Here is a 144,179-nt window from a genome sequence, read left to right on the forward strand (position 1 = left end):
TTTACTCTTTTTTTAGCCTTTCTTCTTAATAAAATGAACCCAATAGGTGATATTGCCTGATGATACTTAAATTTTTATTACTTTTTCTTTGTTTCTAATCAATAAAGACTGGGAAAGTGAAGAGTTCTGTATTCATATTGTACTGATTATGTGAATATCTCCCTTTCAAAAAATGTGAAATTATATTTTTCCTTGATAAAAGGAAAACAGCACTTCCTTTTAAAATTATCATGTACTCATTGAGTTCAGATTTTAGCACATATTTTTTATGCTAACTACACTATTTCCTAATATGATCAAATATATGTTGTCTGGCCCCAGTCTGGTATTATTTTTAAATGTGAAGGGAATGTTTGGGTGTTAACCAAATTTGAAAAAGCCCAGGCATTATCCTCTGCTGTTCTCTAAATCATTTTAGTGCTAATTTTGACTTCAAGCAGACTTATGATAAAAGTAACTATATAAGTTTTAAGTATCAAAGAATATTCTAGACTTATTCTGTTTGAATTATACCCCATGTCTTGAAGAAAGTTTTGAAGGGCTTATCTCATTGGAAGTCATTATGCTTTTCATGGGAAGTCAGAACAAATGTTATTAAAATGAATATCTCAGTAAGATTCAATTATTTATCACAGGTTTTGCTTATAATGATACCACTTTCCTTTTTTTTAACATCCTGACAAAAAAATTGTATGAAATAATAGTTTTTCAGAAGCTAGTATTATTCAGCCTCAGCAAAGAAAAAATCTTTGCCTCACAGATTTTTTTCTGAGAGGGACACAGCGCCCTTTCACAGAGGAGTGGAGGGGCAGTGGAGATGTTGCAAGCCACCAGTAGGATTGTGGAATGTCCTGGGACAAACTTAGGGTGATAAAAACAAAATAATATTAGGAATTCTGTACACCCTGCTGTAAAGCAGAAACTGGATTAAAAAGTAAACCTTAAGGAAAGAATCTACCCTGCAAGGAGGGTCAGGAAGGAGATTTTTTTGCAATTTATATTTTAATTTCTCATTTTTAACAGATCTGACTTTTGCTATTAGCTGCCTCATACCTGTCTGTGTCATAATAAAACCTAGCTTTACAAAATAAAGGTATAGTAGTTGCATGAATGTTGCAGGAGTAGGGATGAGGCCATGGTATGTCTGAGCTTCAGACAGCTTAAGTTCCTTATACCAGCCACAATGTCACCTGTCCTCTGTTATGCATATCTCCAGGTTATAAATATTCTTCCATAATTTTTTCCATAATCTTCCCACGTACGTCTTCGTCTCAGCAAACTGACCAGTGGAGGGCACCCTAGAAACTTGGCAGGCCACGTGTACCCTAAATATCATATTATTAAATAGTAATTGTAAAGGACAAACAAATACACAGAGAGGAGACTGACAGCCATGTAGGGTGGATGCTTCTACACACTAACAGAGTTACTCCTAATAGCATAGTTTTAATATATTCACATCGTGTCCCAGAGCTAAATTTAATTCCCTGGCAACCATGTATTTAGCAATGTAGAAATAATTATTAAATCTTAGAGATCCATCAGAGGTCTTTTGAAGAATTGGACAACTACAGCTAACCGGCATAAGCTTTTTTCTTATTAAAAGCCAAATGTGATTAGCTTGGTTTCCAGAGAGACTTCTGTTGCAAAATTTTTGGAAATCTGTTTTCAACATTTCATTCACAAAAATTGATAAAATATTTGGCATTTCTTATTAAATGATATAAATTAAGTTATATATGAATTTTGAACCTTTCATGTAGGGAAAAAAAATGTATTTTACTTCCTTTATTTTCTGTTCACTTACTTTTCATCTGAACATTATTCTGTTATAGGTCAAGAGGGGCAATGCAGTAACGTCCATTACAGCATATTATTTCTTTAGTATTCTGTTTTTCAGTTTTAAAATATTAGGACAATTTTTTTTCCTAGAAAAAATCAAAACATCCCAATTTCTAGATGAATGGTCTCTTTCCATGACAAGAAATAGATGTATCCAAAGTCCACAGAAATGGGCAGAAGTCTTGCAGTTCCTATTGGGATGACCTGAACCAATCATAGGAGAGCAGTGCTTCAAAAAATGAACTTTAGCACAGGAGAATTAATCTCCCAAGTCTATTTCTACAGCTAGTGGAGAGACAGAAGAATCTCTACAGGCAATTCAGAAGAGGATTCAATAATCCTCAGAAGAGGAATAATACTGAATCTAATTTTAGATTTTTCCTTGCCCTTCAGGGGAACCTATCTCTCCCTATTGAACACCTTGAACTTGGGAACATTAGCAACCCAGGACATACATAGTCTTCACATTTACACCCCTAAGGCTGGACTGTTTCATCATAACACGGACACAAGCTGATCTAAAGCATATGCTCAAATAATGGTGTCTGTAGCAGTTGTGTTGACTTATTTCTACATATAAATTTTTATCATTTGAAGCATCAAGTATTTCTATTTGTTTTGACCCCAGTCATCAGTAAAAAACAATTAATAAAGTAGCATTAATATATCAAGATGCAGTTTTATAGTACAGTTCTATATCTACACATATGCAAACTTTGATTTTTGGGAGGAAGAAAACCTTTTTAAATGTTTTGTAAGCTTATCACTTAAAAGTAACTTATACTTTTCCCTAATCAAAGAGATTTAAAGAGAAATTTTGGCTTCCCCAAGGCAGGATTTGGTGAGTAGGTTCAATAAAAGAAAAAAATCCAAGTAATTGTGCTTTTACATGATTTCTCCTTTTGATTGTTTCATGCTCTACATGAGACTATGGCAATTAATGAATATTGACAGCACTGTAACAGTAACAACCTCGCCTCGCAATCTCCATAAAGAGACCTTAGTGTTGGAGATACATTTCTTACAAGGTGAAAACTCCGTTTTCTTTCCACTCCAGCAGATAAAAACTGAGTGTTTGATTTAGGCTGTGTGTAGCACATAGTACCATGAACATTGTGTCCCAATTGCATTCCTACTGCTCTCTGCCAATGATGAAGCAAAAGGCAGCCAACACAAACCGTTCTTATGAAACATCCTAGTTAGATGTGAAAAAAATCAAGAAATACTCCAACCACTATTTGTGTAAGTTGATCCAGCCTTGTTCCACAGCGTGCATTTTTGAGACTCCAGCCCTTTGGCTGGAGAGTCAGCCATGCCCTGTGGTGGGTCAGCTGGGGAGGTCTGGAACTGGCTGTGTCCAACACAGGGCAGCCCCAGACAGTACCCACAAAGGCCACCCTGCAGCCCCCACTTCCCCTGCCTGGGCACCTGCTCTGCATGCAACCACATGCCTTACAAAACTATAAAAAACAATTTCCTCTCCTCGGCATCATATCTTAATCCCACTAACACCCATGACAAAACATCAGTACTATTTTTATCCATTGCATATGTTTTTTCTTAGTCAAAACAATCTTGTTTAGTGATTTTGAAGTTCCCAAGTTCCCATACAAAGGGGGAGACTTAGAAACTTCCTTTCTTAGAAACTTCCTTTCTGTTTTACCAAAGCCCTCATTGTTTCTGCACTTATAACTGCGACTGAAAGAATGGAAATCCTTGAACTGTTCATCCTTACTATCTCTTGTTTATAATTCCTTTTTCCTCAGCTTATAAAAACTCATTTTTATCAATCTAAGCTTGTTAAGTAAGCTTCAATGAAATTTAATTTGGATGCTTTGTTAAAATCCAATTTTACCACAGCTAAACTGTGCATCTTTTGAGCAATTCTATGCAAAATATTTTTTTTCTAGCTAAGTAAATCCTTTCTATTTCAAGGATGCCCATTGCGCTAGAATTTGGTTGGCTTTTTTGATTTTGACTTTTCACAGTTTTAGCAGAAGTTCAAACTAAGAAACAACGATTCCAGAGCAAGGGTGTCGTTTCATGGCACTAGTACTGGATGCCTTGGAGACAAAACCAGCAACCCCTGAGGAAATGGCTGATGAGGACAAACAAGTGCAAAAGCATAGATGATAGAAATCATCAAGATCAAAAGAAAGAAGAAAAACATTATGAGCACTTCCTTGACCAAGTTAAATAGGCTATCAATGACTTCAGTCAACGGATGAAGGTGAAATTCATTTGGAAAAGACAAAGAAAAAAGTTGAAGGAGAAGGCTAGATTATTCATGTTCTGCACACAACTAATTTCCCATGGTAATGCATTTCCATCTGTAGGCAGATAGACCAATAAAATAGGAAATAAAATAAAGAATATTCCTTTACATTATGAATATACCTAAGGCCTGTTAAAGCAAAGATGATGGCAGAAATCTGTGAGTCTGTATTGGATAATGTTTAATTACTTGTATCAGGACTGGTTGTTCTACTGTCTTTTGCTTGAATAACTCTACAATGAATAATTTTATGTGACTTAAAATAAATGAACAATGGTTACCATTGATAGAAAAATTGATTGAGAACAGAAAAACTTCTAGTCATTCTTTGGACTTACCAGGGGACCTAATCTGGTAAAATGTATGATGGGTTCTCAAGTAGGGATTTCAGAGACAGATTTGAGGACTATAACACACAGGAGGCACTTTACCTTTAATGAACACACACGGCATTAACAACCTGTCATGTAACAGATGTAGAGCACCCAACAAATACTTAGAGGCACTATGCCAAGGAGAACGAGTCACCATATTTTCTTGGCCTTTTGATATACAGCTGTGATTAGAAAGGCTACATTCATTTTATGTCACAAAGGCTGCATTATGTTTGTATTTGTTCTGGAGCAGTGTTCAAACTTTTGTTGGTATCACTCTGTGCCTTATAGTGCTTTGAATGTAAAAAGCAATTTATATTTTTACAAATGAAACAAAGATGTGAGTTAAAGGTAACATGCCGTTTATTTTAAGTAACTAAAATGCTTTTTATGCGCTGAATTTCCCAAACAATAAGGGTAACGGGAACAATCCTCACTTAAATGATTTAATTACCTTTGTGTCTGTGCAGCACAGGTCACTTGGAAACCAGAATAATGTACTCATTTTGTGATGCACCAGCTTTCCTGTAATCTGTAGTCTGACATCACACCCAAGAAGGAGCCCCAATTAGACACAATTTAAAAATTTGGGTAAATAAAGGAATTCTATACTGTCAAATTTGAGAGTCACATGAATGAATACTTGAGGATATAGAAGGCATGTTTTATTAAAAAGACTGTATGATTGAGATTTTATATATCTGTGCTAAATATAAAAATAATTTAGAATTAAACTTTGTTAGGTTTAAAAGGTTTTCTGCCTCCCACATATATTTAGGTACTGAGTCACATTTCTTTGTGTCTACAACTAGGTTATCAGATCAATCAGACAGAACCTTCATGCCTAGTTGCTAATTATTCTTTATTACATTTCATATTCTTTCTAATGTATATGAGCAGTTCTCAGGAGTTATAATCCCTTTTACTACACTACCATTATAATTTTATATACCCAGTAGCCTTTTATAATCACAGGAGAAGAAAAAAAATTTAAATAATGAGAAATATCTCAAGAGTTTTCTTTTTAAAGAAAGACTGCAGAATTTTTTTCCCAACCATAATATAACTTAAAAGAAATTTTTTTTTGTGTTAATAGATGTACATCCCAGATGTGCTTACCTACCCTGAATTGAAGCTCTGGTGTTTAAATACTACAGCTTAAGGACACAATTTGTTTAAATTCATGAAAATATTTGAGCAGTAATAGTTTACAGGCTCTTTACACAAGGTGCAGCAATTTGATTTTCAAACAGCTTGGCACTTTGTCTCATTACCCTTCTGTCACTCTAAAATTTACAGCAGGTGACAAAAAAATTGCCTCATATACAGAAAGTATGAATTCAGTATAACATATATAATGCTGATTAATAGAAATTGTAGCAAATTCAAGCAGTTGGATGAGGACTTTACTATCTTCCTTATCAAACTACATTCCACTCATTGCTTTCTACCCTAGTTAAAATTATCCAGAGATTATATTCATTATACAGCTAATACTCAATAGCATTTGGTGGGATTTGTTTTTCTAAGAGAAGCACTTCTGACAAAGACAGAAAAAATTTACAAATCAAAGAGAGCAATGGCCAGTGTTGTCATGGCACCGTGACAAAGTGCATGAAATGTAACACAGTAGCTTCCCAGCTGCTTTTCTTCTGGGGTCACTGTCTTCCTTCCATTGACAAAAATCTAGATTCACAACTACGTAGCTGGTATAAGAGGGATCTGTGCTATGATCTTCCAGGAACTACTTACACACAGTGTAGATAAAACATATTTCACCCAAAACAAGCATTGAACACTGGAACATTAACTCTCCTTATGTGTTGATAAACTATCTTTTAATGTCTTATTTTAAATTTTTTTAATAAACCATTATACGGTCATTCTTAATCTTTGATTTGGTAAGATAAATAACCTTAATATCAGCGGGTTTTCACTTTGCAGTGGCCTTTAGCTGTGTTTACTCAGTCCAGTGACTTCCTTGACTTTCCACTTGTTTATTGTAGAGACTTTTTTGAGAGGACATTTGAGAATTGACTTACATAATAACAAGAAATTGCAGAAGTATTTTAGCAATGGTAGTCCTGGTTTCTACTTTGTGCCATGAAGTATGAACTACCCTTGACTACAGAGAATCATTTCAGATTTTTAATTTTTCCTGAATTTTAGAAGTAGTTAAGGAACCAGCTATCCATTTTACAGTGTGATTTGACAATCTGGAGTTTGTAAATTTGTTCTCTCTGCATAGCTGCCGAGGAGTGTGGATTTGTAGATGCTACTCTTTCCCAAGTTTATTAATATAAACACTGATTGCTATACTTCCCTTTTTTTTCCCCTCTCAAAGTTATTTCTAACTCAAGAAAAGATAGAACTGTCTTTTGGGGTTTTATAAGAAAAAGTGCTCCTCCCCTTACTATTTTGCCTAAATGATATTTCCTAAAAGATGCATAAATGGTGATTTTAAAATTCCAGTCATGTGAACCATCCCCTCAGGTTTCTGTCATACCAACGAGGTTGTGTTTATGCTCATAAATAAGCAATTCCAATTATGCTTGTTTATTACCCAAGCTCCTATCATTGGTGTATAGGCAATTAAAGATTAAAGAATTTCTTCGCTCATCGTCCTTTGGTGTCTTGATTAATTTTGTTCTCAGCATCACAATTCTGTACTGAAAGTTCATGTGTTTTCTCTTTTCACCCTTCTCTTTTATTTGATGCCATCCTAACCACTGCAGTATACTTCTTTGGTAGTTGCCTCAGTGATGTTTTCTAAGGAACTTTAAAAGGTTTTTAGGACTTCCTAATGCCTATGTTGAAATTAATTCTCAGAACTGATTGCCATTTTATTAGCAGAGTAATTCCTTAAAAGAAATCCACAGTTGATCGGCAGCCAGCAGTGTGACACCTCTTTGACTTTACCTTTTAGGGAAGCAAACAGTCTATTTCAGCATTGTTCATATTGTGCCACATTTGCCAGCTATTCCATCAGGATAAGTCCTAGTACTACAAAATACTTACTAGTATCAAGCAATCCACTTGAAATTGTCATATATATTAACTTTTAACTAGAGTGCTGCTGGACCATGCCAGGATAGACTGAATCAAATGTCACTTCATATAAGGAAAATCATGCTCAAACTCCTATCACATCAAAGCAAAATAAATTGTGGTGTGATACTATGAATTCCTTTTGCCAAGCTGTCATGCAAAAGAAATGGAACAATTCACAAAAACAATTATGTTCATAGGCACTCATTCTTAAGTGTGCCATTTCTTAAGAAAGTTTTATGAATAATTCAAGTAGTGACTTTAAATAGTGTTTAAATGATCAAAAAAGATAATTCTGCTTAAATAATGATGTGATTTTACTAGCAATTGTTTTACCACCATGAAAATTATTGAAATAGAAAACTTCCTAAGACAACTAATCAAACTTGAACAAATACAGATGCCACTGTGTTTTTCTGCAGGTAAACTTGATTGCTTTTGTCATGCTAGCAGAGTTTACAGCACATCTTTTGTAAGTACGCAAGGTTCTTAATAAATCTCACTTATGTCTTTCACAGGTTACAGATATTCTTAAGGCTTACATCTATGTCCTTCTTCAACTTCCTTAAAAGTCAGCAAAATATCTTGTGTTGCTAATTTTGGTGGAGGAAAAGTTCCATACCAATGACATTCATCGAGACCTCTGACAAGAGGTTGTGATTAATATTTTGCAGCTATCATAACCATGGGGTTATGATAAAAAAATCCTGTCTCATGGAAATCAGTGAAAGTTTTTCTCTTGACTTCACACATTATCTCCATCCTAAAAAGGTGTGATTTAGTTGCCTAACTGGAGTTAAACAATATCACTTTTGGCATGCTTTCATAATGCACCAGGTCATCTGTCACTCCAGAAGAAAGGCACTGAACCCCACTGTGTCAGATCTGTCAGCCCCACATGAATGTATGAGATACAGAAAACTGAAACAGCACCACATGCATGTGTTAAGGCCACTGAGTTGTACCCAAAGCAATTCTTTTATTTGGAGTTACATATAAGCGATGGAAAAGATGAAAATCAATACAATTTTTATATACTTTTTTTAACATGACTTAAGCATTCTAAGATTCTGTGAACTTGTCATTCAACCAGGCTTTCTTTTAAGTAGCAATGCCTCAGCTAAAGAAAACAGGAAATTGAAGATCTGAAGGAAGAGATACTAGCAGGTCACAATTTTAATTTTCATGGGATTTAATTTATAATATTTTTTCTAACTTTGTTACTAAAAAAAAATTAATTTGTTTCTACCTGCTTCTAAATCATCTTTCTCTATTTTCATGCTTTCTCAGACTTTACATGGTGAGTGGAATTGTAGGTGACGACTTTAGCATGAGATTATTTTTTTTCCCACTGACTGTACTGAACAATTTCCATAATGGGAGGTGAACACCAAGCTACTAGGCAGACTGAGCAGTCTTAGACACAGCCTGGAACAGAATCCTTCTTTCGGCTGCTGACACACAGGTGTTTGGTTCCACTGGAACAACCAGAATATCTGAGAGCTCATACAAAGGCAGAAAACACAATGCTCAAAGCCTGTGCCTGCTGGAGGGCAGGCAAGGCGCCATCAGGTGTCTCAGCTGGCCCTAGAGGCATTTGTTTAGGCAACTTGGGCCCATAGCACCTTTCCAAGAAGCTGGGAGTAAGAATGTTTCCAGGTCTTTCTAGGCAGACCAAAAAAAAAGCTGATCTAGATTTTTGTCCCATGATTATTATGGTTAATTCTAAAGAAAACTGTCTACCTTCGTCAGTCCAGTTAGCTCTCAACATATTATAAAAGTATGCAGCTGACAAACAAGATGCACAGGTATTTACACTGAAATTTTTATAACAGTGAAATTCTGAAAGCAGTGAAATGTTTTCTAATAGACTTACTCATATTTATATTTACAGGGAAGCAGGTTTCCAAAACACAGTAAAGCTTTTCATTTCAGTAAAAATATATTCTTGTGAAATGTAAAGATTCCTGCAAAGATTAATTTGGAGCAAGAAGTGATTATCAATAAGAGGATGGTAATCTCACTAAATGAGTGAACTCACAGGCATCTCAGAATTATATTATTCTCATGATGTACAAATGTTCAAAGCAAGAGCAGTTAGAAGGAAGCAGAGTTAGGAATTAAATAAGGGCCAAATAAGCAACTGCTTATATTTCAGATACATCCAACTTTTTCATCACCATGTCTTCTAATATTGCAACAATGGGGGTGAGCTGAACATATGTACAGTACAGGGTTTTGAGGGACTAGTCTTGTTAGTCCAACCCATGCTGTCGGAAAACAGTCTTCTATATTACATCGAGAAGTAAGATTAATTCTTCACAGGGACCTTAAGCTTTTAGGAAAAAAACTAATATTTTTCAAGGTTCTTTTAAAGGACAAAGGAAGAGATGTACATAAAATTTTTGAGTTACCAGTTCTTTGTCTCACATTGTTGTTTCATGAGAAAGTCTTACAGAGAAAGAAGAAAGTCACTTTGCAGTCCTCCTGGGATATAGAAATCATGTATGAATCCATAATGGCTTCTCATCCATGCATCACTGGGGAAGGAAAAACCAAAAGTTTCTCTTCCACCCCTACAGTGTGCTTACTTTCTCTTTTTGCTGATTGCATGCTCTCTTTACTGTTGAAATAGTATTAAAAACACTTAATAAAAACTGTAACTATTTGTTTTAAACTGAGTTGTTTGCTTTAAATGACATATACAGAAATGGTCATCTACCTCCCAAAAAAAACTGGCAAACAAACAAAAAATCAGCAACAGCTAGCATGAATTATAAGAGGGTTTTATATTTCCTTCAGCATAAAACAGGGAAAAATAAATCCCATCAGTAAGTAAATGAAGTGGATCTCAGCATAACCAATCTATGAGCTGAAAATTAGTTTAATTCCCATGCTAGGAAGTTTAAGAGATTCATAGATTAGAAGGCCAGAAGGGACTGTTGTGATCAAATTTATAAACTTATGCAGAGATTTTCAAAGGCACAGAAGACATTTGGGTATGTAATTCCCACTGACTTACAAAAGAAGTTGTATTTTAATTGTGACTTCATTACAGAGCTCCCCTTTCAAAGAATCATAATTTGACCAATAACCTGAATCCTAATTCAGGATGTACAATAGTCAATGTCACCTATGATTCAATTACAAGTGTCTCAACATAGACAAAATGCAAACAAGTTATAGCACCCTCAGTGCCCAGTATTTTTCTTCTGACATTGCCTGCAGAGAAGCTAAAAGAAATTTGATTACTAGGCCTGTCCAAAACCTGTGCAGCCATGGTGGTGGTAAAAGTACCTTTAGACTGAAATAGAAAACACAGACTATCTGAAGCAAGCAGAAGTATAGGTATAAGCCTACATCTTGAGGGAAAACACATTTCTCATTTAATTTATTTGACAAAATTATTCCTTCTCTATGGAAAATATCCTGATGACATCAACAAATTATAATAAATACCAGTTTTTAAAGTTCACTAGAGCAGAGTCAAAATTCAGCTTGGAAGGGATTAAATGCATTCTGGTCACCAAAAGGACTATCTTGAACAGGAAAAGACATATTCATCAAAAAAAAAAAAGAAATTTGTTAATCTCTTATAACAGACTGTTTCTCCATGGTCTACTTCCTGTATTTAAATACAGTTTATCTTAGTTTTAAAAATAGCATTTAAAAAAGGAACAGAGGAAGTGTTACACTGGATGAGACAGTGATCCATCTATTCCTAGCATCCGGTCTCCAGGAGAGATTGTTAACACAAGTTGGTATTTTTTCAGATATATCTGGTGTCTTCTAATGACAGTTTTAATGCTCTGTTTATATTTCTCTTCTATTGAGGGCTTTTTTATTTTAATGTTTATTTACTCATTTATTTATTTCACTATTACTGGCTATGATATCTCAAGTGCTGCCACAAATACAACTGCAAACCTTTTTTATTCCAATTGTGCTGGCTCTGAAGTGCCAGCAGTTTATATGTTTCTCCAGCAGTCACATTTTGAAGATTGCTGTTGGTCTTGAGCATTCTCTCTAGTTTTAGAGACAGAAAGAAAATTTATGCCAGGGAATAGTAGTAGAACTAAAGTTTTCTTACCAGAAAAGAAGGGTCTTTTCAGTGTATCTGCTGCTGCTGCTTCCTTCCCAAGGTGGCTGACACGGAAGCTCTGACTGACAATATGCTGACCTAGGAAGAGCAAAAAAAAAGAAATCTCAGCAATGTGTTTGCCATCAAAACACCTGTGAATCAGTACAATCTCAAAGCTGAAGAGATCATGGGAAGTTTTTTATACATCAGTCAGTTCCATCTACAGTCTGGTTTCTTTACTTCTACATATGTTAATGGACTTATGCTCCAAAATTTTACTTTTGACTAATTTTGGCCAACAACTGCATTATGTACTAGATGGAAATAAAGAGAAATTGATCTGATTGATGGGGGTTTTTGTAGGGGAAAAAGTAGAGTCATCTTTTCAGTCAAGGTAAATCAATGGGAAAAAGTAGAATCATCGTTTCCAGTCAAGTAACCTATTGAGAAAAGTGCACATCACTGGTTTCAACAGATCATATTTATGCTTATTTTGGAAGTTCAGGCATATGCAAAATAACAGCTTTGAAATGGTAATTAAATTATTGGAAAGACATAGTGCACTTTTTTCTTTATCTGCTCCAAAACCCAGCACCAGCTTATTTTTCTCTACTACTTCTTTCTGCAACGAAGATTAACTAAGCATACTGAAAAGCTGAAAGAACCTCTTTTCACAGACTTAGTTCTATATTCTCTGTAAAATATAGAATCAATTCTGCCTAAAAGATAGATCAGTTTGCACTTTAGCTAGTATATGGAAGACAGAAGTCTAAAGAAAATTAAAAAACCTCTCCCTGATTCCATTTACTTATTGCTCTTCGTCCTTCAATGGTCCTGTTACTCAAAGTCCTCCAATTTACCTCTGTTGAATCAAATTCAGCTCTGTTCTCTCTCTCAGCTTCAAAATGTTTGCAAACACCATGGCTTTTCCAAGGAAGCTACAATATCAGCAAGTTTAGATTGAACATAGAAAGATTCAACCCTAAGAAGCCACTCATTTTACAGCAACAATAACATTTGCAGGTTTAAAGCAGCATGAAGCATCACACATCACATGGATGATCTGGAAGAAGTCAGTAACCTGCTAACAGCAGGGATCTCTCTCTCTTCCTCTGTCTCTTCTTTCCTCCCCCCTCTTTCTCTGCTAATCAACTTTTTCTCTTCTATGAATCTGAAAACCTTGATGGCTGTTGTTGGGCTGAAATACCTGCCTCCATGCCACCTTGATTAAAACACTACTGTGCTACCAGAATGTTGGTTTCATTACTTTATAGTGATGCTGAAACTTGACTTGTTAGGCTTTGTTTAAGCTCACCATGTAAGTAGTTTTCTTTTGATCGTCTCACTGGTTTTTTTGAGAATCTTATCTTTTCTTGTTTGCTTCCTGTGGTTGTAGAAGCTAATTTACCTCAAGGGTGACTGCTGTGCTTACTCAGCAAGATAGTATTGCCTTTGGAATTAATTTCTAGAAAAGCCAAGAAAAATCACAGAACCTACACATGTAAGATTCAGAGGCAAACAGCACTTTTTTTTTTGCTTGGGTTTTTTTGGGTTTTTTTTTAACTTTGGTTTTAAGAACATAAATTTAGCATTTGTGGAAAACAGACACATAATAACTAGTATATAGCATATTCTTTCCTGGTAAACTGGGAGAAGAATCTATACTGATAGTAAATGCTGTAGTAGATTTTTTTTTTTAAATCTTAAGTGCTAAAACACCACAGTAACAGCAATGAGCTAGAAAAATCTCTATAAAAGAAGAACAATGAGAGACATATGCATTAAAATACATTATGTTTCTCTTATTTTCATTTTACAGGAGTACAGAATACACAAGGTACAGTAGGAAAGCAGCTGCAGCTCATTACAAACATAAAACATCAGGAATACTATTCTTAACCTACATTCTTAAATACATTCTTAACTACATATTCTTAACCTTTTAGCAAGAACTTCATACATAATTAGTGTATCTGAAAAAAAATTCTTGAGATTAGTTCACCACAATGAAATGTTCTTCCATATACTTCCACTTTTCTTTTATCCACCCATAATCCTCCCTCTTGGTTTCAAAACAAGAAGAAGAGGAGCACCAAACCACAAATTAGACAGGTTTTGGGCTCTTCAGAAATATACTTCTTTTATAATGTAATTATATTATGATAAAAATTTGTCATTTGTAAAGTTTTAATTGTTTAAGAAAGAAAAGGGGATTTTAGTTATTCAAGTTGAAATGATCTTGAAAAATATAATTTAGGAAAATATTAAGTTAATTTCTAAGATGTCTTTTGTATCTGTATGTTCCTTTATAAATAAATTTTTAAAAAATAACCTAAATTTTTAATTTTATATCTTCTTATCAGAGAATAGAAAGAAAAAATATCAATTTCACATATCAATGAATGATATTTTTGTGTTTTGTATGCTTCAGCAAACTAGGAGTTTATCTGTTACCAGTCAGAAATTATGAAATCAGTAGCCTCAGTCTCCAGTTTCACATATTTCTTTTATTACACAACAGGTCCCTTGAGAACTGAAATTCTGACCATTTTTTAATGCATTATCACATTGGTCACATCGCAGCTACTGTTTATTAGAGAACTGCATCCAGCAGGCAAAACCTGTAGAAAAGCCTTTTAACTTTCTAACAACATTAATGAAGCAGATTTTACATAGCAGGATTAGAGTTGTGATAAGGAGAATTAGCCTGTGATTTGAATTAGAGTCTCTGTTATTGTTTATTTACATGTAAGTAATGTTTATGGCCATTTTCAAATTCTATTATATAGTGTGTTCGTACAATACTTGCTGGTGGTATAAGGGAGAAAGATTAAAAAAGAAAATTCCTAAAAAGATAAAATCAGGGAAAGGAATATTATGCCTGATTGTGGAGATGCAGCAAAAAGCTGTAGTTTTCCCAATTAAGATGAAGTGGTTTGAATGATCTTTTTAACTTTGAGACATAGCAGTCTCAGTTTTATTTAGGATCTCCTAGGTAAGAAGACTGAGAACCGCCTCTCCCTTTTATGAAAGTATAAAGATCTTTTTTTCTTTCACACAGAAAGAGTTCTTTTTCCCTCCCAGATGATTTATTAGGAGTACAAAAATTTCAGTCTCCTGTGAAGTCTCCTAAATTGTTCATCTTTAAGCATACACAAGGATGTGATAACCTAATATTTTTAATGCAAAAATATGCAGAAAACGCACTTTAAAATACCACAGGGACTCTTAATACAGCAAAAAGAAATTGGAAAGGCACATCTGCATTTTGTTTTTCTCTTACTTAAGCCCTCCTTGGAAATGACGGGTTGGATATTACTCACATGATATTCTGAATGTTTCATACCTTGTTAGTGAAACTTGCTCACACATTTTACTCTGCATCCAGCCTGACAGTACACAAGCCATCTTGAAAGAATCCCTTAAATAAATTTTTTTCCCTACAGTGCTCTATTTTTTCTATTATTAATGGCTTTCAGAGCATGGGTTGTGAACACAACTCTCACTACTTTTCTTGGACAGAACTACTACTCCTGGAGTTGTCAGCTCCAGCTGTGCCATGGAAGTCTAAAAATAAATGGATCTGCTGCAGCCTGGTGAGACTGTTAAACTCCTGTGGTGCTCATTCTTGCTCCTCAGTGAGCTGCACTAGTTCATCGGGTCTAGACCAAAGAAGATCCGCCCTGCTCCCATGTAGTTGCAGAGAAAGGTTTTGAAGTAGTAGCCTATTTCTTGGGAATGGGGAGGAAACTTGTCTGTTCTTGTTAACCACGCAATAAAAAGCACTGAAGGTCCTTTCAAGTCTGCAGCAGTTCTGTCATCGCATGGTGCCAGCACAGGATATTCCTGCAAAGACCTAGCTTGTGAAGGAATATGTAAACAATTCATCCCTACAAATCAGTGGAACAAAAATCATTCAGTGAAAAATACTGGTTTTCCCCCAAAGCATACCTCCTTTTTCCCCTTTGCGCCCGTTGGTGTGCACCTTGTATGCATGAGGCATAGCCAGTCTCTGAGTACAGCTGCTGATGTGTCATTGACGTAGCTCTCCTTCTTCTGAGCATCCTTCTGTAGGCATTTTCGCCGTTTTCTCCAAACAATGTGGCATCAGTTTGGGTTTTCCCTATCAGAGGAAAGCAGCAACACCTTGAAATAAAATCAAAGCCACAGCCTTAGATATAAATATTTTCAGAAACGTAGAGAGACTATATTAGATGTGTTATCCCAGTAGTTTCAAAAATTAAACAGGGGAGAGAGTCTTAAATAATTTCAGCAAAAGCCAACACAGTTAAAAGTAAGCACTAACTCAAGTCTCTGGAAGAGAGAGACAGAGAAAGCAGATAGTACCAGTTGCCTTTATAAAAATAAATGTGTTAAGTCACTTGAAATAACCATCAGTAGCTACAGTTAAGAAAAAAAAACTTACGACAAAAACTAACACCAGTGCTAAAATTCAAAAAGTAGCTTCAGGCTTTTAAAATTTGGTAATAGAAGGTAATACATTTTATAAACTGTCAGCTCAGTGACTTGACTTCAGCTTTATCTACTGCAAAGCAAGAGGTCAGGGTTAAAGAACAGCCAGAAGCCTCCTGCCTTTGGGACCAGCAGAGATGAGAAGGATCTGTCCTTCTGCACTCAGGGGAGGGAGGAGGTGCAGCTCACTTCTCTCTGGAGCACTCCCCAAGTAGATGTCTAGCTCCAGCAATGACAATAGTAATTATAATCTCGAAGATGGCAGAAAAGCTGAAACAGCATGGGGCAGCATTAAAAAAATGGAAGAATCCTCAGGAGCTATTGAATTCCCTTTGGAAGGCTAAGTGTGCTTGCTTTAGAAGTTTTCCTGAACAGTGAATAGAGGGATTTAAGACAGCAGGTATAAAAACACGCATTGTTGGAATTGAAGACAGTGGAAAGCAAAAACCATGAATCATCATTAGACATTATAAGGAAATAAAGCTATATGTTCTGAATTCAGATGAAGCCCTTGACAGAGGCAGTGACAGCTACTGAAAAGACAGCAGAGCTCTCAAGTCTTCCTTATAATGATGGCACTACAATTGGATTTTACATGAAGCATAGTCTGCTTGCTCCTTAGTTGTCATTTCTGAATCAGCTAGGGGCTGACACATTGCTGCTCCAACAAATAACTTATCATTGAGCTTACAAAAGGTTAAAGTTCTTTTTATTTACAGATCACAAACCAGAGAAGCAGTGAGAGGCAGTATTCACATTCATTTCTTGAAATTGTGCCCCTAAAAATTGAACTGTGAAACAGGCATTTAGCCAAGGATGTTGTTAGTATGCACCCATTGTGGCAACTCTGCAAAGGTGTGCTGAACCTGTTCTCAGATGCTCTGCTCCATGCAGAGCAGAGAGAGTACCATTCCCTCCAGCCCAGGAGCAATCCTGTATATCTACAAAAGCAGAAACAGACTTGCCTACAGGAGGCAGAAATGAAACAAAAAAAAAACACCACCAACAGAATAAAAACCAAACAAATAAAATGACAGCAAAGCAGTACACATAGACAAAACATCAAAAAAGAAACCAAAAACCAAAAAGCCAAAAAGCCAAAAAAACCAACCGAACAAAAAAAAAAAAAAAAAGAAGAAAACCAACCCAGAAAACAAAAAAAAACCTCTTCAATACAAAAAAGATAACTATATAACAAATTTATTCTGAAGGTGCTCTTTATAGAGATCCGGTCCAGGTCATCAGAAAACATTTTTATATTGTTCCTTGCTAGACTAGGCACTGACCCTTACCTCAGATTTCTGCATGTAAATGAGGCTGAAGGAAATCAGCTCCAAAATTTCATCTCTTGCCTAGTGTAGCGATCACAAATCTTTTCAGGTTGGTATCACTGATTCCCACCCCCTTCCCATCTGTCATCTTTTCCCCTCACTAATTTCTTCTCTTCCCCAACTTCTGTCTTCATAGAGGAAAGAACGAAGACTTCCTATCTTCCTTTGGAACCCAGCTAAGCTTCTGACCCTCTCAAGTCTCTCCAGGATTCGCAGCATCTTCTGTCTTTTTCCACAGGAAAATAAAAAAAGAACAAACATAATGAAGTTTTTAACTCTTGCAAGACAGTGACAGGAGCTGACACCTCTTCTTAAGAGACTTCAATGTGGAGGATGAAAATTGTGTGGGTAATAATCACAGCATAAGACCAGAAGGAATTGTATTTTGTCTGACATCTCAAGTGCCATAAAACATTATAACTTAGACCACTACACCTTGTCCTGTTTATGCCTTTACAAAAGCCTGTAACTGGCATTTGATTAGAACAAATATTCTCAAAAAGTATCTGGAAAAAATATAGAAATGCAGAATTTCTCATTTCTTTTGGTAGTTTGTTCCACCAGTTAATCAGCCATTAAAATCACTACCAAACCCAAATGCTTATTTCTAGGGTTGTTTATTTTTTTTTTCTGTCCTTAGCTTCTTGCTATTGGTTCTTGTTAAAACTACAAGGAGTTTTTGGGGTTTTTTGGGGGTTTTTTTGGGGTTTTTTAGAATGAAATTTAAAAGCCCTTAAGTATACAGGGTATTCTTACAAAACAATATTTAAACACTGTAATCAAGCTGCACGTAGATCTACCTTTTGACAGATAAAACTGTGAGAATATCCTAATGAAGCACACTTCTCTACACTCCTTAAATTTTTCCTATGGCTTCTTTTTGCTCCACTCTAATTTTTTAACATCTTCTTCAAAATACAATAAACTGAATCCTTCTGCAGTATCAGATGCCCTACTACAATATTGAGCATGAGTATAAAGCCTATAGGACATTGAGAAATCATAAATAATGACTTCAATAGTGTAAGAAAAGAGTCAATGTTATTTGGCTGTTAAAGTGCAATATATTAATTCAAATGTCTGGGGTTAGTTTTCATCATATTGAAGACTGCTATGTAAATAACTATTTTCCAGATTTTCCAGATTTTGTTAGACCAGATGTAATAACTGCAAGTAGAACCTTCTGTCAGTTGTTGAAATATTTAGTTCTTTATTGGTTCTATGTTCTTTGGGATCCTCATCTGGAAATCATCATTACAAATAACTTTCACATACCTCACCACATAAATACAGATATTCTAGAAACAACTGCTAAAATCTCTATAAAATCCTATACTTCTTAGAGGCATGAAAAAATAATCAGTAAAGTTGAAGAGAGATAACAGTGGTTCTCTAATTGCATGCCTGAAAACTAAAGGTTTGAAAGTTACAAAATACTCTTAATAGGAGACTCCATCTTCCACTTTAAAAACAAAGTCCAATTTATTTATGCATCTCCACTCATTCAGTATAATTCTTCTAGGTACACAAACAGAAATACATATTTATGTGCAAATTTTAATTCCAAGGTTGGGAGGCATAATGGAGCCTAATTTTATTATACGAGATAATTTTCCTAGAGGTGCATATTGATTTCATACTGTCAAACAAACTGCAAAGTACATTATAACAAAACAATTAAAACTGCTGATAATTATTACAATTAACTCGCTGCTTCATACTAATGGAATGTTCAAGCATCCGAGAATTCCTGATTATCAGAAACTAATGGATGTTCAGAAAAGGATGTCATTTTCTGTAGCAATTTGTTCTTGGCCAATTTAATGTTCCCTCAAAACAGTTTTCTGCTCCCAAATGTCTCATTTGTAGCTTTACAGAGGAAAGAATCATGACAGTATTGTTTCAGTGCTTATTTTGTCTTCAGAAGTCAGGTCTGTTCACTTTGCTGTTATGCCAGGAGCATATAATCCAAAATAAAAGAATCATAGAATCATTTTATACATTCATTTGTCAAACAGAGCTGGAGGATTCTAATTTGAAGCAGCGTTAAATGTGAACTAATTCTACTGAAGTGTGAGAGTTTTGGCTGAAAGAAGAAAACTGATCCACTTTATCTAGCTGTATTTCTCTGTCGTGTGTGCTACTTTGGCTGTGTGAAACCTCCTTATTATACAGCTCTTGATCCCCATTGTGCTGCTGTTACACTTGTGATGCTGTTCCAGTGCCTGAACATGATGCTTTTCTATCAAGCACCCAAGTGGAGTTTTGCTATTCAAATCTGACCAGTTCCTGCAGTAGTCCTTTGATAGAAAGAGCAAGCTGGGAACAGCAAAAGGACAATCCCTTAAAGCTTACTTCTGTCCACATGCATTTTTTGCATTTTGGCACTTACAGTGCCAGATGCACATCAATTGAATGTTGCCCTGAAGTGGAATATTTTCTGCAGGGACTCACACAGCTGGTTTGGCAACCACTTTTTGTGCCAATGTTAAAACTCACGATACAATAACTTGCTTTATGAAATACTTTTATGTGCTTTTCAATAGGGAGCACTGTGATCAAGGGTGGCATCAATTCTATAGGACACCTCTTTTACAGAACAGAACTTTTCCAATTACGAATATTTTGGGAAAATACATATCTCAAAAGCTACAGTTTCTGACAAACCACGAGACCATCAGATTCTTTTCTGAGATTTGTATTTCCAGTATCTTCATTTTTTTATTCAGAGAAATTAAGTAATTAACAGAGATAAGCAAGTATTATTAATCATTTCTTCAACATCATCCACATAGTTTTGTGTATTGAACTTACTGGAAAACATCTTGTGATGTAAAGGTCTTACTGTCTGATAGAAATAAGCAATACCATTAAAACAAATTAGCCATCACAGCCTTATGCCTTATGAACTTTCCCACAGAAAACAAAAAATGAGTGAGAAATGTTTTATATTCCTCCATCAGAAGTGTTTAAGATATGATACATTCTGAAGAATTACAGTCTCTCTTTGAATTTTTAAATAAAATTTCCAATAAACTGGGGCAGAATTTCCAAGGATTAGTTTAAGACCTTTAATCTTTTTTTTTAAAGTAGGAAATATATTAGTGTTTTGCTGATTTTTAAAGCAGGAAATACCCTAGTGCTTTGCTGAATCAGGGCCTAAAAGAGCAATCCAGTCACACTTGGGGACAAAAATATCACAGTGTGTAAAATATCCATAATGTGATTAAGAAGAAAAAGGTCATTTTGAAGCTTAAAAATATTTAAGCATTGAAACTTTAAAATGTTTTCACAGCCAGGGTAAGAAATATATACCTTCACTAATACAGTCACCTAGTAACACAGCTTAGCTAATTGCACAGCCTGAACAAACCCCTTTGTTTCACTGGGGAAAGAAGCAAGGAGCACCTAAGTTCATTCTGATTTTAATGGCTGAGTTACATTTCTTACAAAACACCACAGCTAACAGAGACTAAAGGTAGAGGTCCTCATTATGCCAAATTTCTTTTACACATAGCTGGTGAAGGAACCAAGTATCTCAGCAGTGGAGAGCATTGTTTGGTGAGACAGCACAGAGTAGGGAAAGATTTGCCAGGAACTGAGCAAAGAAACTGCCTGTTGTTGTACCTCATCAAAAAACAAACGATTTTGTGAATAATAAGGGTGGCAAAAAATAAATACCAGTCTGTCAGGAACTTCTCCTCCTAATGGGAAGACCATATTACCCTGAATATGGAAGTTTTTTAATATGTTGGAATCACATATTTGTGCCAAAAGGCATAAACTCCTAATTGTTGCCCCTACCTCTGCTATATTAGAGTTCAATGTGTCAAATGAAATTGCCACCTTGTTGCATATTTCCACTGAATTACCTAATAGAGATACAATTTTGATGACAGAGTTTAGGTGCTGTCACAGTAAAAAAAAAAAAAAATAAAAAATTTGTCCTCTTTCATCTTAATTTTAAAATGGAGAATTAAAAATCCAGTGAAAAATTAGAAAAGGCCATAACACTTTTTAAGGAGTACTCTGGGCTAGGATACCAAAACCCTATTAGCTTCTTTGTCTCAGAACAAATGTGGGCTCACATCTTTAGCAAACATCTGAGAACAGCTGAATTGTACTACAATTTCTAGCAGTGTTCTTTTATGTTTTTTTTTACTATGGTGTCTTCCCACTCCACAGCCAGGGTGTCATAAAGAGTTCCTTAGAAGGATTCACATTTTAACAGTACCATGGATACGTAAAACATGAAGTAGAGTTACTAAAAGAAATAGAATCAGAATGTAAAGCAGAGAAAATACTTTTTTAAGGAGCTATGAGGTTAACTGTCACCTCTGAACACAATTCAGCCCGTGGCTCACTACTTCACCGAAATTGCACAAGGCACCAGACAGGGCAAATAGATGTCACACTATGATCTTTGTCTGCTGCATTCAATTAAACATACCCTAGGTTCACAAGTTTGACTTGCTCAGACAACTTATTTGTGTTTGCAAAACATTAATTTTTTAATTTCTACTTTTCCCTAAGAGATTTTCCCATATATTCCCATGAATCAGATGGCAGATTTAAGGCATCACATCTTGGTTCTGACATTTCAGTACTCTTTTTAAACCTGAAGGCCCTTATCACATTCAAGGACCTGAAATGCACATAACATACATTTTAATTCTGGCTATATGACAGACCAAACTAGGAATGAAAAGATGAAGACATGTCATCACAGATCTCTGGAAGAACAGCAGGAGGCATTGAAGGTAAACACAGTAGCAACATGTCCCAGCCCAAGATTTCAGCTGGAAAATGAAAAAGTAGCACAAAGCTCAATTTAAGTCCCAGCTGAGCCATATGACACTATTAAGCACAGAGAAAACCTTGATTTCCTAATATCAAGACAGTCAAAATCAGCTTCAATAGATGAGTTTTTAATTTTCCATTGTTCACATAAGAATGTCCCTCCCTAAAAAAAACAATAAAAGCAAAATCAAATCAAAAATTCCTGAGACAGTTGGCAGGCTAAGCTAAAAAGATTGCTAACTGTTGGTAATTGGAAAAAAACTCTTTTAATTTCGACATTTTATGAAGAACTCTTTTATTGGACCTTTTATGAATTAAGTGAAGTATGATAGCTGAATGACTTTTTACCTCCTGTGGCGAATTTTAAACATCCAGAAAAATAAAACTCTTGTCATCACCTCAAGCAGTTTGTGGTCAGCCTTGTAGATGGGCTGAAGCATGTGCCCTGAAAGTGTGGGAAAAAGACAAAGAGACTCAATTTTTTGGTTTTCCCATTGAACAGAGGCTCAGATAGGTCATGGAGGGAAATCAGACAGAGCTTTTGATAGAATATTTGAAGCAGAAGGGCATTTTCCATTGTTCATATCACTTCTGGAGGCACACAAAAAGATTATTTGTGTCTCCAGCAGGAAAAGACTTGCCTTGTACCACAGGAGTGTTCATCTGCCACTTTTTTTCATGGCCAAAATATTGATGACTCACTTCAGAAGGAATGTGATGGATACAAGAGTAATCAAACAGTGAGGGAACCTCATGAGTGCATTTTACATCTGAGGCTTGTTTCCCTTTCCCTGTCCCAGGCTGGAGGAACTGTGAATTATTTTAATTAATCTGCCATAGAATGCCATAGCCTAAATGAGTTCAAAAGATTTCAATACAATCCATAGCACATCACAAATACTATCTTCTTCAACAGTCATTTCTGTAGTCTTAAATCTGAGACACATATAGAAAAGATGACAGGTGTAGCATAAAAGAATAAAATATAGTAGAAATCAATTACAGTCAAGTAATTTTTCTTCCTTAAGCCAGATTTTTATAAAAGAGAAATTACTACAACAAAAGTGACTGTAATTTCCTTAATGACTGAAAGATCTACATATTTTCCCTAAAAACTAAATTTCATTCTTTCAGTGCAAATTAGAAATAAATTATCTAGCTTTCCATGATTGCTATAGTTCATCACATTGAAAACTGTGCCACCTGCACTGAGAGAGATGCATTCAGTAACTCATGTCCTAAACAATCTGATGTAATTAATATGATAGTCACAATTAATATGATGTTTTCATATCTAAGATGAAACAGGCAGATGGGGACAAGAGTCTCATATGCATCTGGTATAACATAATAGGAGCCTTGCAAAGATTGTTTTTCTAGATTTCCTATTTACATATTTGATTAAGTAAAATCATAGAATCATAGACTTGTTTAGGTTGAAAAAGAATAGTAAGATCATCAAGTTGAACCATAAACCTAACACTGCCCAGTTCACCACTAAGCCATGTCCCTAAGTGTCACATCTAAACATCTTTTAAATATCTCCAAGGGTAATTACTCCATCTCTTCCCTGGGCAGCCTTCTCCACTGCTTAACCACCCTTTCACCCTTTTTCTATGTATCCAACCTAAACACCTCCTGGAGCAACTTGATGTCATTTCCTCTTGCCCTTGCTTGTTTTCTGAGAGGAGACTGACCCCCACTTTGCTACAACCTGCTTTCAGGTAGTTAGAGAGAGCAATGAAGTCTCCCCAGAGCCTGGTTTTCTCCAAGATAAACAACCCCAGCTCCCTCAGTCCTCATCAGACTTGTGATCCAGACCCTTCACTAGTTTTGCTATCCTTCTCTGAATGTGCTCCAGCACCTCAATGTCTTTCTTGCAGTGAGGGGCCCAAAACTGCATACAGGACTTGAGGTGTGGCCTCACCCGTGTTGAGTACAGAGGGACAATCACTGCCTTGGTCCTGCTGGCCGCCCTATTGGTGATGGAGGCCAGGATTCCATTGGCCTTTTTGACCACCTGTGCACATTGTTTTGGGTTCAGCCAACTGCTGACCAGCACCCCCAGGTCCTTTTCTGCTGGGCAGCTTTCCAGACACTCTTCCCCCAGCCTGTAATATTGCAGGGGATTGTTGCGACCCAAGTGCAACTTGGCCTTGTTGAACTTCATATTTCATGGCCTTGGTCCATTAATTTAGCCTGTCCAGATCCCTTTGCAGAGCCTTGCCACCCTCCAGCAGATCAGCAGTCCCACCCAACCTGGTGTTTTCTGCACACTGATTGAGGGTGCACTTGATCACCTTGTCCAGATCATTGATAAAGATATTAAACAGGACTGGCCCCAGCGCTGAGTCCTGGGGAGCCCCACTGTGACTGGCCATTACTAGATATAACTCCATTCACCACTACTCTCTGGGACTGGCCATCCTGCCAGCTGCCAGCAGAATGCTGTGGGAAACAATGCTGAAGGCTTTACTACAGTCCAGATAGAAAACCACAGCCTTTCCCTCATTCACTAGGCAGATGACTCTGCCATCAGAGGACTTGGGGTTGCTCAAGCAGGATGTGCTTCTCATAAACCCACGCTGGCTGGGCAAAAATGCTCCAGTTGTCCTCTACATTGCATAATGACACTCGAGATGATCTGCTCCTTGACCCTTCCCAGCACCAAGGTCTGTCTGACAGCGCTGTAGTTCCCTGGATTGTCCTTCTGATCCTTCTTGTAGATTTTCTAGCTTCCAGTCAACTGGGACCACTAGAATATCAGTTCCCCCAGAAAAACTCTGTGGGACTTATATTTTCAAATTGAGAAACACCGCAAGAAATACATTAATTGCCTGTGTATCATTTATTAATTGAACTTCTACGTCTATGAGGGATTCTTATTGATAATGATGTAGTTTATTGTATTGCTGAGAATAGTATTTTTACATGACTTGAAAAGGCTGATTGCCTTTTTAAGATGGAAAGATGGTGTGCTATATGATTTCTATTTTTTTTATATTTGAAACAAGAAGGTTACCTCTAGACTATTCCTCTCACTTCTATCTAAGGGAAGCATTCATAAACTCCTTCAGTAAAAATTGTACATCTAAATAAGGTATTCAGCAGCATGACTGTATCCTGCTGTTACATTTCCAAGTCCTTCTTACCTTGGAAAATTCAGCCAGTGGAGAAGGAAATATCTCTACACTTTTAATAACAGGTCAATTTTTTGAGCTTTCATTATGCATGAAAGTTACATCCTGTAAATCCATCTCCTGCATATATTTCATGTCTCTCTTTCATGTTGAAATTGTTCCACTTTTTTATGGAATAATTATCACTCACTGGGTTATAGCAGCACCCAGAATGACCCTTCACTTCTGTCAATTTTGAAACAGAGGATTCAAGATAAGATCTGATCCTAGACACTAAGTAATTCAGTCTCTTCTTTCATGTACATTTTCTTTGTTTTTATAATTAGGTTATTTTCTTCTAAATATTAAATTGGACCATAATAAAATACATGCTATTTTTTTGTGCCAATCTGCCTGGACAATTGAGGTAATGTAGAAGTAGTAATCCATTCTCTTCACTACTACATGTCTGTTTTCCTTCAGTTACTGTATTCTCCCAAACTTATTTCCGATGGGGGTTCATTTGGGCTACATTTGGGGTTTTCTTGGTCTTTTCCTTGGTTGCTATTTGGTTTTTTTCCACGGTAATTTCTACAAACAGGAAATAGATCAGTTTTGCATTAAGGGTAGAAATGCATCTTAGTCAAAGTTATTGCTATATATAAAAGTACTGACTGACTATTTCAGATAAATTCACGTGGATGTGTAAGAATTTTATTTCCTAATAGGAGTTCTATGAGACTAGAGCCTCATATGAGGCACTAAAATTAAAAACTCTTTATCAAGTTGTTTTCAGTGGTGTTACTCTGGATCAAGTGGTTGTGAGTGACTCAGCTGAAATGAAGGGGAACCAAATAAAAGCAATTCCATAATGAAGGTTTTAAATTCAGAAGAGAAAACTTGTGGGAGTTGAATTGAATGTACCACAGATTTAGAATCTCCCTAAGCCATAAGCATTCCCATAAGCATGGGAATTGTCTTCTATTTTCAATACAAAGTAGAGGAAACTTGGAGAAAAGTCCCTCAAATCAAAATGGATGAAAATAGTGTCTTCAAAAGTGAGAAAAACAGAAGACCTGCAAGAAAGGAATAAAGGATTTAATCAGTAGTGAAAGTTATGTGTTACGGGTCAGTATGTTTAGAGAAGAAGTGAGAACTGCAAAAGTCAAGATAAATTAGATCTTGCAAAAGATATTAAACAAATAGCAAAAAGTTTCTTATCCACATAATTAAAAATAGATCAAGGAAAAAGATTAAATATAATCTAGATATGGCCCCAAAACTTGAATTAATATTTTGCATCAGTTTTAAGTAAAGTTGATGGCATTAAGCATATTAGAAGAGGCAAGCTGCCTTACAGAAATCAAGGTCTACAAATGTAAATTACTGTAAGTAGGGCACAAAAAAATCTCGGTAGACATTCAATGTACTCAGGTCTGAAGACATTATAATCCTTATCAGAAAGATTATATTATCTCTTGGGCAATTCTTTCAGATGATCCTGGGTTTAGTCCATATAGTACCGCTGCAGTTTTGAAAATAGAAGTATTGTTTGGGCAACTGTTGTTACCTAATGACTTAAAAGTAATTTGAAGGAAAGAATGATTTAAGACTTAAAAGTAAACAGAAAATAAGATTAAAAACCCTACAAGGCCATAAAAATTGTATTGGCCAGGATAATTGACTGCATAGATGTTCTTCACATAGGATTTTAAATTAATCACAGGTCAATTAAATGAGAGTGAAGTGACCAATGCAGACCTCAATGAAGAATTTGTTACCATAAATCATACAAAAAAAAATTAAAATTATATAGCAGAAGGTCCTGCAATTTGAGAATAAAAATACTTTTAGTTATGAACTAGGATTCTATCATTTTGAAAGAACAAAATGGAAAGAACTTAATTGATTTGACAGCAGGATAACTATGGGCCATGGAATTTAAATGTTTGCAAGATGGGGATAAGGCAGTAAGGGGAGTAAGGGGAGGACACCTTTTTTAACAGATTAATATGTGAAGTCTTTCACTGGGACAAAGCTGTCTCTGTCATTTGAAAGGTTTACCTTTGGATTTTTAGGGCACATACTCCTAACATATACTAATTTAAAGTGACATTTAATAAAACGATGTATTTTTTATCAAATGAAAAGTAGAATATTAAGTATACTTTTTTAAAAAGAAGAATAACAATACAGATTTTTCAAGTACATATTTACTGTTCCACAATTGTACTACAGATACCATAATAGTGACACACAAAAAGATAATATAATGACATAAATATATACACAGAAATCAAAATAATATTTTGGCAATGTTTGAATGTATATGTGTCTGGGATTGATGTCAGTTTTTCTTCTGAGAAGACTTGATTCACTATTTGCTACAAATTATTATTTCTATAGAATATGAAACATAGCAACACACTATGAATAATAATTTGACTACCCTCATCACTTCAGATTGGATTTCTGGGAAAAAAAAACAGCCATGAAGACACAACCTCTGCAACAAAGTTTTCAAGTCAAAATTCAATTTAAAATTTGCAGAAGTGTGTTGTACAGAGAGATGGTGTCAAGATTGAACAGATAAAGAAAACACGTTGACTACTGTCACATCCGTTTGCCTTTTGTTTCTTTCCCAAGACAAAACATGCCATACATATTTTATGTACTTCTACTTTCACATTCCATGTCTGATTCCATATTTCAAAAAAATTAGGGAAGAAATTAATTTTTAGAGCTTACAGAATTCTAAACAGGGTTTAACAGCATTTGACTGACCAAAAGGGAGACACAGTCTACCAAAATCCAAATGAAATCATTTATCCAGGGGGAGTTCTAGTGTAACTATCTGCTGAGAAATAATTCACAAGTTAACATTCTTCACTGACTATTCCTCTCAGGTGCAACTCAATAAGGAGCATTCTGTTAAAACTTATACCCCAAAGCCTTTTCAATTTCTGAATACAAAGCTGAAAAAAAAATGCTAAAGCTTCCAAATTTTTTCATCTCTTAGGCTGTTGCCTGTAGTTTCTTGATGCCAGTGGCACACTTGAATATATCATTTTACTGGCTAGAAATAACTTACTTTGGTAAAACTTTTAAAAGGAAAGATTACTTGGTATTCTGAACAGATTATTACAAAACTTTAGATGAACCAATTGAAAAAACACAAAAATATTGCATGAAGTTTCCTTTCAGGAAAATCAGGGCTACTTCCTGGAGTTTCACCACCATACCTTCCAATTCTTCCCTAAACACAACCTAGGATAGCTGCTTTGTCAGATGAACAGTTGTTTTCCAGCAACCAAGGCACACCTCCATATTCACAACAATCTAATTCAAAACCTTTACGGCCCCAAATATTTTAAGAACAGACATGAATCTGATATGATAAATATCAGTCTTGCATAGAATTCTATAGTATTTCAATGAAAAATTAATGGTATGTTTTCTGCTGTTCTTCATGTTCCTTTATTCAAAATTATTTTTTTATGTATTTGAATTAAAGAAGTAATTTATACCTCTCAAAAAGAGTTCCTACAACTTTTATAGGCTTCCATGGATTAATCACATGGTAGCTCTTTTTTGTAGCAAGGTTTACTGAAAATTAAACTGATCTACAGAATCTCTCACAGCAGTAATCTGACAAACAAGGATATCAGCAGTACCTATATAAATGAATATAAGCATAATATCAGCATTGTTTAGAGACAACATGCTATTTCTAACCCAAAATTGAACAATGATATTATATGCCCCAACGACATGATAAATGAAGTTCTTATACTAAAAATTATCTGAGTAAATTACATAATTCTCTTGTGTTATCTTCCCCTATGTCTTTTTTATGAACTTTGCTGTTAAATAGTTATTTTGGTGATTCAAATGAAATAAATTCCTGGAATAAAGCACTTTTCTGGCATGATTAACTATTCATAGTACCTTCATGCCTCCTTTTGCAAGCTCTAAAGCTGGTACTTTAAGAATGGTACAGATTTTTTCTTGTTTTATTTGGCAGAAGTGAACTCCTTAAGAATAGTAATTTTTCTGAGGGTATTTTCTCTGCAAGTTCTCTGAGATTATTGACAGGACGCTCTAAAGTGAAGATCAATGTGAGTTGCAACAGTTTTGAAAGAAAGGCCAAAAATATCCTAAAAATTGCAAACCATGTTGCTTCTTTCTTACCAAAACATTGTAACTGGTTATCTCTGTTTTTCCTGAACCTAAGACTGGGTGTGAGTCACTAAAACAACAGTTAATGCAAAAATAAGTGATGGACTGGGTCAGAAAGCACCCAGGCAGTCTTGACATCTCAAGTCCATGGGCCTTGATGGGATGCATCCATGAGTGCTGAGAGAGCTAGCACACACCATAGCCAGGCCACTCAGCACCATCTCTGAAAGGTCATGGTGATCAGTTCAGGGGCTTGAGGACTGGAAGAAGGCAAATATCATCCCAGTCTTTCTAAAAGGGCAAGAAGGAGGACCCAGGGAACTGCTAGCCAGTCAGCCTCACCTTGATCCCCAGAAAAGTGATGGTGCACCACATTCTGGAGGTTATCTCTATTCGCATGGATGACAAGAAGGTGATCAGGAGCAGTCAGCATGAATTGACTAAAGGCAAATCATGCTTGAATAACCAAATAACTTTGTATGATGAAACTATCTGGATGGACAAGGGGAGAGAGCAGTGGATATTGTCTACCTCAACTTCAGCAGAGCTTATAACCCTGTCTCTCACAACACCCTTGTAGGCAAACTCAGGAAAGACAGTGAGTAGATTGAGAACTGGCTGAACAGCAGATCCCAGAGGGTTGTAATCAGTGGCACAGGGATGGATGTTGGATGACTGTCTCCAGTGGTATCCACAAAGGTCAATACTGGGCCCAGAATTGTTCAACTTATCCATCAATAACTTGGACGAAGAGGCAGATGCCTCCTCAGCAATTTTGCTGATGACACGAAGTTGGGAAGAGCAGCCAATATCCCAAGGGGCTGTACAGCCCTTCAGAATGATCTCAACAGGCTGGAGAGATGGGCAGAGAAGAACCATCCAAAATTCAACAGAGGCAAGTGGAGAGACCTCCCCCTTGGTAAGAATAACCCACCAGCACAGGATGACCTGCTGGAAAGCAGCTCTGTGGAGAAGGACCTGGGGGTCCTGGTGGACAACAAGCTGTCCATGAGCCAGCAGTGCCCCCTGGCCAAGAAGGCAAATGGCAGCCTGGGCTGCATTAGGAAGAGCATTGCCAGCAGGACGAGTGAGGTCATCCTGCCCCTCTACTCATCCCAATCTGAAAAGAGTCACATCAACTACTGCAAAACAAAAATTTTCTTTATAAAGTAACCTCCTCTAATCATGGTCCCAAGAGACTCACTGGGAATTTTATCTTTTTTTCAATAGTGTCAGGATCTCACACATAATAAATAGTGCTGGTAGGGGAGGTATAAGAAATTCTGCCAGGTGACTTAGTAGCACTTTGCTGCCTACCTGCTGTAAAGTATCCTCCTCCAGGCAAGAAAACTCTTATTTTATGAATGAACACAGATTATAGACATTATGCATGGGCGTTTTTTTCACATATATAATACTTCTCACTTTTCCTTTACTGGAGTAAGGGTGTGATTATCCCCAGAGAAATCCCAATGCATTTCTTTAGACAAGACTTTAATCCCTCTGCTGATCCATCACTTCTTCAGTTGACAAGGCCTTGACCAAAGCCACACTCCAAAATTCTCTAATCAGGAGCTTGTAATTTATTGCTCACAAACAACTCTGAGACCTGTGCTCCCATCTATGAACCATAGGTCATGAATCTTGGCATCATATTAGAGCTTGATTGCAGCCAAAAATTCTCAGATTACTTTTCAGATCAACACATAAGCAGACACACTACTTATACTGCATACACTTAGTTCATCTGTTAAATAAAATCCATCTGACCTTGATTGTGTGCTAGCTGAAGTATGAACATAGCAAAAACATGGAAACAATAAGCATAAACTCATTTATTGCCTTCAGGATAATAGATTTATTTCAATACTCTGGGTAGAATGTGTTAATCCAGAAAAGCAAAGGAGAAATCCCAAAAGGCAGCCTTTTCCCTACTCTGCAGATCTGCATTCCAGGTCCTCTCCCACAGAGCACTTCTGGTGCTTGTTTGGTCAAGAATGTTATGAAATGCAGGAATAAATCTAAGAGCATAAGAATAAATTTTTAAAACAAGTGTAACCTTTAAGATCACATTCTGGCTCCATGCCAAAAATCTTCATTGTGGAGTTTAATTTTCATTTTTCACTTCCAGTTTTTCCCACTGTTCTATGGATCTTGCCAAACTTCCTCTTTTAAAGTCATCCATACCTACTGCAAAGTGGGTTTGAAAGACTCGATAGCAGGAAGAAGAAAAATTATTTAAATATAAATTTATCTGGTTTTGAGATGCATATTGTATTTGAGGCTTTTTTTTAACTAGTAGTTGGTATGATATTACAAAAGTGTATGCTATTTATTTACATATGGTCATACAAAAATATATATTTTCAAATGTGGAACTGAGCATTCACTGCATCATTAAGTATTTTCCTGTAGTAGCTACACTTTAACTTTCTTTCATCTTAATTTTTTTCCTTGGTAATATCTTTGTAAAATGACATGCTTGTCATTTAGTATGTAGTGCACCTTCAACATGCATTGCTTGATAAATACAGAATTAACTTATTTAAAAAACACACACAATGCATAACTCATTACTGGAAATCCAAACTGTGTTTATATTGCTTTTTGTCTTCTGATGGCTAATAGTCCCTGCAACCACAGTGCACACAATTTAGAGCTGGAGTTAATTTTTATATTTAGGGTTTACTTTTCATTAAGTACTCCTTTAACAAGGTAAAACATTTACTTCAAGAATGCAAGATTTCTTTGTTCTACAGTTCTGTCACAATTCATTTCCCTGATATCAAGAATAAAAGAAGGTCACTTGAAAACAAAACTAACTAACTAAGCAAACAAAACAAAAAAAAGAGACAACCAATGAAAAAAAGCAGGTTAAATGAAATAATCTGATGGCATTTTAACTGATTTTACATTTCTGCATGAATTAAGCTGCTTCGATTTTCTCTCTTCCTGTATCACAGTTGCCTTCCCTGTTTTAATCAGGGAAGGCAACTGTGATACAGGAAGAGAGAAATCACTGTATCACTGCTTATTTTTACATCCCCCTTCATTGTTTTCACTTGCTAATGTCAACTTCCTTCTTTTGTCAGGTTCTGAGGAAGACGCCAAATGGCAGCATCATTAGCACATACATAAGTCTTCAATGACTGAGTTCCCATCACTGGGAAAATCAAGGCACTGATATTTTAAATACAAAATCCTTCATTTGACAAAGCCAATCTGGCAGTTCTTTACCTTCCAGGAAAACTGAACTCTCAGTCTAACACAAAAATGAGCCTTTTGGATTGCTGGGGGTTAAACCAAGCTGCTAGGAAAGCCAGAGAGAGGATCTGACTCCCAGTTGCCTCCGCTAGAGAAATTAATCCTGGAATTTAGCATCTGGATCCTTCAACTGCCAAGCTTGCCCCAGTTGTGTGTTTCATCACTGGGCTAGATTAAAAAAGAATGATGAGCAGGAGCAGGTTCTGCTCTATCGGTGACAAAATAAAAGGAGAAAAAATATCACAAAAACAAAACCCAAAAATCTAGGAACAAAAAATACTTAAATCAAGTGTGTCTTGCCATTGCATGTGTATGCTAATCCACACTGAAACAATGCCCTGCTTTAAAGCTATGTCAAGAAAAGTCAGCCGCGTCTGTCAGTTTGTTTTTGCAAACAATGTGAAAGTTAGAGGTGGAAAATTTGTGCAGGTTCAAACTCCTATTAGGGTGCCACCTGCCAAGTCTTTCTTTGAGCACACAGGTTTATAAAATGTATTTTGTTTCAGGGTGAGGACAACCCTCATCAAGCATTCTGCTCTCACACACACCCTGTACACTCATGGTAATATGATTTCAAAATGCAGATGTGCTCCACCTGCTAAACTAAAACCCAGATATGGGTGTAGTTCCCCTTGCAAAGTTCACACAAGATATTCTGGGGATTTGAGCTAGTCCCATCCTAGTTTGGAGTCCATCTGCAAAGCTGGAAGTGTATTCAGATTCAAAAATACCTACTTCTGAATTCATGTCAAGAGCCTCATATTTTTATTTGCATAAATGTAGGATGCTTAGAAGCACATTTTGACATCTTGCCTATCCATATGTTTTAACTGCAACATTTTGGATTCTAGCCTTATCCAAAACTCCATAAAATTGTCCTTTGCTTTTCCCTTCCTCAAAACAAACTTTGAGAGCCTCAATCATACCATTAGAAGTCAAAAAATCTAGACAAAACATCACTGATCCCCCATATTTATGGCAGACATGGAGTGAATCAGCAAGGTGAGGTAATAAAACTTGCTTTTAGAGAAGTCTCTCAAAGATAATAACCTCCCTGGTGTGGTCTCTCTGATTTAGAGGTAGGAAAAATTAATCCAAGTGCTTAGTTTCTGTAAAGAGTTTCCAGCTGTAGTTTTATGCTGCGAGATTACTGTGTGTTTCTTTCATCTAAGGGAGATGCTGTCTTGATGGCAGAAAATGTATCTCCTTGAACAGCTACAATCTGCCATAGGTAATGATAATTTATTTATCTGCATTATAGAGAGGCTAGGACACATAGGAACTGGAGATAAGACATGAACACTGGGAGAAGTAACAGGATGAGAAGTCTATAAACGCTATTCAGCTCTTCTTGTTGATGCTGAAAGAGTCTGTAAATATATATAGATCAGAAACCGTGCTGCAATGCTCATATTAGCAGATACCCTGGTTTCCCTAGACAGATCACAGAGCAGAACACACTACTCAGTCATTTTCACTACAAATCCATAACGCAGCCATTTTTCTTCAATATAAGGTGATAATGCCTACTGGCTTAATATCAACATTGTGTCATGGTTGGGTGGCTAGACTATATCCAGAACATTCTCTTAGTGTTACGCTCGGGATGGTATATTTGCAAATATAAGCACAGAGGGAAAAAGGCAGAAAATTGCTTCTGCAACTAGTACAGACAAAAAAACTTGATTTTTAAATTTGTCACTTACTCCATGGTTTGGTCACCGTGGCTAAGACTTTCAAAAGTTTTGATTTCTTCTAAGTGACATTGTCCCTTTAGATTATGCATTTTAAAGAAATACCATTTCTGAGAAGATTGGGGTGAAGCTGTTTTAAACATTCAGTTTTCATTTTTCTAAGTAGGAAAGAAGAAGATATCCAAATAGCTACTCATTTTGAAAATTCAAGTACCTGGAGACTAGGGGAGGAAGTTTTCCTTCATGCCTTGTAGTGCTGTAAATGAATCTCTGCTGTCCCATTGACCTCCATGAGCTCCAGGGGCACAACCTGACTAACCATGGTCTTCACCATGGCCTGCAGGTGAATCTCAGCTCCAACACATGGAGCACCTCCTCTACCTCCTCCTCCACTGACCTTGGTGTCTTCAGAGTTGTTCCTCTCACACGTTCTCATGCCACTCTTCTCTGGCCCAATTACAACTGCGCAATAACTTTGTTTCACTTCCTAAATATGTTTTCACAGAGACATTACCATCACTCCTAATTGGTTTGAGTTTGATAGGTCCATCATAGACACGGTTGTCATTGGCTCTGCTGGACGTGGGAGAAGCTTCTGGTAGCTTCTCACAGAGTTCACACCCCTAGCTCCCTCCACAATCAAAACCTGGTCATGCAAGTCCAATACAACAGTGAAATAGACAGAGAAAAACAGAAAATTGGTGATTTTAAATATAAATAGATCCAAGAGACTTACAAGAAAAACAAGGAACAAACTTACAGAGACGGTAAATGAGTAGTATCCAGACTGTACGGAAACTGCTCAATTTAAATTTTGCTGTCTGAAAAGCAAGACCCTTTTATCTAGTGTGATTTCTTTTTGACGGTTTTAGTTTGTTCTGTTTCTGACAAAACACAGCTTTTAAAAATGAAGGATATAAGGGTTAATTATGCTATGCTTTGGTATTCTCTAAAGAAAGAATGGACCAGTTGCACTCCATGGCCTTGGCTGCCTGGGGTAGCACTATCATTTTTGTAAGCTCTTTGTCCAGATACTTAAAGCAAGTACAAAAGAAACTTTGATATAATCTAGGCAATTTTATTGTAGTCTAAAAAAGAATAATAAAAAGTACAGAAATTATCCACCAAAGAAAGAAAATTTGTACTTTCTCACAAGGATGTAAAGAGTAAGTCAACAATATGGGACAACTCAAAGATACAAAGTAAATGGAACAAACTATAGCTGGTACTAATTCTAGAAATTTGATGGAGAGATCATAAATATGTATATGTCTTCTTGAATCATGCAATTTAATCAAGAAATGAAATTTATTAGCTGATGAGAAATGTTGAAGAGGTGGCAGAATATCTCTCAGAATAGAACCTGTGTCCTAATTAGATCAGAAACACATATTCCATCAAGGAGATGAGTCAAACTGCAGTTCAATAACTTCAAAAACACAAGCTAGATATTATGAATTGCCCTTGCAAAGCAGGAGGGCATTGTCCACCTCCACAAAACCTTGTGAGGACAATCTTTTCTTTACAGCTTCTTTGGTGTCATAAGCCATGTCATTGAGGACCAGATGCAATAATAGTGCCTAACTAACCTAGATACACTATAAAGGTAAATTTAGGCCTGGTTCCCAGAATGAAATTTTAATCTTAGAACTAGGTAAACACATATAACCTATATAGGAGGAATGAAGATCATCTCAGAAGGATAATGAAAATAAACTCATATGATGAATAAGAAGCCAAAAATAAGACCCAAGGAAGTGCTGATCACTAAACTTGCCTGGAGTTAAATGATGTGTCCAGACTTGAGACTCAAAAACCTAGGCACCCTTCTTCATTTTGGATTCACATCTGAATTCATTCCTGGATCCAGACTGCAATTATTGCTTTTTTTCAAATAATGATATATCTTGGATAGGGTTTAAGATATATTTACATTTTCAAAGAAGGAACAGTGCTTGTTGTGAAAAAAAACCAAAGAGTTAAACCCTTCTACCCTAAGAAATTATCTTCATTCATAATTTTTTGTATGCTTTCCCAATGACTATTCCAGTGTGCAGCTTTTGACCAGGATAGAGTCGCTGAGCAGGGCTTACACAGAGCCAAGGCCTTTTCTACCACACTGGTGAGGAAGCTGGGGGTGCAAGGGAGGTTGGGAAGTAACAGCTGACCCCAGATGACCAGAGAGATATTCCAGACCATATGACATCATGCTCAGTAGATAAAGCTGAGGGGTTTAAAAGGAGGAAATAGAGGACATTTGGAATGACGGGTTTTGTCTTCTCCAGTCACAGTTATGTGTGCTGGGTCTCTGCGCTCCTGGAGATAGCTGAACACCTGCCTGCCCATGGGAAGAGGTGACTGATTTCCTTGTCTTTTTTGCTTGTGTGTGCTGCTCTTGCTTTCCCTATTAAACTGTCTTTATCTCAACCCACAAGTTTTCTACCTTTTATTCTTCCAATTCCCTCCCCCAACGCATTGGTGGGGCAGTGAACAAGGGCTGCGTGAGGCTTGGCTGCTGGCTGGGGTTATACCACCTCCACACATAAACAAAAACAGTCAGAAAAAATATTATGATCCCTGGAAGGGAAGACTTCAATAACTGTAGTATGGAGCTACTCTTCCTTGGAATGCTCTTCCTGATCCCGCCCATCACCTGCAGTACTGCAGTGCTACAGTGGTACAGTATCAACAGGAGCATGGATCTATGTCTGCATACAATTTCACCTGACTCACCCTTTGTTGCACACTCTATAAATTGAGGTTTTAAGTGGCCCTCCTGGCAAATGACAATACTAGGATTCATACCTTTTGGACTAAAAAAATCAGAAGGACTAAGATCTTCTGTTTCTGCAAGTGATTGCCCTTCCTACCGCAGGAGAGAAAAGTGAAGAGGGAAGGAAAAAAATATTCCAGTCAGATTTTTAAAATAAAGAAGATTCAGCAGCATTTTATTACATGCTTAATTCAACTTTGTTCAGTGCCTGTGTCATAGATCCCAAGAAGGTGTAGGTGGGTGATCTTAGCCTGAGCAGTTCTGAGTATGCACAAAAAGAAGAAACAATAACAATAAGGACTTTGAAGGCTGGACTTGAAGATTGAATTTTCAACATTTTTACCTATAGTGAACACTAAGCAACAATTTATTTACATAATAATACTGGCTGTAGTGTACATTTGCAGTGTTCAGCAGAGAGAGGGTTCCCAGGAAGGAGAATGGAGGTTCCTTGGCAAGCACTCCATAGATTTTAAATCCATTACACTCTATATGACTTAAAATGAGTCCTAAAATACCTATTGATCAGTTCTGTATGTATCAGAGCCACATTCAGCATCTGCTATCCAGCTCTACAAAATAGCCCAAATTATCTACTTCATACTCCATATGGCATCACCCCAAGGACCTTTTGGAATATATATATATATAAGACAGACTTGAAACTGACAAATTCAGGACCATGACATCACCTTCTAGTGCATTTCAAAATCACTCAAAAATGACCCCATGCCATTTGGAAAAGTGCCTGGACATAGGCTTAAATGATATACATTTTTTTTTTTGTTTTTACACTTCCTGAGTCTTTTTTCTGGTGACTAGTACCCCTTGAAACTAAATTTTGAGGACTAATTTTGAAAGGTTCTCACATGTAAAAAAATTCTGTAGCTAAACAACCATTTAGAATCTCCAACTACATATAAGTCATAATGGATTCTTAAGTTCATACACAAATGGCTTTGAAATGTTGCTTGAAAAAGCCAAATAAAATTATATTATTTTTCTTATATTTAGGTGAAATCAGCATAATTGATTTATTTGTAACTGGATAAGAAAGGCTAAATTATGAAAATATATACTCTTCAACATTTAGCGAATTTACACAGAGCAACAGAAAGGACTAAAAAGATTTAAATTAAACAAATGCAGCATAAGCAGGTCCACTTTCTGAATGGTAAGATGTATGTATCATTCAGAAAAATAAACATTATTGACCTTACTAAAACAGGCTAAAATAAATTATCCTGAAAAAGTAAAGGAGATATGGAGGCTGCTAAGTTACATTCTGGAATTCCTATTAGAAATAAAATGTATTTTAAAATACCATTACAAAATAATCAGAAACATAGTGAAAGTGCATTTAATGAAACATTGTTAATAGTCATCTAGAATCTGCCTGTGGACATGAAATCTATTAATACAGGGGACCTGTGTCTGCTGAATCTCATCCTTGGTGGTCAATTGTACTCCTCAGAAATAATCTGTCCTGATAGTAGTTTATCCCTTTTCTCTATGATTTTTATTTGACTGTCTTTTCCGTCAAACATAAGGAATTGGGTCTTGTACCCTCAGCTCCTGGTAAAAATCCTTTTTCATTCAAATTCACTCTATTAGTTAGATTCAGGAACTGAATAATATAAAAATAAATCTTTTGACTACATCAGTACAATAACAAGATTTCGATGACAACTAAAGCCCTCTTTTGCATAAAAAGAAAATAATAGTTTTATAAGTTATAATGAGAAGCAAGAGGGATGATTCATTCTGGCATCCTTAGAAAGAAATGAAAAAAATTATATCTCACCAGACAAGGGAATTGCCCACCTCCATGTAGTTACTAGATAAAAAAAGAGAAGAGTAGGAAAAAGTATTTTGGACAGAAAAATACCCATGCAAAGAAAAATGATAGACTGCTGAGTCTTATGGAACACTTCTGAAGAACCTGCCAAAGTATTATTTACAAAATAGAATCATAAATGGCATCATTGATAGAAATTAGGAAATAAACTTTAATTACATATATGTATTTCTTTATAAAGTCAAGATACATCAAAAAACATAGTTCTGACTAGCTTATCCCTTAGTCAATTGAAAAAAAATCAAAATAGGTGAGTAAGTCCAACTATGTTACATAAGCTATATCTATCTCATTTGTCAGGAGTTAAACAGAAATGGTCTTCTACAGCAGTAGCAGCAAGCCAGACTGTGTGTTTAATGTTGAAGCAATCAGATGAGCAACCCACTGAATGAGCCCTGGGAGTCTCAAAACTCACAAGCAATGTTCCAGTAGGATTCACGCAGTACTGCTTTATAAAACAAAAGAGGTAAATATGGAATAAAAGGGACTATTCCTACATGTATAGGGATCAACAATCATTTTAGAAACCATTTTGAACTGCACTGTTTAGTCTTGTCTGTCCTTTAAACTGGGTAGATTTGTTAATTCAATTCACTTATTTCATCTGCATAATGCAGGCATCAAAATGAAGAAAACTAGCAATGAGGCAGGCAACTATTTCTAAAACTCTTCAGGGATGTCACATATCTATTTACTCCTCTTCCTGTTCCCTCTATTAAACTCATGGAATGGTTTGATTTGGAGGGGACCTTAAAGACCGTCTTATTTCAAGTCCCCATTATGGACAGGCACACCTTACTCTAGAGCAGGTTGTTCAGATGCTCATCCAGCCTGGCCTTGAAAAATTCCAGGGATGTGACTTCTACAAGAGTACCAGTGCCTCACCACCCTCACAGCAAAGATTTTTTTCCCAACACCTCATGTAAGCCTACCATCTGTAAGTTTAAAGCCATTACATGTCATCCTTTTTGCTACATACATTTGTAGAAAGTCCCTATTTAGATTTCTTGCAGGATCCCTCTAGTTACCTGGGAGGCTGCTATAAGGTGTCCCTGAACCCCAACTCTTTGAACCTATCTACGCAGGAGAGGTGCTCCAGCTCTGTGATCAACTTAGTGGCTCTCCTCTGGACCTGCTCTAACAGGTTCATGTTCACTCATGCTGGCCTCCTGTTAGTTTTGCCCAACTTCCTTATTGTTGGGATGCATCTCTCATGAGCTTGGAGGAGGTGACCTGTCAACATTAACCAGCTTTCTTGGACTTCTCTTTTTTCTAGGGCTTTATCCCATGGTAGATCGAGCAGACCACTGAAGAGGCCAAAGCCTGCTCTGCTGAAGTCCAGGGAAGTGAGCTTGCTGCACAGCCTTTTCACTGCCCAAAGGATCTTAAACTCCACTATTTCGTGATCATTGCAGCCCGGGCTGCCATCGAGATTCATATTCCCCACCAGTCCCTACTTTTTGGAAAGAACAAGGTCCAGCATAACACCTCTCCTCACTGGATTTTCTATCACTTGGAGAAGAAAGTTATCATCAATGCATTCCATTAACCCCATGGGTTTCTTACACCTGGCTGTGTTATTCTTCAACAGATATCAAGGTGGCTGAAGCCCCCCATGAGGACCAGGAATTGTGAACGTGAGGCTGGTCCTATTTGTCCATTAAGAGTCTCATCTACTCAGTTTTCCCTATAGGCCAGCCTGTAGCAGATCCCCCCCATAATGTCACCCATCCCTGCCTTCCCTTTACTCCTGATCTCTCAGTCAGCTCCTCATCCATCTCCAGGTGGAGCTCCATCCACTCCAGCTGGTCACTGACACAGCTGACAACACCCACTCCTTGTGCTCCTGCCTTCCTTTCTAAAGAGACTGTATCCTTACACTCCAGTCATAGGAGCCATGCCACTGTGCCCTGCAGGTGTGTGCATATTCTTCACTCCTTTTGCTTATTCCCCATGATCCATGCACATTTTTAGAGACTTTTAAATTGGATTCTGATGAAGATGATTCACTGGCTGGAGTGGCTGGAACTACTATTTGCTACTTTTCACGTGCTCTCCTGCTGACCTGTGATCCCTCTCCAGGATCTGGGCATCTTTTGCTGGCCCTGGCATCAAACTGATATGAGTGAGATAGATTGACATTCCCATCCCAGAGCAATTGTAGTTTGAAGCTGTCTTCACCAGCTTGACAAATTTATGACCAAAGATGCTGTTTGCTGACAAATGGAAACCATCTGTCCCCCATACACCAGATTGCTGAAACTGAATCTCATGGTCATGTTTGTCTGAATTCTTCTCTTTTTCTAATTTTTTTTCTTTTTTGCAATAGCTTCTTTTTTTCTATTTTTTTTTTTTTTTTACCTTTTGCAATAGCTTATAATTATGTTCTCTGCCTCCATTAGAAAATCTCTCTATTGCTGCTGCATTTCACTTACACTCCATAACATTTATATTATTTAATTATGTGAAGAGTTCTGGGAAATAGTATAATGAAAGGCATTATACAAAGCAAACGTACATTGTATTGTAATTTGGTTTGGTTACTTTAGTGTGTTTATATGCTTCAAGACTTTCTTCCCTAATAGTTAAATTCATTTATGTCACAGATGTTTGGTTATTGGTCTCCTGCCTCTTCTTAGAGGTACTGTAATTGAGCACCTGCGTGTGGGGACAGAGGGAATTGGGGGTTCTTGATTAATTTTCTCCAGCTATAAATTATTTATTGTCTTGTACCAATCTCTTGTCATCCTCTTTGGGACTCCTTTAAACTGTCAGAGATACCTATTTACTTTTAATTGATTACTACTGTGCTCATTGAGCTTTCCTAGATGACAAACACAGAAGAAATATTAAAACTACCCATATCTAACTACAATAGGAAGAAGTGGCACAGTACAAATTATTGCTAACAGTGGAGTCTAATCTTTTGAAGTACTGAATTGCAGATAGGAAGATCTAGTAGCCTCAAAGAGTAGCTAGTGAGTTTAAACTTCTTGGTCCAACTGCTGCAGCTGACCTATGACCAGTTCAGATGGTCCATGGGGATGGACCATCTGAACTCCAGAGTTCCCTTCCCACCTCAGAAATTCTATGACTGTATGACAGAGCTAGTTAAGCATCACGCCATCTTTTTCATGGGAAATTAGGAAAGTGAATTGGGCTCCTTAAAATATCATGCAAAATAATTGGGCAGTTCCACTACTTACCCAATCTGTTTCTCTGCACTGATTCTCTGAGCCTAACAGTACTTGCCTTTTTCAGTATAGCATTAGCATATATGTTTAAAAAAATTAAATTCTTACTACATTTTATATTATTCTCATATTATAACTGTCTCTGTTTTAACACATTCTGTCTTTGGAATCTGCCAAGCATTTATCCCACAAGATTAATGAGACATTGAAAAAAAGACCAGCCCTTCAAATGTTAATTTTGTCATTCTGGCTCAAAAAAAGCCCTTGAATAAGAGGAGAAAAAAATTATTTCACCACAGGAAAATACTGTTCACACAGTCATGTGGAAAAGCACTCTACCTGAAAATATCCAGAGAATAGCAGTAACTGTTGCCTCACAAGAGTAGAATCATTATAATTCACCAAATCAATAGGAGGTCAAAGGTGTGGCACCAGAAAGGTCAGGAAAATGATAACAGCATTTGAAGGAGCCAGTGGAACTGTTAGCAACATAACATCTGGCTGAAGGCTCGATGGACTTATAAATGGATTGCTGTGAGCCATCATTTGTGGAAAATATCAGGATACAGGCAGCTCATATTGTAACTGGCTACTTAAGTGACTAAAAAATATTGTAGGGATGCATGGCAGAATTTATAACAACCTACAGTAATATATCAGATGTATCAAGAGTGGAATTTTTTTAAACAATCACATATAGCTAAAATTTACTATATTGAAATAGCAGAGGTAAGGAAAACATTCCAATTCAACATATAATCTCTATCAGAAACCCTGGACCTTACTGCTTGAAAAAATGTTCTGGTTGAAAAAAAGGAAACTTTTGAAATGAGGGCACTCATATCTGCCTTCAAAATATTTATTTATATAGACCAGAAGGACAACACACTCAATACACATTGTCATACAGGATGCGTACAAGGCCTTATCAGCAGAGATCACAAGCTATACCATCCCATTAGGTTTTAGTGGGGAAAAAAATGATGATACATAGCATATTGCTATATCTAAAGCTCTTGTCACGGTGCTGCTGGCATGTTGTTGCTCAGCTTTGATCAAATTACTTTACACCCATATTTTACACATGTGATGAGAGAGATCCACAAAAAGATAATTGAACTCCTCTGCCCTGGACAGTCAAATAAATCCTTGCACTCCCTTTTCAGTTACTACCTGAATACATTTCAAATGGTTTACTGCAGCCAAAAGCAGCCACTGGAAAGTAAACTGTGTAGTCCCTTCTTTATATTAGTGCCACATGCCATTAACACCCTTTTCTGAAACCGATGGCAAAGAACATGCAATGGAACGCAAAATCTGCAACAAAAATCTTAGATTACTTATCCTGATTTTTTTTTTAAATAATCTATTCATCTCTGGGCATTATTAGCTCCCTTTAAAAATTATTAATATACTTATTAGAACATGCATTTACACATTCTGTATCATGGGCATTTGTATTCACACTTAAATTTTCAAAAGATATCTGCAGTGGTATTTGTTCACCTCAAAGTATATTCACCCTCCTCTCATAAAAAACTCTTTCAGAGAGGGATGGCATTTAATCCATGCCATATTTCTATATACAAACAGTTACACCAAAAAAAACACCCCATCATAACAGAGTTCCCATGTATACATTGCAATCCTTTAAAGGAAGAAGTTTCACTCATTTAAATACAATGCATGAAGAACTGGGGTTTTCGCTTCCTAACCAAGTGTATTGATAGTATTTTAAATAAGCCATTATCTTTATTGCACCTCTACAAAGACCCTATCATAAACCTTAAGGCATACTAAAATGCTTAAGGCATACTAAAAATAAGGATTTTCTTTCTCAAAGAATTAGCACAATGTCCCTCTGGCACTGTTTAGAAATTCTTCATTTGCTCCACAAACATTAAAAAACTGGAAGAGCATATGTGTAAGGAAGGAATACCAAATAAGCATTATTTGACTGCATTCAAGATCAGCCTAATTTTTTTAAATGATTTCTTGAAGATTATTGTCATGTAAGAAAACTAATAATACAAAGGACAGGAAGTTTTCAAAATTCAAACCTAAGTGGCAAAATTTGTAAACATTAGTGCTTCTGCACCATGGGATTACATTTCATCAGCAATTAAATCAGCCTTTTAAAGCAATTACATTTTCTGTGGATCAGCCCTTTTTTCTCTCTTTCATTTCTCTATTAGTCTGTTGTAGGTAGACAACAAGCGGTCTAATGCCAAGATAAAGTGTTGGAGCCAATGATAAAATATGTCACTTCTTATTCAAGACAGTTTTAGTAACTTCACACCCCTCCTTAGAAAGCAGATTTCAGCTTCTTCAGAAACTTGATCAAAGGGTGTTGAGCTCTCGCTCCAGCTGACTCCTGACGGGCAAAGGTCACACAACATTTCAACAGGGAGATGGAGATCCCAGTGTAAGTACTGGATCTAGAGTAGATCCCAAAGGGGCAGCAGTTTGTATAGATGGGAACAAGAAAAATCCAGAAAATCTGGATCAGCTATTCCAGCTCAAAGGAGACCTCAACCTAGTTGGAAGTCCTTAAGATGGATGTCACTCTGCAGAACTGGGCCCATGCTTCTCATAAAAAAAATTCTCCCTTGTGTCCAATCTAAATCTAACCCTCTTCCCTCTGGACCCACTCTAAGAGATCCATGTCTTTCATCTTGTTAGGACTCCAGAGCTGAATGCAGCTCTCCAAGTGGAGTTTCACAAGAGCAGGAACAGTGGGGCAGAATCCCCTTCCTTGCCCTGACAGCCACACCACTTTTGATGCAGTCCAGGATAGGGCTGTTTCTCTGGGCTGGAAGTGCAGATTGCCAACTCATAACCAATTTCTCATCCACCAGTCCTCCTCAGGACTGCTCTCAATCCATTCATCCCCAGTTCATGCTGTAATGGGGATTACCCTGACCCAGATACAGGACCTTTCACTTAGCCTTGTTGAGCTCATCACCTGGGCACAGTCCTCAGTATTGTCAAGGTTCCTCTGGATGGTATTCCTCATGAATCAACTGTACTTCTCACTGTCATCTGTAAACTTGCTGAGGTTGCACTTGACTCCACTATATATGTCGTTGATGGGGATATTAAATGGCTTTTGTCCCAGTACAGAACTCTTGAGGGAGACCACTCATTTCTGGTTTTCATTTGGATTTTGAACCTGTGACTGCAACTCTGCATTGGACCATCCAGGCCAATTCCTTCTGCATATGACAGTTCATCTATCAAACCTTTATCTTCAATTTAGTGGCAAGATTATTGTGGGAGACCATATCAAAGATCTTACAAATGTCCAGCTAGATAACATCAGGCACAATTTGCCCTTGATGAAGCCATACTGACTGTTTCTAATCACTTCTTCGTCTTCCATACGTTTTGACATAACTTCCAGGAAGTTCTGTTCCATTATCCTGCTACATACTGAGATGACACTGACAGGTCAGTAATTCCCAGCATCCTGCTTTTTAATCCTTTTTAAAAATGGGTGTGATATTTCCTTTTTTCCAGTCACTGAGGCTTTGCTTTTGTAGGTTGCACCTACAAATTCTGAGGAAACTGATGTCATTCTGATGCCAATCTCAATTAAGGGTCATGATGATCAGTGGAGATTCCTTAGGGGATGGAAGAAAGCAAAGGTCACCCCTGCGTTCAAGAAAGGTAAGTAGGGTTCAGAGAACTACAATTCAGCCAGCTGCACCTAAGTCTTGGAGAATGCAATGGAGAAAATAGCCCTGGAAACCATTTTTAAATGTGTTAAAGAAAAGTGATAGGATTGGTCAGCATGGATTTACAACAGGGAAGTCATGCCTGATCAAACTTGTAGCCTTCACAACAAAAGGACTAGTTCAACTCAGGGAGGCAAAGGGGGAGCAGGGGGCAGTGAGAGAAGTGGCTGTTTATTCCAACTTCCGTAAGGTTTTCAAGACTGTCTGCCATATCACCTTCATAGACAAAATGAGGAAGTATGGAAAAGATAAGTGGAAAGTAGTGTGCACTGAAAACTGGTGGAACCACTAGTCTCTGAGGGCTGTGGTCAGTGCCATGAAGCCCAGCTGTAAATCATTCTGCAGTGTGTCCCTAGCTCAAGGAAATTTGTATGCATGAGAGTGGCACATTTATGATAAAATAATTTCTAATCATAAGTGTTTTAAACACAAGTGTCTCCAAGATTCCTTCAGAAAGAAAAGTACTAGTGTCAAGTAAACATTAATTCAAAACAATGTAGATCTTTATCTATAGTCTTTCTCAGACATTCCTTCCAGCCTTTTTTTTCCAGTTAGAAATATCTTTCTAATAGTATGTGAAAATGAAACTTATCCAGAGAGACAGACATCAGGTTCAGGCTCTAGATTTTCTGTAATTCAGTTTGAAAATAAATGTCATTAGAGAGTACGTGTACTTATCAGTGAGCTTTAATGTTATCTTTTTTTGGTTTATCTCAAATTGCAGAATCCCAAAAGAAGTTTTATGAACATTATGTTACCCCCAACAGTGTAAATACATGGTTAGTTACACCTACACATGGCTTTCATACATCCTTAAGACCTTCAAAGTAAATAAGGTTTAATTTTGAAATATGGATGGTCAAAGATAGAGCTCTGAGTAACTTTGGTCAGTTGAAAAATTGCCCTGTCCACAGCAGGGAGGTGGGAACTAGATGATCTTTAGGTGCCTTCCAATCCAGGCTATTCTATGAATATGATTCTATGAAATAAAACAAAAGCAACTATCTGGGCAACATACAAGAAAAACAAAGAGTTCATGCTGATGCAAAGCAACTGTAAAACATAGTTCATTTAAGCATTTTCTTTTTTAAGATACAAAGAGTCCAAAAAAATACCCAAACAGAAGGGTAAGGAAATGCAATGCAATGAACAAGAAGGGTAATACAGCTGAGAGGCTAAGTGGATCAAATCATAAAGACTAGTGGAAAGGAGGAAGAAAGACAGAAAAAGAAAAGGGAAGATGATCTGCATAGGGATTCCATGAACCAATTGTGTAGAACAGCAAATCTAGCAGCTCTGGGCCACCATCTCTGGGCTCAGCTCTGTCATTCTTCATTAATGGATTCTGAGATCCAAGTTTCTGCTGTAAGTAATTGCTATGTATTTCCAAAATTATAACAGCCAGTGCTAATTCTCTCTGTGTAAGGTAACTATTGCCCTTGAGTATAGAATGATCTAGGAAATGAGTTATCATTCAAATGCTCAGAAGAGGGGATATGATGCTAGTAGAGAAACAGACACTAGCACGTGCAGCAGTCATGGGTAATGCTTCATTTACTTCAATAGCTCTCTTTTTCCCTTCCTCTCCTTCCAAACTCCTTCCCAGTTACTGATTATTGCTGCACTGAGGTGAATTAGTGGTGCTTTAAAAAGAAGGGGAAAACAGCATAGTAAACCATCTAGAATGCAAAATATGAGAGAAATATACAGCATTGAAAAATAAAATTGCTAAATTAATAAATTAAAAGCATGAACCTATAATATTAACACTTACTCTTCTGCTACATATGTGACTTAACAGTACTAGCAGTATATAGTACAGTCTTTCTTTCAAATGAAAAATTTAATTAATTACTGATTTTAAAAAGTGTGTGAAAACACTGTATGCATACATACAAAGAGATGAAGAGAGGAAAATTTTAAAAAAAATTGTTTAACATAACCCCAGTTAAAATTTACATTTATAAAATGCTTCTGTATCAGGGTGGCATCTCTGCCCTCAGCAGGGGATGGAAAATAAAAAAATTTAAGGTCCCTTCCAGCCCATCATCCTATAAGTCTATGAATGTTTGCATCTATGTAATACCTATTACATACTTAATATTTTATTTGGGGTAGAATAGACACATGGGGAAAAATCAAATATTGAACATAAATTCATTGAAGTTGGAGTTATAACTAGGTATACCTTGTGGTATATGAACAACAGATATATTTTTATTAATTTATTAAGCAATTATTCTATTGTCATTTGTTCTAGAGCAAAACATGCAATTTAGCTCAGAGTAGCTTCAGTCACTGCAAAGCTGATTTCTTTAACAGGAATCTAAATTAAAATGGTTGCCTGATGTATGGATCAAATGTACCCTCATGTCACAACCAACAAAAGGATGTGACACAGTGATTGGTCCTTTTGACTGCTTTGAGCCATACACAGAGCTGATTTGTTCAGTCAAGGAAATCATGTTAAATCCAGTGTAGAGCTAAAACTCCAGATTTCATGTATGGCAGACATAAATGCCAACACGTCCTGCTTTGATGTGCTGATCCTTCCCTACTGGATTGAATTATTTACTAATGTAAATTTAGTCCATAATTCTGGTACTTTGCATTCAAATTCCTGTCATTGATGGATTTTTTGTAACAAGGACTGTTCCAACTAAAATTCTTACTATGCACAAATTACCCTTTTTTTTTTGCCCCCAAATCAACTGTTTAACATCTCAGATCCACTCTAGAATTTATCTCTGAAGAAACAGACCTCTCGATCTTTTTGTGTCAGCAGGAGCTGAACTCCTTGTGATCCTTTGAATCCTCCAATGTTCAACTCAATGTATCTTCATTGGTCCAAACTGGTTTTGACCAGTCTCATCTCTTAGTATATTCTAGAAGAAATATCCAATTTTCATACTAAATGAAAGTGAATTCATTCATTATTTTTGACACAACATCCTTGACAGCAGGCCCCCTCAGTGTGGGATGGAATCAGAGAACCTGTGCAGTAGGAGCCAGAACACAGCAGAGGAATACTGTCCCCAGTTTAGACAGCTTTGTAAGACAAAACTTTGATTTCCTTGCTCTATTAAATCTCCTAGAACTATCAAGCTGGATTTGTTGTGTCTGTATACTTCTCCCTAATCTTCTTTGACACAATTCTCTTTCTCTTCATATCTATTCACTGTTATTCCCCATCCTCACTCATATTGTCACCAACAGGTGGACAAATCAAGTAAACCTCGGAAACATGTTCACTGTAGCAGAAAACAAAAGCATCCACATCAAAAAAATAAAAGCAGAAAAGAAAAAAAATGTACATTGAATTGCAGTTTCATTAATGCACTCAGCCTTTAGCTGAGATTTCGTGAGGTAAATGGTCCAAATCAGGCTACAAAGTCATTTGAAAATGCATATATATCTTAAGGCTGTGTATGGTATTTGGCTTTAGAACAATTATTGGAGAATTCAATTAATTTTGCAGAGTACTTTATGCTGATCTGTACATGTCATAAAAGAGAACTTCAGGCAAAAATAATGCTGTCTTTTGGCATGAACATTGCAAAGCAAAGCAAAGTCTCCTGGGACAATCTCTACTGCTAGCATTTCCTGTAGCACCTTGGGGGATTGGAGGGGAGGCAAAGGTGGGAGGGATTGTGTTGTTAGCATGGAATACCTTTCAACTCTACAATTACATTTGAGTAATGGCTCTTGAGTGGCCGTTTTGGGGTAGGATATTTTAGCATAAGGGCAGCTGGTATATGGTCAATTGAAAAAACAAAGAACTGTGTGGGTGCATTGACAAGTTAAAACCAATTATGTTGTCATCAAAACTTTGTAATTCAATATTGTAATGTTCTGAATTAGACAAAGTAAAATACCTTTATATAAAATTCCTTTTTGCAGGATCTTAGGGAAAGTTCTGAATACAGTTCAATTCAAATAATCTGAAGAGCAAGATAACCTAAATGAACAATACTGGTATTCCTAAATTACTAGTTTTGTCTAGTGAATGTAGTGAAGGGGCAAGAGATCTGAGATCTTAGAACAGAGATATTCTTAAACCTCACTTGTACCCACTGAGTAAAATACAGAGAAGTCCAAGTGCATCAGTAAATCTCTCTTAACAAATCCATTCTGCAGCTGGATGAAGCCATGACATGGCAAACAACCAGAACCCAATAATGACTCTCTCTAAATTAAATTAAGAACTCATTTTTCATTAAAAAAAACAAACCTACAAGGCACTAATGAGCGGAAAGAAGCTAAGGGCTCAATGTTTTGTCTCCTTCTATAAACCTTCTTCATTTCAGTGTGAGGACAAAGGAACATTTTGCTGCACAGTTATCAGCATCTCTAATATATGCCTTCATCCACTCAAAGAATCCATTTCGGATTTTGGGAAGGATTTAGTTGCCTGAACATTAGTGTCTAATGACTTTTGAGGCACTCCAAGGAAGTAAAGACGTATCCATAAGGACAACAGATCCCACACTGGACTTAAGAGGGAATTGTGTCTTTCAGTAACAACAGCTGGGAGCCAGGCAGGACAGCCTACTGCTTCTCATGAGCAAAAGCTTACATACAGAACTCAAGTGCATAAAGCTATCAAGGTATTTATATCTAGCCTGACTCTGTCAGACACACAGAGCTTAATGACAGGTCTGATGAGGAGGTCTGAAGGACAGTAAGCATGAAATCATCTCAAAGAAGGAATTTCCTTCCCATCCTCCTTTCTCCTTCAGCAAAGGGCTGTTGGCACTGTTAAATTCTGTTGATATTTAATAAAAGCTAACATCTGTGCCTTGCTTGCCTGCAATTACAGAGCTTCATCCTAAGGCCACTTTGGAGCTTCTTACAAGCACTGATGCTTGAAGCACAGCTATAACAAAAGAATGGACTGACAGTGTTTTTCTGCCTCTAGCTACCTTCATTTGTTCTTTTTTATTTTTATCTGCCTCATATTTGCCTTATATTTTGGTTGGCCACCCTAAATGACCAGCCTGAAGCAATGGCACCCCTGCAGGAGACGATTTGATCGATCCTCTTTTTATGCAAGGCCTCCCAGGAGCAAAAAATATCAGTGAAGGATGCTTCCATGCCCCAATTACATGCAAAAACACATCACCACAGCTATAACACTGTCAAATCTGCTGAATTGGCTGGAGAGAATTATAGGGATGCTTTGTCTATAAGCCATGATAGATAATGTGAAAGTACAGCTTAGAATTGTTAACAATGAACTCATTATGAGAAGGTTATCTCACAATTTCTCTATAAAACTTCTTTAGGGTTAAAATTCACTTCAGATCATGTTCAACATCTGTCAGCAAGAGGCAGAAGCTGGAGAAAAAAACATCCAATTTTAGCCATTCTTACCTCTCTACAAGTATTGTGGAACTGCTAGATGACTAAGAATAACTGATTTAGAACCTCACATTTAGAAAGAAGACAATATGCAATAAGATAATAGAGAGAGGAAGAAAAAGTGCAAAAGGAAAATAAAACAGCTCAACTGACATCTGAGTTTTATTGAATGAGGCATGCTTTCACCATCTAGCAAGCATTTCCTACTCACTTAAATTCAAATGTTTCTTGATTTTCCAGCTCTAAATATTCCAGTTTATCTGCAGCTCAAATGTCGGCCTTTCCTGAATCATCATGGTTAGTGATGATTCTTTTTATAGATCTTTATTAAATTAGACTTCATGTAAACAAAATATTGAAGCCTATTTTGCTACATAATCAACTATAGATATAACATAGATTTTCTTAAAACTGCTGTACATTAAAGCAGTTGATATACATCCCTTGTTCTATACCTTTTATGTGCAATTTTTTAACATGCCTATATATTCACATATACTATGCTTTTTTTTGCAGACTTTATTTAGGAAATAGTGAAGTTGGGTTAAATTTAAATGAACTTTGGTAGATAAGTTTCTGAAGTTATGTTGGACTCTGTTAATATAAAGTACTTGGTTTTCTCCATTTTGTCCGAGAGTCATCCATGACATGATGGTCATAATGCTGTGAAAATTAATATTTTCAAAACAAGGCCTTTCCAATGTATTCAGGCAGAAAAATGGTAGTACATTTGACAACTATGAAATTTTTGGTTTTGAATTCTATTCTATAAACTGGCCTGTACAATATCAAGAAACATTATTGATCCAGCTAAGAAATGTATATATAATTTTCTCTGCAAACATACAGATAACTGCTTTTTTTTCTGCTTTACTGCAAGATGTTACTCTGGGGAGATGTCTGATATTCCCATCACACTAGTTAAAGCCAGGCTTAATGCTAGTTATTGCAAGCAAGAGAAATAGGCTACTTGCATGCCAAGAATATAAGTTAGATCCAACACTCTCTGAAACACAGCAGATTTTTCCCCTTTTCCCCTAAGGACCTCCAGGTTATTCAGCAAATGGAGCTGAACCACTCTACCATTTTTCAGTCAGTGTGAAATAGGCCCTAAATGGAAAAGCAGTCAGGCTGTGACACACAACTTCAGACACTGATTTGTCATCCAGCCCAATGAAATGCTTTACTGAAGAGCACTGAGAAAGTAAATTTCTTTTTATATTCATATCTGTAATTAATTACAAATTCAGTCTCACCACCAAAAAAACCCCAGAACAGACAATCACTACTGATGAGCACTGGGTCAAAGAAAAACTGAGCACATAATACATCTGAATTATTCTCTTTAATTGAACTTACTTCTTAACAGCAACAAATAAAATCTCCTTTCTCTGCTCATAAAAAGCATTTATGTCTGCATCTTCAAGCCCTAGTTTCACTCAGGACTACATAAGTAGGTCCATTTTTTGTAAATTTGAATTTGATTATAATGTAATTTATATATTTTTTGAGTAACTATTATCATTTTTATGACCTAGACACCCTCTTATAAAAGTCAGAACTATAGAATACCTGTAAAGAACCAGTAGGGACTTTTCTTCTTATTATTTTTAATTAAATACAACACCAAGTCACTCATTCTAACCCTTTTGAAATCAGTAATTCTTCCTCAGAAAATATGGCTTCCTAATATACAGGATGAGCTGAACTCACAAAAACTTTTTTATATCTAAAATGTCAGAAGGTAGGTCCATTTCTTTGAATAGTAAGGCTGGAAACTAGAGCTCTATGCCACTGGAAAGGATCAGTTTCCCAGTTTCTAACTTTGGAGCATCCCAAGATACTGGATGTTAATGTCATGACATTTTAGATATAGAGAAACTTTTAAGCTATATTTAGAGATTTCAAAGGCTCTCTCTGTAACCTTCACACAAGTGGACCCCAGTAAACAGGGAATCTAACTTTACCTGAACAGTATGAGATAATCCATAAACATACTTTAATGCTTTGATATGTGCTTACAATAGTTCATTTCTAACATATGTGTCATGTACAGAAAATATGATTATATGATTATACATGAAAGGTTTTACCACCATAAATGTAGGTCATCCAGAACAAATCAAACCGATAGCAAAAATTTTCAGAAAAGGTAGCCTAAAGTGAAAATTTTCAGTCCGGGCTTTGAGTACTCAAGAACAAGTCAGCTTTTTTTACTTGTTTGGTTTTTGTTTACCACAGAGCTAATATTTCTCTTTACAGTTGCAAATTTTTCATTGCAGAGAAACTGTAGAGACTATAAAATGGCATTTGTCCCCACCCTCCATGAAACTTTTAAGATCCTTACTTCAGAACAAGTGGTTCTACACAAAAAAAAAAAAAAACCACCAACCAAACAAAAACTATTGATGAAGAAATAAAGAAATATAGGAGTTTGTATAACATTTGGTATTGTCTTCTGCTGTACAGCTGTGTATTTTTTCAATAGTATATCTTAAACTGAATTTAGAAATACATATGATTTTAGAAGGTGGAGAGACAGGACTCTTGGGCCATTTTGTTTACAATTTTATTTTAAAATAAATTTGTGGGCTTTTTAAAGCCCACCAGTGCTGGATTTTATTTGATAGATATTCTTCATAATCTTCACAGAACTTATATAGTACTTCTTACCTAATTATAAAATAGGTTCCATCCACAAAGAATGAAATTTTGCAAAATAAGAATAGCCTAATAGTCGTTTTGGTTACCAATATTTGTAAGGGGGTTACATTTAGGACAGATTCTCCTGTATTATTTTCCTTGTTCCTGGGAACAATCATTTATTAGTTTTTCAGGCTAGAAAGAAAGAAATACTATGTTACATATTTCCCTTAGATTAATGTTATTTCTATGTGACAAATTCCCACCACAAATCCCTTAAGATTTGGTTCTTTATGAATTAAAGAATAAACCATGGTCAAATACCCTGCTACCTGATGAAATCATATGCAAAGCAGCAACGAATTTTCATTAGTTTGAAAGAACAAATCAAGCATGCTTTATTTCTTCCTTTTCCTCTACAAATATTATACAGTCATCAATATGCAGGCCTATCATAAGATACATGTTACATTATAAATGCTATTACTCAGCAGAATGCTTAAAATTTAGGAAGCAGACCTCCCAGAAATTCAGCAGTTTAGAGATTGTCTTGAAAAGCACTGCAAAAGTAGATGTTCACGCACAACCAGTTTTCCCATAAATGAGGTTAATTTGTGTTAGCAAACTGTCAAAGAACCTGTCATATTCCATTGTCTTTCCAAGTATAAAAAAGTTAAAAATATTACAAGACTGAAATAATACCCCACAGGAATCCTGGGCAGCAAAGAAAATCAACTGGTTTTTAGCTTCATAATTTTAAGTTACATTTACATCTGATTTTCAGGAGTAACTTTTTTCTTGATTATACATTTTGAAGAATCATGTTCTCTATTTTTATTTCCATAGCATTCTCTTTAAAATTGCTTTAATAATAACAATAGTTCGGTAGAACTATTTGACCCTGTACAAATGTAAGGTCAATTGTTTCACTCCAGTAAAAACTTCAACTAGTAATTTGATGCTTTTTGTTCTGTACATTTTTAATGGGAAGAAAAAAAAAACAGATAGAATTTCACACATTTGTGAAAATAAATACATCATGCAACCAGTAATAAGTGTTAGTTAAACTCAAATCTTTAGAAAACCAATATGTACTGGAGGTGTTCAGGAAAGAACGTGTATGTGTTGTAGGTACCACAGGGCTAATACAATTATTGATACTAGTTTTTTGATTTTAGAAGTTTAAAGTATAGACTTTATTTCTAAGAAATTTTAGGAGAAGATGGTAATTGAAAGACATTCTAGAGAAATAAGAATTAAAAGTAATCTGACATATTAACACAGGAGAGCAGTTAAAAAAGAGCTTAAAGCCCACACTCACAATTTACTAGGAAATGCCATAGTTGGTGTGATAACATGGAATTCAATGTATCTTAATATGAGATAAATTGTGGCTTGACACTGCTTTCAACCTGGTTTTCAGAATAATTGCTTTGATTTCCTAGAACTTGAGTGAGCAGAGAGACAGACAGCAAATATGAAATGTGTACCTGTTCTCTCAGTTTAACAAAAATATTCAGCAAACAGGTTAAATTTTATAACCATGGTGCTTTATGGCAGATGTATTTACTATCCCAAGTATAAGAAATAGACAGTTTAGCCTATTTTTTCCTCCCTTTCTCACAAAAAAAAAGTGTTTAATTAAGTGCTTGATGTTATTATAACATGCTGTGTAGATATTTGCACACTTTTCCACTTAAACACTTCACAATTGCTTCTTTGTAAGTAAGCCCTGAACACAGCACACACATGATAAAATCATTTGTATTTGTTTTTGTATCACTGAAAGCAAAAAGATATCTTTACTGTGCAAAATTATTGAATCCAAGTAATGAGTCTCTAGTACATGGGAGGAGATATAGGGGAAAATAACATTGAATTCAGATATTACCACAGGGAATAAATTGTCTTATCATGCCTTTGGACTGCATTTTTCTCTGACAGGTACATTAACCAATAGTTTAGTTTAGTTCCAGTTTTCCAAAGAGGCATTTGAAAAGCTTAATAAGTACAGTGTCCTTTCAAGACTGAGTCCTCTCATGCATCAAGCACCAGGAAAGTCTTCAAAAATCACTGTCTACTGGTTAGCATTCATTAGTGACATTTACAATTTCACATGCCCAGACCTAATTCTTATAATTTCCTACAAAGTTCAAATAACTTGAACTCTTATTGATTACAGACCATTCAGCATTTTTCAAGTCAGACAGGGACACGAACATGCAACCACATGAACCATTTATCTAGACAAAGAAATTGAACGAGTGCAAACTGTGAATTTAAAATATGGTAGCTGTGTCTGCATAACTCTTATATGTAGAACTGTTTTTCTGAATAAAATGTGTTTATACATGTGCATACGCACACACACAAAAAACAGCAATGTCTAGATAGTTTGGAATGGGATTAGGATCTGGAATAGGAGACTTCACACAAGTCTTTATATTGACCTGCTTCAGCTTACTCTGCCACCATTATTAGAGCAATATATCTAGAAATCCTTCAATGAAAACAGATCTTTATGATGAAGCAATATTTCTGGAAGATTTCTAAATGGGGGAGATGCCACTCACATGAAAAAAAAATGCAGTATATTAATTCTTTGGTGTAGTTTCTATTGAAAAATACAGCCTCTGAAATAAATTTTTAAGACTCTGATTTAGAGATAAAAATTAGTGGATGAACAAATTCAAATGTATCTTTTATTGAGCTTATATTGGGACATATCCTTTCCTTTTTCCAAAGTAATTTCATCTATTTACAAACAAAAAACTGAAACAAGAGCATCCCTTTTTGTGTACATGAATGCACACTGTCCATAAACAATGCAGACTTATCCTCTAGAAAATATTTTCTCTATAGTATATTTGTTTCCATTTATTGCATTAAGAGTAAAAGCAAAAGTATTTAAATATCCATTTTTTGTTTTCCTTCATTAATGTTTCGCAAACTGCTAATTAGAAAAGATACTTCATACAAATTATTAGCTTTTATATCTGCTTTAACACTTGAAAGGTTACAGCAATAGGAAAAGGAAGAGCTTTAATTAAAGAATGAATTATTGAATACTCCATTTTAATTGATGTAGCCTTCTGCTATTATTTTGTGTGTTTATAGATATTTTATGTGATTCTGTAATCAAGATCACACACACAAAGAAGTCTTTAACTACTAAGGCTAAAGAATGAAGGGTGCTGATCACATTCAGCCATTTAAGTTCAAAAATCATGTGAAGTATGGTTTCCATGGCAACAACTCACTAATTGCTAGCAGAAAATAAAAATCAACCTTGACAGAATTTAGACGTGACATGGCAGGTGAAAAACCTTCCAAATAATTATATGACAATTTTCATGTATGATAAAGAAATACAAGCAACCCCACCTTCTGAGACATGGTGAAAACACTGAGTTCCAGGGTTATTTTGGATTTGGCAGAGCTGGCTGCACACAGTAGTCATTGTGCATTACACTTGGTAGTCAACACCTATCTTCAGTAACAGATAAGAAGAGATGTTTGTCATGAGGTGATGAAGGATTTTTGCATCCTTGGGCTACATATCAACACAGGAAAATGCTGTGGAAAATGTATCAAATAAAGAAATGACACAAACAACAAAATTTTAGCATAAATTCACAGGGTAAGAAGAAAAACATTAAAGGAGAGCAGAGGGGGAAGAAAGGAGCTATAGTCATACATACCACCCATGCTAACTTATTAGTAAGTGTTTCAGACACCTCCAGCTTGCAGACAGAAAGAGTCTTTTGAGACTAGGGAAAACTACTTGGGAAGTACAATGATGCCATTCAAAATTTACTGACTTATGAACTGCTGCATATCATTTGTAAAAATTGCTTCAGCCTGAGCTACCTTTCACCAGCTCTGTAAGTCGACTCACTGGGTCACTAGGAGTGAACAAGAACATTTTGATAAATTCAGTTTCCATGACAATGAATTAGCCATGGAAAGGGGGAGGTGCTGAAAGATCTGTGTTCTGTAGAATACTCTTCAAATGTTTGCCTGTTTTCATTTTTAGCCATTTAGTTCTCATGGCTCTGTTCCAGGACTCTAATTCACCAGGAGCTGCTTTCCCTCCACAGATTAGAGGAGTAATTCATCAGTGAATGTTTCACTCAGTGGCCCCATCTAATGTAAGAGAATATATAAATGAATTTTTCCAATTATGTTTTTTGTTTGTTTTGAAAGAATGCAGCAGTCTCCTGCTGTTGTTCCACTCTAACCCAGCTACAGAATACTTAATCTTTTCTATTTATTGCCCACTACTGTACTCGGGACTGCAGCTGTAACTTGCAAGATGTTGCAAGTTTGTTCTAAACAGCCATGAGCTCCCAAAACAAAACAGTGTTTTGGAGTTTGCTTTAAAAGAAACAAGCCTATAAAAATATGTCATATTCCACAGCCTGCTATAGCCTACATCAATGGGAACCTCTGAGAATCAGACCTCCAAAAACAAATGGTATTTATTTTTGATAGAAGTGCTTAAAGTTATTTTTCATTTGTCTGCCTTTTGAAAGGCTAAACCAGTGGGACATTTGTTAGTGCCAGAACTAAAATCTACTCAAATTCGGGAATGCCATTCAGCTGTTTTCAGTGGGTGCTGCGTGAGAGCCTTACACTAATGAGATTAAGAATGAGGTTGTTTAACCATTCATGAAAGAGAGGAATATTTCAGAACACAAAGTAGCAGGGGATCAGAAGAGCTGTTTCCATGGCTATTGGGATAGATGGGTTTCCATCCAGAGACAATTGAGACAAATTTGACTCTTTCAGAAAGTAAATCTCTTCTTAGTACCTCCAGCAATACGCTCCCCATTGCCATAAATAAAAACTGAAAGGACTACACACCTTGTTTCCACTGTCTCTGCTGAACAGCATCGTTTCATGTGCTCCACAAGAAATGGAAGGGTTTTTCAACAAGCTGTTAGAGTCTGTGACAGCCCAGCATGGGCTAAAATGTCTGAATGATTTTCAAAAGAAAGAAAATGTTACTAGAAGAAAAAAAAGTAAAGAAAAAACAGCAACCAAAAAAACCCAAACCAAACAAACAAAGAAAAAAAGAAGGCAAAATAAAAACAGAGCAAAGGAAGCCACTACACTGAAAATATTAAAATAAGGGAAGAAGAAGGGGGAAAAAGAGAAGAAGAGAATGGGAGCAGACAGGTTCACGGAAAGGGAGAGGAGTTTTGAGTGGCATGTCTGCCTATGGCAGCAGATTTGGGACTAGATCTTTAAGGTTCCTTTCAACAAAAAATCTGATTCTGTGATTTAAAACTGCTTTACAGAAGAGTCATCTATTCCATCCTAAAAAACTTCTAATTGAAATGGTATGACCATTTTCCAAAATGCAAATGCCATTAATACTAGAGTATAATGAATATCTTGCAGCCTGGAAATCAAAATAAATTATTTACTCAATGAGACCTAGTTGTTCTGAAGCAGAAAAATAAGAGCAAGAGAAGATTATTCCATGTTGATTGATACTCAGGAGCCTTGAGTCTCAGTCTTGATTTAAAACGGTGAGGGGCAGTAGCCATCAGGCACTAGAGTGCATGTGGACAAGAGTAAGCCTAATGACTTCTTTGGTTTATCTGTCATGTGGAACTGTTTCAACATTCTTAATTCAGATGTGAATGAGGTGTGTTAATAGCTGCACACTTCCACTCCTGGAGCTGAGGAGCGCGTGCCGATAGCAGGCATTCAGGACCCATTGATATTAATGGTGAGAAATGGCTCAGCCTGCTGTTCTCAGTGAAGCACAGTGCAAAGCCCACTGCGAGAGACAGATGTCAGGGGCTTCTTCACTCCATCCATGACCTTCAGCTGGCACCAGACACTGTGGCACGTCTCTTCTTGTTAACATTTTAACAGGTGAGAGATGGATAAACAACAGTTCTCTCAGACCTGTAGATTGCTAATAAGTGTCACAAAATACACACTAGAGCTCAGGTGCAGATCATTAAAAAGGAAGCAAGAATGTGAGGAATAATGACACGTCAATCTACCTCAAATCAAGTTTGACACCCCCGTGATACTAGTTAGCACCATGCTCAGGGAGTTTTGCCTTCTGTTCTTTCAAACTTGAACCAGGAGCACAGCACTGGAACTTATTTCCAGATGCTTTTGGTTAAACTTTGAGCCCCTGCTCAAATTAAGGAAGAAAAGAGGAACATTCAAAATTTCATTTTTTTTCCTAATAAAGGTTTAAGTGATCTAGTCAAGCACTGTGAACTTTAACTCATAGTTTCATGCTACAGTAATGGCACCTATTATTTGAATTCATTTCCCATACTGACAGCACAACTCAGGCATACTCCAGACTATGACATTTTAAGTGACTGGTGATTTTCAGCTGTGCTTTTTACAGTACACTTGTATGAACTGCAGACTGGAACACATACACATCTCTGTGTAGAATGCAGTTCATGCTACTTTTTCTTTTGCTGCTATATAGAAAAATACCTATTTTTAAAAGTGAAGTATGCTCAGGATATGTGTGTTTTCCCATGCTAAATTGAATCAAAAGGAGAAAATACTTGAGATAGAAGACAAACCTTTAAAAGTTTTTATTTCCTCAATCAAGCCCACGGTGTTCTAGTTTTTATCAGTATCACTGAATTTTCTACTCTAACAATATAAAACACAGAAAATAGGAAAAGTAAACCCAGTACAGAGCAGAAAATTAGTCAAACATATGTTTTTCAAGGATCATCCATGTCTCATAGCTAACGCATGCTTAGTCACTCAATTTGTATGTTTATATTTTACACATAAAAAACATGTCACCAACATTCCCCTCCAAAGCACTACAAGGAGACATATAACCACAATTTGGAAAGCTGTACCTATGAATGCAAAGAGATTTATTCTTTGTCACTACTTATTCAGTGCAACTTGGGGTGCATAAAATCACAAGCTGATCATAGACAAGAAACAGAAAAATGTGGCAGGAAATAATGCATGCCTCTTCACTTGTTTCAACTCACAAATCCTTAGTTGGAAACTTCATTTCAAACTAGGTTAGGAAAAGAAGTCCAAAATTTTTTTGGGCTCCCCCCATGGCTTAAGAATCCAGTACTGCAGAAGGCAAAACTTGGCTCCAGTATGTGTTATTCTGATGCTTCATTATGCCTTGGCAAGACCATTTCACCATGATGCATTCACTTTTAGTTAATTTCACTTAAGAGATGAAACCAGCAAATGAAAAGTTGACAGCTTGTTTCTCCTGAAGCTAAGATACGGAATCATGTTAATACTCAAGTGTTACCACTGACTTGAATCTGACCTAGAAACCAAACCATAGACATAATTTATCATCACAGAACAGAGACCAAAGTAGCTCTTTGAAATGACCAATCTATGTATTCCGCAATCTGTCTCTTTTCTTTTTAATGAGTTTTGGGAAAAATAAAATCCATACATTTTTAAAGCAGAATGCTTTCTTTCAAAATCCACATTTGCAGACAGTAAAATATTAGTAACATCTCCTTGTATCAGACAGTGAATTACTATTATTCATCTGTGCTATTTCCAGTCATGTTATGGAAATAAATTAGAAAATGGGAATAAATTTTCCCCTTTTCAGTCATATTTATTACAAACTCCTCGTCAACATTTGTGGGTGAGATTTTTATATACTCGTCAACATTTGTAGGTGAGATTTTTATTTTAATTTCTGTGGTAAATTGGTGTGTTGATTGGTGTTCTTGTTTTGAAAACTAGAGGAATTTCCTGAGAAATACAAATGACACCTTTACTAGATCTATCTTTACAGAAATCTTGTCAGTGTTCAAAATCAGTAAAAGATAAATCCAATCAATGGTATTAGGTTCACAATAGTGCTAAGGTCAATTGCTGCTCTTGTGCTATAGTTTAAGCACTGCTGCAGGCTTATACTAGTCTTGAACATGGGATCAAAGGGATAAAAGTGGAGTGACAGCATCTCTTTCACTTTATATTTCACCACTCTAAGGATCTTTACACGAGTTCGATTCTCAGTGACATTTTGTCATTGATTTTTTAACATATCTTTTGCATCAATGTTTTTCCAGGAACCTCCTCCAAAGAAGATGACATCAGAACGAGTTAAGAGCATGTATGCCTACTGCATGAAAGACTGTGGGGCATTTACCCACCAGCTCTACTAAAGATTTCTAATTGGTGTGCTGGAAGGAAAATCTCAATATCCCACTGACTGAATATTTCCTCATCATCAATTATTAAACAAGAATTTTTTTTTAATTCAAATATAGTAAAACAGTACAGATCAAGGTACAATCCTCAACCAGGTGAATTCAGTGGCAAAACTAATACATTTCAACAGACTTTGATTTAACCAAACTGATTAAATGTCTACCACAACATATTACAAGCCACATTTTGAAGTGTGTGGGTGACTCTCATCATAACTTTTTGTCCAGACCTGCAAGATGTACTTTTTTTTTCCCCAAAGCTCAGCATATTCACTGCTGAACTCTTCAGAAATCTGGCTATTTTTTTGGTGAGATAAATAAAAGATGAGTTCGCTTTAAAAAGCACTTCTTACATACCATAATAAAAAAAAGTATCAGAACGTGTGCTTTTCGTTGCTTCCAATCTTATGTAGAAGGCTAGGAAACTAAATAACAGAACAGAACTCAATATAAACTGTTGACAAGCCTAAAAATAAGTTTTTAAGAAAAATGCTGATGTTCAACTACTTACTTCTTGCTGTACTTTAGAGAGGAACTGGAACTTAAAAAAACCAAAAAACAAAGTCACAAAATATACAGAAAAGTGGCTGGAATGCTGCCCAGCAGAAAAGGACCTGGGGGTGCTGCCTAACACTCAGTTGGACACGAGCCAGCAGTGTGCCCAGGTGGCCAAGAAGGCCAATGGCATACTGGCTTGTGTCAGCAATAGTGTGGCCAGCAGGGACAGAGCAGTGATTGTCCCCCTGTTCTCAACACTGATGATGCCACCACTCAAGTCCTGTGCTCAGTTCCAGACCCTCAGTTCAGGAATTGGGATGCTGGAGCAAGTCCAGAGAAGGGACATGAAGCTGGTAAAGGGTCTAGAGAGGGAGTCCTGTGAGGAGCAGCTGAGGGAGCTGGAGTTGTTTAGCCTAGAGAAAATGAGGCTCAGGGGAGACCTCATCACGCTCTCTGGGACTGCCTGAAAGGAGATTGTGGCCACATAGGGGTCAGTGTCTTCTCACAGGCAAGTAGTGACAGGCAGAGAGGACATAGCCTCAAGCTACACCAGGGTGGTCTAGGCTGGGCACTAGGAAGAATTTCTTCACAGAAAGAGTGATTAGAAATTAGAAAGGGCTGCCCTCAGAGATGGTAGAGTCACAGTCTCTGGAGGTGTTTAAGGAAAGACTGCATGTGGCACTTAGCGCCATGGTCTAGTTGACAAGTTGCTATTAGGTCATAGGTTGGGTTTGATGACCTCAAAGTTCTTTCCAACCTGATTCATTCTGTGATTCTGCACTATGAAATTTTCTGCTGCCAGGTTGTACATTCCTAAATACATTCAGCTTATTTTTATGTAAGCACAAATCCATCCTACCTATCTAGCTATTCAATAATGAGCAGATGATTTCCAGAAAGAAATTTGAACTTTTAGAGAACTCAACATTCTGTAGTGGATATTTACATCAAAATAAAAAAATTATGAAAATAAAGGACCACTAAATAACCACTAAATAAGAAATTGGTGGTGTAGACATTTTAGTCAAGCACCTAAAATCAAGAACAAATGAAATCTGGAGCAGACTGGTTCCCTGAACACTTCCTTATTCACACAAACAATATTTGCAGGAGAAGCCAAGTCTGGCAACAGACTTAGTCTGCAGCTGACTCTTCCATAGTTCAAGTGAAATTCACAGGCACTGAACTGCAGATGATTCAGGAAGTTCTCTCCCATGACATAAATTTCCCCCCAGTCCTCTAAATTTTAAAAGTAAAATAATTTAAAACTACGTACTTTCACACAAGCTTTTATTTACAGCTAAATGAGATTCTGAAATCACTTCAGATTGAAGACTTGTTGTTAAAAAAATCCTGACACTTCTTCATTAGATATACAGCAAATCTAGATTATCAGACCTTGCTATAAAGCTGTAGCCAGCAGCCCTATGACTGAAAAAAGGGGATAAAGCTGACACTCTCTAGAAGGAGTAAAGTCAGTTAAATGTCAGAACTGGGTCCCTAAATTGCTGTGCATACTGTGTTTTTCTATTGCAAGTTGGTCTGCACACAGTTCTCATTCAGCTCTGAAAATGTAGTTTTCTCATCACTTCTTTTTACTATAGAATAAATGTATTTGTTGTAATCAATTCCAGGAAAGTCCTATTTCTTATGGAGAGAATATACCAACATGTCTCTACAGAAAAATACAAAACTTCTTTACCTCACATGCCCTTTTTTATTTATTAATTTGAGTTTGCCCTGTACTACTATTTGTATGGCAGTGATATCTCACAATTTTCTGCATCAGTAGAAGGTTCCTTTGGCACTACAATCCACCATTTTCTTTCAGAAGACAAGCAGAAATATGAAGCAATATAATCATATAATTTTTTTCAATAAACAAAACATTGGCAATATAACCACACTGCTCCATATGCAAGCTGCTGCATAAGCGGACAGCAGAAGTGGCTTCTGTAGATCCCACAAAATCTTTTTATATGCCTTATTTGCAATAAAATTATAAGCAACAGTATTTCAGCTGTGATGGTTTCAGCACGTAAGAGACATGAGAGTTGGGATTCATGCATTTTAACATACAGAATGTAAACATTTAAGTCTTCAGCCAGGTTTCTTCCCAGTTAAAGGTAAAAAAGGCCTCCAGAAGTAACGCCTCTGACCTACCCTAAAAGTCTCCAAATTCCCCTCTGCAGCTGTTTACTTTTTAAGCGCAATTAAAGAGGCTTATGCAGATATGGTAATCTAACCATAAAATCCTTATCAGAAAAGAAAGAACTCTTTAAAAACGCTAATTGGAAGAAGCCATATATCTCATATCTTCCAATGAGGCTGGAAATGCATATCTTACCCAGTAAGTGGACTTTGTGCCCTGAAGTCTATCTATGCTGTCTTTCACCTCCAGACTAAGAAGAGGTCTCCCTTTTTGTATGTTGTGCCTTTACAGACCTTGATGCTATCTGACAGGATTTCAGTTTCAGAATGCTTTCAGTTCACCAGCTTCCTGGGCTCTTCATTGTGTTGGCCAGGTGACAGGGTTATGGATTTGCAGATATGCAGATTATGGTTAGTGTCAGAGTTTTCCTATTAAGCTTAAAGCCTACTTTCTTTGCAGAAATTTGCTTCCCTTCAGATATATTGTTTTGCAATGAATAGAATTTTACAATTTTATTTCTTATATTCGCATGTCTTTCCTACCCAAGGAGATAATTGCAGCACAGTTTAGGCATATTTTACTGAAGGATCCAAGACCATTTATATGGAATCAGTTCAGATTTAATATTCAATAATTTTTCTTTTTCTGACTCAACAGAACCAACAGCTTCATTGTATGTTCATGCTAAATGCAAAGGGGGGGATGGGAGGAGGGAACTGAAAATCATTTTCTAGTCCCTTGGATATGTGCGGTTATTACTGCCCTGTGGCAGCTCCTGACAGAAAAGGACACGTGTCAAACCACACTCTGCCTGCCAAACCTAATGCCTCCTCTCTATCTTGTTGTGTTCCAGCACAGCCATCAATGACATCCAGGTACACAAAAACCTGGAACCAGTTTTCTTGCCATCTGCAGAGTGGCAACTGCTCACTCTTATCACAATGAGCTCTGTATGCCAGAAGAATAAATAACATTTATGATCCTTTTGTGACATATTTGTAGCCCCAAACAACATGGAAAACAAAAAATATTAGCGCAAGAGGAGCAAAGCCATACAAGATAAAGCACTCGGAAAAAGTTTTACTTAAAGTATGTGTCCTAACATAGTGTCCAAGGAACATTTTTCACCAAGCGAAAGCACGCTAAATTATGCTAGTACTGTCTTCTCTTCCTTGTGGTTGCTGACAGATGTTTGGAAAAGAAAATCTTCCTTTCTGCTTGACCTTAAAAGCTGTTTATGGTATATTTATAATGTGAAACAGTAAAACGGTACAACAAAAAACAGAGTTCTTCAGTGATAGAAACAAGACACTTTTGCTTTGTTACTTAAATTACACAGAAAAATATTAAAACTGTTTTTCCTAATATTATTAATATCAATAACAGCAACAAAAATAATAATACCTATCACTTGCAATTAATAACTAGACTGAAAAAAATCCAGTGATCGCAATGTGGTTTGCCATACATCTGCAATAGAAAGTGAATTCTGCAGGCAGGTTGTGGTAAAAACATGTCTATTTTCTTCTATTTATTACTTTCTTCCCAAATAGCTCTGTAAAATGCATACATTTCTAATAGGTGTAATATTCTCTCAGGGTTAGGCTGAGTGACAAACAGCAGTGATAATTTACATGGAAGTGATTCATGTAATGGGGAAAGCTGGAGGAGGTGGGGGGGAAGAGAAGGCATGGAACCATGAAACAAACTGCTTTTTTAAAGACTTGGAATGACTGTTTATTTTTGCACTAGGGTAACTGTCTTAAAAAGGAAGAGTGATTAAGTTTTAAACAGTGACTGACAAAAAAAATACAAGCAGTCTCAACAGGAAGAAGAGAACCCTGCAATGAAAGACAAGTTCCTCTGGGTTAAGGCCATGGAGCGTTTCATGTCTTGGAGTTGCTGGAGAAGCAAATAGTATTTTTCTGTAGTTTGTCAAATTCAAGTGGAAAACTGGACTTTTCTACATTTTTGGAGAAAATCAGAGATTTGAAATTTTTTCACATTTCTCTAATACATGTTACACAGGCAACACAAGCTTGGATGACAACTACACTGAGTAAGACAAAAAACCAGTACTGAGCCCTGGAAAAGTAGGACTACAGGGTCTCTGGAGTTCTTCAAAACACAAATAATTTCCCCTGAAAAATATTTTATTTTTATTTTTTAATCTAAATTTCAAGGAAAATTAGCTTCATTATTTTGCCAATATTCACACCTTTATTAGGAGGGAATCATTTCTTGGATTTAAGCAGGCTGAAAAGTAATTTCCTCTGAAGGATCCTTAAATAATCTAATTGTATTACAACCAAACAGGGTAGAATAATTGCATCAAAGTATTTTTACTCCACTGGTTTTGTAGCAAATATTTTATATGGAGGTCAGTAAGTATTACACTGAGGAGTTATGTATACCAAGGAGCGCACTCCTGATGTAAGCACTGACTAGTAAACTCTGGGAAAATTTGCCATAGATATTAAGCAAGAAATGAGAGGAAGAAACATCAGTGGAGGAGGAATGAGAGAGCAGAAATCTCTGAAGTTGGACACAGAGTCTTTAAACATGACAGGTTTCATTATATTTAATGAAATTTTATGGCACAAAATGCTGCAGTTACTTAAGAATTTTCTTATCTTTCCAAAGTCCAAATTTCAATAGAAAATTAAAATTTCTATTTTTTTCTTTCCTCCTAACAGCAATATTCAAAGACTAGAATGGTTAACTAGCGTACATAAACAAAAGCTGTCATCTTTAAAAATTACCTTGGGTGTTTGATGTATATCTGTCTTTTTAATTAAAGAACTCGGAATTTGTTCTGATACTTTGAATAGAAACCAAAATACTAGGATAAAAATATAACTTGCTTAAAAATATAATGGGAACTTAGCACTGAAAATTATCATCTGGGTGAAACAGGGAAGTTTGTTCCATGCAACCCTCATTAAAAAAAAAAAAAAGTAGGCTACAAATGAGACAGTGTAAGTCCTCCCTCCCTGTTCCTGCTCTCCAGCTGCTAGCAGCTTACCACACTGCTACCCAAGAAATATCACTGCCACAGAGCAGTGCTGGAAAAGTCACTAATGGATTACCATGGCCAGCCAGAGCAGCTCTCTAGAATTTTCACTGTTAATGAATTAGCAACACTTCAGAAGGTTTATAAGTCTTTCAAAAAAAAAAAAAAGTTTTTATTATACCAAGAGGCAATTGCATCTTTGCCAACATTCTTGGCAACCATTATAAAAGCTATTCCTTTGAAAAAAACATTTAAAAACATTTTAAATTTTGTAAGTCATAAGGCCTGCCTGCAAATGCAGCTGTTGGCCTAGAAACTGTGATGTAAGGAGAGTTAAAAAGGTCCATAGTTTCAGTTCCCCAGTAAACTATGCACTGAAGAAACAGACACAGCCTCTCACATGGAGTTTTCTCCCATTAAATCCTGGACTTTGTTGCGGCATTGAGAGACTCCAACACCATACACTGTTGTTAGGCTAGACTGCATGCAGTGATATATTACTTTCCATAGCCTTGGTCAGTCCAGGCAGCTAAAGGTTACTGTGTTGTCTACTGAATCCAGTGATAAGGACAAAAAGGAATAAACTGGACTAGGAGCAAAGCTGCTGCAATGCCAATGAAGGGGGCCCAAGCCAACACCCTGTTATGGGCTTTCTTTTCTTACATCATAAACTACTCAAAATGCTATCTAAATCAGATTTGTGTGGTCTTTATCACCTAGATCTCTGAAAATGCTCTAGCTGCTCTTCCTTAGCACTGGATCCAGCTCTACAAATACACCACACTGTCTGCTGAGTTTCCAAAATACTAAAACACAAGGTAATTACTGGAGACATTGAGACGGCAAAGCAAACTTTAAGTGAAGACAAAGGAAACATTACTTCTCTGTTTTTCCCACAATGTTAAAGGTCAGTAGGCAATAACCAGAATATAATTAACACAGTTACACATTCTCTTTTCATGAGTGCCCAGCTAGATACGTGTCAGGCAGCAGCCTCGAACAAAAGAACGCTAAATCAACTGCAGTGTGATACAGAGTGTTTTGATTTATAGTTCTTAACAAACTGCTTTCTCCCTCTACTCTGAGTTACAGTGCCTTGTGTTGAAGTACAGTGTGATTAGAAACTGGCTGAGGCTGTGGCCTTTTGTGAACAATGGAGGCAAATATGTCAGTCAAGATGTTTGGTTTACATCAGCTCAGCAGCTCTCTTGGAGCTTCATTTTCTAATATCTAACTAGGATTTTTTTTCCATAATAGCTCATACAGGACTCAAGATATTTACATTCGGCATTGTGCAGGCTGTCCTTTCATATTTAGGTTAATAACTGAAATATTAATCTACAATATTTTGAATAAATAAATTAAAATCCGGCTACATGCTGACAAATGTAAATCTCTGTATACCAGCTGTCACCAGGGGGAACTATTAATTCATGCATCAACTTTGAAGGCTGAACTATTATGGACTGGCACACCATAGAAATACACAAATGTTTAGAAGACAGAGAACTGGCAGCTGTGTAATGACTAACCACAGGTTAAAAGACAGGCATATAACACAAATTCAGCTACCATAGTAATTAAAACTGGGCAAATATTTTATAGACATTATATATGTACAAAATAGATATGGAATGGCATATTTACCATATGTGACTCTGATGTATTTAAGATGTTACCTTTGTTAAAAAGAAATGAAATGAGATTCAATAAAGACACATTCACTGTAGGATGGTATCAGTGACCCTTAAGAGATTTGCACCAAAAATCCCCAGTCTAAAACATTGTTTTGACATTTCTTCCTTATTCCTACATTTCTTGGCAGAAAGAATGCTACTGGTCAAGAAGGAAAAAAAAAAAAGGCAAAGATATTTTTGTCAAAGCTTCTTACAGTCATGGGGCTTGTTAAGAAAAATCAAGGAATTGTTAGCTCTTTAGCAGGGACATTCAAAAGACAAACACGATAATGAATTTAAAAGCAGACCAAAACTCAGTAATATGCTAGTATAACAATAGTAATTCAACAAATTCCACCAAACTTCTCTTTTCCATCTGCTCTCAGGTGCCTTGTAGCCCACTCAAATCTGAATGGACCCTACCCACCTTAATTTATAAGGCTTACTCTGATTCAGGTTAGTCAGAGACAGCAAGCAGTAACAGTAATAAGGGTAAGTGAAGTATATTTATCAAGTCAGTGGGTATGGAAACTAATAGCATGTTAGCAAGAATAATGCTACATGAAAAGTATTGGCATTGTTTTAAATTAAAGACTAAATACAATCACAATAGCACACTTTAACAATGACAACTTTTATATTGAATTGCAATAATAGACATGTCACATGTAAAAAAAGCAAGGTAATTATTTTGGTTTTTATATAGTTATGGAAAGATAGAATGGCTTTGGTTGTAAGGAACCTCAAAGATCATCTAGTTTCAATCCTCTCTACCATGGGCAGGGATACTTTTCACTAGACCAGGTTGCTCATTGCACCACCCAGCCTGGCCTTGGACTCTGCCAGACATGGTGCACCCACAGCTTCTCTGGGCAACCTGTTCTAGTACCTCACCACCCTCACAATAAAGCATTTCTTCCTAATATCTAATCAAAACTACTTTCTTTCTCAGGTAAAACTTTTCCCCCTTGTGTTGTCACCTTATTGCAGGGGTTCCATACTGTTGTCTCCGTATTGCAAAAGTTTCATACCTTCTTAGTGTTCCTTGTGGACAGCTCCTCAGAGAACTGACACTTTCTTCTTCACAAAGCAGCCAACTGACTCTAGGTCCCTTCTCAACCAACCAACCCACTCTTTTATAACTCTTCTTCTCATTGGTTACAGCTGTGGCCTGTAAAGTCAGGTCTGTTCCTAATCTTTGATAATTGGCCCAGCTGCAACTCCTTAGGGGTGAGATTACTTTCTACACTATCTTTATTTTCTTGTATTCTATCCCCCTACACCTTTTCCTGTCACTACATGCTCTTGTAAATATTCTCTCTCCATCTTTCTTGTAGGCTCCCTTCAGGTGCTGGAAGGCCAGAAACAGATCATACAGAAGTCTTCTCTTTTCCAGGCTGAGCAAACAAAATTCTCCCAGCCTTTCATCATAGGAGAGGTGCTCCAGCCTTCAAATCAACTTGGTGTCCCTCCTCTGGACTTGCTCCCACAGGTCCATGTCCTTCCCATGTTGGGAGGCCCAGAGCTTGGTGCAGCACTGTAGGTGGGGTCTCACCAGAGGGGAGCAGGGGGGCAGAATCCCCTCCCTCTCCCTGCTGCCCACACTGCTTTGGATGCAACCCAGGACACATTTGGCTTTCTCTTCTGGGCAGTGAGTGCACATGGCTGGGTCATGTCCAGCCTCTCATCCAGCAGCACCTCCAAGTCCTTCTCAGCAGGGCTGCTCTCCATCTCTGCATCCCCCAGCCTGTGTTGACACTGGAGGTTAAACCTCATGAGATTCCTTTTGGCACTGTTCTTGAGCTTGTCCAGGTCCCTCTGGATGGAATCCTGTCCTTCAGATGTGTCAACTTCACCGCTCAGCTTGGTGTCATCTGCAAATTTGCTGAGGGTGTACTTGGTCCTTTCATCTATGTCATTACTGAAGTTATTAAATAACACTGGTCCCTGAGAGACACCACTCATCACTGATGTCATTGGGACTCTGAGTTGTTGACTGCTAACCCCTGGATGTAACCATAGTAGATGATGTAGCTCTGGTTAACCACTCCGGATAACAACTTTCCATCTAAAAGTCCACCCATCAAATCAATCTCTCTCCAATTTAGAGAGAAGGATATTCTCAGGGACTTTACAGAAAACCAGATAGATATTCTCAGGGCTTTACAGAAAACCAGATAGATGACATCTGTAGCCCCCTTCTTTTGACCACTGATGGAGTCACCCCATCACAGAAGGTCACTGAGTTGGTCAGGCAGGACTTGACTTGCTGGCTGGCTGTCCTGAATCACCTTCCTGTCTTCCATGTGCCTCAGGAAAGCTTCTAGGAGTATCTGTCCCATGCCCTTCCCAGGGACAGCTGGGAAGCTCATAGGTCACTAGTTCCTAGAGTCCTCATTTCCATCCTTTTTAAAGATAGGCACAATGTTTCCCTTTTTACAGTCATCTGGGATGTCCCCTGACTACCATGACTTTTTAAATATCACAGGATGCAGGTTGGCCACTCATCAGCCAATTCCCTCAGAACCATGGAATGCGTTTCATTGGGTTCCATAAACTTATTCAGGTTCTCCAGGTGGCCATGATTGTGATCTTTACTTACAGTGGGAGGGCCTGTGCTCCCCCAGTTGAGTTCCTCAGCCTTCTTCCCATCTGTTATTTCCTGTTCACCCCCACTGTTCATCAGGGGCAGTACACCTTCTTTGACCTTCCATTTTGGGCTCACATACTGTTGGAAGCCCTTCTAGTTTTCCTTTGTTCCCTTGCTGGGTTCAGTTCCAGCTTCACCATGGCCTTCCTAACCCCATCCCTACCCAACCAAATTTCCTCTTCCTTCTTTCCAGGTTACCTGTCCTACCATGCCTGTGCATGTTCTTTTCCTTTAATTTGACCTGTAGTTCCCTACCCAGGCATGCCAGTCTCTTGCCTTCCTTACCTGATTTATTGTTCCTGGGGATTGCTGGGGATTGCAGTTTTCTTGACACTGATTAGGCCTCTGTTGGGTTACTGTGTTTAGTTTTGGGCACAACATTTTCAAAAAGGCAAACAAATTGGAAAGACTTCAGAGGAGAGCAACAAAAAAGATAAGATCTGTGGGAAAAGGTTAAGTGAACTGGGCATGTTTAGACTAAACAAAAGAACACAGAAGGGAGGCATGACATATCTACAAATACACTGAGTTACTATAAAGAGGATAGGGACAAATTATTCTCCTTAGTCAATGAGGACAGAACTAATGGGCTTATGCTGCAGCAGAGAACATCTAGGTTAAGTGTAAAGGAAAAACTTTAACTAATAGAAATAGTTAGAAACACAACATGCTGCCAAAGCAGCCTGAAAAACTCCCTCTGAGGCATAGGTTTTAGTTTGTTCTTGCTTTTTATCTGGTAGAGGGAGGATCACACTGGTAGAGGTTAGGGCTTTAGCCAGCTTCCTTCTGCACTGCAGATTTCTGATGTGACCTTGGGAAAGCTGGTTAGCAGCACATTTCAGCTCTCTAGCTGTAAAACAGTGAGAAAAGCAATTCCCTAGCTCTCAGAGATGCTGTAAGGATAAATAGTTAAGAATTCTCAGACTCACTATAAGCCAACTAAGCAACTATACAAATTAAACATTGAAACCTTCCACAGTGAAAAGGCACCAATCCCTGATATACCTGTAAGTGCCTTCCCATCCAGAAGGCCTCTGTGAGTGCTGCAATGGGCTTTAGCCAACACATCCAGTCTAGGATTCATTTGGATGATCCAACCTAAGCTGCATCTGAGGAAAGAAAAAGTACAGAGTAACAATAAATCAGTGGCTGATATGACAGGCCACCAGCAGCTCAGCCTAACTAAGCTGAGCTGGTCAATGGACTCTACTGTCTTAGTAGAAGATGCATCAGGAATCAGTACTAGTCATCAAGTATGAAAAGAGACCAGTTATCAGGGTTCTGTCACAGCTGTTTGCACAAGTTCTAACAGTGATGTTACTGAGAACAACCCTGAAAAGCAGATTAAAATCAAGTTAGAAAGGCAGACAATATTAAAAGTAAAAATATAAGATGTGAATGTAAGAGTAACAGACTTTTTTGTTATATGCTTAGTCAAAAGTTTATTCTTATTTGTTGCTTAATTTCATAAGGGTAGTTTTGATGTCTAGAAAGGAGCTGCAATTCCTATCTAAAATTAATTATCAATAATAAATCCTTTGAAAACCTCAAAATAAAGCAGCAGTAGCAACATCCCACTAAAAGAATTGAGGTCTTATGATATTTAAAGTAGAGGAGAATGTGAAAGAAAATATTGTAAATAAATGTAGTCAGGTTAAATCTGTGGGTTTTTTACCCAGCAAAGGCTTTGCAAAAATTTAATTACATCCTTTATTAATATTACTATTATTGCTGCTGTTGTTGCTCTTGCTGTTGATGCTATTGTAATTATAATATTCCTGTATAAAACTAATGCAGTTTCATTTTACTTGATTAGCTTTACAGATGGACAGAATACACACTTCCTTGGCTCTCAGTACAGTCAGACTCAAAAAACAAAATGCTCCATTTTCTAATATATTTTGTCCCACACCTTCTTCAGCCTATTTTACATTCCCCAGCCTGCTACCCATCAGCTCAGCTGATACATCAGACTGGGGTTATCTATAGCAAATGCAGGTGCAAGAATTACTTTTCCAAACACTGCTCACTGTCCAGGCTTTACTACTGTAGTAGAAACATTCACTTTGAAGAACTTGTACTTAAACTACACAGTGTAAAAAAAAATTAAGCATCCTCTAACTCTTCCATTGCAATAGACATAAATAGAATAAACATCTGAATAAAAGAAAGCTGTGAGAAAGAACTGATTTGCTATTAGCACGTAGAGCTCAAGAGGCAACAAAATAAATAATAAAACATTTGCACCTAAAGCATTTACATAAAAATAAGCAGAAACCATGTCATATTTCTACTGCTGAAACATAAAATGGGACACATTTCAATAAAAGAATAAATGTGTCTCCTCATGGGCACAAGTGGTTTCACTTACTTACAGCTATGCAGGAAATAAAAAAAAAAGAAGAGTGATGCAAATGACAGAATAACTGGAAGGTAAGTCATGAGCCCAGGTGGAGCAAATGAAAAGCATGACACAAGATCTCAGAAGACCTTGACAGCACACAGGCACAATGAGCTACATTAACCCAAATGCTATTGGCATTTCATCTGGGAAGTTAAATGTTTACTGCATGAGTTATGTGCTATATGCTTATTCATATGCATCCCTACAATCACTACAAAAGCCTTTCAAGTAGAATTGTGTGAGCTGTGGATGTTTTTTTGGGTTTTTTTTTTAATTCAGTTGAGAAACCAACAACAAAAATTCAGCTTAATATTTGGCTTTATTTTCAAGTTATTTCAGCCATCTTCTAATCCTCTGGGGGGAAAATGAACAGCAAAACGTGAAATGAAAAAGTTTGTTTGAAATAAAGAGCTATAACGTTTCATTTCAGAAAATAAGAAGTAGGAACAAGAAAAAGACTGGTAAGGAAGAAAAAAATCTCCAAAGGGAAAATAGAGATGCAATACTAACTTCGAACTTAGACACTTCCCACATTGTAATCAAGTGACTTGCCAGCCAACCACACGTGTACACCAGAGAAACAAGTGAGAATGAGACTGTGGGGAGTGTGGTAGCAGCTCTGCACTCACAGTACTTTATTTCATCTCATACTACATATATCTGTGCAGTTGATACATTTACTAGTTGTATTTTTTACATGTTGCAGCAACAGTTTGCCCAATAGCTTGTTCATAGTGCTTTGCTGGGGACAAAAAAAAAAAAAAAACACCAAAATAAAAACACAACCACAGTAATTAAAGGTTTTAATAATGTAGAAGCAGTTTTTGTACATGCACTACACAGAAGATGATCTGTGAGGATTTTGTATGTGTACTCCTCAGTGATTCAGTTTTAGACAAATTATTTTCTGGTTTTAGATCAAAAAGGAAGTAATTAAATCCTTTCTTCTCCTTTTGAAATGCTCTTGAAAGGTTATTTATCTTAGCTCCTATGGAAATAATACAGATATTCTGCTTCAGATTGAAAAAAAAAAAATAGGATGTTGCCAAGTATTTCCTGGCATTACTTAGTACTAAATTATATTGCAGTACATAGAATCACAGAATCATAGAAATTTTTGGGTTGGAAAAGACCTTTAAAATCTTCAGTTTCAACCATAAACCTAATACTGCCAAGTCCACCACTAAATCATGTCCCTAAGTGACACATCTACATATCTTTTAAATATCTTCAGGGAATCTTGATGTAACCAGCTTCCTGGGAAGTCTGTTCCAGTGCTTGACATCCCTTTCAGTGAAGAAATGTTTTTCTTAATATCCAGTCTAAACCTCCTCTGGAGCACTTTGAGGCCATTTCCTCTTGTCCTCTCACTTTTTACCTGGGAGAAGAGACCTACTCCCACCTTGCTACAACCTCTTTCAGATATTTGTAGAGAGCAAGAGGGCCTCCCCTTTTCTTCAGGCTAAACACCCTGAGCTCCCTCAGCTGCTCCTTATAGGAATTGTGTTCCAGACCCTTCCCCAGCTGCATTGACCTTCTCTGGACTCACTCCAGCTCCTGGATGCCTTTTTTGTAGTGAGGAGCCAAAAACAGAACATGGGATTCAAGGTGTGGACTCACCTCTGCCAAGTACAGGGGGACAATCACTGCCCTGGTCCTGCTGGCCACACTATTTCTGATACAATCTAGGATGCCACTGGAATTCTTGGCCTCCAGGGCATGCTGCTGGCTCAAATTCAGCTGGCTAAAGCCACAATTAAATATTTCAGTAAGTTTCATGTATTTATTTGCATTTGTTTTCCTTCAAGCTTTATGATTTGAATGATGCCAGTAATAGAGGGGAAACATGTTTGTCTTTCTGAACTGTCACTGATGACACAGATAAGTAAAACGGATGTAGGTGTTTCTGTTTTGTTTCTTACTAATGAGGCTTTTCAAGTGTTTCAATAATGAAGACTTTGACATTCAAAATCTTTGCATCTATTGCCCTCATCAGGGTATACCATGAGGAAGGATGCCCAAGTTTTTGGATGCCCAGGGATAATCTAAGACAGACAACAGCAGCTAGGAAAAAAAAAAAGAACAAATGTAATCTCTCAGGTTTAGTGCAGTAAAACACATGTGGAGGATCACTTCGACCTACAAAAATATATTGCCATCAGTGCAACTAGTGAGTGGCTAGACAGTGGAATGACAATAGAGCCCACAGGCCTCTCAAGTACAAAAATGACAGAAAAAATAGGCAAAAAATCAGTATTTGCTGGAAACTACTGTTTTCATCTGTGCATTTAGGCCAACACCAACTACTCTACTCCCCCATGTACCATTAGATTATTTGACTTGATCAATTAATCTAATTTTACTCTGCTTTGAGGAAGAGAAAATCAACTAGGCAAACATATTGATGTTTCAGATATATTTGATTCAACCTTCTCTATCAACAACAAATTGCACATACTGGTTTTCTTGAGCTCAACTGGAATCAGACAAGGCATATCCCTTGCTAAGTGCCTCCAGCTCTTGGTAGGTGTGTGAATCAACAAACACAGGTAACCAAAGGCAACCATCAAACCCCAGCTGAAACACAAAGAGCAGATTTATTTCATTACCACTCTGACAACTCCAGGCAGCAGAGACACACAGGGACACACAGGCTTGCTTAGGCTCAGCTCATCCTGGAGGGCAGCAGAGGTGGATGAGGGGCACTCTGCACCTCACAGTAAGAAAAGCTTTAGTTATGGCTTCACACTCATGTCTGTGAGAGTGTGTTCTCTCTCTGCAGGAATTCTACTTCTCAAAACAGGCAGAGGTTGGAACACATTAGGCATAAAAAATAGGGTTTTCCCTCGGTGACATTTTTAGCATCTGCAGCTGCAAAGTCACTTTGAGTAAAACTATTCCCTCCTCTTTGACAAATTTTCCAGTTTTAACCCTCTCCTCCCAACACTAGGTAACATTCAGCTTCAAAAATAACCCATTCAGATTTTACTCTAGTTTGTTATCCAGCTACTGAAAACATGTCCTTTTCCTTCCTTGCTAGCCTGTTTTTCCTTCCTTTCTCTGAACTTTTGCTTCTCTGTCACAAAGTCTCATACCCTTAAAAACACAAAACCTGAGAAAATACCTCCATACTGGTATGAATTTCAAATGTCCTACAGGTGACTGCTACAGTTTCAGTTGTCTGGTTCCACTGGAGTATTTTCACAGGTATCCTCACCTTTATCCCAAGTAATACAATGCTGTTTGCATTCCCCAATGAAAACAGAATTCATAACCAACTTTGAACATTTCATGAACAAGTGCTGTATACTGGGAGTCCTGATCGAAAAAAGCACAGCCACAAGCTAAGCTACAAGAAGAGGACTGGTTAGAAATAGAGTCTTAAATAATAAATCAGAGGATCACTTTTGTTTGGAATGGAAAAGAAATCTGGCATATGAAGACATGGAAAGGTACTGTCAGGAATAACATCGCTTAGACCTTCAACCTAACCATTGGATTGTCTTAAAAAGTTAAGAAAAAATTTTTAAGTGTTGGCTTGTAACATTTGTGATAAGAAAAATATAGAAGTAGTGCACAGAGAACTGATTTAAAAAATAAAAGAAATCCTAGCTCAGCTTTACTCTCCCTTATTGCTCCAAATTTACTTGAATTTTAGTATGAAAGTGGTTAGAATGTAAAAATTATTTCTTTCTAAGTGGAGAGTCAAAGCCAAAAATGAAACAATTCTCATCAAAATTTGTTTAGTTGAAATGCATTTGTTCCATCAGAAACTGGATGAAAAACACGTAATGAGACGTATTTGCTCTCTTCTTCATCACTGGGCAATACTGATATTCGTTCCTGCACCCCAATAAAAAGGAGATGCAGTAGCTCCTCTAAAACTTCAACCACTGGAAAGCAGAGTGAGACACAAGAAGCAGCCTTCCCTGTGGCAGAGATTGATCTTGCATCAGCGGCACTCATGGAAATTGCTACTATTATAAGAGAGTAGATAACAAAATGTTATCACTTTCTTTTAGATGCCTACATTACTTTTAGACTCCTGCTATTACACACATCCCTTTCTGCTGTTCCCCCTTGTCACCTTTTGCAGTCAGCAGGGAGGAACAGGCATTTTTAAGGTGTTTCTTCTGACCCATTTAAAATATTTGCATTAGGATGAGATAAACTGTACTTCAGTACTGTCTTTCTTTAGGGTGAGCCACAGGAGTTCAGACGCGGACATCTACATTGCACACCCTCACTGCAGACATCTGTAATTTGTCATATAAATCCCAGACAAAAAAGAAAACAAGCCCAAGAGAGAAAAAGAGGGAAAAGGACTAAGAGAACAAATAATGCCAGAGTTCCTGGTATGTGATGTAATCTAAAATTCAAAAGCTAAGTAACAAATTTAAAGTTAAAAAAAAAGATAAAAAAGATAAAATGTCAAACAGCATCTCAAAAAGAACTCAAACACCTCAATTCATCTGCGCAAAGTGGGTCAGAAGAAGTAAATTATCTTTTTCCCTTAATTTTAGACTGAAAGGTCAGCTAACTCACCACCACTGCAAATTTGTTCTGTGTGGTACATCTGTTAGTGTCCTCATAAAAAATAAATTTCAAATTATATGAGCTTGAGGAATGTTGATTTATCCTAAAGTAAAAACTGAAACAATTTTTAAATGCATTTTCAGAGGTTTCTTTATTTTTGAAATTACTGTGTGCATTCTTTTTCCTAGTTTGGCCCCATTTCCTTCTGACTTGTTCTAAACAATTTTAAACAATTCTATTTGTTTTCATGCATGTTAAGACACTCGCAAGTACTAATTCTGGACAAAAAAAAAGGGTTAAAATTTTATGCACTACTGACATAGCTGGACTCAAAGCCATCAACTCAGCAAGGGTTAAAGTGCAATTAACAGATTTATAGATGAATCGCAATTACTGCAATTAACAGATTTATAGATAAATTACAATTACTTCAGGGGTTTTTTTTAATTTTCAAATTACCATGTCATACAAACACAACAATTTTAAAAAATTATTTTTCTATTTTCTTTTCAGGATAGGAAGGAATTCAAACAACAGAGAGTAGAAAAGAATATTAAGAAAATAAACAATGCAGAAATCTTTCACTCTTAGTGAAAGAGACTACTTTTTTCCCTTGCAGTCTTTTGTATCTCTTAGACTTGATATGTTTCAGTACTTCAGCTGTTGGTAAACACCTTCTTTCTCTAAGAGTTTTAGTATTCAGTTATGCAGTACTGCACTTCAGGTAATCTTATTTGTAAATGAATCTGTAGGATTGATGTTAATATGTAGTTTAATTTGTTAGGCACAATCTTGAAAAGTCATAAACTCACTTTGCATCCTTACATACTCATATATTGAAGAGTTATAATTTATAATAAACATCTGCTTTATAATACTGATGTGACAGAAGGCATTAGACAAGGAAAAAGGGTTTTCGGTGTGATACACCAAGCACAAATATGCACATGTATAAGCAAAATTTCAAATTATAGCTGAGTGATTTTCTTATGCCAGTCCAAGGATTATTAATACACATGTCAATGTCAAATTTAATAAAGCTGTTGCATTAATTGTAACGATAGTGTCTTGTACTAACACCTGTCAAGGTGTTTCTGGTGCAGAAAATCTTTGTCATGAATGAGCTAGACAACATAAATTATAAGTGAACTAGCCTTTTACCTCAGGAGATCCAAATTCAAAAACTTCTTTTAGTCTCAAATGAGTTGTTTATCACACCCTACTGAACCTCCAAATGTGGCACAGTTCTGCATGGGTGGAAATCTGGACTCAGGAGATGTGAAGGATTGGAATATTAGACTGTATCACTAATCAAGATTGTGGTGTATTGGCAGAGACAAGCAGGGAAGTGTATACGTGTGTACAGCAAAATCCAGCTCCTTCCCTCACAAGCCAGCACTATTCATATCTTAAATTCCATAAGAAGGATGTTTGTTAGCAAATTTTGGACAGAAAAAGAAGATGCTGTTACTAATGACAGCTTTTGTAAATCAACCACGTACAACTGTCGATGATATTCTCCCATCAGAAGCAATGGTATCCATGTGAACAACAGTCAGTGCTACTTATCTCTGAAAATGCTGAATATCATTGTTGAAGCCTGAATGCAAAGATCTATGAAGACTGCAATCCTATAAATTTCAGTTGTCTACAAAACTGCTCTCATGCAAAATAAAATTATAGAGAAGCATCTCATTCATGAAAAAAAAGAAAAAATTCCCAGTGGAAAGTCAATAAAAAGTATTTTTATGCCAACAATATCATATATTAATATCTCTTTGCAGGAATTGCATCCATTTAAATTTAATTCATCCAATTTTCACTGGAGGAAAGACACCACAGTGCTAGGTCTGTGCAGAATCACGACTCACATTCATTTTTACAAACATGCAAAGCCAGCTAAAGGAAGCCCCTTCCATGTTCTTGCATACCACATACAGCACCCTTGGGATGATGGCACTATCTTTCATCAGTGAGTGGAAGAGTGAAGAGAAGGATGCTGGCAGCATCCACACAAACTTTAGTGACTGCGCTGAAGCCACATTCCAACTTGAAGGTCTCATCATTGCACGTTCTTCTTTTATACACTGGGCTTCACTTTTCTGACTGGGCTTCAGCAATACATCTTTAAGAAACTCTGAGCTGAAAGTGGAGGTGAAAACCTTCAACTTAAGAGTAAAATGTTTATATTTTTAGAGCAAAGCAAGGGAAACCCTTATTTGCACAGGGCCAAGTTGTCACTTTTCAAAGCCCCAGGTTAACTTTAAGCATCCAAAACAAAGATCTGCAAAGAAAGCAAGAAGGAAACAACACACCCTCAACATACAAAAGGCAAGATGTGGAGGGTGGATACAAGTCAGAGAGTGACTGTTTAAACATACCACAATAAATCTCAAGTCCTCTATCAGCAAACATTAAATATATATCTCTGCAACTTTACTAGAACTGTCTGCTGGAAGATAACAAACAGGAGGGGAGAACCATTTTACTGTTCCTGTCTTCCTAAGGGAAACATCCCAGCTGAACAGACTGAGATCTCCAGAACTAAGAAAGATGAAAGAACCTACTCAGCATGTGGGTTTTTACTATGAGGTTTTAATGCAGTAAAGCAACCCCATGGGAAAAGCAGGAAAGGTATAAATTTGAGTTTTGCAGTATCCAGATACCAACAGAGAAACCTAGATGGCAAATTTTTGTCTTTCTTCATCAATAAAAAAACTGCCTCATTTTGCTATTAAGTAGGTATTTCATTATATTAATGTATGCTGGACTTTGTTTAGTACAGAAATTTCCAAATAGCAGTGTTAAATGAAAAAGACTACTGATATTACAAAAACTTTTTAGAATTGCAGAATTGCATGTTATTCAAGAGCTATGTTATGAACCAGAAGTCCAGTAAGTGATATATATTTCATAAAAGGCCTAATACATATTTAAACAAATAATTAATGCTTTAGAAGGTAAATGTATATTTTGCTATTTATTGAAACAGCAATCCAATTTCAATCTCCTTTAAAAAAATAAAAACAATATCTTCACAGACTTATACAGAAATGAATATGAAAACCAATTCAAAGGCCACAACTCCTTAGTAATAAGCAATAAATAAAATTCCAAATGAAGACCAAGTGCTGTGCTTACTCGTGTTTATTATGGAAAAAGACTGTATAAGAAAAATAAGTTGTAATTCACATGCTCCTGTCTGTGTTTTGTAGCTGGCATATTCTTCTGCAACAGCACAGATCAATAACCAGTGTTTTGACACACTGATTTTGTAATCGAGTAAGAAACAGAGAGTGAATAAGTAATGTGTAATTGGTAAATAAAAAGCACAGAGACCTAGGGAATACAGATCACTCCATTCAGACTAAGTTTTTTGATGTTTATTTATTTATGTTTATATTTACATTTTAAAAGTCAGCATTAGAAGGCTAGAGATACGCACGTATCTACACATGCATTTGTGTCTGCCTTCTACCTAAACAAGATGTAACTATGATTTCTATCTCTAAGAGAAACTGGTTATAGAGTCAGATTTTTCTTTGATAATCTTGGATTTTTTGGAAATGTTCAGAATCCTGCTTTTCATAACAAAGTAGGAAATTAGCAAGAAATAAAGACATTTAAAATGTATTAAACATTGCTTTTGGACACAGTTGTTAGTGCTACTTTCAAGCAGACTTTTTCTCAAAAGCTATTAATCTTACCCTTTCTTCACTCTGCACTCTCAGGATTTGTTTGAAATACATCTGATCCTTGCTTCCAGCCTTGCCTATCTGCTTCTCTGGAGTTGCATCTCCCTCACAGAGATTCACATCTTTAAAAACAGTAGCTAGCAAAGCTCCTTCATCCATATGGGCACATTCATGTGTTCTCAGGGCTTTGGATAGTGACAGGTGGCTGAATTTGGGGGGAAGATACTGTTTCAACTAGCTGGTTCCATAAAGGGTCATAGCTATCAATTACAATTATCTTAAATTAACTGAAAGTGGATTTTGGCTAATGAAGAAAAGATGCAGATGTAAAAGTATACTTTAAAACGATTCATGCAGAACTCTAACATTATGGCAATACTGCATTTATTAGAGGTGGGAGAGACCAAAACGATTCCAGAAGTTTGACATTCTCTTTCAAGTAAGAAAAAAAAGCTCAAATTTACTAAAGGTCAATCAAGAATAAATCTAACTCATTGTTCTAAGATCATACAGTCACTGGAATGGCCACTAAGTGAATACAGTCAGTGGTCATTAAAGAGAAAAAGAGGTCAAGAGTTTTTACTGAAATATAGCTAAAAAGAACTGTGTGAGTGTTTTAGAAAAGTAAAAAGAAAACAATACTGAAGTATTCAGACAATTCAATAATTATTTTTTATTATATATATCAAAAATATTTCTGGCAGATATTTTTAAGGGAAAAGCCTATCTTAGTTCATTTACTGTCTTTTGATTCTAATGTCACAGAATGTTCTAAGAGTCAGAAAGCTCATGTTTTGATCTAGGGAAAAAAAAAAAGCAGAAGATTATCACCTATATCTCTGGAAGGCTTTGGAGAAAAACAGAGCAACAGATTTCAAATTAAACAATCAAGCATGCAGATTCCTGGGACTAATGAACGTGGAAAACATTGCTAGTGATAAAAGGTTATGAGTTTGTTTTTGACGTGATTAAGTCTGTGATCATCATGCCAGCCCAAAATGGCAGGGAAGAAATACAAGGAGTCCTTGAAATGGTAAAGTATGAAAGAATATTTGTAATGAGAACAGGAGTGCTTCTGTGGAAAGAAAGTAAAAGACAGATATTTTCAAACCTTTGTAAACACTTTCAAAGATCTTAAGAAAAGAGTCCTTGGTCCAAAGGTGCTTTGGCAGTGAAAAGGAAATTAAGTTGTCTCCAGATTCACATCCAGTCTGATAAGAGCAGTCTAGCCCCAGTCGCCCAGTGAGCCATGATCCTGAATGAACCCTGTGTGTCACTACGGTCAGGCACAGGAGGGGACCCGTGCAGCCTTAGAAACAGGATATGGCATGACTCGCCTCTTTAACTGCAACACACCAACCACATTTGAAAACAAATTGTTTGTTTTGACATGTATTGTTAAAACTTAGGCATGTGAAACTCCAGCAGACAGGATCTCCCCCTGGAGGTGTTCACAAACAGCTACTGCCTTTTAGTCACTTTGGGGAAGTGAAGCATGCATTTTTAGAAAACTTGTTCACTAGCTGATAAAATGCAGTTGCCAGTAATGTCACTAAGCTGTAACAAGTGGATCCCATTCCCTAAAAATAAACTTTTTTTTTTTTTTATTACGGCAATCAGATCTGCAAATCAAACACAGGTCTAAGAAAGATTTGAGGGTTGTGTACTCTCTCTCCAGAACAGTTGACAGCAGTGAGGTAGTACTGATTAAAGTGTAGTGGTACATCAAACTGAATTTATAGCAAGTACCCTAGAAAGTATGGAGATTGTGATCCTCAGAATAATTTTTTAGAAGGGGGAGTTGCAGAAAGTGGTCCTAACTCTTAAGATTGGAATGGTTATCGCCTGTCACTAGTCTTATCTAAAACCAGAGCTCTCAGTTTCATGTGAAGCTCTTTAAAGATACCACACATGGTGAACTCCAGGGTAACATAAGAAAAAATGTTGAAAAAGATATGGTAAGACCATTTAGGCCTACCAAAACAAAAGACAATGTTTGGAAACAATACCTGTAAGGTAAATATTAGTGTTTACCTCATGCAACAAGAACAAAAGCCCTGCTAGAAAAATAACTCATATTTGTGACAGGAGGAACAGCACATGGAACAATCAGGCACAGATTTATTTATGTTAACTGAAGAAATTCGTTGCTCCTACACTTATAGTCTCATTTTCCTGAGCCAGATTTGCCAATGGATATTACAGCTGACTCCATGGTTATGTGTACCCACTCCTGCCAAATATACTATGCTTAACACAGTCACATCTAAATATGGACATGAGGATTTTGGTCACAGACAACAAAAATCCTTGCAGAGGAGTTAAATGCACCCATACACATGAGGGTAAGCAATTTGCAGAGTCTAGATCTAAAGGTGTTACTTCCTGGTTTTTTTGACTGTCTTTATTTTTAAAAGGTTAGACAAGAGTTTTTTCAGTGGTAGCTGGAAAATATCTGAAAATATAGCTCAAATTCAAAAAGCTTGTGAAATCAGCCTCTGATCATCTTATAATTAAGTTGAAGGATAACATCAGTGAAGCATTACAACTTGACAATTTATTTTTTATGAGAATTAATTATAAAAAAATGAAAACAAAACTGTCTTTCATGTAAGAAACTTATAGTAAAAAAAATTGCATAAGGATGCAAGGGCAAATTCAAATAAAGAAGTGATAAGAATGGCAAGCTGCCAACAATTAATGTAAAAGTTAAATGAATCTTGCACATAACATCTCTTGCACCTAAATAGTTTTCCAATTACTTGTTGTTCATCAGACAGGATGATAGAATGGGTGAAAATTTCTCAATTTTCCCAAGAAGGAAATAAGGAATGCTGTCTGCCATCTTGTCTTAGATGCTTTCAGCAAGGGAACAATTTAATCAGAATAAGTCAAATAAGAAATCATGCTATCTATATGAACAGGATAACTGGGTTTTGCCAATAGCACTTTCATATCTCCAGAGAAACTTGCAAGTACAAATTATGACTGAGCAAACCCTGTAAGGCAAAAAAATTAGGATGAAAAATGAAGTTATAAGCAAATTTAAACTGCACAAGTATTGCTCAAGTGAATATGTTGAATTTAGAAAAACTAAGATACTTGAGTGTATTTTTCCATTTTGAAATTAAAATTGCAATGAAAAATGTTAAGTTAAACTTGTAAAACATAGATATCTGGAAAAGGGAAATACCTTGATTTTCAGCACTTTTTTTTTTTTTTTTTTTTTTCTGAAAAGAAATTTTCAGAACCTTTCATTTTACTCAGACCAAAACTAAAACATTCTACTTAAAATGCTGGTTTTTTGCAATTTTTGCAATGCTGTGATTTAGCCGCAAAACTAAAAGAAAAAAAGCAGTGTGAAGTTTTCATACTCACCCTTTTTTATTTAAGTGGGAAATGCTTTGGTAGGCACTACACTTTTCAGGTGTTCACACAACAACACATAATGAAAGTTATATTACTCAAGATGAAGCAATACAGACTTAACTTTTACTATGACATGAGTGAAGAAACTCTCTGCTGACCATCCTGTTTTTAGACAAGTATGTACTTGATGAACGTCCCAGCACTAACACTCAGCAGATAATGTTTCTAGGTATTCCAGTATTTCACCAAAAAATATTAGCAGAATCTTAGCTGTTTCATCATGGAAGGAAAATTTAGAAACCATTGGTCAACAGCATGAGTGGGCTAACGAATACTTTCTAAGTCACCCCCAGTACTAGAATAAGGAGGCTGCTTTTTTGTGGAACATTTCACCCTCAATTTCAGAGCTTTAAAAGCAAAGAGGAGAGACTGGAACGGTGTTGGACTGTGTGGACAGTAACGTGCATTGGATAACTGCAGGATCATTGGTGGGACTATATGTGGCACAAAAGTCATGTCTCACCTACATGCTAAGATTTCACAATTATTATCACTGAAGTTCCTTTAATAATATGTATCCTTCTTCACAGAATTCATCAACACATGGGAATACAATAGCATTTTTTAATACAGCCTACAGGATGTAGGATGACTTGTCCTCAGGAGCTGAGCCTAAGGTATAAATCAATAGATCGCCTGCGAGTGTGATCAAGAGCATATCTTTCAAAAATACCGGCAAAGAAAAGACCCCCATACACAGAAACAGTATTTGCAGCTCTCCATCAGTGTTGCAGACACTGCTCCCCAAGGCTTCGTCGGGTTTTAAACAAAAAGAAAGGCGGATCAATAACACAATGATCAAAAAAAAATTGAAAGGGTTCCTCTCTATAAAAATAAACCCCAACATATTATTGCTATTGTTGCTGTTATTTCAGCTATTATTAAAGATTGTGGATAATGCTTTTATAATGGATTCTGAAGGGTTAACACAGAAAGACCTTACCTATTCTATCACCAAACAATGGGTACAATTGAGGACTTAATGAAAGCCCGTTTTCATTTACCAAATAAAGTTTAATTTCCAGTTGTATCAAACCTTAAACTATGTATTAATGGACTGATGGGAGGGTAACATTACTGTAATGAGAATTTGGTCTGTGTGCTTTCCTGCCTGCAAGCCTGTACCTCACACAGGTTACACATGTCATCACATATTTAGGACAGAAGTGCATATATCTGTTTAAATAGAAACAATCTTTACCTATGTTTGTAGCACTCTCAAGGTACCAGTTATCCCAACAAATAGCAAAAAGAAAAAAAAAAAAAATCCAGGTGGTATTTTACCCTGAAGCAGTGAACAACTTACTCCAGACAGTATGAAAATACAGACCAGTCTAATGAAGCAGTCAACAGCAAATCAGGACATTTCAGGCATGTCTCCAACAAGCAATGGAGTGTGGTATGAAAACACTGCAATAGCCTCATCACTGAGGCTATCTCCTAGCAAGGAGTACAGAACTATCAACAGAGCACATTTTAAACCTATCTAGCTCTGCTGAGAGGCTGGGATTGCTGGCTCAGTCACAGCTGTCACTTGCAGCGCTGCTTTGGGTATCTGAACTCATTCCTTGGCACAACTCTGCTCTGCAGGATGACACACCAACTACATGAGCTCCATTCAGGGGGTACCTCCAAAGCCAGCATGTGGAAACGTTTCCTGCTTTCATAATTGACCCTAGAGAATCTTGAGTGTGCTCTCCCAGTCACTATCATGTGCCACACCATACAATAGTTCCCTTGTGCTTTTTCCTTGAGACAACTACGCACATTACCCCAAACCACATTTCTTGCAGTGTACAGCTCTTGGCAGACTATATCTTTAAATGGTAGCCTTTCCACACAAAATAAAATTGCTGATTTCTCTGAAAGGTATCATGCATATAGAACAAAGATAAAAATACATGCTTAGATTTTTTTATTGCTTCCTTTATAAATTTAGCACAATATCTACATGCCTGGACTTTAGAAAGAGGAAGGCATCCAGAAACATCACTTTTTTCCATGTTTCTTTATGGATTGCCTCTAGACAGCACCTGTGCACTGTGCTGTTTACTGTGAATGCATTCTGCAGGTGTTTGTCTCTTCCTGTACCTTGCACAGAGTGTGGATGCCTTAGAGAATCCTGGACTGAAATCCAGGGTCTGAGGCATAAAAGTTAGTCATTGTAAAGCTCGACATTATGTCTTTTTTTTTGTTGTTTTGGATTGAGCTTTCTAGCCCCAGGCATGTTCTGTCTGCATCGACACCTAACATTTAAGCCATTGCAGCATCTCGCACAAGACCCTTAGAGCATTTCCCCTCCACAATTTTTATTTCTTGCCCACAGAATTTGTATTCTGTAACCACAGCACATAACCCTACACAGGGCATTGTCTGACCTCAACCACCAAGAATTCAATAGAACATTTGCACTCCACTCTGCAACACCCCCTTGACTTATTTCCTATGCTTTTGAAAGATACAAGGTAGCAGATTATTAGGAGTAAAGCAGAAAAAAATAAAATCTGGGAGGCATTTTTTTCATCCATCTAAGATTTCATCAGGAATGGGACAAAATTTTACCTTGTGCTTCTGAAGTTGCTGTTGCTTGCATTAAAAGAATTATGTGTGGGTATGTCATTACCAAAGCTCTGCCTTGCAGTTGTTTCCCAGGACTGTGAAATCAATACATACTTTCTGAAGCAATAGTTTTGAAACTTAAAATGTGAAATTCTTAGTTTATATTTTTCCCAGGTTTCAGATATTCTTTTGACTGTGCTTCCCCATTCTCTATTTTGTTAAACAGAAAAAAAGGAATCTTCAGATTGTTGAGAACAATAGATCATAGTAATTCTAATCTGCTGTTATTGAGGAGAAACTATGGGAATTTTAATCTACAGTGTATCAATATTATACATCAAAGTACCTCCTTCAAAGCAGTTGCATTCTATCATCACAAAAAAAATCTATAAGCACTATCACACACCATGCACAGGTAAGAAATTTGAATATTAAAGCTTTTATAATGTAGTCACATTGTATGCAAAACAGCTGCTTGATAGATCTCAGTATCCAACGCATTTACTTTTCCAATAAAAATATTCATACATTCATCATATGGTCTAGTACAGAGAATACTTTGTCTTAACACAAAAGTCTGAGGTGTAAAAACTACATTAAAAGAAACAGTTTACTTCATTACAGCTTCTGTACACATTTCAGACAAGCATATTAATCCTATTTACAAGCAATAATGAAAAGTTTCAGCACTTCTGTAAGACAGTAAGATAAATTACTACTAATACATAGACAGGGACTGTGAACTGCAAGACCAGAAACCAAAAGTAGATCTTAAATTATTATTATTATTATTATTATTATTATTATTATTATTATTATTATTATTATTGTTGTTGTTGTTGTTGTTGTTCTTCTTCTTCTTCTTCTTCTTCTTCTTCTTCTTCTTCTTCTTGTTATTGTTGTTGTTGTTGTTATTGTTATCATCATCATCACCACCATCATCACTAAATACAGATCCGAGTTGATCCAGATATTTGTATTATTGCTAAATTCAGATCCTGGATTCATATTTCTTTTTACCAAGATAAATAGTGTTCTCACAGGGTGGCCCTATACTGTGATCAGTAGGATCTTGGAGCATTCTTGCTCCAGGAGGTCATTGGTAGTAAACAACAGCTGGAATAAAGGAAGAAATAAGATCTGGAGGCACTGCTGGCTTTCTGCTCTGCTCCTCTCCTCTCTTCGCTCCCACCCTCCTGTTTGTCTCTCTCTCTCCACTCTTTGACCACTTTGTATAATAAATGTATTCCAACAGAAATGTACAATCAGAAACAAAAAGAAGCAGGAAAAAAAAAAGGAACTAAGAAAAGAAAATGTCACAATTCTGGCCCATAAGGAGATAAGCATGAGAACATTCCCTAAGTAAACGATCTTTAGCCCATTCAGGAAAAACTGGAAAGTAATCCATTTTAAAAAGATGCAAACTAAAAATCTTTCAAGATTGGAGGCCAAGATTGTGCCTCCTTTGTCCTTTCCCTTGACTGATCAAGCTGGAAGACAAAACTGAAGCATACCATGATCCTCCTTCAAATTCAGATTTCTTTCATACAAGAACAAGGGCATGAAGAAGAGGCAGAGAAAATGTTATTTCAAAGTTGGAATGACAGTGCAGAAGACAGATTTATCAGGGTGAGAAGCATTATTATACTCCTCAGTGTAGAAAAGCACAAAATGATGTTCTGTAAGTTGCAATGCATGGTCCTAGCTTTATTGGAATTTATGCATCCCAGAGAAAAATCCTAAATTATAAAAGAAATCCTCTGAAAAGGTTTATGTATACAGAAAAATGCTGCATGAGTTTTCTCAATAATTTAAATTCAAGACCAATAAAATAAAAAATATATCATTAAATTTCACCGGATGGCTGGTGAGCGATTCAGAAATTTTAGGAATGCCCTGGGTCTGGTTGGAATGCAGTTAATTTTCTTCACAGCAGCCCATACAGTTCTATGGTTTTTATTTGTGACAAAAACAGTGTTGACAGAAAAGCAATGTTTCACCTGTTGCTGAAAAGTGCTTGCACAATGTCAAGATCTTTACTGCTTCTCACTCTGACCTAAGCAGCAGGTGAGCTGAGGTGTGGGCAAGAAGCTGGAAGGGCACAGAGCTGACCCAAACTGACCAAGAATATATCACAAACCATACAAAGTCATGTTCAGCAGTAAAACTGTGGGAGGGCGTTCTTCCAGTGCAGCCATTGCTGAGACACTAACTGGGCATCAAATTCCTGATGGGAGGCCGTGAGTGATTGCCTTTGCATCACCTCATGTTTCCCTTGGTGTTTTTCCCCTCACTTATTAAACTGTCTTTACCTTGACCCACAAGTTTTTCTCACATTTACCCTCTGTCTCTTGCCCCCATTCCACTAAGGATGGGGGTGAGTGAACAACTGGGTGGATGCCAGCTGAGATCAGTTCAACACAAGAAGATAACCTGTGAAAAACCAGCAATAGAGATGAAAGATAGAGCAGCTGAAATGTAAATGCTCAGGCATCCCAAAGAAGCTCTACAGAAAACAACAGGCACATGTCATCCAAAAGGCTAAGCACAACAAAGGGCAGAGCGAAGGCTGCAAGAAACGCTTGAGAGCTCAGTGGTGGAAAAACTTTTAGAAATCAGTCTGCTAAGTCAAAAAAAGTAAGTATTGATACAAAGGGGTTTTGGGGTTTTTTGCATATTTTTCACAGCAATGCAGTGGAAATTAGCAAAAATAATTTTTTTACATAGTGTGGACTATCACCAACTGCAAAGACAAGATAATAGAAAATATAGGCAATTTAAGGGCAGATAGCAAGTTCACTCAGTGACGATTTCCTTAGCATTACATGAGCAACAGAAATTGTAGTCAGGCTAACCTTTTAAATCATATGATACTTTCAATAAAAAGTGCAAGCACAAAATCAAAGAAATTGGTTGGAATTTCAAGTGTCTTATTTATCACAGGAATAACATTTTCAGATAAAAGGAGTTAATTTAAAAATTTAGTAGAGTCAGGCTGAGAGCAGTGATTCAGTGTAATCAAAATTTTAAAACATAGAAACCCTAAATACACAGAGCAGGCAAACTCACAGTGATACTTGTTTGTGAAAGGTTAGCATGTTTTAGAATACCCGACATGGTTTCTTCTACATTACACATGAAGATAGCTGAAGCAATGTTGCTAGAACAGCACCTTTGTTTCAAGATATCAAGTGGATTAGAAGAAAAAGAGTATCCCAAGAGGAAGGACCAATAAGGATGAGATAGATAAAGACATCTTTTTACAAAGTCAGAGAATACATGTTGGCCATGTAGTGTGGTAGATACTGAAATGTCAGGCAAAAACCACATTTGAATGGACTCGAGCTATTTGAATAAAACACAAAATGTGCTCACTGCCAAATGTCTAGAGTCATGAAATATTGCCTAGGCAAAATCAAAAATTAAAAATTACAGGGAAAAGACCTGATGCCAAATTCCAAGATTCAAAAGATATATTGGCAAGTATTCCTGAGTAGCAAAAGTGTTGACCTCACCACATTCTGCTGATGTTCCCTGGAATGAAAATTAATCCAACTACACCATAGCTGACATTGGAAAGGCACAGTATTGTAGAGGGTATAGCAGACCCCAATTTTAAGTTCTTTTGCATGTTACAAGAGTCAGGGAAATCAGTCAAAACTGCATAAGTACAAGATGACTTCATGGTGAGCCATACTCATTGCAACATAGGTCACATAGAACAGTCTTTTTTCCCCAACACCTCAAATCTAAAAAAGTAGATACAAAGTGAGTAATGTCTATACCTGAGATACTAATTAGTCAAAGACTACTAGTAATTAAGAAATGTATTTATAGGGAGAGGGAAACAACCTGTGTGTGCAAATCTTTGATTCCGCTGTTGAAAGAAGAGATCATATCACAAATAGTTCAATAAAACAGACCAATTAAACATATCAAGACACAGATATGTGCAAGAAACTGTTGTTCCTGTGATGCTAGTGAGATGGGACACAGGGCAATACTCATACAGATTACTAGCATCACCCAAATCCAAAAAAGTCAAAATAAAAAAAAATTCTTGGAGCAGTGTTTGCATGCAAAAATTTAAACAATATAGTGAAAGATAGATAAAATATTCCAGTAGGGAAGTGCCCATAAATCACTTGGGAGTGCTTTTTAAAAAACACTGTCAGTCACAGAAAGCCTTTAGACTATGCTACTGAAACTGCAAAGTGTTAGCATGAAAGAGACTGACAAATACATTGCTGATTTCTTATCCAGAGCAGCCTTGCAGTGCACAACTACAGTAACTTAACAAGAATGTGAAATCTCTAGCCTGATATTAATGCAGAAAATGCAGAGACACAGAAGCATCAGCTAAGTCTGCAATGTGCAGTTTCAAGGTAGGGGCTACAACACATCTAAGAACAAATGATACAAGACATAGATTTACAAGTGCTTACATTTATCATTCTGTCACACTCTGTCAGGACAGCCAGACGCTGTGGGAGAAGCCTTGTCTGCTTCTCAAGAATACTGGAACTGCCCAAATCAGCTGAGAAACACAGCATCATATATAAAATCAACTAAATCATAACCCCAAGGTCAGTAAAAATAAATTCCCTCAAGTACACACTGAAGTCCTACAGGAACAGCATCCTGCTCCTCCATAATGCAGTGACACTGCATGGTCTGCAACAGTGCTGCACTAAACCAAGACATCTGAGATCTCAGAAATATCTTTGTCATGCTTATGATGAAACAGAAGCTAGCCTACAGGACACTATGCTTGCTAAAGGTTTTTAGGGTGGTATTGGACAAAAGACAATGAAGTCACACCGCGTCTCAGCAGGCTTTGGAAAAAAACACAGCCATAACTATAACTTGGCATTTTGTTTGCAAGTCAACATAGATTATTTCTTCATTGTAGAAGGCTATTTGGACATGAGTGACAAATTTCAGATCCTTTCAGTTAATGTTTCGTGTTTGAAAATGCACGTATCGTAGAAGCACAAAATCCTATTACAATCACTGGAAATATAGCCAACTCAGCCAAGGAAATCCCAAGTCTGTTCATCTGGAGGAATAGATCTGCCTGTTTTACAGAGGATAGCTATTCTTCAGTCTCCAGACTGGTGTGTTGACAGGCCACTATCAACTCCAATGGAAGTTTTGATACCTGGTGCACATATAGGTGCATAGATACTTTACACATAATTTAGGATTTTTAACCTTTAGCTGAAGCGCACACAAGTGGCATATTCACATCACTTAATTTCAATTATCTAGAATTTGGTATGCAGCCAAAGCATGTTGCCAACTTCTTTCCATAGTCAGCAGAAGCTTGAGAACTAAACCATTCCAGAGGCTGATTCAGCAAATCTACTATGACACCTCTCCCAAGATCTCATGTGCCTATTCAGAGATGCTTATTTCTCCCCACTGACTTCAGAGGCCATTTACTGAAAGAGACTAGGAAGGACTAATGTGAAGTGAGACAAATCCCTCCACAAAACAATACTGTAGTCACTCTTAATGCTGTAGTGATGCATTTTAGGCATTGTATCTTGTAGAATATATAAATACATCAGAGAAGGAGCAAAACAATTTTGGTTCCCTACCCTCCTCTGTGCCCAAATGCTCTCAGGTGGGATGTGAGGGCTTTTGCCCATGAATTGCACCTTTCTAAGCAGGAGAAAGAAGAGTACTGTTAAAAAGATCCTAGGAAAGAAAAATTAAAGCACAAAACACTGTTAAGAGGATCCTAGGAGAGAAAAATTAAAGCACAAGGAGAGGAGAGTGTGTTATTGAGCCTTGATGGCATGAATTGTCAAATTCACTAGGGAGACAGGTGCAGAGAAAAATGTTCAGGGAAACCACATCAAAGAGAATCTAACATTCCATGCTGGGAATCAGACACTTAGAATTTACTAATTGAAACATTCTTTCATTCATTAGAAATGGATAAATGGTTTGCAAAGGTTTATTAACTAAAATGGTTTGTCATTTTTTTAAAGATTCAAACAGAATAGTAGGGAGCTTGTATCTATCAATAGTAACTTCTAATGAGCAGATTATTGCCATCTATATAGTATTTATTAATAGTTTACCAGTATATTATGGACATTAGAACCATCTGCTGCAGATAATTATAACCATGTTGATAGATGTTTGAACTGATTATAAGACACATACGAATCAGTTAGACTTCATTATAAATTATTAACCAATTTAAAGAATCATTTTGTAAACTCAGTAGAAACTATTCATAAATGTATCTTTATTTAAAGGATCACAAGCTTCAATTGTTTTTCAGGATCAGATGATATACATTTAAAGGTATGTTTTGCAGTTAAGAAATGCTACCAGCCTAAGTGATTAGCATTTAAAAAACATGTTAGGGTGACACAATTAATAAAAATGGCCACAAATATAAAAAGACTGAATTATGGAATAGCTTTTCATGATATGTACAATCTGGTATGCTGATCATTTAAGTGATTGCCATGACTAATTTATGATCACATTTAGCTTTTGCTGGCATTCAGAAAAATATGCCATCAAAATTATACAAATTAAGTGCATAAAAAAAAGTGTCCAGGGTGAGACTATTTATGCCAATCTTAGTTCAGAACTGAAAAAAAAATAGAATCTTTAGATAAATTGCATCATGAGATCAGTAATAAAATTAGGGTTTTTGATAAAAACACTGACAACAATGGCAGCATAAATGAGCAGCGCTGGAATATCCACATCTTTGGAAGGAGATGTTTGTGTATAGCACATGCTGGTACTACAGACGGGCACAGCTTAGCTGAGACATTCTCGGTGCTTTAGCTGTTTACTTAGGCAGCAACAGAGTTCTAAGAAATAGTTGCTATGCCAACCCATCATAGGACTATATATATATATGTGCACATTCATGACCAGGGCTTATTTTGAGAGCTCTGTTACCCTTTCTTCCAAAAGTTTAAATATAATACTGCTGTATAGCTTCCATTAAGGCAAAACTCTGTTGTCTGTGTACCACAATGCACAGCCCTGATTTTTGCAAAGATAGGGCGTGGGGTATCTAGAGTAACATGAAGACATTTCAAATAAGAAGCAGGCCTTTGACGTCACATTTCTACAATCACTGAACAGGCTGTTCTATTTGCAAGCCTCTAAAGATTTGGTGTTCAGATGATAAAGGGCACTGCTTTTTATAATCTATTATTAACTGTCATGTGTGTATTACTGCAGTTTAGTGGTACGATGATGAAGTGCTTTTTTGTACTATTTACTAGAATAATTTTCCAAATTAACTCCATCCAGCCAGTCTTCTTTTAGAAATACAGAAACAAGGCATAGTAACTTACCTCTGGAGCTTAAAAGTGATGTCTTCAGGTAAATATGCATTTTAAAGGAATTAAAAATCATAGAGGGAGCTCTTTAATTACCTGATTCTGTTTATGTCACTTTAGGGGCTTTTTTTTTAAATGCATTTGAAAGTTCAGTCTATTTATTTTGTAATTATTGGATGACTACATGCAGCACTGCCATTTCAATTAGATTTTGATGGCTGATAAAACCATTGTTGACAGCAAGTACACAAACGAATGAAGGGAAACCAGATTAGCAATGTTTGTGTCATTGCATTTAAATAAAACTAAATGTTCTGGCAGAAATATGATCAAATCCAAAGAGAAAAGAAAAACAGTAAATGGCATGGTAGGGATGGGATCATGTCAGAGATAATAATCTTTCTTTAGACATCTGGATTTTCTAAAGGAGAATTATTTCCTTTGGAGACTTAATTTTAATTCCCGGAGAGTGTGGCCATTTCTTTTTCAGATTAGAAACCCAAAAACATTTATATATGTCTTCTAACAAGAGTTTTGCAGCAAGACAGGCTTCTTGAAATGTGAGAAAAACAAGAAGACAGGAAAGATCCATGCAGATACAGAGAGCTCAGCCCACTAGAATTGATAAGGCAAGAACAACCATTGTGATAAATTCCAAAGGTTAAAACATTCTGTCTATTCTAAAGATCCATATAAAGGGGAAAGGAGAGGATGAGTGTGATAACACCATTTAAGAATGATGATATGCTTGCCAGACGAGAATCTGCATCAGAGTTGTTCTTTTTAAAAGAGAGGAGCATTGAAGCAGCTGTCTCTTGTGTCTCTCTGATTGAAATGAATGACATATTTTGTATTCATTCAAATGTCTATAGAGAAAATACCTGAAACTAGTGGACAAGAAAAAAAATTATACATTAAATTCTCTGAATTAAATGTGATACAGCATTTCTTGTTCAAGAAATCTTACATTTCTTGGTGAAAATCTATTTCAAAATCTGACAATCCTTAAAATTCATTTCCTTTGTTTATGTCTCACACAATTTCATTAACTCCTTGCCTTTTAGACTTTTTTTCTTCACACAATTTCTGCACATGATTATCCTTTTTCTTGCTCTCCTTCCATGAGACAACATAGGCTTTACAATTCACATCCAGAAGGGATCTTACTCTTTGTCTTATCTGGGTCCATACTGTATTTCACAGATCAAGCCAAAACCAGTTCACAGTTACAATATATAGATGTGCCTCCTCACCTAGAAACCACTGTAACACAACTTTGGGGAGCATTAAATAGAAAATATACTGACTTATGTCTCTCACTAGCACAAAGTGTGAGCTTACTTGCATGATAAAAGGTCCAAGACTCTTGAAATTTCTCCACCCCAAAATTCAGTCTTCATTTGAGAACCCTGGATGCAGTCTGCTAAAATGCAAGTAGAAAGGACCATTGAAGCCTTCCAGTTCAAAATCAACACCCAAGGTCTATTGCAGCTGTAGATGTTCCAACAGTAGCAATACAGAGACAGAAGAGCTAACTCACAGAACACATCACATCTCTCATCTGGCCTGCTAGAGCAGGTTCAGACTGTGCCATTATAATCAGACGTCCTCTAAACATGCTAAAAACCTGTACCTTTGGTTGTCAACAACATCATGGTGCTACAGTTCAGAGCAGGGCAGGCAGTGATAATTTCTATTGCAGAAGTATTACATGTCTTTGAGGTAAGGAACAGACAGTGCAGACACTGAATTAGTGGAGAGGGATAAGGTGGTTTTGATCAGCTTTGATTTTGAGAATCTTAAAGTCTGGATGGCTCCGAGGGTAACTGCAGAGCAAGAGTAGAAGAGAGGGGGCAGTTCTGAAGGACATCTCAATCCACTTTACAAGATTACAGTCTAATAGATATTCACAATTTAGCAAATGTCATCAGAGTGTCTATATCCACCCTTAGTTTCTCCTTGACCTTTGAAACTACTATTAAAGGCAAAATTCTAAAACAGTGTAGAAATTTCAAATGTGATCTTAAAGGAATTGCAACTTTTACCACTACTAATCTAATATTTATTAGATTAAAAAATAATGAAAAATTTTGTAATTTTTTGTATTGTTTTTCTAAACACAAAGGAAAATCCTCCCTATGGTACATTCCATCAAATGGTCAAATTCCAAAGAGCATGCAGGACTCATCCTAAAGGAAGAATACAGTAAATCAACAATGGAGCAGAATTACTGCAACAGAGGGACTGGGGGTTTTTTTCCTCCTTTTTAAATTTAATACAACAGACTTTCCTAAATGATTTATGGGTCTGGGAGTCCTGCCTCTCTTATCCTTTCAAGAACAATCACAGTAGGCTGGAATGGTTTGAAAAGCTGAGCTGAGGGAGAATCTGCATCCTTATCCCTATAACACTCTGGTGCTCACTGAACTGTTTCCTCAGACTTCTATTTGCAACAAAACTGCTGATCTCAAAACAGCTGCATTATTTCTGTTTTAGTGCTCAATCTGTAAAGAGAGAAAAACATGAGAGATTAATGAGATCTTTTTCATCTCATGTTACTCCGTTTATCTCATAAAATCTATTTTTCAAGGCTTTCTTTCCAGATCTGGCTGATATCACTTTGTATCCTCCAGCAGCCCTCTTCAATTTCTCATTTTCTTTTCCAGTGCTTCATCACTAGCTTCTCAAATTACCATGTTAGGGGAGAAAAGGTAATAATTAGTTTCACTTTTCTTGATAGTTTCCTCACAGTCACATACATCCAATGACAAACTAAAGTAAAAAATAAAATATTCTCTTGGCAATGAGGAAATTCTTACAATTAACCATTCTATGCCAGTAAATTGGGAGTTTTTAGTTACTCATGAAAATGCTGTAAGGCAATATAGTTAAATATGAAAGTCTCTTCAAAAACTCTTAGATCTATAAAGGACGTCATAACATGAACCTAAAAGTAAAATAAAAATAGCAATATACAGTCATTCTATTCTCTTATTATTATTCTGTTATACTGACAATTGATAGCATTGCTGAATTCTGCTAGCCTCTGTGATTATCCATAGTTCATATATTCCTCTGAGGTAAACACCAATGAATCTTACTGCATTATTGCACAGTGACAATCCTATGCTACTGTAAATAAGGAAACAGCGCTTGAAAACAACACACACACACAAAACAAGCACAGAGCCAAACCAACCAGGAAGCAAAACAGCAGCTCTAGTCTGGAACACAATATGTTTGTATAAAGCTGTCTGTGGTCCCCTCTCAAAGCACAGAAAAAATTCCCAGATTCTGTGATCATTACCTGAATTCAGCGGCTGCCATTTCAAATCCTGGAAGAGTTCACTTGATCTTATTTTCAATCACAAATATCCATGGCTTCTCAGGCATAAATTATAAAGTATATGCATCTTCCTAGGTCAAAAAACTTCAGATAATTTTCCACTTGAAAGAAAGGAGTGAGAAAAAGATGTGACAAATGCTAATTACATCAATTAATGATCTTCTGGAATATACTCACATATTGCCTGGATGAGGGCTGCATCAGAACCTGGGTAGAATTGAGAAAAATTTCAGTGTGAGTAATTAAACACAAACCAGATTTCCCTGCTGCAGTTTTTCAATTAGATACAATATTCTTCTCTACTCTCCATTAGGCATTTTTTGTAGCGGTGGTCAGTGTTTAGCACTTACTGAATTTATAATAGAGATGTGACTATGGGCCTGCCCTTTTTTGAGCTATTTTATATGTTCATTTTATGACATATATTTTTAATCTTTCTGTATGAAAAGTGTGGTGATACATGTAAGTCATTATCATTCCATCTATCTTTAGAATGTCTAAAAGTAAAAACAGTTTGAGATATGTGTCTGTGTAGATTTTCTTGAAAAGCTGAGAAATTGTGCAAGTTATTTAGCTGTCACAAATTGCATCCTATCTTCCAGCTCTTTAGAGTTCAGAGGCCATTTTGGTAAATTAAAACTGGCTTCCAATGACGTAAGAGGTTCAATCCATAAAACCCAAGAAAGACTTTGATTTTAAGTACAGTGCGGCAAATCAAAAACTTTTCTTTGCTTGTTTGTTGGCAGAGGAATTCTATATTTTAAGTGAGATAGCCTCAGTATGGTTACAATCTCCCTCTATGCTTTTCCACCCAAGTATGTGTCAGTGCTGTTTTATTTCAACAGTCAAATGAAATTACCCTTGTGCTTCAGCTGCACAATCTGAAATTGCTGCTGTGAAGTCTTCCCTCAAAAGAAAATTAAGGAGGGTGTGAGGTGTGAGGAAACCTCAGCTGCCACTATTTGAGTTTCATACAATTAGTGTATTTCATTTATTTCATTCACTGAAACAAAATGGTTTTGTTTTCTTTGGTGTCACTCAGAAGCCTGGAACTCAATTCTAAAGAAGCACTGAGATAGAAACTGTATTAGCCTGCTCTAAAATATTTACTGAAGACACTTCTTTGGTAAGCTATGTTTATGTCAACAGAAAAAATGATGCACTAGAGATCACACACACAGCAACAGCGACAGAAGAAGGATGGAAACCTGTGGTTCAGCTGTCCCCCTAGGTGAGTAAAATTTTATTACAGATATCTCACACAGCAACTGTACAGCTTGCCCCAGTTGGCACCAGCAAAATCTTGGCTTGTAAGGCATATAATTCCTATCTTCTACAGAAGTATGTGCAGCTTCAGCAGCCCATGAAGCCTTTGAATTTCAACACAAAATCTTCTGGGAGTTTCTTCTGATAGTTGATTAGGAGACAAGTAAAATGAAAATCTTTATTTTATTACTAAGTGTGATGCTTAAAAATATATGAATTCAGGGGAGATATTTTTTAGGTATATATATTTTCTTTTTTTTTTTCCCTGCTTCTTTCTTCTCTATTTGAGCATGCTAACTTAATCGTTATATGTTTTCTTCTGCATGACAAATATTATATAAGAGCAAATTAAACTTGGTTTCCATGCCAAAAAGCAGAAACAATAGTCTTTTATTTTTACCTATCTTAGCCTGTGGTAGCAGGACTGGCCATCTTGGTGAGGTTGGCTTTAAACAGACCCCAGGGAGGGGTCCAAATTGGCAACCCCATTGCAAGCAACTGGGGAATAAAACAGGACAACAAAACAGCAACAAACGTTCCTTAGCTGTGTCTCAAGATGAGAAGAAGCAAAAAAACATCTTCAAATGGTGAGTCTCTTTTTACAAAGAGTCATAGGGAAAAGGTGAGGTGTAATGGGTACAAGTTCTTCCTGGAGAGATTCCAATTTAAAACAAAAGGAAAATTTTTCTCAATTAGAACAATCAGCTATTGGAATTGACTCTCGATGGAAGTGGTGGATTCCCCAACACCCAACACTTTTAAGATTCAGCTGGACAGGGTCCTGGGTCATCTTGTTTGGATCACACTTTTGCCAAGAAGACTTGGACCAGATGATCCTTGGTGTGATTTTTAATCTGGTATTCTGTGGTTCTCTGAGGATCCTACAGAAATAAACACCAGTCAGAATTGTTAGATGTATGGAATGTCCCTTCTTTGCCCTCCCAGGACCCCCAGTGCCCCTAAAGGAAGATATATGAAAAAGACTGGGATACATCTAACTCCCCCCACAAAATTTTATCCTATCACAGTGAAGGCAACAGTCACTTTCGAAGATGTTGCAGTTCTGACCATATATATTCTATACATACACTAAAAATTTTGAAGAGTTTTGCAGAAAAACTTCAATAATTTCTCCTGAGGTAGTGTGGGTCAGGGTTTTTTTCATATTCTGTTAAAACAGAATCACAGTCACATTAGCAGAAGCTATGCAGAGGTAAAAGTAAATTAATGGGAATGTGGGAGGATAGAATTTCATGATGCTTTTGACGAGAATGCCTTTGGCACTGTGCAATAATTAGTCCAAATTTGCTACATTGCCAAAAAATGTCCTGACTCAAATTTTGAAGCTTTGGCATATTTTGCTTGTGTCTTCGTTTTCATGCCATTTCCTTGATAACAGGCAAATGTAAGTAAGATTATAAAGATAAATTTAAATAATATAGAATATGTACTGTGGCCCTTGTTTTTCCTGCTCAGACAGGATGTTTATTAAAGGAATGAATGAGTGACCCCCCTAGTATTAGCACAGCAGCAGTACTACATGAGCAGAAGGTGGTCATAGTAAAGGCAGAAGCTTTGCTAGCAGCACTCAATCTTACCCAGTGTGAAATAAGATTATTACTGAAAGAAAAATACAGCTTACTGTCTTGTTCTAATATTTTTTCTTCTAATATTTTTTGTACTTCCAATGGTACCCTAGAATCTCTTAAAGGTAATTTATAAAAATATTTGAAAGAGACTGAAGCTTGTGCTTTCCATGGACAAGAAATAGGACTCTAAGGTGCTGCAAGGTGCTCCTTAGCTTCTGCCTCTGGCTGATAATTCTCAGGAATTTTTTTTCCTGTGGCAATTACAACACTGAGGGAAAATATCCTGACTGGGAAATTATGAGGAATCTTATTCAAGGCAATATTGATGCTTTATGGTAGATACATGCTCCCTCAAATCCTTCCTGAGCAATGGGATTTCTCACTTAGATGTAGCTACCTAAGAAATATACATCTAACTGAAGCTTGATTTCAGAGCTAAAGAAGAAAAATAATCCTTCTTAAAGAGAATAAACTCTCTATTAAAAATTACATTCAGAACAACTGGCCTAAATGTTTTGGAATGAGAGAAGACACTTTGGAGACCAAGTGTGTTGGCTCCATAGTGTAGCATCTAGATCAGACCAAATATTTAACTTTTCCTTATCTGAAGTATGTGACATGAGTAACAGCTGCTTGCAACACTTTTGATCTTTGTATTTGAAGAATAGTGAGTTAGAAGTCCTAAGCAGGTTGAAGTGAACTGTAGCTAGGCTGAAGATCACAGAAAGATTTGAAAATATAATGATTTTCAATTTCTGAGTATATGAAGATTGGGGCTAACTTTACTTTCATGGGAGCCAATTAAAGCACTTTTGCTTTCAAAAAAAAAAAAGAAATCACAATTGTGACAATAAATCCCATTTTAGAAAATTATATGACAGGAGTAAAACTGTTATTGAAAGAAAACCCAAAAAATTGGATTAAACAAATAAAAAGGGTGGTTATTGAATTAGGACTGTTAACTACATGGACACATGTCCAGGCATAGTTACAGGACTGCTGGAGCACCAAGACCACAGGGCTGTTACAGTGGGATGGGTGCATGCATTCACACAACTCTTACACTATTGCATTCTTGATCTGATGGATAGTTCTGAGAGAAAAATTGTGTGTCTATTTTAAAAAAGCATTTATTAATTTATTTGGCATCTTATTTCTCATTCTTACATTTTAGGGAATTTCAGTCCTTGTTAGCACCCCAAGATAACAATGCTGTTTTCTGCTTTTTGGTTTTTGCTCCTTTCTCGGTAACTAAGCAAAAGTTATAGAATAAACTAAGAGGGAAAACCAAATAACATAATTTCTTTCAGTATGTTCCCTAAAAACAAATGGAAACAGCCTTCTTTCTAGTACTCCCTATCTTTTTTTCTATTGTTCTATCAATCTTCTGTGTTCCAGTTTTGCCATTTACTCTTCTACCTTCTCAACATTTTAATTTCACGTTAAAATCAATGCTAAACCAACAGAAAAACATTTGACTGTACCACATTGGAAAAAATAAAAACAAACAAACAAAAACCAAATATTTTTAAAATCCTAGAAACCCTGTGACAGTAGCAGTGATCTTGTCACACATGCTTGCAATCTTTTAGCAAATTAATTGACATCCATCTTCATAATCCACTTCTTATTAACTTCTATTTTTTCTTTCTCCATCCATGTATATATCATGTTTTCTCCTAAGAGGAAATGTCAGATTTTAAAATAGGAACAGCCAATTTAAATTAAGTATTATTTTCTTTAAAATGGGAGGCAAAAAAACCCCAGTTTTTCCTAAGTATGTACTTGACAGAATTTATGTCAAGTATTAATGACCTAAGCCAAAGCAGTATAATAAAGATTTATTCATTTCTTATGTCATCAATATTATATCAATAATAATTTTAATATTAAGTATAATTTTCACTTCATAGCAGGTCAAATATCAGTGCTACTTGATACAGACCACTATCAACAAACAAAAGGAATTTTAGAGGAAAAGACATGGAAAATCCTCTCTACTATTAGAAACTATTTCACAGAGGGGTTTATCAACAGATAGAGTATGACATTTTCATTAACTGAATGATCACTCGGTCAGTCCAAATCTGCTGAGGTTTATGGAAATAGCTGAGTTACAAGAAGCTGGCTTAGAGCTTAATGCAAGTCACAGCACAATGACTCCTACATTATCATTGCATCATTTCATTTACACAGTCACTCTAATTGACTTTAATAGGTTTTGGATCAGAGCAAACACACAGACAAAAAGATTGATTATACAAAACCAGAATGTTTTTATTAAACTTGCCTCAAGAATATACAATCTCAAAAAAATCTCTATATCAGCAGCTAGAGGCTTTAGGAATTTGTGGCAGCCAGCACAGAGACATTTTGTCAGCTTCAATTTAATTTTTAAAAGATAAAGTTTCCAGAAACTTCTTTTTAGAATGTGTTTAAAGATTGAATCTGTCTCATGGACCACCCTCTGTTCACATTGACCACTAACAACTAACTAATGATTATACAGTGGCCATCATTTTCATCAGACCATAACGTTAGTAAATTGTTATCTCAAATCCTATTTTTTTTTCTTTTTAGTATGATTTATAAGGAGAAAAGAAAAACAAGAGGGCTGGATTATGTCAGCAGCAGCAATCTATATAGAAAAAGCGAGACTTTGCTGCAAGTCATAGGCAGACCATAGGCTACAGTTTAGGAAATTCTTCAAGCTTCATTCTGCAAAACCTCATTGTATGGCTTCGTCAGAGGAAGTGGATGTAAATCACAGAAAAGGCACTGCAGCCTGTTCTGTGAAAGGAAAAAAAAAAAAACAAAAAAAAAAAAAAAAAAAAAAAAAAGCAGTCATACAAAAAGCCCCACACCAAACAAAACATTGCAGCCATACTGACAATCAAAATTCACCAGTGTGTGCAGTGTTTCCATGAAGTAAATCTGTGAGAAAATGTAGGTCTTCATTGTCTAATTTTCAAATTATTATCTTCTTTTGTCTAAAAGACATGTATGGACATTTGTTTAGATGTGTAAGCACTTGTCTGCACTTTTGTAGCATCAGTTCTATGGAGGTCCAAGGACTAAACTTGCATGCAGACATCCATATCTGTGGGTATGTTTTACAGATGGAAATTCTAACTCCAAGAACTGTCAGTGTTAGCATTTATATGTCAGGCAAAAGCAGTCATTCTGCAATTATGAGAGTACAAAATCTGAGATGCATGACTGATTGCTACACCAAAAACTTCTTCCAAAGTCTTCTACATGCTGTAGTACTACAGATTACATACCTTAGTCCTTTTTTGTCTACCATGCTATTTTATTGTTCTTGTACTTTTAATAGATCAGCAGAGAAGAAAAATGCACTCCTAGAATTGATTTTTTTTGTAGAATAAATAGGTTCTCTTTTGTTGACCTTGTACACATGACAGTAGCTGATCTTGGAACAATCATTCTAGTTTGGGTTTTGACATAAATTTTTTTAGGCCTATTCTGCTTGTGCAAACTCAAGTCATGTATTGATAAACTCAGAATACATTCCTCTCTTCCTCTGCTCCACCTTTTCCCTCCTCTTTCCATAACTGTTTTCAGTCTGTCAGGGATTTTTACTCCTATTTCTTAAGGTTTCTTTTTTGTTTCTTTTTCATTGTGCTTTCAACTTCTCTGATTTTTAAAGACAAGAGAAATGAAATGAGATATATAATCAAGACAGTTTTCACTTCACTTGTTTCTCTAAGAGACATTTTAAAAGAGATTTTGATGAAGGGGAAAAACAGCCCTACTATGTAATGATCTTTTCAATGGCAATCCACCCACAGGGGCATTTTAATATGTAAATGACGTTATTGTCTCACACATGACAATCTGATGGATTTTAAATTCTTCATTTGTTAAAATATAATGAACAGCACTTTTGCTGGTTTTATTAATGCAATAGCACTTTGTTCACCCAAAAATGGCATAGTTGTTCCAAGCTACATAAGGTGATACTATTATTGAATCATTTGAGACCTGGCAAATATGAATAAAGTAAAGAGCTTATTTTCACAGAAATCCACTCTAACACCGTGCTGGCAGCAAAGAGGTGCAGAGACATTTTCATGTTGACAAGCAGGTGTCCTCCAGCTGGCCCAGGCAAAATAATCCCCTTACTAAAATATACACAGATAAGTAAATATGTAGGGACACATATATTCTCATTGTACAATGATTTTTAGAAACCCAACAAATAAAATCAAAACTAGACAAGATTTATGGACTTATGACTAGACATCAAACTGTGACAACAGAAACAAAGTTCTCTTCTTACACACTTCTTTTCCTTAACAATTCATGTGTATATAAGCAGACACAAAGTGAATTAATCTAAAGAAGAGATAAACGAAAACACTAGAGCATGGTTTTGAAGGATCTTGTAAATATACTTTGGCATGCATTTATTTGGATGGCATTTTCTTTGCCCTCTGTGTCTTTTGGAGAGTATACAGCATATTATATTTTAAAGATGTAAACATGAAAAACACAGGCTCAAAAATTTTGTGCATGCTATGCTGTGCTCTTAAAAACCCAACCCTATTTACTATAAAGGGCAGAAGTCTCAATACCACTCATATCAGCAGAAATGAAGGGGTACAGAGTCAGAACAAGTCCCTTATTGACCTTATATTTTCTAAACCTTCAAACACTAGCAAACAAAGCAAAACAAAACAAAATAAAACAAAACAAAACCCTTCCACCAGATCACTGAAACTGTGAAACTTATTTTGAAAATATCAAGAGCATTTAAAGATCATAAATAAAGGTCACTCCTTTATACTGTCACCACCTTTTCATACACTACAACTGACCTACAAAAGATCCTTTAAATGGTTTCTAAAGCCACAGCATTTCTTTTAGGTATCTTTGCAAGCAGTTAGGATTTGCCTAGAAGAGAATGGAATGAAAATTCACCACTGTGTTTTTCACTCTCGTTTTGGATACACAGGAGTGTGAACATCTCTGCAAGAAAATTGAAAACGTTCATAGCAACTTTTTCAAATTACTTTTAAAAAGCATTATGCATTTAACATGAAACAGGTATCCTAATAAAGTCAAACTCTGAAGAATTCTAATGGAAGGCAAAAAATACCTTTCTCAGGGGGATTATCAAATCTTTTTCAGCTCTGTTTTACAGCAAAAGGGAAAAAACACTAAATAACTGTGGAAAAACAGTGGATTACTAACATTATAACTTTGCCATAAATGTTAGGGAAAAGGGCACAAAATATCATCTTATTGTGCTTTTAAGAAGCATCTAACTAAACAGAATCAGTCAGCACCAGAGAAGTACTGTAAAAATGTTAAATTAAGAAATTGGCATACATCGCAAGAGTAGGATGGCACATAAAGAGAAAAAAAAATGAGATTACTATCTACAGTACTGCAATGTACGAAGGTATGATTCTCTAACATTTCTAACTACTGCATCACAACCAAAGTTTAAATTTCCACTGGATGCCATGCTTGTCCTCGAGCTGTTTATTTGAAGATGCTATGCATTTTATTACTTAATCACAGCTCTGTATGAACTGGCATATTAAAGAGAGGGGAAAATGTCATGCCAGGAGCAGCCAAAACTCGGCAACTGTGAATTTATTTGGACCCTAACAATCATTTTTCCAAGTTATTTCTTAATCATACATCACACATACAGCAACCATTCCATCTCACTAAATGTCTTTGGTTTACTTCAGTCTTGCATTTCTTTCTGGTTTTCCCCATGCTTGCAATTACTGAGGCAAAGAAAGGTCTGTTCCTTATAGATACCATATTTTAAGATAGGCTTAATCTAGGGTAGTAGTAGTGTATGAATTTAGGATATCACACAAAAATTCCCCAGAGGCTTGCCAGAGTGAATTGACTTTTTCTTTTTTTTTTTTTTTGCTCTGGGAAACTAAGCAATTTTGACATTGCCTTGTTGTCCAGGATACTATAAATACAATGAAAGACCTTAAGTGGGATTCTTTTGACTAAATGCAGACAATCTGTTAAGTAAACAGTCATGTGTAGGCCAAAGTAAGAAAACAAGTCCTGGCTCCCAAGACTAATTGACATTGGGCCCAACTCCTATTCAGTCCTGTACATGTTCTGTCTCTCTGGCAAGGGAAACCTGACTCAAATACAGAGCCAAGAACAGAAATAGCACTAATTCCTGTTCAAAAGTTTGATCCTTGGATCATTTTTGGTGAGAAATGTATAGTTGCCTCACCATTGAGATTGGCGTATTAAGTTTCTTTCCAATGAATAAGAAGGTATTTCTCAGGACTGATTCACCTACAGGAATTTAATATTTAATTTAAATGCCTTAAAACACCTATTTCTCACTAGTGATTACAAAAGAAGGCTAGAGCAACTATTTAATCTACGGAAAATTGCAGTGGTGACCTAAGTTTCCTGAGATAAATCTGACCTCTGTGGCCACTAGACCACAGAGGTCAGAGAAGAAAAGATGGTCTTTGAGGATCCTGTTTGCTCACATTCATCTATGTAAAGCTGCTACATGGAGAAAAGAGGGAGGAGGTAAAAATCTCAAGCATGTTTCCTATAAGAGCAAAGAAACAGGAACAACTAGTCAGCTGTCTGTGCAAATTCAAACAATTTCAGAAAGAGTACTATATGTGAGAGAGAAAGAGAGCGAGAGAGATGCACATTCTACATTTCATTTGTAGCCAAATGGGGGGAAAAGCCTTTGTACCAGAGAAGGCTTTAGAGAATGATTAATATAATAATTTATCCAACCTAATAATTTGAAATTTTATTGTTTTGACTAGTAATTTTAAAATACGCTGTAGCCCAACAGAAAAATGTTTTATGTACTTGCACATACTTGCATGGCAAGTGAGAGATGATAATGCAACTTCACCTTTATAAAAGTGTTTTTCAAATTAATAATTTCGTTGAAATAATTATGGGCAATACGCTTTTCACCTCATTTTAGACACCTATGTTGTCTGAATCATTTTAGTCATTCAACTGAAATTCCATTTTTAGTCAAAGAAGAAAAATGGGCATTTGAAGGCACAAATCTTTTGACCTACTTTAGAAACAGATGATTCATGCCCTGAAAACGCCTATTTCTCTTCATAAAGGGATATTACTTACTTGGATGTAGTCCTTCATATTCTACACTAACATTCAGTGAACTGGTTCTCATTTCTCAAAGTGTTTCTGAAAAAATTCATTATGTTTTCTTAGTCTGGAAAATTAGAGAAGATCTGAAAATTAAGTATTGTGGGTTTGGTTACATACCACTAACAGATGAGGGGGACTATTTCCATATTTTAGGTAGAGGAAGAAGGCATAGGGGAAAATGGTAAAATTATTCATTTAAACATATATATGTATATATAGATCGAGAGATAGATAGATAGATATAGATATAATTCCAAAGATGATCTGGATTTTACTTTTACATGGACTTAATTTCCTTCTCAGATGGTTTGAGCATAATGCTTCTCAGAACCTGTTAAATACTTTTAATTCTTCCAGCCTTCCAAGCATGGTATATCAGATTCTTTCCACTTGTAAATGGTTTTCTTAGCTACTAAACAGCACTGCATCACACTTTTGTCTTCAGATAAAAGATAAAAGGAAAACTTCAGAAAAGTCACATTGTTGATTTTGGTGTGCATTTTTTTAAAGGATATATTTACATTTTAAGTGCTGAAAAAAGTTAACTTACAATTCTGCACCACAAAATGTGCCTAAATATTTATATTCTCTGTAATGGTAAACCCTGTAGGTCTAACTATGTTCTTCACCAATAAAAATCTCATCTTTCTAAAACTAACCTCATTCCATGTGTCATTCTTCAGTGTAAACAGATAGGGAATGCAGAATGACATACAAATTTAGGTAGAAATGAATTCTTAACTATTAAAAATAGAATAGACCACACTGCAAACAGAAAAAATGGCTAGAACAAAGCATGCAAAGACTTTATCATATGTTAAATCACTAGGTTAAATTACAGTTTTTGACTTAAATCAAATTGAAACAAACCTTCTATTTTTTCTGGTAAAGAAAAATTCTATCTTTTAGACAAATTATCTTTGGTATCTTTAGCATAATACATTCATATTGATATGGTCACATATACATCACAGGATCTGTGACCTTTCTCTGATAAGTACACTCCACAGCATTTTGATACCAGTTTTAGTATTGGGTGTTTTTTCCCTCACAAACTCCCACCTTCTTCTGAAGTTCACTTAAATTTTCACCAAAAAAAAAATGGGTCATATATTTTTTCTCATTCCTTTTATACACCAGGTTGCATATTATTCAGAATTGATAATTTCTACATGGTTAAATTTCACAAATTTAGCTTCTCTAACTTTTTCTGCCTCTGATTTGCAGATACCATATTGTCATTTAGCGAATCAGCTCTCTTCTGACTTGACCAATTTTCTATTTTTCATTTTTTAATGTGAAATGTTTTAGATTCAGTTACATATAAGTATTCAGTAACATTTTCCTCTAGAAGTAAGCATTGACTCCACAATGAAAGAACAGTACCATATTCTCAGCAAAAATCTTAGACCACTAAATGTTTTATCAACATTACTACTGATGAAAAGAGGAAAATAAATACATTTAGCATCGATTTTTGGTCCTTCTCTTTCGTGTTCTCAAAACCATGAGCACTATATTAGAGTTGGTACAGAGTGCTACTAAGTACTGGAGATGCACCTAGTCTAGTAGTCTATATTAAATAAGTACCATTCATTACTTCCCCACAGACAAGGAATTTAAAATACATCAATTCCTCACATGTGAGGCAGATTGTGATTTACATGTTAAAGTGCTCCTGTGACTTGATTTGCATAGGAAAGATTTCTGGCAGAATGAAAGGAAGGATTAGTGAGCATGACAAGAGTGTTATTAGTGTAAAGAGTACAGACTCTCCTACAACACACCTTTCAACCAGTGTATTTACATTCAAATTAAAAATACATAGATCTTGGTGTGTTTCCCAGCCAGGAATGAAACAAAGGTCTTGTCTCAAGAACAGTAAGACTAAAGTTATAAACACTGGATGAGCCTGTAAGCAGAGTCAGAGACAAGGATCTGCAAACAGGCCTTCCTTACACCACATGCAGGTGGACTTTTGGGTTTGCTTCAAGTGGTAAGAAACAAACATTTATATCTGAGATAATCAGCGAGATTTCCTTTTATTGACAGTATATGGAAATAGTATGGTATATTACGTCTTATCCTAAGGCACACCACTACAATAATCAGAATTTCCTCATTCTATAATGGTATTTTTTCCACCATTTTTTCACTTTTTGTTTAGCTTTGGTTTGAGTTTGTTTGTTTGTTTTTGGGTTTTTTTTAATAGAAAACAACTACAGAGTTATTCTATATAACAACAGTGTTAACTATATTGTTACCAAAGTTTTTTTACTACAGACAATGCAAAACCCTTTCACACAGACACTGGACACTTCAGCAGTTCATCCTAAGACTTTTCATCACAGTTTCTCTGCTGCTTCTTCCTCCTTGGGTGAAGGACTCCACACACCCATCCCCTGCTCCAGTGTGGGGTCGCTCCCACAGGAGACAGTCCTCCACAAACTTCTTCAATGTGAGTCCTTCCCATGGGCTGCAGTTCTTCACAAACTGCCCCATCATTGGTCCCTTCCAGGGTGCAGCCCTTCAGGAACAGGCTGCTCCAGTAGGTCCCCCGTGGAGTCATAAGTCCTGTCAGTAAATGTGCTCCAGAGTGAGCTCCTCTCTCCATGAGCCCACAGGTCCTGCCAGGAACAGGCACAGGCTTCCCATGGAGGTGCAGCCTCCTTCACTGTGGGGTCCTCCATGGGCCACAGGTGGACATCTGCTCCAACTGAACTCCATGGGCTGCAGGGGCACATCCTGCCTCACCATGGTCTGCAGGGCAACCTCAGCTCCAGCCCCTGGAGCACCTCCTGCCTCTCTCTTCTTCTTCACTGGCCTGGGTGTCCGCAGGGCTGCTCCTCTCACATATTCTCTGGCTGTATTTCTGCAGCTTTCCCCCCATAGTCTGTTATCCCACAGGTGCCAGCACCATGGCTGATGGGCTCAGCCTTGGCCAGCAGTGGGTCTTTCATGGACCCGGCTGGCACTGGCTTCACTGGATGTAGGTGGAAGCTTCCTGCAACTTCTCATAGAATCCACCCTGTAGCCCTCCACTACCAAAACCCTGCTGGCCTGAAAAGCCTTTATAGGTCAAGTGTTTAAAATTGAAAATTATTTCCAAGGAATTCAACAGCACAATGAGTGCTCTCCTTCAATAAATAATGCATGACAACAGAGTAAATAAAACCCAAAGCTATAGCCAAGATACCCAAATTATGAGACTTAAGGAGGAGACTGCATAAACTATTCACAAAGTCTATCTTTTGCATTATCAAAAGTGGCCTGTGTAGGTTTTGTTTACAGCCATTTAAAAGAGTGATTCCTTCTGTAGTTGATTCAGAATAAAAATCTAATTTTAGATGCTTGCAATCAGCCTTATCAAGCTGCTCCCCTCCACTGTCTGTAAAGGCAACCTTGACAAAATACTCCCACTAAGCTGAATCTAGCATTTGGAAATATTCCCATTCTACTTCTCATTATTTGAATCATTATATATATGTGCTAATGAACACCTATGGCAAAACATGTGTAAATCAATGCTGCCAGACCATACCATTTCCAGTTCTGGAATGTCACCTGCAAACTCTAGTTTCAACTTTTACTGCTGTAGTCCTTGCTGTATGTGATAGGCTTCCTTTCAAACCACTGGGCTAGTAAAGGAATCTCAGTTGTGCCCCTGCCTTGCTAGCTTAGCCCAGTGATCTCCACTGGGTCGCTCACATTTACAAGAGAGCCACCCTATTACTCCTTTCTGTCAGAGTGAAATGGCTGGTAAGCACAGGACCGTGCAGGTGCAGGGAAGACACTGGACTGTTACACATTTCTTTTGAAGAAAATGTTGCCAGAGAAAAGTAATTTTCGGGCTGTGGGCTACCAGTTGTGAGGAGGCAGAAATTAATTCAGGGTCTTTGTATATTTTCATGCTATGCTGATTGAAAGTTCATTCTGGACTTTACCTAACCCAGCTTCTGCTGTTTCCCCTCCAGGAGGTTTGAGTATTAAATGGCATTGATTCTTCCTATGGAGATAAAAGACTGCAAATAAATTAGCATTAAAAGGGATATGCCCTTGAGAAAGCCAAAACACTGAGCTAAAAAACATCAACTTTAAAAGATTTGGCTGAGGTTAGTGTTCTTGATGTCTTAGTATTGCAGCACTGACTGCAATAGTGAAATTCTTTGTCTTCTGCAATGTATTGCCCAAGGCAGCAACACTACCTGGATTAGAACAAAAGTATCCTTATACACAGGAACCATCCCACTGAAGTCAGGTTATTTCAGTGTTAGATCCCTGTTTTCTCTTATTTGAAATGATGCTGTATATCCTTGCATAGTGTTATTGTTCTCTTTAACTACAAAATAATTTTTAAAAAATTAGTGTGGTTTCTATTGGACATTTGCAGATGCTTCATGGCAAATCTTCCTACTCCTAAAGATTGTGACATTCAAAGTGCAAAAAAAATTGAGGAAAAACTTAATATTCATAAAGTTTTATAAATTGTCTGTTGCGTATAGAAGATTCTTAGCATACTTATTTTTATTTTGCAACAATAAAAAGCCTGTTCTATATTGCTTTTCCTTTATTTAGAACACAAATTAATTGAGGTCATGGTTCTGTAATGGGAACACAGTCATATTTCTAGCAAAAACACCATGAAAATTTAATCTGTGTCTGAGAGACTTTTGACCTTTCAAACTTGCAGGGTATTTATTATTCCCCTTTATTTTATGTTGGGAGCCCTCACATTCTTCTGTTCTCTTTAAATATTTACATTGTAACTTCTCCTGGTAAAGTACCACATGTTTAACTTATACATAATGATCTTTATTTGTGCTGCTGCCCTCCTTGATTTTCCATTTTGTCAAAGGGTCTTTCTAAATCACAAGGAAAAAAATAAAATCCTCTTGACTACTGTTTCTTAATTACATATTATAAATTATCTTTAATAATTACTTCAGTGAAGTATGAAAAGTAAATTATTGAAAGCAATTGCAACCTTTCATTTCTAACATATTAGTCTCACCTTCACACTTTCCCCTCTTTTCCCTGTGTGATCATTCACTTTCCTCTTTCTTAGGAAATAAATCTATGTCTTCCAACCTCATTTATACTTTATATTTCATATTTTATTTATAATCTTTGTTTCAATTGCCTTTACTGGTAATTTATTCTACTCATTCATTATCTTTTTTGAAATACATTAATTTTGTCCAAGTTTCCTAATTTTCCTGGTTTGTTTACTGTGTCTTCTCATATCATCCAGATTTTAACCCCTTCCTAGTGTAAAGATATGTGTCCATGTTCTAAATTTTTCTCTTTTTTTTTTCCTATTTACAACGTTGTATTTCCTTTTCACGGTTCTGCATCTTATATTTAAGGATTTTCCAAGGCTTGTTAGATAACACTGAACAAGAGTCCTGCAGTGTTACAAAAAGGTCGAGTTACATTGAGCATGTAGGAGATGATTTGAACAGATTTCTTACTAATAACTTTTAAAATACTTAAGGTTCTAGAACAGAACATTGTTCAAGGTCTGATTAATAAATTGTACATCTCATCTTTAAAGCACTGAAATAATATTTACAGTACAGTTACTAACATGGTCCACACTCTGTTTTGTTTTTTTTAAATCTAGAATATGGATTATGTTAGTAACTATACTGTAACATGTTGTCCTTATTCAATAAATATAATCATTATATAAGAGTTTCCTTCATTTGTTTTCTCTTACTACACATGATTTTATTCTAATCTAGGTTTCCTGGATGACCCAAGACAGAGTATATTGTAAGAGGTTTTCACATCAGTTTGTCTAAAAATTTTTTCTTCTCCTTTCTGAGGTCCTGTGTGGATATTTTGTGATAAGTATAAAATAACATCTGAAGAAAATGTTTTGAACACATTAAGTATCTGTAGGAATTATATTTACCTCCTCTGGATTCAGCCCTCTAAAATGTAAGCAAGTGATCCTGACTGGCCATTTTTACTCCTTCTTTAATCAGAGTAGAAAAAGAGATGAATTTTCACTCAGGAATAGGTACCCACAGTGGGGACTGATGTGTGCTAACGAGGTAAGTAACGCACAGAATCCCTTCCAGGCAAGACCACTGGTGGTGTTTGCTCAGACTTTGCCTGGCACGATTTTAGGCAATGCAAATTCCCTCGTTTTGAAAGAGCTCCTGGGCACAGTCTGGGAACTAGAATGTACTAGGGACTATTCACAACAGGTATGTCACACATAGCCTCATGGTTTTGGTCTCAAAGCAATGGCCACCAGCCTGCCCTGCTTTTGTCAGTCCCAATGAGTTCTGACAAATACAGCTGGATGTCTAAACTTCAAATTACTTGGGAAAAGAATTATCTCATGGGCACGTTTTGCAGTCACACAGAATCCCTTTTCCATGGAAGAAATTGCTAAAGTGACAGCAGGACTTTATTTTAAATGTCTGCATTTTCTTTAATGAAATTTAATGAATGAAAAAGGGAGCTAAGGCTCAGATTTGTCATGTCTGGCTGCACTTATTAACTGGCCAGCCAGGCCAGAAGATGAATCTTTACAGCTAAGAGGAAAAGGTGTTCTGAGTTATTTTTAGTGACTGCAATCAACTTTAGCCCACAGACCATAATTTCAAAATATTTCTAATACGACAGTTTTCTTTTCAATTTTTAATAAATTAACAAAAGGAAAAAATGGACCAAGCACAGACTCTTCCCTTTGGGGACATTTTAGAGCTGGCTGTAATGTCCTTTCATCATTTAATAATTGGCAATAATATCTAAATGGCAAGAAATCCTCTTCCACTTTCTTGTTTTGTTAAATTGAAGAAAATGTCATCGGCTCTGGAAAGCATATGGATCAAAATTCTTTACTAGCTTTTTTCTTTGCATTATACTATAATGCAGATAAGATGATAATTCACAGCAAAACCTAAAAGATGTGGCAAGACTTATTTAACTTAAATAACAGCAATTCTTGCCTGTCTGTGTACTTTTCCAGGCTCTTTTTGCTATGTCTCAGTAATGGTCCAAAGATTTTTGTGGTGGTTTTTTACCAATTCAAATGTCACAATACTATATTTTTAAAGGGGATAAAAGAAGGCAAGGAGGGGTAGGGTGTTGGGGAAAACACACTTTTAAGACAGAGCTAAATTACACTTTTCATAATACACAAATAAGGAAAATTACACAAAAATTCAGGCAAAGGGACAGACTTTCAAGGCACTCACTACACAGCAGGTCGACCTGAGAAAAAGGTTTCTGAAAATTCACTTATTGAGGTGTTGTAGTAGCAGATGTCAGACTTGGAGCATTTTGAGACTCTGGGCATTATTTATGCTTACTGTAAGAACATGAGACATGCCCTAGCAGCAGAGGCTCGCTCGGACTCTCTCTGGCTGTGGCTAACAGAGCTGCTTAGTGACTAATGACAGAAATGGTATATGTGATGAATGACCTCACCTTAGCTAGGTCTTCCTAAATGTCAATGACTGAAGGCACTTTGGATAAGGATGCTATTCCCTAGGCTATGCAGCACAAACCAAAGCCCATCTATACGGACAATATCTCAGATATATCGATACAATTGTTTTCAAAGCCAAAACACTTTGTCCTGCAGCAGTAGAAAAGGAAGATTCTAAAGAGAAATACAGTACTGGCTGCAAGTACACAAATATCCAGATTAGCTGCACTGTTACATGGAAATCACATGATTTTTGTGGCCTTTTCCCTACTTTGATTCACCTTACTGGTTATTATATTGAGCTTGCCTTCACATTTTATAAATGTAAAGGAAATTTTATATTGTTCCAAGTTTTAATTCTCTTTTTCTTTATTCCACTGAAATATTTATTAAACAAATTCTATGCATTTTTTACACAAGGAAGGAAATGAGAATAAATTAATTCCTCCCAAATTAATTAATGCAATATAGAAGAGATTCTTCTGCCTAGCAAGGGAGATTATGAGGTAATTGTCTTTTCAGGCAACTATTGCCAAACCTTTGCCAAAAATAAGGGGAAATATAGAGGGAAGTTAAGGGAGCATGCATGCAAATACGGACACATTGACAGTATTCTTTTAAAAAGCAAGAAAGCAAATTTCTGTACCCCAAGCACAGCTCCCTGTGCTCTTCAAAGGGAGTGACTTTCTTTACCTTTTACTACCTCCTATGGGGTACTTTATGGACCAGTTCTCTCATCTCAAGTGTCTGATCCCAAGACATAAATTAATTTTAGATGCAATTTTTATTCTTTGTGGCTGCTAAAGCAATATTCACTGTTTGTTTTGGTTACCATGGAGATAATTGACTTCCTGTGGTGGCAAGAGTCTTTTTTGGGGTATTAAAGGGGCTTGGATCTAGGGTTTCTCTAATTTTCATGCAGTGAAGAAAGTAATTTCATCAAGAAAACCTTCGTAAGATTTCTCTCCCTCATAATTTGAGTCGTTCTTGTTATAATCTTGTGAGTATTTGGGTGTTTTTTTCTTTACCACATTCCTTTTGTAGCTCAGCCTGCGCACTCCACAATGCTGGCTCAAACCACAGGAAGCGCAGATAGGCTATTTATTAATGTTGTACTTTGGTCAGGCACAAGCTCCCAACAGCACATTATCTGATAGAACATCGACAGACACAAAGATAATAAAAGATTTGATTATAACTTAGACTTCAAAATGGATTGGTTTGGACTCAGAGACAGACATTTCTGACAAAAAAATCCTGTACTGAGGTTGTCAATAAAGAACAAAAACCAAAAGCCATTCAGTTTATATTAGCTATGTCTCTTATAGAGCACTAAAATTTGGACAGCTCATATGAAGCCTTTACCTTGACAAAATGGTTTCACTTAGTTGAGTATTCAGCAGGTGTATATTCAAGAAAAAAGGCAGATTCCAAAAGTATGGATAAGTAAAAATTGCTCAAAAGTGCCTCCTAAGGAATGCCAAAAGCAAAGATGGTGTGAATCTTGAACCAAATCTTGAACCGAAACTTGTGAGCCCTTGAACCAAATACTTCCAACCATAAAGTATGGCAAGGGATTTTGTGCAACATTCAACTTTTTGTATTTGATAAACGATACTTCAGCAAATCAGCTGTGGCTGAGAAGGTACAAAACTGGAATGGTTAACTTTTGTGAAATTATTGCACTCCATCTCCATCCCTTTCCTCATGCCATTCACAACAGCCATGCACAACATTCCTCTCTTCTGAGTTCAGGCATTGTCATGCTGACCATGAATGAAAACCTTAAATGAATGAAAAGACAGTGAGACTAATGCTCAGTGTCCTGTGTAAAGAGACCTGAGCCTACATATGCCTACTCAGGATTTCTACACTCTTCAGAGCAAGCTGGCGCTGCTCAGCATAACTCTGTAACAAAGGTCAGGATCCAGGATGGAGCTGGTGGCAAGCACTGCCCTCCACACCCAGGCTCACAGCAATGGTCCTTCTGTGTCAGAGTGGAATGTGACACGATGTGATGCAGCAGCAGATGGGCTCCCACAAGGCCTCTCTGGAACCTGAGATGGTACTGCGAGTCCCTGAGGAATAATACCTCTAAGTCCTCCAGCTGCAATGGTAAGCCTATGCATTTCCCAAGCATGAGGCTTTCACTGAAGACACAATAAAGCTTTTGGACAAATCTTCATTAATAACAAGAATTAAAAGGGGATTTGTCTTGTTTCCACACTAACAGTGGATAAAAGCATATAAACACAGGAGGGATTATAAATAAAATCTACATTAATCCCACGATTAGCTCTCTGTCCTCTAGCATCCACCTCCTATATCAAGGGTCATGCCCTTTAAAGCACAAAATCTGTTACAGTTAACAAAAAAACACACACAATAGTCATTGTAGTTATTTTCTAATGCATTGGAGTTTTTAGTCTAGTTCGTTTTGAATTTGATGTACAACACCAAAATGCTCACAGGTATTCCATACAGGATTATACTTTTGCTCCATGAAAATAATGTCTTTTGTTCCTACAGCATTTCACAGCAAAGAAAAAAAATTAGAATCAATAATAAAAATGGAAATGTTTGAGGACAAGTAATAGTAAAGCAAAACTTTAGAAATCTCCTTCTAAGTGTACAACACAAAATCAATTTGCCATGACCCTGAAAGTCAGCTGTTCTTGCCCTTGTGACAGAAGAGGAAGAAAAAAGAAAAGAAACAAATTAAAGCAGTACCTGAAAGTCTTTTGTTTCCCAAAACTTTGGAGTGTTTTTGAGGTAGAAAGATGTTTAAAGCAAGTTTTCAAATTTTTAGCAATACCACCTCATAATTTCTTCTTTTAGTGTTTGACATAGCTTTAGCCTTCTGGTCTATCAGTCATTTATTTCTTCTTTTTTGTGCATGAAGATTGTTCCTTAGGTAGTCTATAACCTGAGAACCACTACTGCTTTGCAGTTTCCTCACCTCCTGTGTTTAGGATCTATCCATCTAATCTGTTATTGTTTACTAAGATTCCTGTTTTACATTCATCAAAATCTGAATGTGAGTAACAACCCAAGATTTCAACTGGAAGATATCTAGGCAATATTAAAATGCTTAGGCTGTAGAGGAGGATTTATCATACTGAAGCAACACATTGGATTTTTTTTTCAAAAAATAGCAATGCAGTCTTCTGCAATCATGAAAAAGCAATTTTTAAACAACTGTCTCAAGGTTTCTGGGCTGCCTTTGTGTTCAGCTGAAATTTCTATTAATCTTTCCTTAAATTAACTGCACTGAAGCGCTCAGGAATTCCTTCACAAAATGTTCATTCCTCTGCAATATTTCTAAAGGAACAGCCTAATACAATGTAGCTGTGAGAGATATGACGAGGAGAAATAGGAGTACTTAATTTGGATTTCCTAAAAGAATACTTAAATACAACTTCTTTTCTAGCACTGCAAATGCAGTTACTGTAAGATGTGTTTAAAACATTATGACAGGGTTTTTTCTTCCCATATCTGGCCTGATACTGCATTTAGAAATCCTGAATAGAAAAATCCCATTTTCCTATTATAAGGTCAAGTTACATCAAGTTCTTGCTAGTAAAACATCTTCAGCATTCTATTGGAATATTAATGTACCTAAAACCTCTGAGACTCAATATTGAGATCGTTCATGATTTATACTCCAGATAAAACTCCTGTGCAGCTCCAGCAGCACTTTAAAACACAAGATTTTACTAAGTAGAAAAAGAATTTCAAGCTAAAGTAAGCACTTGAAAACATTCAATCTAATGTCACTGAGTTTAGAAACCTGTGCTCTAACGTGCAGATAGTGTTCAAACATACTATCAGCTCTTTCCCATACTGATATGACAAACACCAACTTGCAAGATAGTACGGTTCAAGAGCACAGTACAGATTTTATGGTTGCAAATAAAGTACTAAACAAAAGAAATCATTAGTCTCTAACTGTTTCTTCAATCCTCCTCACATTATATTTGCTCATCATCTTCTATAAAAATCACGCTTTCAAACTGCAAGCAGAATTCCAATAAAGCTAGGGGATTCCTTTTTTTTTTTTAAACCAAATAAAATATGTGCATAACTTTTGCACTGAAAAATTAAATTCCTCTTCCAACAGTGTAAATTTGGAGACTGGTAAAGGACTAAACTGGAAGCAGTAGCAGGTGTTTACTCTCCTGAGTTTGTTAACACTGAGGGTTAATAACCAAACATGGCAAATCCTTTAAAAAAACCCACAGTCATTCAAAATTAAATAATTCCAGTACTGTCACTGAAACATTTTGAAGAAATACATCTTTCAAACAGCAAAAATAAGTAATTTTAGGCTTACAATAAAAACAAAGAGAACTGGACACTTTTCTGATGAACATTGATACTATAGCTTTGTGGATTTTGGAAAACTAGTGATGTTTTTTCTTAAAGTAAACCTAATTTGTTAACAACCTTAAGTACACATCACTTCGCAAAATTACCTAGTTAAGGTCTGCTACTTCTCTCACTCTATTTCATTAAAATATTTATTAAATCATTATAGATGCTGGAATAAATTCTTTAAGATTATTTGAAAGTGACTTCTACTCTATCAAGTGCTGTATTGCCACACAGAGCCATGGTAAAGTATCCACATGATGGAATAAAATCTTGGTAGTCAATGATACATTGGGGCTTTTAGTGTCAGAATTTTATGTTTAGTTTTAAATCTATTTCTGAAGTATATATTGTCAGACACAAATACCAAAATCATGATTCCCCTATTTTCCTTTCTATGCATTCAAATAATACTGAGCCCCAGAACAGGAAATTCTCTCTTAACCATAAATAACATGTTTAGGGGCCAATATCTTACAACCACACAGGGCTATAAATGTGAGCTTCACACCATTGAAGAAGGGCCTCAGCTTCTCATAATGGAAGGTCAGGCAACATCAGGCCATAAAATAGTGACATTATAATATATAGAAAAGCTCTTTTACAGAAGGTAATTTTTAGAGGTTTCAAAAATTTATTAGCTACCATTTTCCTCTCCTTGCGTATCCCGTGATCTGGAGGGCATGGTAAAGAAGCCAACCTGACTCAAAGTAGAAGGGCATGAAAAATAGTAATAATAAAAAAAGAAATGAGCTAAAATATTTCTAAAACTTTCTTCCTTTTTTTTTTATATTCTCTCAAATACACAGCATAAGCAATGTGTATAATCATAGAGTTTGGTCTGTAGGATTTATGGCATATGATAATAGAGTAATAAGGGCAAATAAATCCTCAGCTGATAAAAATAGTTGCAACCATTAGAGCCAAGCTATACATAACAACTTAGGAACTTTCTCCCTTTTTTTCTTACCCCAGATATTCAAGCTATGGAAATCATGTTACTATATGCTAAACCTCTGATAGACATAGATTAGTTATTCATGTCCTTGTACAAACAGATTTTTGTTTTGTTGTTAGAAACTCCTACATCCTTTAATTAACCAGAAGGATACAGGGAATTGCCTGAATAAACACTTACAAAGATCCACAATGTGACTTCTTCTGGACATGGGATTTCACTCTAAACTCATAACTACTGTATGCGATTTTCATTTGACTCCTTATGTATGTACCCCCAAATCAAATTTATCATGCATGAGTTCCTTTAATCTTCTTTTGGACATTGTTCTTGTGTTTCAGAAATTGGAAATAACATTCTCCAAAATAAAAATTCTGCTATTGTTCAGCTTCACCACTAAGTGCAAACGAGATTTTCGACTTGCCAGCTCATATCCTACACTGCACTACTGGGAATATCACCTTGTGCAGAGACTCTTGAGCTGATGCCAGTCCAAGCCAATGAGTGCTCATGTTAATGAAGTGTATGGAGGCTTGAAATTGGAAAGACTTCTCTTTTTGCCTGCCAGTTTCCAGAACTAAGCTGATACATTCACACGGCACAACACAACTCAATGTTAATACTTGTGCTACATATGAAACATCTGGAAGCAGGTTTTCTGTGATCAAAAGGCAGCTTCTTTCAATTTCACTTGAAATCTGTAGCTATTAGGATTTCTCCAGTAATTTTCAAGATGGAGAACAGAGAGGTCAAGGTGATGGCAATCTAGTAATATCTGTTAATTTCCATAGTCAGTAAAGGAAGATTATTTCACTCATTTAAAGCAAACTGGAAGTATTTAATTTTTCTAATGGAATAGGTGGTGAATGATAAACATTTATTGCATCATTTTTCAGCTCAGGGCATTTGTGGCAGACATATGTATGTCCAGGGTGACATTTTACTGCATTAACCACCAGAAAAAACTTTGCTTATCTCCTCAGTTCCCTGACAAATTCACTACAAATACACAAAAAAGGTAGAGGTTCTTATAGGCAAAGCCCATTAATTTTGTCAATCTGAGAAACTGCCCAGAGAAGTGGATGCCCCATCCCTGGAATTGTTCAAGGCCAGGCCAGTTTCACCCTGAGCAACCTGGTCTGGTGAATGGCAGGGGCAGGGGTGCTGGAACTAGATGATCTTTACAGTCCCTTCCAATTCAAGCCATTCCACAGTTCTATGACTCTTTTAGATAGTCCCAACAATATCTATCTTTGTAACAAATGAAGCGGGGGAACAACCTGAAAAATATAACATGGTCTCACATCAAAAGGGTACACAGAAAGAGAGGCAGATTTAAGATTGCTTAGGGACCTTAAATAATGCATTTGATAATTTAAGTGCTTGACTTTGCAGTGGTAATATTCTGGTAGTTTAATAACATAAAAAATGCAAAAACAGCACTGCATGATCTGAATTTCAAATCCACAATCTCCATTTTTTAGCAGAATCAAATTAAAAGTACGTTCTATTTTCCACTACAGAGAAATGCACAGACCACTCAGAGGAGTTGTCAGGAGAGGGGGAATCGGTAGCTCTGCAGAGTAGTTCTTTGCCCCTTGATCTAATGGACTAACCCCAGATGCTGCCCCACACAGCCATTCTCTGTTTGGGACACATTTCTGAAGAAAAGGAAGAACACATCTGGTGTGTTTTCACACAGCTTCAGTGGGGTTTCACAGAAATGGCTGATGATACAACATCATAAATAATTTAGAGAGGAAAGTCTCTTTAAAAACTTATTTACTGTTCACACAAATAAAAACCACATATTACACTCTTCAATCAGACAAAACTGAAGTCAATAGGATTCAACCTGACAGAGAAATTCATGGTGAGGAATTAATGGCACACTGTAGGGAAATAAGTGAAGAGACCTGCTCATGGGATGCTCAAGATTGATGCATAAAATGGGATTTTTCACTGGTCTTTCTCAATAACCCTCTGTTACCAGCTTGCCCTTCATCATGATTAAAAATATTTTTACTTAAAGAGGTTATTTACCCTAAAAACAACATAAGACTAATGTACTCTGTCCAGATAAAGCTTTTCATGAGATTAAAGCTTTTACATATGTCTGCATATTTCCTTACTGAACAATGTGGTTTTATTCCTGAAAAAAAAATAATCTTTCAAACACTATTAATATGTTTTATTACACTGTTTTTTCACACACAGTTTAAACCAATGTTAGCTGTACATGATGTCCAAAATATTTGGAAGTGTGTTTGTGCTTTGGTTTCTTCATTTCATTAGGTGAAAAATTCATACTAAACAAACTGACAAGAACATAATTAAAATTTCTTCACTTTTTAAGACATTACATGATTTTTAAATGTTATTTAGTTGCAATTCATTCAAAGAAAAAAAATTCACAAATGTCTTCAGTATAATTCCGTGAAGAGTGACCATCTGCTTGCTGTCATTATTTTTAATAAAGTCTATATAATGCTTGTTGCCAAAATAAAATGCATCACCAAGCCTCAAAGCAGCTGGCTTAACATGTTATCCAGAAATTTTCCGACTTGCATTGTCCATCTTCTCAGGCTTTTTGAAGCAACACGGCCAGAGCACTTTTGGACTGACACTGCACCCTACTGCTATAATGGTTCCTCTGGGCTTTCTGAAGCTGTTTTGCAGGACCGGACTGAGGCCTCAAAGCATTTACAAACATACACACATGGAAATTTGAGATGGGAATAATTTCTTAGTATATTTCTTAGTATGGAATTTTTGGTATGAAGAATTGACATTTCAAAAGTGATAAGAAAAATATTGGGAAAGATATATGAACACGGCTGATTAAGATTGTTAGAAAGTAGAAAACGGTTAACCTAGCCATGTATAAACACTAGCCAAAGGACTGATAGCAGAGGTTGATCAATATTTGTCATATTAAAAAGCTTTAAATGAATGAATAATAAATAATTTCAAATGAATAATAAATAATTTCTTTAGCTGGGAACGCAGGAGGGCCACTTGAACCTCTGAATTTATTCTCAGGCAAGTGATGGTTGCTCCAGAAGACTTTACTAAAGATCTCTTTTACATATTTTTTTGCTATGTACTGTAAAATTCTTCCACACACCTAGAAATAAAACAAAACTTAAAATATACTTAGACACTATTATATAAACTTTATTATACAGTTTCAACACATCTGCCTAACATTGGCAGTGAGCTGAACACAGACTCTGGGGTATTCCCTTGGGTTTCTAGATGCTGGGCCAGAAGAGCATAGATAGAGCATAAATCTCCCAGCCTCAGTTATTGACCAGATATCCTAGAAAATTCTGAAAGGCACTCAATGGTTGAGTTTAGGCATCTGAACAGTCCCTAATGAGACAAAGTAGTGGAATTTAACTTACAGGTTGACAAGACCAGAGTTAGCTGTCTATCACCAGAGATATGAACATGTGAGCTAGCTGAGCTGTACTCTATGGAAATCTGTGGTTTCATTCAACAATACATAGATAAGGACCAGTGTCATTTAAGCTTCTCTATGATTTTTTTTCTTGGTCTTTTGGAGGGACACATTTCAACCATAGTTCCTACATCATATCAGTCACCCTAGGCAACCTCAAAGATGGAGATATTTATCCTGTTCTCATCAGTACAGTCAGAGAAGTCTGGAGAACCATCCAGATGACAAAATGCACACCAACTGGCGTAGGTTTATAGCTGTGTGTCAAAAGATAGCTGCAGACTGAGGTCTTTCACCAGAAATATCCATTAGAGCCAAGCACAGCTAGATATATATATTTATTAGTGGAAACCATGGTTCTAAGAACAGCAGAAGCTTTAGTGCTCTTTGTGAGCTACATGCCTTCACTTTTGAAGATTATGTATAAAGGGCTTTGGTTCCACTGTGTGAGGAGTACTCTATCCTCCCTCAGTAGAAGATCTCAGCATACTGACATCTACTCCTCTCACCCTTTGACACTAGGAAGAGAGAGATGAGCTTGGTCAGTGTAAGCATAAATGCTCCTTTTCACAAAAGATGATCTTTGCTATCTTTTAAAGTCAGGAAATGCAGTTTGCAGAAGGTCTAGTGAAGTGGAAAATCCATTTCTATAGGTTCTGTAGAATGAAATACAGTTGTAAAAAATTCCTCTACAAAGTTAAGAAATTTAACAAGAAATTAGATTCTTTCTCTTCAAGGTTTAATCCAGTCTATAGAATTTAATAGAGAATTACATCCTTGCTATAGAGAGACTTAAAGTTCCTGGAGAAAGGTGATTATTCTCTATTTAATTCTACAGATCTTTTTCTATAAAGGTAATTTCAGTTTCATTCAACTGTTATGCTTCTTCTGCCACCTTGGAAATTATCACACTTTCATGAATTTGGCATGGTTCCATCAATAGAACCAGAAACATGAAATTTCCATTCCTAATATAAATGTGCAATACTATACTGTTTCACAACTTTCCACTTGATAATTCATATGAAGTATCTTTTGTTGGATTTCGACTGTAATTTCTAAGTTATATTCAGAGAAAGGGCTAAAATGCTTTGGGGGAAAGTCATGTTGAAGCTACAGTATTTCAGTTTGCAGTACTGCTATGCCAGTATCTTACTTTATTCAGCCAAGGAACAGTTCATTTTAGCCACAACTTCACCTTCCAGAACACATGAGGCATGTAATCTCTTACACAGCAAATGAAATATTTGAATTATTTTTGTCTTGCAGGTTGTTGTGGTTTAACTCCAGCTGGCAACTAAACATCACTCATTCATTCCTCTACCCACAGAAGAGTATCAGAAAAGCAAGAAAACTCATAGGTTCAGATAAAAGCATTTTCATAGGTAAAGCAAAGCTGCATGCACAAACAAAACAAGGAATTCTTCCACCATTTCCCACGTGCAGGCAGGTGTTCAGCCATTTTCAGGAAGGCAAAGCTCCATAACACATAATGGTGGCATGGAAAGACAATCACCCCAAATGTCCCACTCTCCTTCCCCCAGCTTTATTTGCTGAGCATGATGGAATACAATCTGGAATAAGCCTTTGGGCAGTTGGCATCAGCTGTCCTGGCTGTGTCCCCTCCCAACACCTTGTTCACCCCCAGCCTTCTTGGTGGTGTTGTGGGGTGAGAGGCAGAAAAGGCCTTGGCTCTGTGTAAGCACTGCTCAGTGATAGCTAAAACATCTCTGTCTCTATCTCTGCCAACATGATTTTCAGAACAAATCCAAAGCATAGCCCTATGCTAACTACTACAGATAAAATTAACTCCAAAACCAGCACAGAGAGAAAATCATCTTTAATCTATAAATGCATATGGATTGCAAGATTGTTACTACAGACACCTTCCCTCCTTATGTTATGGTGAAGTGCTGTGTTGGGTTTACATGGCAAGTTTTGTTAGCAGGGTCCACCAGGGTGGCTTCTGTGAGAAGCTGCTACATCTGAGAGTGTCAATACCAGCTGACTCCAAGATGAACCCCCTTGGCCAAGACCAAGCCTGTCAGTAATGGTGGTAACACCTGAGATAATGAAGTTAAGAGTGGGAAAGTGCAAAAAACCATCTGCCAGAGAATGCATGAGAGAAACAGCCCTGCAGACACTCAGGCCATTGAAGAAAGACAGAGAGGAGGTGATCCAGGCACCAGGGCAGCAATTCCCCTGCAGCCTGTGGTGAAGACCATGGTGAAACAGCCCCTGAAGCCCATAGAAGTCTGGGGTAGAGCAGATATCCACCTACAGCCTGTGGAGGACCCCACACTGGAGCACATGGGTCCAGAAGTAGGCTATGACCCCGTGGGAAGCCCACCCTGAAGCAGGATTCTGGCAGAACCTGTGAGTCTGTGAGAGACTCTTCCTGGAACAGGCTCTTCCTGGAGGACTGCATCCTATGGAAATGTTTGTGAACCCAATAGAGCAGTTTGTGAACTACAGCCTGTAGGAATGATTTGTGTTGGAGAGGTTCATGGAGGACTGTGTCCCATGAAAGGGATCCCACACTGCAGCAAAGGATGAGTGTGAGGAGTTCTCCTGCTGAGGATGAAGGAGTGACAGAGAAAATGTGCAATGAACTGACCTCATCCCCATTCCCCATCCCCCGGGGACTCTGAAGGTGAGGAGGTGGAGAATTCAGAAGTGAATTTGAGAAAGGGAAAAAGGGAGAGGTGGGGGAAAAAGGATTTATTCTCATTAACCTACTCCAGTTTTGAATTGATCTAATTGATTTGAATTAAACTAATTTCCCCAAGTCAAGTCTGTTTTGCCCATTATGATGATTGGTGAGTGATCTCTCCCTGTCCTTATCCCAACCCACAAGGCTTTCATTGTATCTTCTCCCCCCTGTCCAGTTGAGGAGAGCAGTTCTGGTGGGCACCCAGTGTCCAGCTAAGGTCAACCCACCAGAAATGCCATGGATATAGAAACACATAAACAATAGGCAACAATTCCTTCTGTGTTTTTTCTGTACACAATGACTTTTTTTAAGACCTATACATTTTGGTAAGTGAAATGCACTACAAAGGAGCAGGGAATTTGCATTTGGCCAATTGTTAATATTTCTCACTAGCATTATGTAATTCTTGCTTATATCAAAAATATTCACATATATCTTCTGCATATTTCAAAATCAGGCTATCCCAGTATAAGTGACTAAATATATTCTGCTTTCTATAACTGGAGAAACATTCAAAAATATTCAAAATAACGAAGCCCATGGCCCCTTCATTCCTACACAGTTTTGTCTGATTAGACTGTGTAAAACAGGGGTGCAAATGTCTATCAAACAAGACAAAAGTTATGCAAACAAATGTATATAAACTGTAAAATACAATTATGTCATTTAATATAAGTGTATCTACTTAGGAAATCCATCCCTGATGTAATGAACTTAGATTTTCTTGTTGAGGAGAAGCAAATTTACATGTTAAGGTTTACATCATGCATTTGACCTGATTAGGATGGGAGTGTGTGTCCTATGTACACCTGTGTCTCTACTGATTATAAAGGTCTTTGGTAACTGGTTCACTGATACTGTAGAGATCAGCCTCCGGGCAGATTAGCAACACTCTCTCTGGTTTTTGTGTTGTAGCAGTGTTGATTGTAGTAAAAAGAAACAAAACAGGCATCACCAAATATCCATTTCTTTACACTTACATCCCTAAAAATATTTTATGAGGAATCTGGAGGATCTGATGACCTGCATCATGAAGCACTGCTTTGTTTTAATGTAAAGGAAATGCTGTAAAGCTGGTGCTGAGTAGCTCCAGTGAGCTGTGTGCTGTTAACCACGATTTTTCTGCCAGTGTTCTGCCAGTGTTTAGGCAATTGCACTCCTAATGAATTAATAGACGGACATGCTCTGTAGTTTCTTGAGCTAATATTTCAGACTCTGCCATATCAAATTCAATTTGGATAGCAATTAATAACAGCTTTCTGTAAAGTTAGCTCCAATTTTAATAATACTCACTTCTCCTAGAGATGGTTGATTTCTTCGCAAATTGGTGTCCAATAATTTCAACAGATTTGTTGTTATAAGTATATTTAAAGGTTTCTGTGAAACTATCGTACATTTAGTTCTAGATTCCACTCCTTTCTCAGGGCATATGTGATACACACATCCTTCCAGTGCTGTGCTCCTTTTTTTTCCCTTAGGTTTCAAATTTTTCATGTAAGGTGAATCCAAGGTAACTACACAGTTGTCCTTGGGCATATGTCTTGAGTAGATACTTGTAAGGAAAAATTTCAGTTAAACTTTTGTGAAGATAATAATGGAGTCACTGTGTGTTAAAATATCATCAAACTTGAGCCAAGTTAAATTTTAAGGTGCTACTTGAAATTTAAAATCTGAGTACAGATTTTGATATTTCCAAGACACTTCATGGTTTAAAAAAATAGCCTTAAAAGTTTTTAAATTGCAACTTTTCAATCTGTAACTTTAAAATTTTCTATACTTAAAAATTTATATACTGCAAGAGGCTCACAGTAATTGAGCAAAAGAGAGTACTGCTAATACTGTACCCTCAGAAAACTTGTTTGCTGTAGATGCTAAGGAATGAAAACAAATTTTAAAGGAGAAATCAAAGGAATTATTAAAAATAGTACTAAAAATTTAAAATACAGCAGTACAGAATTCTCCAGTACTCTACAAGCAAAACAAAGTGAAACTATATAACGAAAATTAAAAAAAAAAGAGAAAATAAATATTTATTAATTCACCTTTGCCTTAGCATAAATGGCAGAGAAATGCTGGAAAATTCCATGCTTTTAAAATGGCTGATGGAAAATTCAATATTGTTAGAAAAAAGAAATTAAGGAAGGATAAGGGAGAAATAAAAGTAACCTGGTCTTGCCAGCTGCAGTCAAAATTTTGTAAGAAAAATTAGGTGTAAGAGACTTATAAGTTTAGCTGTTTCCTATCATGTCTATATGTGACACTTTTCTTCAAGCAATAATTGTCTGTAACTATATGTGTGTACATGTGTTTGTGTACACTTGTACAAAAAAAAAAAAAAAAGACAGAAGGAGAAAGAAAAGAAAGAAAAAATAAAAAGTCTTCCTGTATGAAGAAAAGCAGTATTTTTTATTTTTGAAATATGAAACATGTCAAGAAAACCAGAAGCTAGTTCTGCTGGATAAGTGCTAGAGTTTCGCTTTGCTGAGACAGAGATGAAGAGAATAATGCTAGTGCTCATGGAGAAATGATACATTTTCTACTTAAAATATTTACTTCAGAGAAATTCACATTGGCATAAATTTTAAATAAGTCCTGGGAAGCCAGAGCCTTCATAAAGTTGGGATCTTTTCTTAAGGTTCACATTCAGGTGAAACAAAATTCTGTATAAATAAAAAATTTTTCATTTTGCTTCCATTCAATAAGCCTAAGGAATTATTTTAAGAACAGCCTTAAAGGATACAGTTTGTGTCAGCATTTTAATAGAGTACATATTTTTTTTGCCCCAGAAAAAATATTTTTTTCCCCCATTGCATTTTTCCCCCCCATTGCATTTTGAATGTCTCTTCATGTCCTGCACCACTCATAATCAAGATGGCAAAATCTCAGTGTGAACATTGATCATGAACAGATTTCCTTCTTTCAGGACAGAACTTTTGTTTTTCTGCCATAGTGATATTCTCTATTATCAGTCAGAGCTTTTAAACCAATCAAGCTCATCATACAATTATAAGTATTTTCTTCCACAGTTTTTTCTTCTGCAGTCTCTGGATGAAGTTTTGTTTGATATATCCTGCTTCTTTACATTAATACTATACTCTGTAGTGTTTAAAATTGCATTCTCCTCTAGTGCTAGAACACCCTGACTTCTGGTATGGTTCTTTGTGCCCACAGGTGGTATCACTGTAACTCCCAAAAGGGGGGATTGCAGGCCTGAAAATAAATTAAAAAAAAAAAAACAACCAAACAACCAAACAACCAACCAAACAAAAAACTAGATTCACAGTTTTCATGTTAAGTTATTAATTCAAGAAAAAAGGAAGAAGTTTTTTGAGGAAAAAAAATGTAACAAGTATTGCCTGCCACAGCAATGAAGGAGAATAAACAGTCCTGCTGAGTCACTGGATAGTCTCTGTATTCTCCGATTTTGACACAATTTCTCACTGGGTGGAAAAAAAAAAAGGTAAATCCTCAAAACAATAGACCCTAAATAACAACAACTATTTAATTTTCTGAAACATGGGAGAAATTGGAACATTTTTAACTGCTTTCTAGAGAAAATAAAAATAATCGATTTAGCAATTTCAATTATCTTTGACTTTCATTGTAACATTCTGCTATTGTGTTAATTTTATGCTGTCTCTGTTTATGCTTTTTAACACAAATAAAAATCATATTTGGATATATGTGATATTTAATAAATAAATTAGATCTGAGTTGATTTATCTGTTCTACCTTTGTTTTCAAATTATTATTCAGCCCAGTAAGAGGATAGGGTGTGTGCTCCTTATTTGCAGTAAGTATTTGTGAAGTGAGCCTTAATTTAGAATAGGTTCATTTGCATTGAAATCTTATTATTGCTATTAAAAAGTTTAAATAAAACAAGAGTGAGGCTTTGGCAACTGAAACTGGTGAATCTCCATGAATAATTTACATAGGTTTTGTTATACTAATTAAACCTGTCTTTTTTTTCTGTTTTGTCCAATCATTACACAAACGCAAAGATTCAGAGACAATAAAAACTAAAGGAGAGGATATGGAACAGATTTGTTGAATACTGTTTAGCAGGTAAGCAGAGTTCAAGGTTATCTTTTTAGCAAATGTTACCACTCAGCTGTGAATTAGTTTTGGGTACCCATCACAGATGGAAAGACTGCATTAGGATTGTGAGAAACCGCATCAGAGAGAACAGGGCAGAACATCATCCTTATATATTCCAGGGTTCATATGGTGGGAGGATTGAGAGGAAATAGGGCAGAGTTACATCTATACATACAATTTTCTTTTAAATTGGACTGGCATAATTTAGGCTATTCTGTAGTGTACATATTACACCTTTAATTAGATCTCTTTGTTTTAAAAGCAGAACAGTGAAGAAAATCAAAATTAATTCCTAATTTCTTTTTGGATTAAATTTCAGAATATATATCATTGGCAAATAGAGAAATAAGATATAGCTGCTTCTCCTATTTTTGCTAAAATGCTGTTAGGAGAATAGAGGGCGTGTGAAACAAAAAGCTTATTTCTAGGTACACACTTTATCTGCAAAGACCTGATCTCAAGTTGCATGTGCAGGCTATATTAGTAATAGTTTTCCAATGGGAAAGAAAAACATTGCCATTCTTGGCAACTGCAGAATCCCCTTTAAAAAAAATATCATGATGACTCAAAACTGAGTGCATCACATAATTAAAGTATATTCTATTTTTTTTTTAGATTTACTTTTAAAATTCACATTTTGTTAACATTTTAAGTTATTAAAATGTATTTTTGAACACTTGTGTGGTAGGTAAGTCTGGACATTCAGGTTTGTTTTTCAGTAGGAACAAAACCTAAAAAGTATCTTTTTAATGTTGGTTACAAGTTTATACCAAACAAATTGGGTGCAGCTGATTTTAAATGTCCAAAGCAAGTTTCTGGGGCATTTCCATTCTTCCTTTCATCTTCTGCCACAGATAAAGGAATTAAAAAAATACCAAGAGGACCCAGTGCCTTATAAGTCTAAACACAAATGAGAGAAGAAGTCTAAAACAATTCTTCCAATTTCAGCTTTCCCTCTGGCTTTATTCTTGCTACTCCAGGAATATTAAAAAGAAATGGAATGTTTTTAATGGACTGTCAGCAGTATTGTTTTCATTAACAAAAGGAAACTCAATCAACTGCTCTGCCAAGCCTCTCTGTCTCTTCTTTGATGGGCATGATAAATGGTGCCAAGCATTGTCAGATTCTGCTAAATTAAATTAAAATTATAGGTGTTCAAAAATCTTTTAGGACTAAGCCTAATGCAATTTTGATCATATTTCTTCCTCAAAGAAAAATAATATTAAAAAGTAAGCAAGAAGGACAATAAAAGTTTTGAGATAAAAGAAATTAATGGAAACATCCTGTCATTAAATTCATTAAATTTGCTTTCCAAGGCAGTGACACAGATTGACTGAATCCAAAACATATCTATTTATACATGACTGCCAGCATTAGTAAGAAAAAGATTAAAAATGGTAACTCACAATAGCACTACAAGAACAAGTTTCTAAAAACTGACATGAAACAAAAATGTGTATAGTGAGTGTTTTAAAATATCCCAAAGCTTATCAGGTTTTTAATCAGTCATGTTTAAACAGTAATATTCTGTCTGGGATTACTGTCAATCCCAGCAAATAAGGAGAAAATGCAGAGCCTTTTTAGAGGACAAGAGTTTAGTGTTTATAGATACAGAGTTAAACAGCAGCAACAGTTCTATTTGTGCTAGAAACAGTTGAACTAGTTGAAATATTCACCTTGTTTTATAATGTGCAAAAAGGCAAATTCCATTGAAATTTTCAATCAATGAACTTGTTCTTCATGCAGCCAAAAGTTAAAGCCCCTGGGTTCAGTCTATTCACTCCTGGGCCTCTTTAAATTTTGAAGTCTGTCCTGCTGCCCCACTTCACTTTTAAAAAAGTAAACATCCTTAGAGGTTTCAGTGTGAGTGTTCTATTACCTGAATTTGCTGGCAATATCATTCGGATTGTAAAAAACCCAAACCACTGTCACTGCAGTAGTGATATTTTCACATAAAAGTTCTAATGACAGAAATGCAAGTTTCAAAAAATGATTTTGCATGGTTGCTGTTCTTGGCAATGAGACAAAAATGCTGGCCAAATGGCACATCCTGAAAGTGGCTCATATACCAAACAAAACACTAACATAATGTGCAGGATTATATTTTGCTTAGAACTGGAGGTTGGAAGCAGCTTTATAATAAGTCTTCCAGAAGTATGATTTACCACTATTATTTTTATTGTTGGTGGTCATGTGGGCCAGCACTGGATAATACGGAAGACATTTATGAAATATTCTTTACCTTTCTAGCTCTATTTTATGTCAGTGGTTCAGACAATTTACAACTGCTGTTCTGTGTAGAACTGCACTGTGAAATGGAGCTTATTGCAAGAGCTCCAGGTCTCATGTCTCCTCCCACATAGTATGTATCTTTTTAATTTGCAATGCTCCTGACACAGTATGCTTGATTAGGGACTAGTGTTGAAGATAACTCTGTAGGATAAAATGCTGGGTCTCTTAGTCATGTTGTTATATAAATTCTGCCATGTGTACATGCCAAGAGAGAACTTGAGAGATGTAAAATGTAGCTTGATGCAAGTAGAAATACCTCTATTTTAGTGCAGTTGCACAAGAAAATGCCCTTTGGAGACTTTGACCCATGGCAGTCATGAAAGTAATATAGCAAGATGATAGGGGGTGTTATATATCCTCTGTTACTGATTATGGAGCAAATCATTCTTTTGTTTTATGCTAGGACTAAGGCCCTTGTAGTAAAGAGAGCAGTCCCACAGCTGAACTGAAATGCTGGTTTTTCAATGTCTGCGCTAGTGAAATAAACAAAGACATTTTGAGAACTAGGGAGGAGGGTTTAGGACTAAAAGAGGTGTGTATTTTAACACAGATATAATATAGATTATTCTACAGCGTGCTCTTTAGAGACAGAAGAGATCAATTATAGCTAAATTGAGATGTGATAGAAGGAGATTTAGTGATATGAGGAAGCTTAAATTAATCCCTGCTAAGGTAATATCGACAAATGTTACTCGCTAGTGTCATCAGTCTAGTGCTTTCAGCAGTCTGTGACACGGGCAAGAGTACTGCCTCATGTGAAAGAGAGGAAATGCTTCATCAGCAACCAAAACCAGTTCACTGGATGGTCAAAACCCTGAAAAAAAACTCTCCCTGATAATAAAACCCTGAATGCAGCCTTAAGGATAGAATTTTTGCCATCTCATCAGATTGCCCTTGGACTCAGCACCTTGCTTTCACTCCAGGCCAAACCAGTGGCCAGCCAAGGCTCAACACCTCCCACTGAGACTCTCCTCAGAGACAGGGCACAGGGTAGAGCAGCTGAAGGTTGAGCCCACCTAGACCCACAACCATGCCTAGGGAACTGCCTGGGTAGGCCAAACAGTGACAGAATCAGCCCTCTTGACTTCTATCAGCACTTTCTGCAAGCCCCTTGCACAGGGCATGGTTGTCCTTCTCTGAGCACTACACCTTGGCAGCCCCTGACCTGCAGAGTTCCATTGCCTCATCCTCCAGTCCCTTTCCTCAGACTTGAAGGTAGCCAGTGAGAAGCAGAAAGACAGGAGCAGTCTTTTATGTTCCTGTCCCCTCTTTCTCTACTGGCCCAGGCTGGCTGTGGAGGAGAGGAAAAAGCTGCAGACCCCCAGTGTACTGTCCCCCAGACACTGTGGCAGCTGGCAGACCCAGCCCTCCCCCAAGAGTCCCTTCATCATCTGTGCCTCTGCCCAGATATCTCTATCTAAGGGCTAAAACTTAGAAAACTAAAACAAGTCTTCTATTTTTCCAGAGGGAAAATAAGCAATGGAAGCTGTGTATACTACTCTATGTGAAGGACCATTCTGCTTGTCACATACATCCTGATTAAACACCTGTTTTCATACTGCTGTGGATCAGCTCCTTATTTGATCTTCAAAGGTGAAACCTAAACCTCTCCCCCAGCCCACTAAATTCAATGCAATTCTGCATCCTTTGATCATACTCCACATGAAGTACTTTGAGTATCTGGGACATTAATTTGGTGAGATCCTAATCACAATCATACTAGAGCCGAGCAAGGGTCTGTGTAGTCCCTTGCAGTGGCTGAAGCTCTCATGGCTCTCAGTGGATTTCTCTTCTACTTGAAGTCTTCCCTTGAACCCACTCACTATCTAGATACCATGGCAGGATGGCACTGAAATGTCTCTGTCTACAGAACAAACAACACCATAATGAACCTGGATACTTTTTGAGAGAGGAGACAGAGGGAAAATGCAAAAGCTACGCATGGTCAAAAATCAGATATTGCCTGGAAAACATCTGAAAGTGCATAAATTGGAGTTCTTAATTCAGCTTGGGGTTGGATTGAGGGAAGGGAGGAGTGAAAAGACCTGCTGGTCACAGACTTGAGAAGGATCTAAAATTAGAAAAGTCCTGTTAAACACTAAACTCAGGGGGCTGTGGGCAGAACCTGATGGACTTCAAACTACAAAAACAGCATTTTCTCAAAGGAAACAATAAAGCCCATATGCTGCTAGCTTACAACCTCAGACAGGGAAAGAAATAATTTAAAAAATATCTATTTTACCAATTAAGAACTGTTTTGCAACTATGAAATATGAACCAAAAGAAATTTGTGAGTTCCTTGAAGGTTTCCTTTAACACCTTTATACTTGCAAGAAACAGGTCTCTAGAGATAAAAGGTCAGATTGTGAAGGTTAATATGTCTGGTTACTCAGCAGAATAAAAGGCCAGATTGGACTGTCCTTTTGAAACTAAAGAAATTCAAAAGTGATTTAAAAAATATGCCAGCAGGAAAAACTTCAGTACTTTTTCAATTCCCTTGTGACTTTTCTTTTTATATTTTCACTACATACTTGGTAACACAGATACCTTGGAGGACAAATTTGCCTTTCCATTATGATGGAGGCAAATTTTACACATTCCTATAATTCATAAAATGCAGACATGGATCCACTTTTCTGTTTGTCTAGCAGAGTATTTTCCATTACTACAGACACAAGAAATATAAATTGAGTTTCTGCATAGATGTTTGTTGTGATGTGCTTCAAATTTGTTAAATGCAGCAAATTAGATAAAAGAGGTGAATTAGAAGAATGAGGGTTGAAAAGAAAGTGGATAATGCATGGTTAAACTCAGTTTGAATGTGGGTTTAATTTTTTTATTTGGAGAGACTGAAATAAATAAAAAACAGAATTTATTGCTTTTGAATGTCATGGTACCTTGGTTCATAAAGAAACACATTACATTGATCTTGAACTCAAAGAAGCACCAAAACTGTTCCAACAAAGCTCCCACAGAGAAAGGCTTTGCCTTAGCAGTCAAGTTCAAGCAAACTGTAGGCGGAAAAGGTGTGAGCTTGCATGGGGGCACCCACCTATCAGCTGTTTGATGTCTGACAGAGCCATTAGATGGAAGATGTGCTTACTAATCTTGCTCTTTTTTCCTGTCTCCTGAACTCTGCCTTAGGATCTGCCGCTTATCTTCCACAGACTTTTTAACTATACTGGCGTCTTGTCAGGGGTTTTGGATTATCCAGATTCTGGATCAGCTTTCTCTGATCATGGTATATGGATCTAGATCATACCCATGTCACTGAGCCTCAGTAGTTAGATATGATTTGTCACATCCAGACTTACGTACACACTCAGATCTTACATATGCCATGATTGACTCTGCATTTGACATATGCGGCAGAATTATTTTATTGTGATTGGATATTAGTGTCATGGTTAAATACTTCCACAACACACTAATGGTAAGACCAGTTCCAAATTTGTTTTTAGGGCAACAATATTATAATGGAATCACAGAATAACACAGAAGAGCTGAGGGTGGAAGGGACCTCTAGAGACCAGCTAGCCCAGCCCATATACTCAAGCAGGGCCACTTAGAGGAGACTCCCAAGGACTATGTCAAGGTGGCTTCTGACTGTCTCCAAGGTGATTCCACAACCTCTCTGGACCACCTATGCTAGTGATCAATCAACATCACAGTAAAACAAAAAACATGTTTGATGGTGTTGTGACAGAGCTTTCATGCTGCGGTGCCGGATTTCTTCAGCCCTGCTAGCTCCCAACACCGTCAGCCAGAGTGGGCCACCTCCAGATATCTGTGGAATCCGGGGTGCAGCTGTAGGGCACAGCTGCTCTACTGAACAGGTGGACTGTGTTGTGATAGGACTGTGCTGAGAGTAGGGACAAGGAACAGGGAGAGGTCATCTGTATGTTTTCCAAAGGTGTTTATACCCCAGAAGGTCACGGACAGAATGACCCTGAACAAAGGCATCCATCAACTTATAAATGGGGGAGGTCCCAGGGGAAGATACAATCCTATCCAACTGGGAGAAACTGGTGTTGGAACTCAAGGCTGGGAATATAATGTCTAAACCAATAGTAGAGTACAGGGGAGGAGAACAACTTAAACAAACCTAGGTGGTTTCGAAGGATACAAAATTTATGGGGAAGTTCCTCCCCAGGCACCCAGTATGGATAACCTGGGAGTGGAATTCCTTCACCAGCATCCTCTGTGCAGGCCTGTAATGAGATATTTGACTACAGCTGGCCCCATGACATGTCATATATTGCTGTGTAATCTTTATATATTTGTGCTGGCCACTTCAAAATTATCTTAGAAAATGAATCTTATTTCATTGTTATATGAGTTTAAAATACCATATTAAATTGGCAAAGATTGAAAGATTTACTGTGTTTGCTCTAAAGAAAGCATCTCTTTCATACCTTTAAAAAATAATTTATTGCTGTTTAGAGTTCTGCACTGATTGCTCTTTAAATACTTCTAACCCTAATAAAAATATCTCTGGCGTAATCCTAATAAATGTTTTCTCAACTTATGAACTTCACAGAACAGATGACTTTGAAACTGACATGCATAAAATTCAACTAGTGAAAAATTATCTGTAACACAAAAAGAAACAAATTACTTTGGAGGGGACTTGTCAAAACCTTGTTTACCTTGTGAGAGGTAGCGGCTCTTCTCCAAATAAAAACTACTTAAAATAAGGGAATTTTAATACTGAAATTTGCCTGCATTTTATTTTGTATACCTTCCACATTCATTTTCTGCAAGTTCTATCCAAGGATATTGAGGTTCATGGAATTTCCAGTAATATCATAGTAGAGCAATCTTTATGAGACATTAAATAAGATGTTTTCCTCTCCAGAGAACTGGTCTCATTACAAGACTGCAAAGACAAGTTTCTTCCTTTTTGTCTCCCTAAAGAATATTCCTTTCTATGGCATTCCTTTCCATGCAGTAGTGATGGAAAACTATTTGGAAAACACAGAATTATAAAACAATTCAGATTTAAAAATCTTTTAAGAGACAGTTTCCAACAACTTTTCCAGTCACATTTTGCAGTGCTCAGCAGACCTCACACTGAAGAATATTATCCAGCTTATCCAGCCAGAATTCCCATTGCTGCAGACTGTGACTATTGCCTCTTGTCCTTTACTGTGCTCTTCTGCTTCTCTATAACTGCCCTTTTAGAAACTAAAAGCAGCAATTGGATTCATACTTAACATTCACTTCTCCAGGCTAAGCAAACAGATCTTCCTGTGGCTCTTTCTGTATATGAAGTGTTCTGCACCCCTGGTCACTAGGTGACCTGACAGGAGGCATCTTAGTAACTCTGAAGTGGATCCTTTCCAGTTTGTCAATGTTTGTTTTATGCTAAGGAGCATAAAGCTGGACAAAGTGCTCCAAACCTCAGAAGACTGGAGTACAAGGAAACAATCCCTTCCCTTGATTTTCTGGCTACTGTCTTGCTAATGCATCCTAGTATGTGGCTATCCTTCACCTCCAGGAGGCCTTGCTGCTTATTTGTGTTCTACTTGTTCACAAAGACTGCACCTCCTCCACCAGAGCCATTCTGCAGAGCTGCTGTCTGTCCCCTCAGGCCCAGCATACATGGGTTTATTCCATCCCAGGAGAAGGACTTTTAATTCACTTTTGCCAAGTGTGCCGAGGTTCCTGCTTGCTCATTCCTCCAGACTGTGGAGGTGTCACAGTCCTGCCCTCCAGAGTATCAACTGCTTTACCTTGTCTGGTGTCATCTGAGAAGCCACAAGGGTTCTTTCTGCCCCATTGCCCAAGCCATTGATGAAGACATTAAACACTGCTGAGGAGTTCGCTAGTGGCTCAGCTGTATAGAAAGCTCACAGAGGTAAAGTGGAGGATGGTTAACTACTCCTTTCTGAAGTATTCAGATACAATAATAATAGATGCCATAGGGAATACCCATGCAGAAAGTAATAATTCAGTCTTCAGAATGACATTTGAATAGTGTGCAGCAAATAGGGCCTGAGGCCACACATCAAATTCTGCGGATAAAAGAAAAAAAACCTAGCATCTGCTCACTCTTTGAGCATTATCTATCTCTTGTGTTGAAAGGAGCAGGGTTTCAGTGAAAAATCTCAGCAACCGTGTGATCAGGAAATAATAATCACTGATCATTTACTGATGTGGCCAAAGGGAACTGAATCCAATATTTATTATTTTATAAATGCTTTTCATTGTAATCTGCAATGCGTACATGTAATTGGAATGGATGAAAAGTCTATCTATCTATGAAAAGACTATCTTGAAGCATAGTCTTACTACTATGATTCTGTGAAACTATGAACAGTCTTGACCTTAGCTGATAACTTCTATAGCATCATAAGAGGAGGAGATTCAGTTACACTGAGGAATAAGAGAAAGAGGAATATGGCAGAAGAGAACTAGTTATGCTGATTTCCACATCTTGTGGAGAAATTTGGTGAACTATAATTTATTAAGCTACAGCAGTTATTAATATATAGTCATCTTTTTGAAGATTTGTATACTGCTGCTATCATCACTGTGGTCTTCATTTGGCATATTGTCGGTCTAGGAATTTGGACCAAATTTCAAATCTGCATCTGTCTTGAATCACAGCTTTTACTGAAACCAATACTAAATGTACCTTTGGTTATTGTATAAATATCTGGATGTTGAAATGGGCTACTGATATTGTACATTGACAGTTCAAATATTTATTTGTACTGTCTGCCAAGAAGAACTGTGTGAAGAAAGCCATGTTTAAGACACTTTAAATAATTTCTTTTAAAACAGTCAGTGTGTTCGTATCCTGCACACCCAAATATGTGCATGCAAGCACTAGGCTGAAACTGGAAGCCAATTAAAGTTGTATTTTCTTACACCTTAATTAATTATTTTTATTTTCTAACTATTTTCAAATCCTATCTGAAAAGGAAGACCAAATCATACTGCATAGGTGTAAAGGTTCAGCATTGTAATGATATATTTCTAATGCATGTTGCATAGCTTGCAATTTTCCTACAGAAGTCAGATACCAAACAGTTATTAAAGAACTGCACTCAATAAGGGAAGCGCACAAATCTAGGATGTGTTTAGATGCTGAAAAATACATGATTGCTCTCTTAGTTGAGTAAAATATGATTTATACTCCCTATGATTTCTTCCGAAAGAGAAAATCCACTAGCTTACTTGAAAAAATAGGACCTGCAAACTTCCTACTTGTTTTCTTTTCAAGCAGACATGGGCTTTTCTCTTTTACAAGAGAATATAAAGGCCACAATAAAGAACGTCAAAAGAAAATTTGTTCAATTTGAAAGGTGCTGAAACAATTAATTGGAATGTCACTATTATAATGAGGCAATCATGTATGAACAACTATTACTTTTATTAATGATCTGCAGGAGGCTTATATTTGCAGCTAGCTTGGATGGACGTTTTACCCCTGAAACTTTGCATATCTCCCTGTCTCTTTTTAAATAGTGCTGTAACTTGCTCAGAAATTTTATTTTCACTTGAGCAGGAGAAAAATCATTATGCCAGTGACAAATATATTAATAAAATCTTTGAAGAATCGCGATGTTACTTGAACAGCTGCAATGATTTCTTTTACTGTGTAGTCCCCAGTCTAGAGGACTTCAGTTCTCTTCACTTTCTTCTGAAAAGAAGTGTATATCTTTTCACTGGACATTATAATTGCCAAAATAGGTGGCTATGGCTTCATAAAAGTGTCAGATTTATAAATAGCTTTTTTCAACTATCATATATATCTAGATATATGGGTTGGTTTTTTTCACTACTACAGTGCACTTCCAGGACAGTGCTAGTGTTAAATAATGCATTTTAAACTGGAAACCAGAAATTCTAATAGCAGATTTTTAATCTCTTTCAAAAGACAATCTTTTACTGCTGACTAAAACATAATAGTGGGAAGATGCTCAGTGTTGCTAGCAAAGGACACTTAGCCATGAAAAGTAAATGTCATACTTTGAGGTCATATCCTGAATGAGTGGGAAATATTCTTTTTTTTATTAAAGGAATTAAATGCCCATAGAATTTTTTTTCTTTGTTGAAATGTAATCAGGCTCAGTGCTTCACGGATCTTCTTGCCCTATTCTTTATTAACTGACCTGTGTGCCTCTGCTGTGTTAAGAGTTAATGGAACGTGCCTCCAACTGACCTGCTGACCAAAGCCACTGGTTAGGACAGGCACTTGACAATGGCAAAGTTGCTCTACCCCAAAGAGGCTGCTCAAAACATGGAAATGAATTCTAAAGTTTCAGCTGTACAATTGGTTTCAAAACCTTCTGCATAAACATCTCACAAAGGTTTGCTTTTTCTCCTTGGAGGTTGCACTGCTGCACAGCACCAAGGTGGGGTAGGACCATTGAAACTTGACTCAAAAGATGCAGAAATCCTTGGCTAGCTTCTCTGAATTCAGGGATGTAGAATGCCAAAGTTCAAGCAAATTGTGGATTCCTACCTGATGACCAAGTGAAATGTATAGGATATAATACCTGAAAGCATTTTCCAAAATTACTCTGGAAGAAGTTTATTTTTTTTCTTTTCAGTCTTTAACTAAGCATATTATTTATCACACAAGTGGTTTCATGTCAAGTAGGCAGAGGAATTATGTGAGCTCTAGTGATTAAAACACAGAGATGTTAAAACTTGTCATTGCCTTGTGTTTGTCTCTGGGGCTGTCACTGTAGGAGGTACTAGCAACTGAGGCCTGTCGAAATCCATTACATGTGATCTGCTGCTTAATGCCCTGATCTGATGACAGGACAGGGAATCTTACAATGCAAGAGGAGCAGGTAAACAAAAGAGTGCTCATAAAAAGACTCCCATTGAAGTGCAGAGAATTAAGTTTTCATTGCCAGTTTCTGAAAATCATTTTTAAATAAAACATTTTGGAGAAGGAGTGGTTATAACTGGAGAAGAGACACTGATGAAATTATTTTTTTCTCCAAGAAACAAAGAGGAAATACGTGTCTCATTCAAGGTAAGCAAGCACTGCTCTTCTGCTGATCAGAAAAATATAAAGATTTTATGCAGTTAGGAAGGTCCTAGCAGTCCAGACCATTAAAGTTGTGGAAAAAAATACCTCCAAGGGCAGAGGTAGAACTAGAAGATAGGAGACCACAGGGGACAAACACAACATCAGACTGGCTTTCTCTGCTGCTGTATGCCAACAAAAGAGGAAAACAAGATTTTCCCAGTAATTTCTCAGTGTTGATTACTCACACCAGTGCACAAAAAGAATTTGGTGCATAGCTTTCTGTT

General features: G+C 36.7%; 2 long non-coding RNA genes across 2 annotated transcripts; both read right to left on the reverse strand.

The window, feature by feature from the left end:
* Positions 1 to 11,629: 11,629 nt before the first annotated feature.
* LOC139600372 (uncharacterized) lies at positions 11,630 to 73,359 on the reverse strand. Its single transcript, XR_011682507.1, has 3 exons — positions 73,251 to 73,359; positions 15,572 to 15,743; positions 11,630 to 11,719 (listed from the first exon to the last, which is right to left on the reverse strand). It is a non-coding gene; the product is annotated as an uncharacterized lncRNA (long non-coding RNA).
* Positions 73,360 to 95,109: 21,750 nt separating this feature from the next.
* Positions 95,110 to 99,179, reverse strand: LOC139600267 (uncharacterized). The gene is made up of 2 exons (XR_011682468.1): positions 97,535 to 99,179; positions 95,110 to 97,080 (listed from the first exon to the last, which is right to left on the reverse strand). It is a non-coding gene; the product is annotated as an uncharacterized lncRNA (long non-coding RNA).
* Positions 99,180 to 144,179: the final 45,000 nt, after the last annotated feature.

The sequence above is a fragment of the Agelaius tricolor genome, unplaced genomic scaffold (genome assembly GCF_023055355.1).
Source record: "Agelaius tricolor isolate 1412-34295 unplaced genomic scaffold, bAgeTri1.0.p SCAF_26, whole genome shotgun sequence".
Lineage (NCBI taxonomy): Eukaryota > Metazoa > Chordata > Aves > Passeriformes > Icteridae > Agelaius > Agelaius tricolor.